Consider the following 122,201-nt stretch of genomic DNA (forward strand, 5'->3'; position numbering starts at 1 on the left):
TCTAACCCATTTTTCACATTATACCAAGGAAAGAACCAAAGCTCAGAATGGGTGAGTGGCATACCCAGGACCACACAGAAATTACAGTAGAGTAAAGCAAGTCTGGAATGAGATGCTACTGTAGCTCCTGTCACAACTCCCATGGTATCTTTTTTTCTGTCCTATCTGTCTTCATTTTATAAACTACCCTGCTCCCAATCCATGTATTTTGATGGGGATCAAGTATCTCTGCCTCCCTCCCCTGTCCCCTGGAACCTCTGATTAGTCCTGTGGATGGTCAAATGACCCACGTTGAGAGAATGTGAATTTTTCAAGATATGGATATATGATCATGAAAGGTGTATCAGGCTAACTGCTGGAACAAACAACACCAACATTGCAGCGGCTGAATACTACAGGCACTTGTTTTCTTGCACCCCTAACAGTCCACTGTGATAATTTGGCAGGTAACCTTAGATGTGGTGGATGAGGAACTGGGCCATGGAGTCCTCACAGGATCCCCTGCCGTCTACTGGCAGCTGAGGAGAGTAAGAGAGAGAGTGAAGGTTCATGAGGGAGGGTGGCATGCTTCAGGACTGCCCACCTTTCAATAGCCAAAACCCAACATGTGCACATCTAATTGCAAGTGAGGCTGAGGGAAATAGTCGAATTGTGCAGCTAGGAGTACACAGAAGAGGGGGTGGGACAAAGGAACTAGTTTCCATGGTCCATTTTTCCTACAACGTGGAAAAGAAGCCTGATGGAAAATAAAACCAAAACATAGCAAAGCAGGACAAAAGCTGAGAAAGAGAGAGTTGAGAAACTTTATTTGAGCCTCTGGATAGCATCATGTCTAAAGTTAGACCAACTCAAAGAAACCTATCAAAGAAAATGCTCCTGTATTTACCGAACTGTATTGGGCAGAATAATAATTCCATGAGATCACAGATAACAAGAATGTTTAAAGCTGCAATAAGTGTCTGAATTGGCTAGCCCTTGAGCACCACTCCAAATTCTCATAGGCCCACTGCTTCTTCTGGTCACTGCTGTATAGCACAATTCTCCCATCGGAGTCACTTGTCAATCATATATGTGTAACCCAGAGGTACAGGGAATCAACCCACTTGGGGGTTGCCCTTGACCAAGGTGGTTCATGAGTCAATGGATAAATGCTCTCCCTCTTGCCTTCTAGGTGGACAATTCTGAGACATATTTGCTAAGGCTACAGTATTAAACTAAAATAATGGTTCCCAGGATTTTGCTCTCTGCTTCTCTGCTTTTTGCCCTGCTTCACCATGTTGATTTGGGTTTCATTTTCCAACACAAAGTCCCACAAACTTGAGCACCAGGTTCCCTTCGAGGTGACTGACTCAGACTCAGTAACACATGCTTCCTCTCCTTCCTTCCCTTCCTCACTCCCCTTCGCCCCTTGCTGCTGCTGTCTAGGTTCACATTCCCTAATAGTGTAAACTCCCTGCACAGAGCTTTGGCTGCCTCTGCCCTTAAGGGAACCCGAGCTAAGACAGTTCCTCTAATAAAAGAGGGAAACTTGGCCACTCTAATACACATGGTGATTCTCTTAGACAAGGCTGGTTGCAGGACTTTCCAAAGGTATTTGTGCCACTCTTTTTTCTTTCGAGAAGCCTGTACCTGCCTATGAATTTTGCTTCTTAATTATAGAGTATCTAACTTTCTAATTGTTTTATATTCCCAACTACATCACAGGCACTGAGGGAGAAACACTGACCCATTGATAACCCTATTTGTCACCCCAGCACCTGGCCAAGTTAGACACACAATAAACACTCAACAAACACTTGCAATTAGGTAAATAGGATGCTTACAGATCAAATGAACACTCAAATGTTGAACTGATACTTTTAATAATGCTGAAATAATCAGAATATTTTTAAATTTACTTTACTTAATTAGAACAAAGTGAAGTTATATTTTAACTCTAAGCTTCAGTAAACAGCACACTGATTTATTCTCACCTTCCTCTGCTCTCCTTTTCCTTCCCCTCCCTTACCTCTTCTTTCTCTTTTGTTTTCTTTTTTCTCATTGTTTTTCCTCCTTGCCTTGCATGGCTCCTATCATTCTTTATCTCCATTTTTTTGGTTTGTTTTTGTTTAAATAAAATGACTCGAGGGACAGTACGTCAGAAAATCAAAACTGTGTTGGCTCCCATGGTACAGAAAGTAGTAAACCACTTAGAATCCCAAAATAGATGTATTTCTTATGGGAAAATCATCACCATGCCTTCTGCTCCAATAGATTATGATGCTGATTTGTCCCTTTCATTCTCCAATATTTATAACAACTGTCTTGGACAAGGTCATTCTTATTGGGTGTCTTTCCTGCTTCCCAACCTCCACTGCCTATGAACTCTGCTTTTTGTTGATGTTGGGTGTCTTTCCTGCTTCCCAACCTCCACTGCCTATGAACTCTGCTTTGTGTTTGCACAGCTCCAAGACTGAAACCTCAGTGAAAAGGTAATAAAGTGTTCAGAAGAAAGAACTGATGATCTGCCCATCTTAGATTTGGGGGTGTACTTAAGGGCAGAGTCCTGGAAGGGCCCCTAATCTTCATGTTTATTAATAGTTAGCAAATTGTGATGATCAATCAAAATCAAAATCCGTGTATTGTCTCCTTGAGCCCTGAGGGATAAAAGTTTTCCCTATTTATTCAGCTCCTCTTTGATTATTCACAGAGATAAAGAGCTTGACCAAATGTAGCAGGTGATAAATTTATTATCAGTATTAAGAGCCACTGTCTATTAAGACATGGTTATTTGCCTCCATGCCTAGTCTTTTATATATATCATTGCATTTAATTTTAGTTTCACAAACATCCTGTGAAATAGGGATCACTATCTCCACTTTACAGAGAGGTTAAGTAACTGGCCCAATATCACACAGCCAGTTAAGTGGCAGAGAGGGGATTCAGATCAACATTCATCTGACTTTAAAATTTGTAATCCCTAAGTGAACCTCCATTTGACTGATATAAGAAGAATCAGATATGTGAAAGCTTAAATAACATATGTGCCTAGCACTTTCCAAAGTACATAATAAATTCTCAAAAATGATAGCTTAGGATTATTATGATTGTTATTATTCTTACTATCATTTCCACTACTATTATTGTTATCATTACTCAAATACTCTGACCCTTCAAACCTGATTTCCAGGATTCAGAAATGCCTATGGTGTTAAAATTATAAGTAAAATGTTACATATCTTAAATTAATAGCAGTGGGTAAGATGACAAGTCAATAAGCACATTATCAAAATGCAAAATGGGTGGATTAATTTAAATAAAAACTATCTCCAAAGGGCTCACAATTATTCACATAATTTCACCTCCTTAATCATTTTTTTCATGAACTATCTAGATAAGAAGTATATTTATACTCATTAAACAGAAAATGTTAAAGATGGATAACTGAATGGTGCTGTAACAAGGTCTGGACCATAAGGGCAAGTGTTTCTTATTGTACAAATCAAAGACCATATTTCAACTTCATGACGGACAAGTCTCAAATTAATGTTTGCATCAAAATGGCCCAGAAGTTATTAAGGAAGGAAGTCAGTCTCAGCGAGCTATTAAATGTGGAGTCGCTTTACTTGGAAAGACTGTAATTTTCTTTTTCTAGAAGTACAGACAAATTCCAGCTTGCCTACAATCTGCTTTCCAAAAATGGATCAGCTCCTCGGTGTCTGTCGCTTAGAATGCTCTTTCCCACATTTACGTGGTGCGGTCAGGTCCTGGGGCCAACCCACAGTAGCCTGCTCTGTGCCCAATGCAGCGAAAGTGCACTGTAGTCACAGTGACGTCTCACCATGGACAGCGGTGGGAAAACGCTGCTGGGATTGTAGCCCAGCTCGGCAAGAAAACATTCCCCAAGCTGCAGCCCTGGCAGCAGGTGGAAGCCACCTTTCACCTCTGACCTGCTAACCAGGATGGAGGTGCTGAAGCCCACTGGGCCCCTGAGGCTGGGGACAGCAGCTCAGGTAGGAAAGACCAGACAGATGGTGAAGCTCAGTCCCGGACTCTTGAAAATTCCTGAAATTTCCTCTTCTGTGTTTGCCCCCTCTTCTCCAGGCCCCAAGGCTCATTTCCTTGAAGGACTTCAAAAATGATTTCCTTTTTCCCTTGCACAAGAAGAGACTCAAATTTCCCCATCTTTCTTTGAGATTCTCGAGCCTTTTTAGAGGTGTTTTATATCACCTGATGTTTCTCAAAGTGTGAGCTGCAGACCCTCTGAGATGGCAGCTTAGCATATGATGTAAGGATGGGCACCAGTAACCCAAGGCAGGGGCCTCTCAGTTCCTTGGTTTCATCATTCCCCCTTGTTTAGGCCACAGCGTGCCCAGTTCCTTTGTGAGAATGCCCCAACCGACTGAAGCACTATGAGTAAAGGTGTCCTGCTCTGCCCTGGCCAAGCAGTGGGACTGACATCCAAGCCAGGCCTAGTCCCTCTGGAGACATTGGTTCTCGGGCAGAATGATACAAGATGAGAAGAGAGAGAGAGAGAGAGAGAGAGAGAGAGAGAGAGAGAGAGAGAGAGAAGAAGAAGAAGAAGAAGAAGAAGAAGAAGAAGAAGAAGAAGAAGAAGAAGAAGAAGAAGAAGAGAAGAGAAATCTGGTTCCCTATAAAAACTATCAGAAACAAATCATTTATGCCTGTATTTATTTAATAACCATTGTTGAGCACCATCCTAAGAACCAGGGACTCAGGAGTGAACAAATCAGAAGAAAAAAAAAATCCATACCCTCATGAAACTTACATTTCAGGGGAAAGGGTAATAATAAAAAATAAAATAAGTAGTAGTGTAATGTAGAGAAAAATAGACCAAGGCAGGGAGACAGGCAATGGATGAGGTTACAACTGCAAACAACTCAGCTCTGGCTGAGAAAACAACATTTGACTAAAAACCCTAAGGCAGTGAGTGAGCAAATCAGACTTTCAAAGAAAGACACTTCCAGGCAGAGGAAACAAATGCAAAGCCCTGAGCAGAAGTGGCCTGGAAAGGTCAAAGATAAGCAAAGAGGCCAATTCAACTAGAGCACAGTTGGTGAGAAGGAGAGGGAAGAGGGAAGGGCTATTGCCTCCATAGGACATGCAGACACTTGTAGGAAGCATGTGGCTTCTCTTCTGAGCCTGCCTCTATCAGCTATTGCTTGGAAAGAAATAGCCACAGACTCTCTGTGGCATACTATAAGCCTTTATCTTGCTACAGGTCAGCTTAGAACCGCCAAATCTGTGCTGAGCTCAATTGGACAGCATTACGTGGCAGGTTGAGTCCTTATCTGTGCGAGGTGTCTGTCAACCGCCTTGAGAAATCGGGCTAGCTAGGACATGTCCTCTCAGCAATGATGTGCAGAGGGCAAGTGGAAAAAACATAATGTTTAAGGCCCAAACTCAGCACTGAGACATTGTCACTTCTGCACATCTCTCCCCACTTGAGTCTACTTACTCAAAGCAAGTACACAACCAAACTGAAATCAACAAATGGGGCAGCCTACTTCACCTCCAGTGAGAGGGACTACAAAGTCATATGTCAAAGAGAGGGACAGAAAGTGGGAACTAATAACTCCATCTACCAGAGAGCCATTGATGCGTGGCCTGATCTTTTTTTAACATCACTCTGGTTGGTGTGTTGAAAATAGACTGTTAGAGAGCCACCATGAAATCTGGGAGGCCAGTTAGAAGCTATTTCATTATTCTTTGTGAAACACACTGGTGGCATATATCAGAGTGAGAGCAGAGGCGTAAGTGAGAAGTGGTTAATTCTGGAAATATTTTGAAGCTAGAGCCAAAGTTTCAAATTGACGGATCAAACATGAAACGTGACTCAAAGTTTTTGAGTTAAGCAACTGTCAGTGAAGAGTTGACACTTTTGACATAAAAGGGCTACAGGCAGAGTGAGTAGGGAGAAAGAAAAGATGAGAAACTCAGTTTGAAGCATGTTAAGCTAGTGATATCTATTAGATATCCAAGCAGAGATATCAAGTAGGGAGTAGGATATCACACTGAAGTTGAGGGTAGAGGTCTGGACTGGAAACATAAATTTTAGAGTCATCAGTATATAGATGGTATATGTTCATTTTATATTGCTCTGTAACAAATCACCACAAATTTATCAGCTTAACCAGTGATGGCGAACCTATGACACGTGTGTCAGAGGTGACAAGAGAACTCATTTTTTTGGTTGATTTTTCTTTGTTAAATGGCATTTAAATATATAAAGTAAATATCAAAAATATGTCTTTGTTTTACTATGGTTGCAAATATCAAAAAGTTTCTATATGTGACACGGCACCAGAGTTAAGTTAGGGTTTTTCAAAATGCTAACACGCCGAGCTCAAAAGGTTCGCCATCACTGGCTTAAACCAATATTCATTTCTCATCTCAAAGGTTCTGTAGGTAGAAATCCAGTATGGCTGGGTTCTCTGCTCAGGCTCTCTCAGGCTGGAATCAAGGTGCTGGCCAGGGCCTTCATGAGGCTTTGGTCTCTTCCAAGCTGGCTGCTTGATAGCAGAATTCAGCTCATTGCAACTGAGGTCCCACTCTCTGGATGGCTATTGGTCAGGGTCACTCTCAGTTCCTGGAGTTGTCCACAGCTCCCTGCCACATGGCTTTGTCTATGGCACTTTTTAGCTGTAAGGTCAGAAAGAGAATCTCTCACCCTAGGAAGTTCCCAGTCCTCTTTTAAGAGCTCAGCTGATTACATTGCAAACCTAGGGTAACCCTCATTCCTGATGAACTCAAAGTAACTGATTAGTAAACTGATCGCAGAACTAATACCTTATGATAGTCATAGTTACACCCATACTCTAGGGGTGGGGGTTATGTAGGATGTGTACACTGGGTTGTGATGGTTAATTTTATGTCAACTTGACTGGTTAAAGGATGCGCAGATAGCTGGTAAACATTATTTCTGGGTATATCAATGAGGGTGAGCATCACCCAATCCATTGAGGCCCTGAGTAGAACAAAACCGCTGAACAGATGCCCTGGCAGATATCAGGACCAGATGCAATGTTCAACTACACTGCACTAGCACCAGCCAATCAGTAGAGACCACGATCTGGACCATGACTTTAACTTCCTTAGTCTTCTATATAACTCATCCCCTGGAAACCATGGGGAAGCCTGGTCTTTGAGCATTGGCTCACCTGTGATTCCAGGCTCAGGCCACTTCCTCAATTAATAAATCCTTACTTTCTTGGCTGCAAATTCCTTTTCTCATCTAATTGGGTTCTGTTGCATGCAGGCAAACAAACCTCTTTAGTCCGGTACCACAAACAACTTTGTGGGATTTCTTAGCCTCCATAATTATCTGCACCAATCTCTCATAATAAATCTCTATCTATCTATTTATCTATCCATCTATCTCCTATTGGTTCCGCTTCTCTGAACCAATGTAATCAGCTGAGCTCTTACTATGAGCTCTGACTAATACATAGGAATCTTGAGGCCCAGCTTAGAATTCTGACTACTTTAGATAATTATTTAAAGTATATTTATTTGAGTCTAGAGAGAAAATAAAATTAGTTCCTCCTACCTACACCCCTAGAACTGCCTGTTCCTCTCCTTTTTCTATCCCTGTTCTCCAGGCCTCCCTCTAGTTCTGAGAGCTGCCCAAATCGTTGCTGCTTATAGGAACAAGAGAAGATTTCTGTTAGCAACCAAAGAACACTAAGTGATTCACCACTGCATGAGTTGTAGTCACACCAATGTTAGAACCACTGGATCAGAACCACAGAGAAAGGTGGAGATGCATATTAATGATAATGGGTCTTTTGTACCCAAAAGTCAGAAATAAGATTTATCTACATTTCAGAGGACATCCCATCTAAGTGATTACCTTGATAATTTGCTCAATGGGAAAAGATGAACCCCTGAGTTTAGAATTTGGAAGAATAGCTTTATAAAGCCCATTTTAGAAGACTAGCTTCTCTTCTAAATCCCTGACAACAAGTGTCTCTTTTGGGTCGGCCCCATTGGACAAGCAAGAGGGAAATGCAGTGAAAAGAGAATGTGACATGTGCAGAAAGACTTGTGTAACCAGTGCTTCCCATTTCATCCCTACCTTCCAGAAACCGTGCTTGTAAGAAAGCAGCTGAGTGCAGCAACAAAAGCACAGGCTGAATGGAGGGGGAATCTGGGTTTCAATTGTGACGCTTTCATTCAGCAGCTTTCATTCAGTGCAAGTTTGAGCTCATTACCTAACTCTCCTGCTTCTCCTTGTCCTCATGTGTCAAATGCAATAATATCACCTTCCTCCCAGGTATTGAAGGGATTAAATGAGATAATGGCTGGAAAAGCATTTCCATTATGTGCTACATAACTGTGACTCTTGGCTGTGGCTGCTGTGTCTGTTATTCTCTCCAAAATAGGAACTGGGAAGATGACCTCCCTCTCCCTCTGCTTTCGGCATTGCCAAACCCACAGAGATCAGAACCCTTTAGAGAGGAAAGCTGTAAATAGCATGAAGTGGCAGCTCAGCTTGCTCATATCCCTTGACCTAATTGTGACTCGCTAATATTATCCTGCCTTCATGCCTCATCTAAGCTTCACTTTGCATTGCATAGGAAACTAACAAGTGTGTGTGTGTGTGTGTGGGGGGGGGGGGGGGGGGGGTAGAGAACACCCTGCATAGCTGAACAATGCTATGTAAACACACACCAAGGCAATGAGGTAGGAATCATGGGGTCCAAAAAAAAAAGTAAAAGCCAGCCAGAACATTGAAAATCTTTCTTTAAGTGAATGTAAATTCCAGAATGATTGCATAATTTATGACTTCGCTCTAGTTACCAAGTTCCCCTCTAACAACATGGAGAAACACCATGTAGGGTGTGCATGCCATGGTGTCTGCTCTCTTGAAAGCATTTTATTGCACAAACGTACTGTGTGACAACTTAATGCTATAAGAATAAGTTTTGCTAACGTTTTCCCCCACTGATCTACCCTATAACACTCTCATCTGCTATATTTAAAGTATTTCCTTATATTGCCTCCTGCGTATTAACAATTAAGATTTGTGCCAAATCAAACATTTAATTAGTGCCAATAAATCTCACTGTTCTACTAATGAAGCTAATCAGATGGATCCACTATCGCATGGTTTATTTTAATGTTCCTAGTTCCAAGTATTATCATCATCCTAACAGTAAAGATAAGGATGAGTCAAATGTTCCCTCTTATTCATCAGTGCTTTAAATAAATTGACTGACTCCTGGTTATAAAAGACAATGTTTGAAGCATATATGTACTCATCCTATTATTTTCTTAAGTGTAGACACCCCAGCACCCAGATCTCCACATCAAGAGATGCAAAGACATCGTAAGCCACAGACAAGGGCCAAAGGTCTAGGACAAATATGATTGAAAGTTCTCTTGGTCCTGGTTGACATGTCTGACCCCTGACCCTCATCCAAGTTTCATTTTAGCTGAATCATAATATCTATAAGACAGAATAAAACAATTGCATGCCTCACCATAGCAGGGAGGAAGGGATTTGGGCCATCAATAAATGTAAATGTGCACTGGGAAAAATGATTAAAACGTAATTTGATCTCTGAATTCCTAACCTCTACTTCCCATTTTTATTTGTAAGGGCTTATTGGGAGAAGGAAAGTAAATAAGTATAGATATGATCCACACTAGCTTATAATTTATCTGAATTCTGTTCATGGGTGTTTGGGAGCCAAATTACCTGGTTTATGAGTCAGTAGGCTATTGACTATAACTGCCACTCTGCCAGCTGCTAACTCTGTCATCTCATCACACCAGTTACTGAGGTAGTACTAAAGAGGCTCAGTGGGATGGCTAATTATGCTTACTAAGCAATACTTAATTTAATTCAAAAATGGGAGACAAAATGTAAAGGGCACTAAACTGTTGCCTGTACATACTCTTTGACTCCCAATGTTTGCACATTTATTTCTCTCCCTCTCTCCTAGTTTTTCACTTTTTGTTTCTTATTCCTTTTACTTTCTTCCATATTAATAGTGAGATATCAATCATCTCACAGGTATTATTAAAAAACCAAAGAGCTTATACACTCTCAGCTCATATTATTCAGGATTAAGGATACCTTTTTCTCTGGTTTCACCATGTTTCCTGGGAATTACCTTAACATGCAATGAGCCAATAAGCTCACCATTGTATAGAATTCACTCGATTGAGTTTCCTTTGAATCAAATGCAGAAAGTGAGTCCAGTTGTCAACCCAGGATGTTCCTAACATAAAACCAACAGGAAGCCCAGTGAAGTAATGGAGAAGAGGGATTGGATAAGGAAGACGATTAAATGCCAAGAAATAAAGCCCTTTTCATGGTAAAAGAAGGCTGGCAACCACAAACCGATAAGGAAGGCCCTGGGGCTGCCTTCCCAAAGAGATGCCAACAAGGAAAACTGATTCTGAACTTAGCAGTAGCAGCTGCCTGCCAGGGACCAGCAAGGCCAAGTGGAATGACCGAGAAGCACTGGTGGGTGGTCGAGGGAGTGAAGGCCCATGTCAGAACTCTAGTGTTCGTTCAGTCCTGGACTCCATGCCACCAGCCACATGGTTCTGTGACTTTCTGTCTGTCTCCTTGAGTCTTAGCTACCACACCTATACAAAATAAATGGTAAAAATTTACTCCAGAGAATTGTTTTCAGGCTCAAATGAAATCAAGTCATGGCAGCCCTTTGTAAAGTGTAAAGTGGTTTATAAATATTAATGTTAGCTCTTACTATTATGGGCTCGACTTGTGGCCCAACCTTATGACCTTTGCCTGCAAATACTGGACAAGTCTTTCCATCTGTGTAGCATAATTTAGAGGGTTTCAAGGATAATTTTTTTTTTGGGGGGGGGGGGGAGAGCCTTTATCCCTGACTAATGGGAAAAAAATAATCGTATCTCCAGGCTACTTGGATAGAATGCTTACCCTCCGGCATGTTTCACAGTATAAATGGCTTATTTTCTGGTGTTTTTCACTCCCTTTCTTTATATTCTACCTGAGTCTGTCCCCTTCTGGGAAATATTTTCCTCTTACCTCCTTCCTTGCTCTATTTATTCTCCTGGACTCAAAACCTGACCACAGAAAAGAACACAAATAAACCCATCGTCTTAGTCGCATTAGGTTTTTTAAATCTAAGAGTTTGAACACAGAATGTAGGACTCACTTATGTGGAGGTCTTGATAAGGGTTGGACAATGGAGTGACTGGACAATGCCACGAGACACTCAAGTTCGTTCTATCTGCCTGCTCTGCTCAATACAGTGTCAGCTGCCTCCTAAGGCTGTTTTCTCTGTGGTTTGAGCCACACGTACCAATCACTGAGACCTACGCTTCTTCATTCATATCCACAGAGAGGCATGTGAATGGGGACAGGGGAGGGAGGAAGAGAAAAATGCCTTCCCCAGACACTGAATCAAGGTCTTCTCTCTGTCTGACTGCACATCATATGCCATTTACATATGGAGTTGCCCTACATGGAAAAATGTGCTTTGTCTGAATTCCTGAACCAATGGCTGGTAGGGGAAGAAAATTGCCATAATTGGCTGAGACTTAGGGTCTCTCCCTCCCTAGAGTTGGATCATCACCCCAATCCCCATTGCTGCCAGGGAGGGGGGCAACAGGTGGTGGTTGTGGGGGAGCGAGTGAATATTGTAGAGTCATTCATAATGTCTAGCAGATGCCAAAGCAAAACATTATTAATGAGGCTTCCTGAATCACTTCTCCCAGAGATACCAGCATCTTATCAAAGGAGGAAAGCAGACAAGGGAATGAACCACTGAAATTTTAGATTTCAGAGACCTGATTGGGAAAGGCTCCCTTAAGGACTCTAATGTCACATCCTAGAAATGACAGACCAGAGTTGGGAGGCAAGAAGACTTATCAATATCAGTGTGAGGGATGGAAGAGTCCTAAAGTGTCGGTCCATCCAGGAGGAGTTTTTACCTAAACGACTGTGTTCAATACACATAGCTCAGAAGAAGGCATGGCAAGTTTGGAGGTGAGGACAGTGGAACTTGGAAATCATATCAAAGCTAAGAGATGGCTAAATAAAGACAAGATGAAGGTGTGAATGTTAATCAGACACAGAGGGTGAGGGTCAGACAGTTGGATCAGAAAATTTGAAAATTAAATCAGAAAGAGCTGGATGTATGGTCTTCGGGAAAGGTCCCACAGTAGTAATATATTCTTAGAACAACCATGGAGATGAGACGTGGTCAATTCTGAGGTAGTGTTTATAACTACCAAATGAAAAGGAAGGATGCTGCCTTAGCTGGTTTGGCTCAGTGGATAGAGCATCAGCCTAGGGATTGAAAGGTCTGGGGTTTGATTCTGATCAAGGGACACATGCCTTGTTTGAGGGTTTGATCCTCAGTAGGGGGTATGCAGGAGGCAGCCAATCAATGATTCTCTCTCATCATTGTTGTTTCTCTCTCTCTCTCTCCCAGTATGCTGTCTTTTGCTTTTATTGTGCAATGTTCTTTTATTACTTTCTATATCACTTTGATATATAACTCAACAAACGGAATGAATTATCTCAGAAAGAGGACACCCTCTATAAATGTACAATATTTAACTGAAAAAGAAATCATGTGGAAAGAGTGTAAAATGGCTTTTTAGGAGTCTCTAATAACAATATAGTTTGTCAAATTAGCAGGACTATCTTCCAAACTGTGTCTTCCACCCTAACTGGAGGGACCCCTGTTTGGGTGGGATTTGTAAGTAGTAATTATATTTAGGCTTTCTGATCAAGATAAATCTGCTTTGGATGTTTCCTAAACAAACAGGTAATCCTCGGTATTTATCATGATTCTTTGAGTTTTAAATGTTGAAAACTCAACTCAAACTAGCCTTGCAAAAAAGGTAATCCCATTTTTCCGGAACGTCTGGAATCATCACTGGTTTCAGACACAATTGGTGTCAGGGCCTAAAGCATGTCTTCAGCACTCCAGCTCTCCATTTCTCATCTTTCTCTCAACCTCGTTCAACTCTGTTCTTCAGCCTGTGTCTCTCCAAGATGTCCCCTGGTGGCTTTCTGCTTAGCAACTCCAGACAAAAATAAAAATTAACTCTGACAGAAAATTTTTAGAGGATGCTGTCAGTGAGTGGCTCACTTTTGGCCATGTGCCAACCTCTGAACCAATCACTGAAGCCAAGACAAAGGGGTACCTTTAGTCATGTGCCTGGCTTTTGTGGTCAAGAGAGTGTAGGTCACTGTGACTGCCAGCCTCACCAAGTTCACGTGCAATGGTCAGGGTTAGGAGCAAAAGGAAAACAAGGGGCTGTTATCAGAAGGACATTGAAAAATCATGTAGGGCCTTAGTCTCTTTGGCTCAGTGGATAGAGTATCCTGGGCTGGATTCTGGTCAAGTGCACATACCCTGGTTACAGGCTTCGTCCCTGGTCCTGGTCAGAGCATGTACAGGAGGCAATTGATGTATCTTTCACATTCATGTTTCTCCATGTCTATCCCCCTCCCTTCCACTTCCTCTAAAAATCAATGGAAAAATCCTTGGGTGAGGGGTTAACAAAAAGAAAAAGCCTGTGGGGCAATGAGCATCCACGGTTACCAGTCTCACCCACTGTCTGGGTCTTAATCTCATTACTCCGTGGCTTCCTGAAAAGTAATTTCAATATGCTCAATTACTCACCTTGAATACAAAATCATGGCAATTTCCACCTACACAAATCAGAGTAATATTTTTTAAATCACCTAATAAATTATTTAGGAATTCAGCAAATTTAATACAACAAAATGTTTAATAATAAACATCATAAAGCAGACAGAGAATACTTCTGTGATGAAAGTGTTTACCAACCTGAAGTGAAGGTTAGCCTATTTAAATGGTAATCGCACTGCTCTGGTACACAGTGTCCCTGCATAAGAAACAGGCACAATAAATGTTTGATCTGAGACCCGATAATCCTGGCCGGGTCCTCCTTTAAGACACGTAAGTCTTCAAAGGAGAAGACTTTTTACCTAAATATTTTTGTATGCGCTCTTGCTCCTTTATGATTAGCTTTGAAGGATAACAAATTTGACCACATCATACCATACAAGCCGAGATGTGTTCCAGCGTGCTGGTCTTTCAAATAATTCTCCATTAAAATTCTGCTTTCAGCACTCTAACAAGTGAGCAGAGCTGGTGAGGCATAACAGTATTGGTTTTATTGACAGATTGTACCACTATCTGTTATCCAGCTGTGGGTTTTGTTCATAGTTTATCACAGGGCAATTAGGGACATTGCTCCTTGGACACAGAGCTAGAGTGGTTATTGGAAAGTCATTTTGCTCATTAGAAATTACTACATGAATATGCATAGCTCTTTGTAAATATCCTCATCCCAATATGAACCTCATAACTAGCGCCTCTGAGAAACTTCCAATCAAAAGTATCTTTGGGCATAAAGATCTAAAGAACACTTCATATATATAATGTAGTCACCTGGTAATATTAGCAGTTACATTACTTTGGATAAAAAAAACAAAAAACTGCTTACTTATGTGCAACAGTGGACCACACATATAAAAATATACACAAAATGGTTTTAAAATAAACAAAAAGCAAACACTTTTTAAAAAACTATTTACTTTAGACACAGACACTGGGGTGGTAGGGGCTTGCCCAGGGTGAGAATTGCTTGCAGGGGGCGGGGAGGGTGGTGGTGGTGCCAACTGGGGAAAAAGGAGACATATGTAAAACTTTAGACAATTTAAAAAAAAAGAAACTATTTGCTTTAAAAGTGAAAAAATGAGCCTTGACTGGTTTGGCTCAGTGGATAGAGTGTCGGCCTGCAGACTGAAAGGTCCCAGGTTTGATTCCGGTCCAGGGCATGTACCTTGGTTGCGGGCACATCCCCAGTAGGTGTGCAGGAGGCAGCTGATCGATGTTTCTAACTCTCTAACCCTCTCTCTTCCTCTCTGTAAAAAAAATCAATAAAAAAGGTATTTTTTTAAAAAAGTGAAAAAATGAGGCCCCTGGATCTGTAAAAACTCAAGATGGCTTACATTAATAAGACTATTTATTATACTCACAATAAGATAAGCACAGGCTTTTGTTTTGTTTTGTTTTGTTTTGGTAGCTGAATATTACAATATAATTCTCCCGGAACAACATTGGCCCCAAGCCCAAAGAAAGCAAGAAGCAAATGGCAGCCTATTTGTGGGCCTGCAATGAGCTGCCTTTTCTGTAATTGCCTGTGTCCCCAGGGACGCCTGACCTTGCTTATCTGAGCATGAGCTCACTGCTGAGTTCAGTCTGGACCTCTCCGTATCTGCACATGCTGGCTGGGAAATGAAGCAGGCCTCTCCAAGCAGGTGGCCTGGCTTGCCTACGCGCAGCCTTTGCAGCCCGGTGACAAATGTTTGGTGTTATCGTGGGTCTTGCACACCAAAGTCCACTGAGACATGGGAGAAGTCAATTGGTCTTAAGTCACAAGGGAAAATAAGCACATGTATCCTGGGCCTTTTTATTTCAGTTTGTTTCTCTGGCCCTTATATTTTATACTAGTGTGTTAGAGGTTGAGGTGGAAGAATGGTGATTATAATTCCCTATTTGGAGAAGGAGAGATGTTTACAATGGAGCAAATATATCTAGTTCTCATTCTGTATGTATTTGTGTTTGTGTACATGATCTCACAAAAGAGAGAGTAGCAAACAACCTTACTAAAACTTTTACTTCATAAATAGAAAGATCTAGATTTTAAGTGTAGTTTAGGAACTGGGTCTTGCTTATCACCAGTGTGTAGCACATAAATATTTGCCCTATGAATGATCAAAGAGTATTAAATTTTAACATGTTTGAGATCTGAGATCATTGACTTACAGGGGCACAGCATGGAGATAAGCAATGTCATGGATGCCTGATGTTCCAAATTAAACCATTGGAGGCCTTGAATTCTTTGTTTGTTTAAGTGATTGCTTAAGAAAATTGAAGTCCAAACCATGAGTTGAGGGTCTTATATGGTCTCAACACCTAACATATGTCATCAGATCCTCAGCAAGTAAGAAACTCTTAAAAGCCCTCCCCTGAATAACTATAAGGCACCAAATAGTCAGAAAGAATGTCAGTTTCAGCACCACAAAAAGATCTTGGGGATTCCTTTGGTTGGAGAGCTCTAGGGAATTCTGGGGGAAGGGGGGGGTCCTTTGGGGTCTGGGAGACAATGGCTATTTAACAACCAGATGGATGTATCAGGCTCAATCACATGGAATTATTGATATGGACTCATTTTTTGGCTTACAAAACTGTCAATTTCATAGAGTTCAGACTTATGTCTCACTAATTTAATAATCAGTACATATTCTGGGATGATGTCTCTCCCAAAATAGGCCCTAGTGGGACACTTCGTATTTATCCAGCACAGGCAGATATGATCTGTAGGCACCTAGTTAACTTAATCCATGCAGGACAGATATTTTAGTTTCCAGGAAAAAGTTGCTAGGGTTGGGGGCTCAATCAATAGCATACCTTTCCCCACACCCCATGCAGAATTCTAACAGCTAGCGTTTATTGAGCATGCACCCCCTTCTCAATATCTTTCTAACACCTTTATGTGGATAAATTCCTTACATTCTCATATAACAGTATGGGGTAAGTTCTATTATCATCCCATTTTACAAATGGGAAAACTGAAACCAAGAAACCCATTGCTTTCACAAAGTCCCAAGTAGGACGTACCCAAGCTGTCTGCCTCCAGAGTCTATGCCCTTCAGTCACACCCTCAAGTTGCCTGGGGATCCAATGGGAGGTCCACAGAGGAGGCAGACTTTGGGAGACCTCTGGCAGCTTTATTTCTGGTAAAAACTGGATTGGGCCACTTAGTACCACCACAAAGGGCTGTGAACAGTGACCCCTAAGAGGGATAGATTTGCCCACTTAGTGTCTGACACAGTTTAAAACTGCAGTTCCCCTTATAGGAGCAGGCCACTCTGCAGGACAGAGAGTAGCAGGAAGGTATGCATTGTGCAGACAAGCTGCATGAAAAAGAAAGAAGCCAGCAAGAGGCAGAGCAGAGCAGAGCGGAGCTGAGAGGGCCTTGCTTCTTTTCCCAAAGTCATCAGGCAAATAACCCACCCCTCCTCCTGTGAAAACAACCAAGGAAAGCATGGCCAGGGGTTCTTAACAAGAGGTCCCTGGAGAGAATTCAGGGGGCTATGAAACTGGAGAAGGGAAAATATTACTTCTTTATTATCATTGACCTGTACCTGACCTACTAACCTTGAGCTGAAATTTAGCATTTCCTTCGGTTATGAAAGGAGGCAATAAGCCAGACTAATAAGTGCTGCACATGTGACTCGTCAGCAGTAACCTTCTCAGATGTTTCCATGGCACGTTACAACCGTGGGGAGGCCCAGAAGCTTGCTGTGTGCATCGCTGTGTGCCCTGTTGCTAGGCCCTGTCATCTAGTGCATTAAGAAACACATATAGCCCTAGTCGGTTTAGTTCAGTGGATAGAGTGTCGGCCTGCAGACTGAAGGGTCCCAGGTTCAATTCCAGCCAAGGACACATGCTCTGGTTGCAGGCTCCATCCCCAGTAGGGGGTGTGCAGGAGGCTGCCAATCAATGGTTGTCTTTCATTGTTGATGTTTCCATCTCTCTTTCCCTCTCCCTTCCTCTCTGAAATCAATAAAAAAAAATATTTTTTTTAAAAAAAGAAACACAGGGTGTCCAAAAAAAAAAAATGAACACACTTTGAATTGTTATAAAGGCAGTGTTTATTAACATAGAGTTCATTTCAAATTTTAAAAGAATCTACAGAAATGAATAAATTTTTTTGGTCAATGCCTGTTTTCAAATAAGAGGCCATAGAAATGGAATCCTGCCCACTTCTGCCCTGCCCTAAGAGATGTTAATGAACAATAACTAAGTCAGCTTGTTTCTTTAAATTTAATATCTCCTCCCCCTTTTTTATGAAACTATTCACATCTTTCCAGTGGAGCCCTCAAAAATCAAGGCTGCCAAGTGGAAATCTCTAATTTCAGTCTGGTAGGTTGAGAGTTTTTTCACAAATTGCTTAAATGGTGCAAAATGTATAATTTTGTTATATAGATCCTGCCTTGTTCCACAAATATTTTTAGGTATTATTAAAATATGTGACTTTTAGGATCATGGCACGACAATATTGTTAATTATAGTGACTGGCAATCCTGCAGCCCATAGCTGTAACTAGCGCCTGGCTCTCGACTCCTTGTTCAAGTTCAACTTTTAATATGGGCACAGGTGGCATTTCTTCCCAGGGAAACAGCTAAGACATGGCAGACACCAACAATGAAAGGATCCATCATCTCTAACAGACAGCAAACAGACTAGAAATTCATGCTCCAGAATTATATTTGAGCTGCTCAGAGTGTGTGTCTCACCTGCTGAAGGTTATAGAAGTCTTATTGGCACTTGACTCTGAGTGTCCACAAGCAATAGAGTTCATGCTTTCTTTCTGTCATCATACTTTCTCGTTGTCCAACCAAGAAATTCAAAGTATGATAAAACATATCCTGGTCATTTAATTCTGACCTGGTATTAAAGTCTTCACCTGCATTTTATAGGTCTTCTGTTTCCTCCCCCGCTTTTTTTTTTTGGGGGGGGGGTAATTTAAGTAATAATCCAAGTATTTGTTCCTAAAATGCAAGTATTTTTCCCTTTTTCAATATATCATGTCATCCAATTGGCTGCATTCATTTATACAGCTATTTTGAAAGCCTTTCCAATTTAATTCTCTTCCTCCTCAAACTCTGCTTTTAAAAAAAAATAAAAAGAATATGTAAATGTGCTTCCCTGCCTACCTCTGCCAAATATGAGCAATGAGTACGTGAGCACAAGCAAGTATGCTGTTGTCCTAACGTATCAGGGGACCCGCCCAGGTGGCAGGGGCCTTGCCCTGGCACACTCTGGGGAGAATTCTGTCTGGTCGGCTTCCTCCAAAGATCTGAATCACATAAGAACTTAACAGTTGATTCTACCTGGTACAAATACGTATATTAAAATTTTAACAAACTCTTTTATTTTATAAAGACTTGAGCCTTTATAAAGAGTCCACTGAAAATGATGAAACCCATGCTCTGAAATAAAAAACTAGAGATTACTAATTAACATAAGCATATGTGTGTGTGTGCGCACACACACGCACACACACACACGCACACACCCCAGCAGAACCACAGCACCACCATCACATCTAAAAGACAAACTACAGTGCCATTCTGTAAAGTTCTGGTATTCACTCCCAAGCCTTTCTCACTAAGGAATTGGTGGAAATTCTTAGCCACGTAGGGCTAAGTATCCTGTCTCTGTCCTAGCCTGTTGGCATCCTCTCCTGCTGCCAGAGTCCCGATTCTGTTCCCTGAAGACCCATTTCCAGGGGGTCTAAGGCTGTTTCTTTGCAGCAAGGTATTTTCTATCAGCTGCAAATGGTTCTCAGTCTATAGTTGCTTTAAGTGGCAGTTTTAGATATACAGTCTTTATCAACTATAGCCTTCTATAATTGCTTTCATTTGATGCTCTCTGAAATGCTGGTAACGGGCCTGGTGGTCCTGCTTATGAGACAACGGGCCTGGTGGTCCTGCTTATGAGACATTCTAGCTCAGACTTGATGCTGCACCGTGAGTGAGTGATCTCAGCCACCAAGGCCCTGTCCAGGGTTTGGGAGGGTTTTTTAAGCAAATGACTTTAACTTACAGATTGGACCTGAACTGTAAAGGGTTTCCCAGACGTGTGGAATTCATGGACTTTTTGGCAGTCCCTGGACAGCCCCATTGTACATGGTCCCTAGAGCCCATCCTTAAGTCTTTAGAATTTAACTCCTTTGTCACCATAGTCTAACAGGCAACATCGAGTCTTCCCAACTATAGGGTCAGGGCTCCATGGATATTAGAAATAATTCATTGCTGCAATTGGAAAATGATTGACTTCTTCAATAAGTCAGAGCTGATTCCTGGTCATTCCTGCAATTGTGACAACTCCACTCACCCTTCCTCTTGTGAGGGAGAGAGCTGTGGACATCTGCACACGGCCCAAGGCTGAATTCATCTGTGCCACAGGCTCTTAATACTCGTGATGATAAAAACTGTTATTATAAATGGCCTCTCTCTTTATCCGCCTCCCATTTTTGGTATTTCAGGAAAATCTGAGTACATTCAGGAAGCTTGTATCATATGGAAATGTCAATTAATCATAGCAATAGAGTAAGAGGTGGGAGAAGAAGGTTGAAAATGTCTAGCTATTCAGCACAATTTACAATAGCTAAGATTTGGAAACAACCTAAGTGCCCGTCAGCAGATGAGTGGATTAAAAAACTATGGTATATCTACACAATGGAATACTATGCCGCTATAAAAAGAAGGAACTTTTACCATTTGCAACAGCATGCATGGAACTGGAGAGCATTATGCTAAGTGAAATAAGCCAGTTGGAGAAAGATAAATATCATATGATCTCACTCATATGTGGGATATAATGATCAACACAATTTGATGAACAAGAATAGATCCAGAGACAAATGGGGGGTGGGGGGGTTAGAGAACAACCAAAGGACTTGTATGCATGCATATTAGCATCATCAATGGACACAGAACTGGGGTGGTGGGGGCTTTCCCGAGGTGGGAATAGCTTTGGGGGTGGGTCAAGTGGGGCGGGGTGGGGGGAGGAAGGAGACATATTTAAAACTTTAGACAATAAATAAATTTTAAAAGAAAATACCTGAGCTATTACTACTGATGAGTTTTACAATCAACCTGTGCAATATAAACCTAGAAATAGCCACTCTCAGTATGACCATAAGACATTGCCAACATTTGACCATTTTTGATCCACAAATGTGGCAATTTCATATGGTTCAACTTAATATTATTCACATTGCATTAAAACAACCTAGAAAGCAGAACAACAAAAATCATCCAATTCTACCTGATGGTTCTGCAGTCCTGGGATGGAGGTTGGCCACAATGCATTAATTTTGTTCTCTTTTGTTTTGTTTCATTCCATTGTTAACCAAGAAGACTTCAACGATACACAGTGCTATAACTACTTCCTTGTTTTTACCCACGTTTGGATATATACATCTGAGGCCAGCAATGGAATTTCTTTCTCAGCTCTGGCGTCTTCATCACTGCAAAAAGAAAAAACACAACATCAACGACAGTGCTTCAACAGAATTTAAGAATGGTTGGTCTGAGTCCTCTAAAAATAAAAGGTAATTATTTTTAAGTTTCTGAGGAAGCATTTGACAGAAAGAAAGAAATTATCTCTTTACTTAACCTTCTCTTACTGAGCTTTTCCATCAGTAACACAGTACTGTTACACCCGCCACTATAATTTGACCTCAAAATACAAATGAAAATGAGATAGTATGGGTGAGGGATTTAGATGAATGATTCCATTCCTCAAAAAATAATTATGTTTTAATTTCTCAAGTTAATCAGAGTGTTGCTGTTGCAAGGAGGGCAGTCACCAAATACATTATAAATAAGCATTACCAGGCTCAGAATCTGTCAGTTTGGGACGTTGTTGCTCCTCAATGTGTTTACCTATATATATATGAAAACAGGTCATCTTCCACTGCCAAGACCCACCCTCATGACCTCATCTAAATCTAATTACCTCCCAAAGGCCTCACCTCTAAATGCCATCCTATTGGGGGTTACAGCTTCAACATGTGAATTTGAGGGGAGAGAGACAGAGTTGAGTGCAAAACACTAGCCAACAAAAAGAAATTAAAGTTATAATTCATCTTAGAAAGCAGCCTTCTATACATCTGAATTTAACAAATATTAATAAAATACAAAAATAGCCATTTAAAGATTAATAACCTCTATATTCTGGATATATCTCGCATCTTTAGGAACCATAGTTATGCACAAATAAGTATATATTCTCTTTTCCTTTGAGTATTTAGATTTCCTTTTTTTTTCTACTTACTCTCCCCAGTTCGTTTGTTTTTTATTCTTAACAATGTGGCTCAGTGTGCTAAAAATAGCCCATGTGCACTGTTTTTCCTGTTAACTGCATTGCTACCCACTGATTTCTAATTGTCTTTGAGACAAAAAATCTCCTGTGGATGCAATAGGCATATTTGATTGAAGCTCACGTGCAGATTAATGAAACCCTGGATTCCAGGCCACAGCTCTTCTGACCCCTTCAACACTACCACTCCACCCTCCTTACTCATATACCCTTTTAGAATTTATTTCTGCCCATGAAGAATCTGGGTATTAAATGCTCTGAGTTGCTATAGTTAGATAGACTCTATTTTTAGTTACAAATGGTTTCCCTGAGATACATACAGCTGTTTATTAGCACTGGAAGTCTTTTTCACAAAGCCTGTGTTCTCTCCTTCCTTTCCAATGCCCAACAGGCTTAGGAGGGAAAACACAAATGCTGGTTATATTTAGTTTTCTATTCAGCCATGTCAAGCCCTAAATCCAAAGAAGTTATAAATACACTACAGGAAAATGTTCTCAGTTTCTTCAAGTAGCATTTTAATATCACACAGTATTATGGGACAAGGGGTAGAGAGGAGTTTGTACTAAAATAAGAGGTTAAATAAATTAAAATTTAACTTTTTGAAGGCATTGTCCAATATGTCAAGTTGGTTTCACAGTTGTGGCCTCGAAGAGTGCCTGAGACATAGTAGGCACTCATTCAATATTTGTGGAATGTGGAAGGATTGACAATGTGTGGCAGGTATCCAAAAAAGGTTGAATATGCAAAACCCATGGACACAGTCAATAGGGAGGTGAAGGCCTGGGGTGAGGGAGGGGACTGCAGGGGCAAGCTAGAAGAGGTCAATGGGGGAATAAAGGGGACATGTAATACTTTCAATGATAAAGATTCATATTTTTTAAAAAGGTTGATTGCATGAATGAATATATCTTTTTGCATAGTTTACCCCTTGAGATCAGAGAGAGCATTCTCCAAAGTAAAGTCCCTGGAAAGGTAAGCTTTGCAAACCCACCCACTATCCAACACATTCCCAGCAATGGTTCCAACAGTCCAAGTTTGCAAGTTATCTCAACTTCTTCCTCTGTGATAATGAACTTTCATTAACACAGATGCAACAGGAGGTGTTCCTGCATTAGGAATTGCTGGTTTATTAAAATTCTGACGTGCCCAGCTAGCATGGCTCAGGGGTTGACCTATGAACCAGGAGGTCATGGTTTGACTCCTGATAGGGGCACATACCCAGGTTGTGGGCTTGATCCCTAATGTGGGGTGTGCAGGCGGCAGCCAACTAATAATTCTCTCTCATCATTGATGTTTCTATCTCTCTCTCCCTCTCCCTTCCTCTCTGAAATCAATACAAATATTTTTTTAAAAGAAATAAAATAAAATTATGATGCCTGCTTCTAGCCAGCTGCCCCATGATCAATCCCACCTCACTTCTCAGAAGCTCATAACTCTTTTCCTAAGTTCTCTTGGGGTCCTGGTGTCAAGCATCAGGAACCATCCAATGCCCTCTTCAGCACCTCTTTTTATCCTTCTCAAAGGCTCATATTCATCATGACCACCCAGGTCTTCCATTTTCACCATGCTCAGTGCAGTCTCGGACCTGTTGCAATGGAAGGGGCAGAAGCTTTGGCACTCAGCTTTTGCATTTAAAAATAGACCATCCACTTTTATCTGGATGTGGTGAGAGAGTACCTTGAGTGAGTTGTTTCACCTCTAAACTTTGGTTCCCCCATTGGAGGCATGGGGGGAAAGACCTACTTCATAGGGGTGTCATAAGAATTGCATGAAATAATTAATGTTAATAATCTAGTTCAGTACCTGGTAGTGAATAGAAATGCTCTATAAATGAGGATGATCATTTTTCACAAGTGTGTGAATTTCACTTCAGCAATCATCTTAAACCTTGACTACTTCTTTTTCTCTTTCTTTCAACTCCTGCCCATTACACAAGTCTCTTTTTCGCTCCCAATTTTTCTTTCTCGCCTGCTCTTTGTTCCACTCAAATCAAAACAAGACTACGTGGTGATTCTAAGAGCAGCCCTACTGATATGCATAGAGACAAGAAAAGGGAAGACATTTTCTTTGATATGAAATATTTGAAGTGAAATATAGGACTAGGGTTAATAAGTACATACATCCTGAAAAATAAATCCAGAATACCCAAAATATCTTCTTCATTCTCCCTCTCCTTCAAAGTTTAATCTGCTTTTTTGTGTATTCAGCTCTTCAAAATAAAATGAAACTAAAAATTCTCTCTTACTCAATTTTTCAAACTTCATACATATTTTTGGAGAGCACCATTAAATAATTCATATTTCTGATTTTTAAAAATTGATCTGAGAGAGAGGGGGAAGAAGAGAAAGAGAGAGAGAAAAACATCAATATGAGAGAGAAACACAGGTCAGTTGTCTCTTGCAAGCACCCCAATCAGGGATCACACTGTAATTTGGATATGTGCCATGACCAGGAATTGAACCTGTGACCTTTCAGCATATGGGATGATGCTTCAACTAACTGAGTCACACCAGCCAGGGCCATATTGCTGATTTTTGATGTGTGTTTCCATTAACAATTAGAAATATTTTCTAATATTTTTATTGCAAACATACTGTATATCAACTCCATTATAGGTAAGACAGACTATTAGAGATTAGTCTTGAAAACTAGCAAATTATAAAAGTGCTTCCACGGAGAGCTTATTCAAAATTCCAAATGAGTGAGTTACTGTCATGTACGGAATAACTTGGTAGCAAGTTGAAACCTGTGTCATTAAAGCATTTTCCCACACCTAGCACATCTTCCTCTCTCTGTTTTATTGCTTTTGTTTTGCTTTGGTTTTCAGAGAGATGGCTTGGAAAGGAGTTAGACAGCTCCCCAACACAGATAAAAGTGCAGGAACCCTGCATCCAAGCACGAATGACAGACAGTAGGAGAGTGGTGTGCTTGCTGAGACATCACCAATTCTCATCACAGCAAAGATTTGGCCAAGAAATAATCATCAGTCATTCTCTAGGAACACCTGGAACCACATCTATAGAGCTATATATATAATTTTCATTGCTCGTCTTGTTTTTAATAAGAGCCTTATCATACTGCAGGGACATGTCTTATTTTTATGATCGGCATTGCAGTTTCATGAGAAAAATAAATGGAAGCTCCCAACTTTAAAAACATACATACCTCATCAAGTTTAAATTGCACAGGAAACAGGTGCTCACATCCCTGCCACTCGTCCCTCTAGAACTGGGCTGTCCAATATAAAATCCACAAGGCCCACGTGGCCACTTAAAGTGAATTAAAAATAAGTAAAACTAAACCAGTTCCTCAGTCTCAGCAGCCACACATGGTTTGTGGCTACCATCTTGGATAGTGCAGATATAGCACGTTTCCTTCAGTGTAGTAAGTTTATTGAGCAATGCTGCTGCAGACTATGGGTGTGTTGTTTTTTCATGGTAAAACAGAGTTGGAGATCGGCCCTATACCCAGATGACGAATATATGGAGAGGATTTTTGCTGCTGTTAGACTGGTGTTCAAATAAAAACTCTTTTGTACCTCCCTGTGTGTAGCACAAGAAAGTCATCTTTCTGCTCTTCTGACTTAGTGGCTTGTTGCTTCAGAAATAGCTCACTTCTGACTCTCCTACACAATTCAGCAGGCAATGAGCAGCCAAAAGGTCAACCTTTGTTCTAAACCACTTTGTTAGCAAGCAAATGAAGCAAAGATAACAATCTAGTTACCTTATTCTCTGCCAGGGCAACAGAGATTGTGAGTGCATCGCCAAGGCCCTAATGCAGGTCTGGAAATAAGGCTTCCTTATTTTCCTGTGTAGCACTAATAAAATGACTGGACATTTTCAAGAATCTCAACACATGGATCCCCTGCCCAGGAAGGAAAAGCCGATAACAGAAAATTTCAACCTTAGGGCTGAGCTGGTCTGTTGCAAGAGTCATCTCAGTTCAAGCATGGAAAATATTCTTCTGACCTATTCACCTTTATTATTTGGACACTAATTACCACCTTCTAAAATGGATCTATTAAATTTGGTAGCCCAATAAGTGTTTTTATTAAATGTGGGTTGAGCTGGCTCTCACTTAACTCTGCCATAAGCTTATTACATTAAAAAATATAGATTAAGAAGACCAAAGTTCCTTCCTTTAATCCCTTTAGATCCTTTGAGGAAACCAGTGTTTATCTCTGTAAAGTTCAAGTCTGCATAAAAGTCAGCCAAATCTGACGTCCAACCAGGGAATCTTGTAGAGGCTGTTTCCCCCTCCTTTCTCAGTCTCCTTGTTCCCATTTCCTGCTTAGACGGGTTTGGAAGTCCCTGAATGAATTTGCAAGTACTACCATTTGCACTTTCACACACTGTTTAAAGGCAGAAGTATCAGGTTTCACAGGGCTGTGAGGAAGTTGGCAACCACTTCAAAGCAATTTGGAAGCATCTACTGCTTTATTAAGCAAGGGCAATAATGATCTACAAAGTGCCAACTTGCTCGTGTTTTCCTGCTCTTCCTGCGCTTCATTGCAAATACACAGCCTCTCTTTTCCTACTTAAATACCAGTTAGTACATTGCCGTTAAAATTACAGATCTGACAGCAATCACAAATAAAAAGCTAAAACCATGCAGCTAAATGTCTTACGCAGCTCTGAGAGCTATGGATGGTAGAAACGTCTGCTGTGAAATAATTTGTCTCTTGGCACTTTGCCTGAAGCAATACACACTTTATCTCCCTCCCTCCCCCCACAACTCCTTTTATTTCTGCAGATATTGGGACACCCAGTAATAATTACAAATGGTTAGTTCCTACAATAGCTCAACAGATAATCAACTATGTGTCTCCAGTGAGTCCCACATTTTCTAACCCAAGTAGAAACAGTCTAAGTGTAAATATTCTGTACTATATCCAAGGAACACGAATTCTTGTGTTGGAGATAAGTCTAACCCACCTTAAGAAATAATGAAAAATTGTACATTAATTAAATGTGAATTTGAAAAAATGAATTACCCTTCCTGGCCCCTTTCTACTTTAATGCCATGTGAGTTCCAGGACCCTATAACTAGGAGGCTCCATTATGCCATATAGGCCATCAGTCCTGTGGATGTTAAAACCGATGTGACAATTGAACTGCCATTCCTGAAACTTGACCTTGCCACTTTTAATAAGGCTGGTTCTTACCAAGTGATCCCTGGCACTTAGGATCTATTTGTCAGAAGCTAGTGAAACTCTAGCCTGGTTGATATCTATACTTACCTCTCCTCTCTCTGATGGTGCACAATGGGATGGACACATGGAGGTAAATTACTTTCTAGTAACCAGGTCTGCCTTTTTAATATTATCCATTAGCTCTTGGTCCTGTCAAAAGCTTATGCATGATCTTATAACTGAATAAATTATATGGATTCCAAATGTTTAGTTTGATTATTGGTCTCTCCATTTATATATAAAGTAGAAATGGTTGGTGATTATAATTCCTCTACCACAAAAAAAAAAAATTCAATGCTGAAGGACATGGAAATGACATCTACCCAGTAAAGCTGAGGCAAAGTTTAGAGATTATCAATAATATAGCGAGCCAGTCATCTGAGTATTTCAGGATTCAGGCCCAAAGCCAAAGTCTGTTTGGGGAGTACAGCAGAGCATAAAGGAATAGGAGAAATGGAATGGGTTACTCTGTGTCCTCACATCTCTTGTTCTATGATATAGCCATTGCCTGACTTTTCTCTTTTATTAAGGACTAAGTCAAAGTTAATTACCTCCTTTGACCACACCAATATTATTCAACTAGTAATTAAATAGGAGCTGAAATTTTGCTCAACATAGAGTCTATGTTGTTCTTGAGTCAAGAAAGGTCATTTTTCATCATCACAGCTAATTGGTTCAATTCCAATAAACATAGAAGCAGGGAAAACATTTCCACATGCAAAGGTCTCATAGAAGGAATGCAGAGAATATAGAAACCCATATTCACATTTGTGAAGAGTGACTTATTAAGGAGTGATGCTGGGTTTTTGTCATTGTTGTTGTTTTTAAACAATTATTCAACCAAATGAGCAATGGCTCTCAAAACAATCATCTTGGAAAATGACTTATCATGGGCTGTAAAGTACAGCCTAGGAAATATAGTCAATAATATTTTAATAACCATGTAGGGTGTCAGATGGATACTAGACTTATTGAGGTGATCACTTTGTAAGTTATGTAAATGTCTAATCACTATGTTGTACACCTGAAATAATATAATATTGTATGTCAACTGTAATTAAAAGGATTTAAAATTTTTATTTAAAAGGTGACTTATGCCAAAGGCACAGTTCTCCTCCATGTGTTTTTAAATCCTGACTTTGAAGTTGCCTTCAGTTCTAATGTATTGAGGCACATCTGGAAATCTAGCTCATTTATTTAAAATCACACTTCAGTTGAGTCCCAAACAGTATTGCTTGGTTTGATCAGTCACTTTCTTAACCCAGTGTCTCAGGTTGTTATCACAAAATACCATAGACTAGTAGTTTATAAACAACAAACATTTATTTCTCACAGTTCTGGAGGCTGGGAAGTCCAAGATCAAGGTACCAGCAGATTGTATGTCTGGTAAGAGCCCACTTCCTAATTCATAGATAGCTCTCTTCTTATTGTATCCTTATCTGACAGAAAGAGTGTGAGAGCTCTCTGAGGTCTCTTTTATGAGGACACTAATCTCATTATTAATCCCATGAGAGCCTTCATGACCTAATCACCTTCCAAAGGCCCCACCTCCAAAAGCTATCACCTTGGGCATTCGGATTTCATATGTGAACTAGGGTGAAAGGAGACACACAAGCATTCAGTCTATAGTATTCAACTTGACCCTGAACTACTATTGGCTTTTCTCAAACTATTAAATATGTTCTCCAATAATTCAGGATGCCCCTGGGAGAAAATTCAAAAGAGAAAGTCTCTGAAGATCATTTTCAAAGGGGGAATTTCACAATGGCTGGAACAAAGGTAGTCTTGTTAGAGTAAGTTCACTGCTTCCCAAGATAACTCCTCTAAAGAAGCCTCATGTAAATATCTCAGGACTGTTTCATGTTGTAGCATACCTCCCAGTGCCATTATTTGCAAGTCTTCCCCATAAGTGAGATGCCCTGCAGCTTACATTTCTCTACCACCATCACCCCTGCCCCATACATTTCATTTCTTCCTCCTTAAATACTATACCCAAAGTCAAGTTTTATATTTTCCAGGAATCTTTCCCTGACCAACCACCCTACCCTCAGTCATCTCAGCCAAGGTTGCTTAGGCATTCCTTTAGCTCTTCCTCTTTTTCTGCTTAAGACATCTCATATTATTTTCATATGTGTTATTTTTATACATTGTTTCATATCTCTTTCACCAATTACAGTATAAGACATTTGAAGGCAAAGATCTCTCTTGAGCTTCACTGTATGCACAAAATCATACAACACTGTGCCTAGTATGTAATAGGCATTCACCAAATATTATTTAAGTAATTGCAAGATGACTCTTTTCCCATCAACTTTTATCTAATATTTTTCCTTAATATTGGTTGGCTAAGTAAAGAATAAAATTAAAATGGATAGGGCATTAGATATATCTATAACTCTGTGAAATGATAAGACTCCTCATCCTTGCTTTTGGTCAACAAATACTTACTGAGCACCTCCTATGTGAAAGCCAGTATTCTAGGTGCTGAAAATACCACTCTATTAGAATGAAACTCACATTTCCAATAAAGGGAGAAGGAGATAGGTGATTAATAATAATAATAATAATAACAAAAATATCATAACCAATTATTCTGGTGAAAGAAAGAAAGAAAGAAAGAAAGAAAGAAAGAAAGAAAGAAAGAAAGAAAGAAAGAAAGAAAGAAAGGAAGGAAGGAAGAAAGAAAGAAAGAAAGAAAGAAAGAAAGAAAGAAAGAAAGAAAGAAAGAAGAGTAAGGAATGGGGAGCAGACACAAGGTATAAATTTGAATAGGATGATAGGATGATTAGGGAAGATCTCAGTAGGAAAGTGATTTTTGAGAAAAGACCTGAAGACAGAGGTATCAAACCTTGCAATGTATAAAGAGTGTTTGGGATGCTCAAAGAACTAAGGATCATAGAAGTCTTTGGCATTTCAATGGGTGATCTTCTGAGCCTGATGTTCCCAGTCTGGAGTCCCCAAAATAGCTTCATAGCCTCCTGTGCTTACTTATACCTAAATATTAATTACAATGTGGCATTAATCTTTTATTATATGTCTCCCTCAAGAGACTGTGAGTAATTTGAAGGCAGGCATTACCTCGTTTATAAATATAAGCCTCATAGTATGTAACACAATTTTTGGCCGACGGTGAAAAATCAATAAATGCTTGCTGAATTTTGAATAAATCTTTATTCAGTTCAACAATTCATCTCATCTAAATTCAAAGCATAGCTTATCCTAATTTGAGTCAAAAGATGTTAGTGTAGATATATTTACTTTTAATGTAATCACTTGGCAAACTTCTTTTAAAATAAAGAATTAAATTTCTTATAAAAAGTCAAGTAAATCTGACCCTATCACCTCCTTTGGCCTTTCTGCCTGCATAGAGAACTCGCCAAGTATGGATTTAAAACTGGGTAGCACAGTTGCTACTATTCAATAAAAGAGGAACAGCTAGTACAAGAAGAGATGGTATAGGTTCCCAAAGGAAAATTTTAAACTAGTACAGAGTACTAACTTAGCTGTAGAGTTATTAACATGAGGCAAGAGTAAAAAGTTCAAGCCATGCAAACACACAAGGACAAATAAGGTGACCACACAGTCTCCTCAGCATAATCACGGTTGTGTAGAGACAACTTTCTTGCTGGCTTTCAAGTTGGGAAAGGGGATGTGAGGAACTCCAATTTCTTCTTATGGAAGAGAAGTTTTCTTTCTTTATCTTTTAGCTCATCTTCAGCTCCCCCCACACACACACTTCTTGATGATTAGAGTCCCCAAAGCAAAGAAATCCATCACTCTGTCATCTCATCATCTGTCCAGAATGACTCTTTGACTGAAAAAGGCCATCTATTGAGCAGCCCTGAAGGCTAACATCAATTCCATCAATTCTTCTATAAATGAGGTCCTTGGCAACAAAGCATCATCAGGAAGTTTATTCCAATCATATAAAATCTATTGTAACCATAGTTGATACTACAAACTAAAGTCATTTGATATCACTCAATACCCAAGCTTGAGCATCCCACAGTGTCTCTTGAAGGGTTCAGAGACAGAACAGATGACTCGGGGGTCCTGCATATGATCCTTGGCCCTGAGCTAGTGTGGCAGTTCCAGTGAAATCTGCTACTAGCTTCTGGCCAGCCAGCAGACTGTTTACTGCCCTGTTTAATAGTTGGCCAGGTTTGGTTGTCACTCTTTTTTTTTTTTTTTTTTAGTATTCTATTGATTTTTTTACAGAGAGGAAGGGAGAGGGACAGAGAGTTAGAAACATCGATGAGAGAGAAACATCGATCAGCTGCCTCCTGCACACTCCCTACTGGGGATGTGCCCGCAACCAAGGTACATGCCCTTGGCCGTAATCGAACCCAGGACCTTTGAGTCCACAGGCCGACATTCTATCCACTGAGCCAAACCGGTCAGGGCTGTTGTCACTCTTAATGGTAACTTTTACCATCCTCAGAGGTGATGATGTACCTATGATAACCTGCTATACCCACTCTCACAGTTCAAGCTCCATCTCTCTTCCACTCCTAATCCTCTTGTCCCATCTGGTTTCCTTCCCATTGACTAAATGCTTTCTCTGCATGGGTCGACAAACCAGCTGGATGGTTTCATCTGATTTTATTTTCTCTTTCTAGCCCGGAAGCTGTCTCTCAGAGCTGTTCCTTCAGTGACTGAGTATTACCACCAAAGGGCATGGGACGGTCATTCCTGACTCCCTTAAAAGCATCCAAGTGTCCCCAGCCTACTGCTCATCTAGGAAGAGAACGTAGGTGGACTATCATCCATGATCCCATACCAAACAAAATAAAATAACAACCAAAACAACAAATGAAATAATAGGAATTGTAGTCAGTATCTGTGCGATAATATAAATCTGGCATTCTATTGTTCCAAGGCAAACTTTAAGCCAAGGAGCAGTGCAAGGAAAACCAACATGTGCTCCTAGATGTTCTGGGCTCTGTGTATGATCAACACATCAGCAAGAAAAAGATATGTCCCGATGAGCAGGCTCACAGTGAATGAGGATTGAGTTTAGCCAATTTTTATTAAAAAATTTTTTGTTTGAAAAAGCTAGTCATGGACTACCTCAAGAAGCTCCCTAAACCTTCTGTTTGTTTAAGAACACAAAGTCCTGTCCCTATTGTGGGGTAGCCTAGAGATCACCTCTAAACTGGTAAGCAGAGACCATTGATGCTTAGATTTCAAAGAAGGCTAAAGCTTGATTTTGAAATTATAACTATTTTACAGGTGAAGCCCTAAGGTTATTGGAGGTGAAATGGTGATCCCAAGACCTCTGTTGGGGCTTTCCTACTGAATCTATTTAAACCTCTGTTCCTAATACTTTAACTGAGCTCATGCATGGGTCCCTGTAAGCCTCATCTCTTCCCAAACTCTGTCTAATGATGGTGACTATCCCTTCCACATAAACTTCCCTTCAAGTTACTGAAAAAAATGAACTCTGAGGTCTCTCTCTGACTCAGCACTCCCAAGTGATGCTATACCTTGCTAAGCCTCTGTCTTTCTCAATCAACTATAAGCCCCATAAAGGCAGAGACTATGGTTTTCCCAGAGTTTTAGCACCCAATTCCTTTTTAGCACTCAATATGCAATTATCGAATAAATAATAAATTCTCCTAGTGTTAACTAGAGGGGAGGGGGAACTTGACAATTAGATATATTGACTTAACTGTTTCCCTATCACCTCTGATTAATAAGTATCTTTGTTAAATTATTTCATGAAAATCATGATTTGATGACCCTATTAACTGCTTATCTATGGAGAAATTATTTTCATATATACTCTCTACATAATCTTATCTCCTTGAAGTTGGGCACCTTATTTAAAAATAATTTGCATCAAGAGATATAAAAATGTTTGCGCTGTTTGACATGATAGTTATACTTTTAGGAAATCCAATTTTAGGAAATGACTGCCAAGGTAGGTGATTTATAAATGTGTCCAAAAGCATTTGTAGAAATATAGTTTATAAAAGAAAAAGACTGTCCATGACTAGAGTGTGAACAAGTCAACTAGGGTACATTCATAACATATATAGAACTATTCAATAACTATCCATTAAGTGCCTACTATGTCCAGGCACTATCCCAGACAGCTGATAGACACTGGTCAGCAAATCAGACAAAGATCTCTGCCATAGTGGAGTTTGAATAATTTTTAAAAATATGTTTTTAATAATTTTAGTTACATAGAGAAATGCTTAGCATATGATGTGAAATAAAAAAAGCAGGATGTGAAATTATATATTCAACATGATCTCTTACATATTCATTTATACACAGAAAATTACTTTAATTCAAAATCTTAACAGACGTCTCTGAGTGTTGAAATTGTGAGTTATTTTTCTCTAAGCTTTATTTTACTCTAAGCTTTTCTATATTTAAATATATTTTTCTATTTATAATATTATTTTCAATAAGCAATATTTAGAGTCAGATAAAGAATGAAGTAGGTAGGATAGTGAGTAACACGTTTGCCTGAGCTATAGGAATCTGGAGCTCTTGTTCTAAAAACTCCTACACTATGTTCCTTATGAGTAATACACTATTTTTAAGTATAAGTTTCCCAATCTACAGAGCCCTTTTTAGCATTCCTTCACCTGGCAGCTGAGAAGAGCAAGCAGTAACCTGCCATGAGCAATTGCTGATTAGTGTTAAATGTGTTTGGGGCTGGTAAGTTAACAAGTTGATGGGTCAATGTAAACTGAGTTTTGAGATATTACATATTCTAATACCATGGAATTATTTATAGAATGCTACTTGTATACAAAGCAGATTTCACACACACACACACACACACACACACACACACACACACACACCAAAGGTCAGCAATACAATAGTAAGCAGGTGCAGAAAATTTTCTAAAACAGTTCCAATATCATAGAACTTTATTATTATCAATACATGTGACTTTCAAGCTAAACATTCATTTTTACCCTTTTGTAAGACTTTGGCCAAATAGATATTTAAAGACAAAAGTACTTTATCAGACCATGTGCTCTAATTCTTGTTTCAGAATCTAAGGTCACCTAAACAAAAGAGCAGTACATAAATGCTGATGGAGTAACCTAAAAGGAGAGACTTACATTTTTAATCCCAAACAGGTTATCAAATATGTGCAAACACATCTCATTGCTCTACTGTCATTTTCCTGAATGTCTGCGTCACGCACGTCATGCGCGCGCGCGCACACACGCACACATACACACGCACAAATGAAATTGAGAAAGAAACTAAGCTGAACAGGAGGAAGGAGCTTTGAAGGCATAACTAACGAGGTGACAGTGAGTGATAGAAACAATGAATGATAGCAGGATCAGAAATTATAGCATCTCAGCTCTGGTGAGTGGATTGGTGTGGGGGAGGGTATATGGGATAAAGGAAGAGTCTGGTGTTGAATTTTTCTGAAGAAAAAAGGCCTCAAATATTTTATCAATACCCAAAGCAAAAGAAGTTCAAGATTATCTGCCTAAGCAAAATATTCGCTTTTAGAGTAAAGCTAATGACTCCATGAGAGGAAAGAATGTCAGGCTCAGCTGATTTCAGGAGGTACAAGTCTTATAGCCCTTATATAAAGAGTAGTGACAACTTATTGCTGCCCTCCCAACCATGTGCCCTGCAGAAAGGACCCACTCTGGAAGGATAGAAAAGCAATACAAAAACCTGTTTGAATTTTTTTCTAAATTGGTAGCTAAAAGAAAAGCAATCTCTTTCACCTCCAAGGTCCAGAGGGTTTCCCCACTATGACATGTGAATAAGCCAGGCTTTGAGAATCCCTGTGGGGGGTCAGAGAGTCTGTGAACCAGTGCCAACCGGGCTTCGGTTCTGAGGACACAAGTAGGAAGAGGGCGATGGTCCAGAGGAGTGGATTCCATTCTCTAAATAGCATGAGCCTGTGCCATGCAAGGAACACCATGAGAAGAGAAGAGACAGGGACTCGGATTAGTATTTCCTATTGTGTTCATTTTTCTCTTTGTCTTTGCTTTTGGGGGCTGATTTTTTAATATAATGGCAATACATATTAATACATTATTGTGGAAATCTATATCTGCAGAATAACACAAAAGTAGTAATAAATACCACCTGTAATCTCATTTCTCAGAGATACTCAACTTTAACGCTCTGACACATATTCATCCAGCTATCTTTTTTTTTCATGTCTAACATTGTTTGGCCTTTTAAAGTTGGGGATCATTATGACCATACTGCTTTGTAACCTGCCTCTTAAATTTTAAATAATCTCCTGATCGTTTGGCAATGTCTTTTAGTGCTCTTTTAAAACGTGATTTTGAATGGCTGTATGCAATGCCATCCTGTGAATGCCCTTGAATTTACCTACAAGGAAGCTTATTGACCTTTCAGATTGTGGTCAGCTGAATAGTGCTGCTGCCCCAAAAGACATTGAGAATGGGAACCTGTAAGTGTTAGCTTATATGGCAAAAGAAACGTTGCAGGTGCGATTAAATTAAGGATCTTGAGATGAGGAGATTATCCTGAATTACCCAGCTAAACTTTAAATGGAATCCCTCGCTAGAGGCTCAGAGGGAACACATCCTGCTGACACCTTGATTTTGGCCCAGGGGGGCCGATCCTGGGCTTCTGATATCCAGAGCTGTAAGAAAACAAATGTGTGTGTTTTTAAACCACCAAATTCGTGGTCCTTTGTTACAGTAACCATAGGAAATTACTACACAGTCTCATGCCTATTTATGAATGACCGATTTATTCTTCATTATTTCGTATTCCTGCTTTCCTTTTTATTAAATACATAACAAACCCGATCACTAGCAGCTTTGTGAACAAAGAATGGCAACAGCTGGTCAACCCAATGCCCCTGTTGGCTGCTTCCCATTTCTTCTGACCTTTGGTGTGCTGGCTTGTAGGCAGGTATAAGAACAGGGCAGCTTCAACAGGATCCCTGAGTCCCAAAGCCCATTAAGATCAACTACTTTTCCTCACCAACAGATAGGAAGGTAAAACACGGCAAACTCACACCTGCCATCCCGAGGCCCCATCCTGGACCACTGCTTCCCTGCAACCTCGTCCACGTACGAGTAGAGAAGCTGAAATCAGTGTCGTGGTGATGTCTGCAGGTCAAGGGCAAAGTGGGAACTTCCGGTCATCCTCGATAGGAGGGCAATACAAAGGGGACTGAGCCACTGTAACGCAGTTCCTATCATTTGGGTCAAGTTGACCTGGAGTAAGAGCTTTGAGGAAATTGTTCAAGACATTTGACAAGTGGGGTTTGGCTACTTTCCAGGCACGTCTGATCTTCTGGCAGTGCTGGATGGTAGAAAGTAGGCTGGTCTTAAACAACCTCACCTTTGACACTTCCCATCTGGGCCTGCATGTCCTCATCTGTAAAATGGAAGGATTGGATTAGATCGGGGCTTGCACACCAGACTCTCTTATTTACTAATTTCATTGACCTTCAATTTCAAACTAGTTGAAACATCATTGCTCTGTGTATAGCTTAGAAATAGTGCTGCTTTTATAAAATATAAATGCAATGAAAATTGTTTTTCCTCTTATAAATGAAAAATGTGTAGAATAAGCTGCATCTTTAGAAATTCTAAATAGAGGTGACTATTTTTGAAGGGAGTATTTCAAGAGAGCAATCAAAATAATGCCAGTGCTATAACTATTGTATTGTGATGATCAAGTCCTATGGTCAAGTCCAAACATTTGACCAAATGTCATATTTCAAAGGCCCTCATCTGCCCCTAGGTATAAACATGTGTCAGCGCTGTTAGATACTTTCCTGAACTTTAATGAATGATATAAACTTGTAGGAGCTATCACAACATAAGAACCTCCTGAAATAAATGTATGAAGTCTCTAAAATCAATCTATAAAAGTGCTGAGCTTTACCTGTTAAAGACATTAATTGATGCAGTACCACAGGTGCCATAGGTGAGAAAGTGCTTATGGGTGAATATTTTCCACAGTCACAAACCTGCTAAGAAAATGCATGTGCAGCTCATCAGGCTGTGAATTCTGTTATTTACTTTGCAAGGGTTTTCTCGTTTGTGCAGAGAGAAGCGTGTATCTCACTGGAAGGCAATGCTGAAAGGTTCGAGAGACCCTGTGCACCAATGAATATTTACTGGGCAACTTGGAGAGTAGAGTGATTCTGTAGGTCTGCATATGGCCATACTTCCTTCCCTAACCCTTCACACAATTGCTCTTCCTTCTGTATTACATCACTGCCCTGCCTTTGACTGCTCTAAATTTACCACTAGGAATCAAAAATGTCTGTGTCTACTGCACAGATGTTCGTCTTCTCTCTAAGTACAACAGCATGGCTATGGGCCTTGAAACAGGAACCCAGCTCCAACAACAACAATGTGCGGCATTGAACAAACCACTTTCCCTCCCTAAGTCTTGGCTGGGACCACTTGACATAGGGGAGTGGGAGACCCTTATTTCTCTCTTCCCCCTTGATTCCTCCCCGACTTACCAACTGCAGCTTCTGGCCTCACCGAGATCCAAGCAGGAAAGGAGAGGTAACCTGGAAACCTTTTTTTACTACTGTCGAAAAATGGTCGCATGCTCTCTGGGACTAAGAGGTGTTTTAAGCTGACACTTTCTCTGGTGAGTGCTTTTATGGGTTCTCTGGAGACCTGCTCCTGGGACACTACAAATGTGACATTGTCAGGAGCAGAGAGCCTTCTTCATCAGGCCCCACTCAATCCCTCCAGAAGGAGTCCACAGCTAGGATCTACAGGACAATATTCCAGCCAAAGGCTCCACAGCTGGACCTTGGAATCATGCCCCCTCCCTGACCTCCCATCAGAAGGCGGGGTCAGTAGTTCCCAGTGTAACTCTGGACCTGCTGGCACAGCCACACTGGGTTGCTTAGGTTTGCATCAGGCACCTGGCCATTCTGCTCTTTAACTTCTGGGCCTCGGGTCTCCAAGTAAGATGAGACTTAGCTCAAAGAGGGAAGTACTCCCCACCCCAGCCCTGGGAGAAGCTCTCTCCACAAAATTCCTCCTGACAAATCATTTCCTAATTTCCATGTTCTTGACTCTTTATATCTTTCATCTGGGTGAGACTCACTTAGGTAAGGAATCTAGAGATGGAACTAGAATAGATCTCTTGAAATGTGCACAGGATGATCTCATAGGTAAATGTGATATCTGACATTTATCCCATTTAAAAAAAATGGGTTATAATTTATAAGCCATCAAATTCATTGTTTAAAGTGTACAATTCAGTGGATTTTAATATTTTCAAAAGGTTGTGCGACCATCACCACAATCCAATTAAGAACATTCCCATCATCCCAAAAAGAAACCCATATCCATTAGCAGTCACTCTCCATTCTCCCCACTCCACACCCTGGCAACTACTAATCTACTTTCTGTCTCTATAGATTTGCATATTCTGGCCATTTCATATACATGAAATCATAGGATGTGTGGTTTTTTTCACTTAGCATAATGATTTAAAGGTTCATCCATATTGCAGCACACATCAGTATTTCATCCCTTTTATGGCTGAATAAATCCATTGTGAACACCACATTTTGTTTATCCATTCAACAGATGATGGGCATTAAGGTTGTTTTTATTTTGGAGCTATTAAGAATAATTTGTACAAGTTTTTGTGTGGATATATGTTTTCACCTAGGAGTGAAATTGTTGGGTTACATAGTAATTCTATGTTTGAAATTTTTCAGGAACTGCCAGACTATTATTCAGATGGCTACACCATTTTACAATCTCAAATGTATGAGAGTTCTGATTTCTCTACATCCTTGCCAACACTTGTTATTGTTTCTCTTTTAATATAGCTACCTAGTGGGTGTGAAATGGTATCTCATAATTTTGTTAGCATTTTCTCTAATGACTAATAATGTTGGCCATCTTTTCATATGCTTATTGGCCATTTGCATATCTTCTTTAAAGAAATGTCTATTCAAATCCTTTGTCATTTTTTAATTGGGTAATTTGTCTTTTTATTGTTGACTTGTAAGAGTTTTTTATTTTTAATTCTAGATTCTTATCAGATATATGATTTGCAGATATGTTCTCCCATTTTGTGGTTTGTCCTCTTATTTTCTTGATAGTGTTCTTTGAAACATAAAGGTTTTAAATTGTGATGAAGTTCAATTTATATATTTTTTTATTTGCTTGTGTTTTAGGTGACATATCTAAATTACCATGACCTAACCCAAGGTCATGAAGATTTACAGCTATGTTTTCTTTTAAGAGTTCTATCATTTTAGCTGTTACATTAAGGTCTTTGTTTAAATTGGGGTTAATTTTGTTATATGGTATGAGCATTTATTGTATCTTAACATCACATTAAATCCGGCATCCTGTTATGTAAGTAAATCAATACTATGTTTTTTTAAAAATAAGAGGCGACAAAAATATCTATGCCATTAAAGGAAAATATTTTAAGCACTATAAAATATGTATTTGTTGTCAACATTAAGATATTTATTGGTATATATGTTATAAATCATCCTTTTGTATTAAAAGAGATTTCTTTGGTCCACATTAGGCAAAAAATTATTAACTTTATTTGTCTTATTATTTTTACTTAAAAGCAATGTAAGCAGCAAACTTTTAATGCATTTGAGTTATTATAATACTCAATCACTAATTTCTCTAAGAAAAAACATCTTTACAAATTAACATATTACTCTCATGGCTATAGACTACATTAGGCACATGTTAACAAAATATTACTACTCAAATTGTTCTTGCTAAAATGCATGTGCCTGACACAGAGAAACAAACCGCAGCATTTCAGCATTCTGATCTCTTCTTAAATGAAGTCTTTGGTAAGATGAAGTGTCAAGAAATGGAATTGTTGGTAGTCTGCCATCAGATTTCATTGCACTCAGAAATTCATGAAAACACAAAGAGAAGACAGTTCTAACTCAGCGGGTGTGAGAGAAGTGGGGAATGAAACTAGAATCAGAGATGTAAAAAAAAAATAATCTTTATGACTGAGAAACAATGATGTGATTTTGTAGTTAGACTTCTTATATCTGCAACTCAGTTCCACTACTGACCAGTTCTGTGAACTTAACCAAATTAACTCCGTAAGCCTCAGTTTCTTCCTCTCTATAATGGGTTTCATGACAGTATCTGTCTCATAAGATTGTCATGAAAGTTAAAGGAGTTCATTCAGGTATAGCACCTAGTTCAGTTCCTTGATTATAGACAGAAGCTAACAGGCATTAGCTTTATTATTTAATATTATTATTCCAACAGACAGAAAACTTGCACAGAGCCTCCAAATGACTGAAAATTCATGGCTTCCAGAATTAAATTCCTATTCCTTGAAGTTATTATATTATACATAACATCTGAGTAAGACCCCAGCAAAATGTTTCAGCAGACAGGGGAATTTGGTTGTCATTTCAGTCTTCAGCCATGAATTTCAGGGATCCAATCTTCCCCTCTGGGAAAATGAGCTTGGAAGGACTGTGAAGTAGTTATTACAGAATTTTTCTCTACAAAAGAGCCAGCTAAGTAAGAACAGGAGAGAGAAAATAGCCTAAAATGAATTATACAAATGATAACTAAAGTTGCCAATGAATCAATAAAAAAATCCAAGGCCTTAGTTCCATCTTCATTCAGACAGTAGATAAAACAGACCACCTAAGTTCTCTGGGGTTCACCCTTGTGATTTGGCAAATGAGATTTTAAATTTCATCAGATGATCATTAAAGTCCATTTCAGATCTTAAAAGTCTATGGTTACACTTCCAAAATAAAATTGTGACACTCATTTATTTCCCGTGTAATCCAAGACTGTATCAGAAAGCAATATTTAAAGGACTATTACTTATAAAACACACATAACCATAGTAACACAAATTTTTAATTTCTTTTTGAAGCTACCTATATGAATAGGTAATAGATTCATATAATTTAAACTACAAAAAGTGCAAAAATGTATACCTAGAAAAGCCTTCTTTCACCTATTTGGTTCCAACTGTTCCCCATCAGCACATATGTGCGCGCGCACGGTGCACACACACACACACACACACACACACACCAGTAACCACAATTACCCTTCCGTATATTGTTTATACATTTATGTATACAAGGCAACACAAATAGATCTTTGTTTACTCCTTTCCTACATACTGATAATATATCTAATGCTCTCTCTTTCACACCTTGCTTTTTGTACTTAACAATACATCTTGGAGATCTTTCCACATCAATAACAAAGGTTTTCCTCATTGTCTCTCTCATAGGGACAGAACATTTCATTGTGTGTATGCATGTCATCTGGGTTTTCAAACTTATTATCAAATAAATGTATTATTCTTAATTTTTTAAAATTTCCCCTTCTGTTCATAGCTATTTTCCTCCCATTCATTCCTCTCCCCACTCTGAATTCTATGTTTATTTGTATCTTCTCTCTCTCTCTCTCTCTCTCTCTCTCTCTCTCTCTTTTTTTTTTTTTTTTTTTTTTTTTTTTTTTTTTTTTTTGAGCAGTCTTGCCAGGAGTCTTTTCTCTCTTGTTAATATTTTCTAAGAATTTTGCTCTTGTTAACATTTATTTTTATTTTGCTGTTAATGGTGTTTTGGTGTTTTCTTCCTCCTTGTTTCTTTGGATTTGCTCTGTTGCTCCTTAAATTCTTTAAGTTAATTAACATGTTTATATTCTATGTTTAGGGCTTCACTTTGTTTTCTCTGTGTCCTAATAGATGGTCATTTGTGTGCGTGTGTGAATGTCCCATGGACACTTGGGGAAAGATGTATACTCTGTTTTATTGGAACAGAGTATGATATATATAAATTGGATTTCCCTTGTTAATTTTGTTATTTAGGTTTTCTACTGTTTTTATTACTTCTTGGTGACTTTATCTGTCATAGACTAAGAAATGCACCAAAGTCTCTCCCTATAAAGTATTTCTGCCTACATCTCATTGTACTGAAATTTTTCTTTATGCACACTGATGCTATGTTTTTAGGCTTATGTACACTCAAAACGATTAGATCCTTGTTCTGAATTATACTCTTTATCATGCTAAATTGTGATGTAGTTATACAAGGTGTCCCAAAAGTATACCCACTTTCACAGCTGATAGTTCAGTTTTGAAAATGAAATGTATTTTAATAACCCCTACCTTTATAGTTATTCAAAGTGTGTGTATACATTTTGGGGACTCCCTATACTTGTAAAGGCAACCAGTAAGTCAGAATTATTATTGTTCTGTTTCCTCCTCACTGCTCTTTCTTCTACTATTCAACTTCAGTTTGTAATATTCATCTTTACACTTTAAATATACCTGTACTTCTACCATTTGCTTTATCAGCTCTAAATTATAGATGTTTGTCTGTTCACCTGAAAGATCAGGAAATCAGTGCATTGACATGATCTCCACTACGTTCTACTATTACTATCACATTGACCTCATCAGGGTTTATAACATTTACGTTCAGTTCCTAACAACATACTGGTATCAGCCGAAATCTATTCTAACTGCCAGGCCTTTCCATTCTAGTTCCCAGCCCTCCCCAACAGGTCTTAGCCCTCAGACAAGAAAGGCCTTTGTGGACTTTGAGAACCACAATGTAAAGCCCCGGGAGAACTATTTGGAACTCTTCAGGTTTGGAGCCATGGGTGGGGACTTGGTCCAAAGCACAGAGTCTAAGAGCCTGTGGAGATTGCAGTGCCCAACAGTAGAGAGAGGGCAAAGCAGGGCAAGCAAGAGGGGCTTGTCTGTGAACACAGCTGATGTGGCCCTGAAGACTCAGGAACATCTGGGCAGAGACTTTGCATGGCACATGAGTCCTACTTGAGTAGATGGGGACACTGAATCATGAAAAATTGGGTTTAAGTGGTAAAGTGCTCACATGTGACACGCCCCTCCCTCTCCACCAGGCCTGGGAACATTCAGATGAAATCTGAAAGTAAAATATGATTTAATAAGAAAATACACTTTTTATAGATAAATAGTGAGTTCTGATTAAACAAAAATGTGAGATTATAGATGTGTTTATATGAAGCTTTTCCTGTAATTGATACAGATGTGTACTTTTGTCTTTAAATAAGAATCAAAGATAGAACTGGCTTAAAAAAAAAATACTCCCTACTACAACCAGCCAGTACCCTTCTCTGAATAGAATTTTAACTCATCTTGTTGTTCTTGCCTTTTTACCCCTGTTATAATCACACACACACACACACACACACACACACACACACACTCAGGGTAGCCTTCTGGTGTTCTTGTTCAACATGCCTGGGAGTTCACAGTTCCCTTTCAAGTGTCCAAATTGTCCTCCCTCCCTCCCTAGAGTCTCCAGGGCACAGGTCCAGAAAAACAAAATCACCTTGTCACAACCGTTTCCTGTTCCCCTCGCAGAGAGGCCACTTCTCCCTCCGTCGAATTCCCGGGGGGTTTTATCTGCCCCTCTCACGGAGTTTATCGCTTTCTGGCTTCCATTCCCGTTGTTTACGTGCACTAGACATCACGGTCAGGATGAAAGAATGGCTGTTGGCTTCAGAGCCAGACCTGTCTGAGGATGGATCCCAGGTCCATCCCTTGCTAGGTGGGTGGCCTTGGGAAAATTCCAAAGCCTTGGGAGCCTCCTTTTTTGGCAAAATATATAAATAATATCCTCTGTCCTCATCATTTTTGAAGATTGGAGATGGTATACATAAAACACAGTTCTTGGTAAAATACCAAAAAAGTCCATTATTATTATCATTATTTATGATGCTATTTTTTTATGTCCCCTTTGAAGTATGTATTTATCCATTCACTTAACAGATATTTATTGAGGACAAACTATGTGTTGGGCACTGGGGACCACATGGAGAAAAAGACAGAAGGCTTGGGGTGGGAGGGTGGGTTAAGGCAGTGAATAAACAAGCAAACAAATAAATACAGAGATGATTGCAGATAAGACAGCACTGTACAGAAAGTAAAATAACACGTGCAAGAGAGAGAGAGAGAGAGAGAGAGAGAGAGAGAGAGAGAGAGAGAGAGAGACACGATAAGCAAAGGCCACTCTGGGAAGAGAGTTTGGCCTGAGATCTGGACAAGAGGTTAGCCCCCTCCAGCAGTCCCAGAGCCATAGCATGTCAGAAGTTGGGGACAGTGAGGAGGAGGCTCTGAGGAGGACTGGGCTGACAGCAAAGTGAATGAATGAAGGAAAGCATGGTAGAGGGTGGATGGGAAAGGACAGGCAGAGGCCGGTCCCTCGGGACTGTGTTGGTTCTGATGAAGGGCGTGGATTTTATTCCCAATATTATTGGCTACCTCCTGGAGGATATAGGTCGCTGGCTTGTACTCAGTATTATACCTGCCATGCTGTTTGCCCCTTGGAGAGCTGTTACCCCGCAGCCAGTCCACAGATTTTTGCGCAATAGAGAGATGAAAGGAAGGAAGGAGGACAGGAGGGGAGAAAGGGATAGAGAGAAGGTCACAATAGACACCCATACAGACGAATCTGATGGTTCTCACCATTGTCAGGGACTCGGGACAGACTGGGCGGCCTTGGTGGGCGGAGAGATTTTCCATCCTCCCGTGAACAAGTGAACATTTGGTTCACGCTGGTCTCGTCCTCGGGTGGTCCCAGATGGCGCTGGGGGACGGGAGCCGGGAGGTCTGCGAGGAGAGCAGCTCATCGCTGCCTCTGGCTCTCGTCGCTGGCAGCTCTGGCTCTCAGGTCGCAGATAACAACTGTCAGATGGTCTTACTGTGCAGCAATAAGCTTCCCCAAAACAAAGAGGCCAGCCCAGCTCCAGAGAAGCGGATCTGGACAAAACACACAAGCCTGGAAAAAATTAAAAGTTCGCGAGCAACTGAGCAAAGCACCTCGGGGAAATGCAAGGGGTTCGCCCTGAGCACACACTGTTCCCCACGCCCTGGGCGCACCAGCAGAAAAAAATAACCCTCCATCCTCAGGAAAAGGAAAAAGAAACCACGGGAGCAAGTCAGGGCTGCCACTCAAAACTAAAACGAATGCCGCGAAAGGCTAGCCGGGCCCAAAAATGGAAAGAAAGGGAAATGAAAGGCAGAAGACAAGAGACAAGATGAGAAGAGGGGCGGGAGGCGGGCTGCTGGGCACAGCCTGCCCCTCTGTCTTGCAGACAACACATCCCTTATGGCCGCAGGGTAGCTGAACTGGCCTTGGCAGGGTCCCTGGACACCCTCCTGCTAAGAGCACCCTGGTGAGGAGAAACCAGACTACAAAGGACCACAGCCTCCTCTTTAATGTTTTTTTAAAATTTTTAAAAACTTTTGTTATAACTTACTTTTTTTTATTGACTTTATTGGGGTGACATTGGTCCATAAAATTATACAGCTTTCAGAGGTACAACTATAATCCATCATCTGAATAGTAAATGTTTTTAAAGTTAATTTTGGTCTTAAGTGTAAAAGGAACTGAATTCAAGCTTGGCCAACCCCACTGGTGCCAGGGGTATTTGCTAATAGACAGACGTTTCTAAAAGAGGGCTCCTGGTTCAGGACAAAACAACAGGGTTTGGAAGAGCAAGAAATGTGAGAGGATGAGACTCGGGGACCACATGTGAGTGAACTTGAAGGTTGGCCAAGCCTGGATTGGGTGAGAGTTGCTTGCCTCAGTTTGCACCTTGAGGAAATGCACTGGTTGGAATTAAAGGTAGAACTAGCTGGCATGCTTATTATTCTGAATGGCCAGTTTCCTCATGGGTGCCAGCTCTGTGCCCAGAAAGCTACACGGATACATTTCTGAGACGTGGAGTCATGATGGCAAGATGCCACCTGTGGCTTCGTCATCACGGTTCCTTGGAACACAGGCCTTCTTCACCAGAAAGGCGGGAGGAAGCCTTTAAGCAAGGATATACTTCTGGTGCCTAAGGCCTTTCAAACTTCACATTTCTGAAAAGGTAAACCAAACTGTTCTGACACAAAGGAAGATATTTTATCCAAAAGCTGTAACGACCTTTATAATTTCAGTAATCTTACCATGTCTACCATGGCTGGGGTGCCCAATGCTCTGCCCGTGGCAGGAGTGCCTTTAATGTCACCAAACCTCTACAAAGTCAATATCCTCCTCCCCGTGTTACAGATGGTAAAACTATGGCTCTGAGAAGTTAAGGAATTTTCCCACGGTCTCTTAGCCAGTAAACAGGATTTCCAGGTTGGCCTAGGACTGTCTAATTCCAATGCGGGAATAGAAAGTCATCTCTCCATGACCAAAATAGGGACATTGAATGGCAGATTTCAACTGTGTGGTCATCTTCCATGAAAATCTTTGATAGTTGATTGTTTTTTCATTGGCTGGGGAGTAGGGTGGAGAGGGGTCAACATTGTTATAGAACATGCACAGTAGGTCTTCTCTCCTGAATACTATACTATAGTTTCCTAGAGAAGACATTTTGAGTTTATAACCTCCAAAGAGAAATGCTCTTTTTAGATTTTTGGCTTGGGTGTCTTTGTGTCATGAAGATCAACTCCATTACTGGGGCAGGGAAGAGTAAAAATAGATTTCCCATTAGTAGCAACAAGTAGCTGTTGTTTGTCAGCCAGAAGGAAATTCTTTCATTCTTTTCCTGCTTTAGTTCTTTTTCTGCCAACAGTTAAGCCAGGTTCATTGTAGAGTGGGTGAGAGCCAACTTCATGCATGGGTGGAGTCTATGGTTACCTATAAGAGATGCCTTCAGAGATGTGAGGACCAGGGTGCTGAACCCAAGCAGGACTTGAGAGCACTCCCCCCCCCCAAAAAAAAAATACAGTAGAAAATAAGTGTATCTTTCATGAATATATACAAAATTGAAATTATTCAGAAATCTAGGAAGAAGCTATTTTAATTTAGCAAACATGCAAGTTTTATGTCATTGTCAAAGAAAAGGTGTTTTGTTTTGTTGTTTGAGATTCAGTGCCTACAAAAATCTACCCCAACTAACCTAAAAGTCTCCCCTTAAACATTTACCCATACGGATACCTGAAATTCCATTTTTTAGCAGTAAGTTCATTTGCTAAAACGTGTTCTCTTTCTTCTGGGTAGGCTTTCTTTCTTGAGGTAAATACCCTGGGAGTGAACACATTAGTTTTATATCCCTCTGGGGGAGATAATTAGTTATCATATGTGTTTTCTCCACAACAGAAAGATCCTGGGTCCTATAGAAGCATTTGCAAAGGGAAATACCAACCTCAACGAATGTGTACAAAAGTTAGGACAAATTTTGCTGACCTAATAGTTTTGCCCTAGGCCAGTCCCTAATTCTATAAAACTTGCTAGGGAACCATAAAAATCATGAAATTCTATTATTATAAGAATATTTAAGAATATTAATATAAGAAAATTTCTCTCTGTTTTGAGGCTTTGTCGAATTCACTAAAGTCACTTTTTTTCTCTCTCCATGGACAACAGTGCATGAAATGTTAGGGTTGACACATTTCTAGACCCCAGGTTAAGATCAGATAACCTTCATATTTTATAAACAAAGAAGCAGAAGGCCAGAGAGGCTTGTTTTGTGCAAAGTTTCTTAGTTGGTGACAAAGCAAAGATGAGAACTGAAGCAGTCACACAATCATTAAGAGAAATAATCCCCCGACCCCCATCAGATTCCCATCTGTCAAACATTTCAGCAAACACAAATAGTCGGTTACTCTCTTCAGGAAGAAGTTTGTTTAGTTCAGCCAAACTTATTATATTTTTCAACAGATGAAGTAAACCAGATTCAGAACTCTACCATTTTTTTTAACATATGGGGCATGGAACTCTGCTAATAGGAGTCGGTGTGTGGTGGGGTGAGAGGGGAATGCCAAATTAAATGAACAATTTGAACTTAAACCAGAAACATGCTGCTGATGTGAAAAAAAAAAAAAACACACAAAAAAACGATGTTGGCTATCTTAGATGCATCATTAACATTTCCCCCTTGAATTGTGTATGTAGGATGTTGTGCTGTGATATGTATATATATGTCTATGCAGATGAGTGGTGGGATGTGCATATGTGTGTACATGTGTGTACATATGGGTGATGTGGTATGTGTGTATATGGGTATGTATGGGTAATGTGGTATGTGTGCATGTGTATGGATGGGTGAAGTGGTGTGTGTGTGCATGTGTGTATGTGTATGTGCATTTGGCTGCTATCTTCTGTGAAAAGCAAATGGGAAGCAGCATTTGACCCGGTGAGGAAAAGCCCTTAGTTAACAGTTGAGCTTTCAAAGGTTAATGAGACAGTGAAGCAGCACTGTCACCCCCAGCTTACCCAGAATTCCCTAAAAGCATTAGAGAAGAAAGTTGGACTGGGGAGGTGGCAGTGGGGGAGGGGATACAGGTAGTATTTGGAATATTAGGACTTTAAACCAAGAACTTCCACATGCCACTGGTGCTCATTATCAGCACTACATTGATGAGAAGTCAGAAAAGGAGCTGGAGAAGGATGCCTGTCCATGGTCTCGGCTTCCTTTGGAATTTCTTGAGAAAATCCAACCCCTATTTGAACAAGACAACCTGTTACTGTTTTCTACTACCTTTTTTTGGCATTTAATCTAGAAAAACTGAAGTGCCAAGAAAAGAATTGTCACCCTAGATGTAGCACTCTAATTCAGCTCTACATGCCTATCTATAAAAGTATTTTAATGTTTGTAGACAAAACTGAAAGAAGTCCTTTGAGCACTTCAATAATCAGTGCACAGGAATTAAAAGACTGTAAACTCTGCCCAACAGCATGATAATGGTGGCCACAGAGTTCCAAGATGCTCCTTTAGCAAGTCCAGAATTCAGAAGCCCAGGGCAAGGGACTTTGCCTCTGCCAAATCTTTCCCTTAAAAAACACCTATCACTGGGGGAGTGGGATGTCAGCAAACATTTTCTATAAAGGATCCCTAGTAGGTATTTAACTCTTGGAGCCATAGGTCTTTGCAACAGCTACTCAACTCTGTTGTTGTGGTGCCACAGGCAATACCTGAATGCATGAGCACAGCCATGTGCCAATAAAACTTTATTTACAAAAACAGGCAGCTAGGCTGAGTTTGGCTCACAGGCCATAGTTGGCTGACCCCTGATTTATCAACCATGGAGTGGTGTGATATTTGGTAACATCAACATGTAGGAACTTACTAAGATTCTCATCAATCCCCTTTGTGCTTTTTATATTTTGTTTTCTTTCTCATTATGAAAATAAGATATGGTCATTGTAAAAATGTAGAGAAAAATAGAAAAAACACAAATTATTCATAATGCCATCAGACATACTCCTTCTTAGTATTTTGTTTTGTTTGGGCTTTTGTTTTATAGAGTCAGGGCAATGCTGTATATTATTGTAAGTGCAAATTTACTTAATTCTCATATTTTTATGCTATTTGCAACATAAGTTTGACTTAATTTTACTAATTTCTAGTAGATTGTTTATTTTTTTTCAGGACCCGTGAGGAGCTTCAGTAATATAATCTCTTCTCTCTGGTGCTTGCAATCTGAAGGAACTTACATAAGGGAGTGAACCCCACCAGCTCGTTTCTCACAGGTCAGGGTGTGTAATAACCCTGGAGAGCAGGTGTGTGTGTGTGTGTGTGTGTGTGTGTGTGTGTGTGTATGTTGGGGAAACAAACTTGTTACTGATATGATTTCCTTAGGCCCCTGTTAAAACCCATACAAGCCCTTAGGGAAATTCTGTATGGTTCATGCACAGTCCAAGCTTTGAGCAGCCCTGGAGGTTGGCAGGTCTCAGGAAATGCTACACCAAAATATGGTGCCTTGACTTTTGAATACTTTCAGCTAAGGAATTTGAGAAAACAGCAGAAGGAGGGAGGTCACAGCTGACCTTCCCTTTCCCCTTCCCCTTCCCCTTCCCCCAGACACAGGTCATAAAACCATGATGTGAGAACGGTCCTCCCCACACCCAGAGGAAATGAGCATCCTTATCTCAGAAGACAAAGAATCTGAACAAACAACAAACATGACTTGCTAAGTTTCCCCCAGTTGACTACACTTACCTCATGCTCCTTAACCTAGCATGCCTGTACACGTGTGTCCCCTCTTCATCCAACTTCGCATGAGAATACTCATGTCCAACTATTTCTTCAGGCCTTCATTCTTCACGAGGCTCCTGTGTCATGTAAATTTTATACTCAATACCTTGATATGCTTTTCTCCTGTGAATCTGTTGGTCAGTTTAATTTTCAGACCTAGTCAGGCACCCTAAGAGGGTGGCAAACACTTCTCCCTCCCCTACAGGGCAGTGTATCAGATAGGAGATTCCTATATATCCTTTCACTCCATGTGAAGGCTCATGCTCCAACTAGACAACAATGTCCCTGCCTTCCACATTTTTGTTATTGCCAATTTGGTCATTTTTCTAATCAATAGTATCTCGAACAGAGAATGTAAGTTCTGGTTTCCAAGAGTTTACAGGAGATAATTAAAGTGTAAAACCTGATGCCTAAAAACACAGGCATTTGGATTTAGAGTGGCTTTCCCATTTCACCCACTACCCTTGTGTGTTCCTAAAATAAAGCTCTTTCTAGTCTGTTGCTAAAGCGAGATGCACTTACTGAAAAAAAACAATAGGGAACCAGAACATGACTTTGGACCCGAATGATCTAAGCTAGACACAAATATAAAGAATGGAAACAAATGCAATAAGGCCCTGATACTTTGCAGGGTGGAAGTTACCAGTTGGACAGAGATTTACTCTCAGGCTCATGGGAGATTAGTCATATTTGCTCAGCAAATGAATAACATAAGGCAGCTGGGGTGATAGTTTTTAATGTAGAGGCCATAATTTTTTAAAAGTACTTAGAAATCAGAGACTTGCAGTGGTGTCTGTGAGAATACAAACTTGGCTGCAGACAAACCCCTTCTCTCCTCTGCTTGCACATCTGGGAAACAGGGGTAATGATAGTCTACCTCTGAGTTGCTGGAAGGATACACTGAGATCATTGATGTAAATCCTGGTGGCGAACCTGGAACGAATGCAGAGTGAGTGTTGCTGTTGTTTGTGATAGAACCAGGAAGGTAATTACAACTCTCGATGACTATTAAATTCTCGCAGACCTTTTATTGACAGTGTTGTACTTGCTCTAGTTTGTTTCTGTATTCTGTAAAGGTAATAAGACAATTATGTTATAAATTACACCATTAATTCATTTCAACTAGACTGCCCTCAAATTAATACTAATTAATGATGTTTATGTGTCATTTCAATAGAGGTTAGCATGTTTGCTTTGTAATACCACTGGGGGGAAGAAAGTCAAGTGTTGTTTTTTTAAGAATAAAAATGGAGGAAGCTAATAGAAAGTGAAGATGAAATATTTACTTCAAGCGTTATTCAGTCACGTTATGTGCTGCTTCTTAACAATGAGAAACTCATCCATGATGCCAGGCAGAAGGAAGATCTCTGCCAGATTAGGGTGGAAAAGAGTGGGGCATGAAGCACATAAAAAAAATCTTGAATGTTTCCAAAACGTTCAATCAGTTGCATTTGTCTGAACAACTTAGGATTTGTCAATCATCTCTTTTAAATTATTTAGGCAAGAAAGCACAATTTGGGAGGAGTGGGCTCCGGAATTGGCTCCAACATGGTTGATTATTTTCAAAAATCATCGCCCCAGTAAATTAAATTTAAAAAATCAGAGATATCTTATACCTTTTAGTGGTGACAGAATCTAAAAGGCTCCCCTTGTACAGAAATCAGAATTTTCCAAATTTTCCAACCATACCATGAGTCAGCTGTAGAAATACCCGTTCTCAGACAGCTCGGGGAACCAGCATTTCTAGTAAGTGGCTCTAGTAATCAGACAGGGCAATGCTTCCTAGCAGTGGTTCTCAGCCCTGGGCTTGTACTAGAATCTTCTAGAGGCACCAAGGGCAGCAGCAATGATGGATGCCCAGGCCCCACCCCAAAGTAAATCAGCATCTCTGAAGTCGCCTGGCCACTGAATTCTTTAAAGCTACCCAGACGACGCAGACACATAGCCAGGGCTGAGCAATGCTGTTTCCCTGCCTTGCTACTCAGTGCCATCAGCTGACATGGATGAGCAGCACTGGGGACCTGAGAGAGGGTCAGAAAGGTAGGCCCTGCCCACCCCAGATCCCCTCAGTGGCCATCTGTGTTTGATCAATTCTTGGGGATCTCTGCACATTGAAGGTCGACAAGGTCTTTCTAGTGCCTCTCAACAGAACACATCTTTCCTCCCCCTTCCTCTTCCCATTGCACCACCAGCAACACAAGTAGCTTCATGTATTTTCAGGGGTCATTTTCTTTATACTGTTGGCCAATGAAAGCCAACTGAAGAGGGATAGGGTGAAGGCAACCTATCTGTTTCAAAATCATTTATTAAAGTATGTTAACAGTGTACACTGCTCTGACCCAAACACCCCAGCAACATGTAATTGGCAGTTTCTGTTTTATGTCCCATAATCAAAGACATTAAGGATCACTAGCATTCACATCTGAGAATTCATTTAGACAGTTTTCTTTAATTAACGATGAAGACACTACAGTTCTAAGTACCAGACAGAATCGGGGAGGGGGCGGGGGGGGGGGGGACTGAAAATAAGCATAACACTCTAAAGAAAACTTGGAAAAGTGAAACACTTCTAAATAAAAATATATACCTGGCCTGGTACCCGTTACATATATACATAATGCATGTTATACACATATATACAATAAATGTTTTGGTAGCAATACAGACCATGCTTGGTCCTTTTGTACACAGATGAAGTAGCACCATGAGCAGCACCACCATCTTCAGATGATAAACCAAACTGCACATACATGAAATGAAAAAAATATATATGTATTTAATTTGGCCCACCCTGTAGCCAAGAGGTGTAAGGAAAGAGCTTTGCAAGAAAAATTGTCCCAGGAACTACATTCTTAATCCAGTAGAAAAGTTCTAAAACAACAACAAAAGCCCTAGCACTAAAAATGTCTATACAAATACAGGCAAGTTTTCCTGTTCACCGTATTTGTCCTATCATGTGGTATATTGGTTAACATTGGGGAAATTAATCACTTAAGCAAAGAGAGAAACTGAAATGCAGGGTGAATGGCAAAAGTCTAAAACACCAGATCTCTTGGAATATACATCACACATGCCAAGTCATCAACAAACCAGGAAAGGAAGACAACTCCCCAGCTAAGTCATACGTTTTCTAATCTTATAAGTTGATAATAAGCTCCTTATTACTGAAATTCCTTAAGATTAGGGTGAAACACCTTCAATATCCTACTTCCTCCCAGCACTTACATGATGTTCTGGTTACAAGGAGTGAGGGACACCTCAACATGCCACCTGATGCACATTTTCTCTATCTACAATTGGGGGGCTGGATTATGGAGCTATGGGAGGACCTCCAAGGTCTTCTCTGTCTTGGTTTTGGAAATGACCACAGGCACCAGCATTTAACCCTTGATGTTCTCCTAACTACAAGAAGGTTGTTTATGCTCTCCAGAGCAAAGCTCACAGACTAGAGGTCTTTCCTTGGTATTGGCAATGTCACATTTCTTCCTATCCCTAGCAGCTCATGCTTTTTTCTCTCCAGTTTCTCAGCAGCCTATGTGAATGCAGCATCACCGCCAACCAACGTTCACCGTGTCCTAGGAACACTCAACTCCCCTGTCAAGTCATTGCAAAGAAGCGATTTCATATTTGGCTTCCATCCATCCTCCTTCACATGCCTTCCAAAGGGTTCTGTCTCTCCCCAATCAAGGTCTTAATTCCCACAGTGTCTGGGGCTTCAACACCTCCTCATGTGATGGACTGACCCACGGAGCTCTGCCAAAGCATTTGGAGCACTTCACAGCCATCCCATTTCTCATGGCTCTTTTGTGTCAGTGGACAATGAGCTCCCTTCCCCCGACTTCAACCACCTCTAGTAAATAAAACTAAAATTTTCAACTACATGGCACATTGCATTCAGGAACATAACAGAGCTTCAGGATTGCACAATCCTGTTTCTTACAGTATAGTACAGTTGTTTCTTAATGCTCTGTCTCACACTTAAAAGATAACTAGCTAGGAGACAATAGTCAGGGAAGGAAAAGTTAGAAATCTCTACCTCTGGCTAGATGATTTTTACTCCACCTCTGGCTAGATGATTTTTAGTAAATGAACATTTGCAGTCAACCTAGATTAGTCAAGAGAGTCCCTGACCTTTGAAAGTGAGCAAGAAATAGCCACCAATGTAACATCAGTACAGTATTGACTCAGGCGGTTGATTATTAATGGATTCTCTTCACTTCTAGCTGGTTCTAGGACCTTTTCTTTTTTATTGTTGCCCAGAACGAAGATATCATCAAAGTCATGAAATACATTTGTTCTGTCCACAAAGGAAAAATTTTAAAACTCTGCCAAAGTCTCTAAAAAAGAATGCTATGAAAGTGGTCTCATGAAGAAAAAGCCAGTAACTTAGAGTTAAACAGAGGCCACCTGAATCCCCATTAACGTGAGCCCTTAGCTGGCCTACAAATACTTTGAAACGGATAAAAGTCAAGTCTCCCCAACAGGAACTGAACACAGGGACTCAGCAGCTGCTCAAGATCAACCCTCCCCCCCCCCCCCCCTCAAATACCAGCAACTTCCAGTTTCAAAACAGTGAAATTTGATACCACTTTCAAACCCAGCTTAGGGACCACTAGGAGCACCTTAGATAAGAATGTCTACCTTTATGCTATTTAACTGAACAAAACAGAGAACTAGACACCACGAGATGGAGTTTTCCAGTCTGTTCATTTCTATTCTGACCCAGAATTGGTTGATAATTCCACATGCAGAGGTATCTCGGTAATAATCAACGTTTAGGTTCCTTGAGAAATAATAACTAGCTTGACAGGAAAACGATTGGGGCTGACTTAGTTCATTGATTTCTGTTTGGAAGGAGCAGGATAGCCAACACGTCTCCTACACTAGTAAGAGTATGAGTCAGAATACTTGAAAAATGAAAGTTAGTTTGACCAACAAAGTGTTTTTCATAAAAGAGTAAAAAAAAAGTTCTTATCAGATTTTTATAATTGGTAGTGTTTTCTCCTAATAGGAAATGATGTAATTCAGCAAGTTCCTTGAAAACAATGGATTCTTATGACTACAGACCTATTTATCTTAGAAATTGATGAGCATGCAAATGATTAGAATCTGCAACAATGAACATTGTACAACAGTCTGTGAGGTACAGGCCATCCAGTTGAATTAGCAGTAACATGGGGCCTCAACAGTGTGAGGGGTTCCATTTATCGCCCCTTCCTTTTGAGTACAGTACCCCCAACCCTGGCCCCTTCCTTCAGCCCACCCCTGCCCAGGGAGCACAATCCTACAGAAAAATAAAATGCTGCTCCATCAACAGTAGGGCTGGGAATTTCTGATACAGAGTTTACATAGACGCCGAGGGAGCCTGATATTGGCATTACTCACTTAACTTGTAGGAAGTTTCCTGGTAAAAAGGTTAAAAACTTTGTAGGCAATACCTTTAAGTTCATTGCCATTTTCTATTTCCAAAGGAAAAATTCCAAGATATGAGTACTTTCCAAAGAAGAAAAGGATTAACATTTTCACTGCTGGCTAGATATTTCAATAGCTGGTCATTCAGCTTTGATGGGCTCTCTGTACACTGGGTTTTATTAACTCATCACTAATAGCCTAGTACCCACAAGGGCAAATGGGCCAAATTACATTCAATTAAGTCATGAAACACTGGAAGTTCTCAGAAAGCATGAGATAAGCTCTTAAAGAAAGTGACATGTAGCTCTGGTCATGACAAAAAAAATTAAAAAATAAAACTTTCTGGAATTTTAATTTCTGGTTAGAAATTAAAGACAAATACTCACTTGTCTTAGTATCTTTCTTGAGACAGTATAGGAAATGAAACATCCTAATGTGTGCACAGAAGAAAATGGTGCAATGTAGCAGGAAGCTTACAGAAGTGGGGGGAGGGGAGAAGAAAAGATCAAGTCTCTAGTTTATTATGAATAGACAGAAATTTCCAGAATTTACAAACACCCACATTGTTCATTCCAAAGAAAGCTTTTGATTTGAAGGGATTGCCCATGTCTCCTTCTCTGTACAGTATGTACAATGGAAGACTTTGATTTCCTTTTCTTACCTTTCGGCTTCCATTCAATTGCCAATGTTAAGCTGACACTCGAAAATACCCAGTAGACTATATACCCTTCTTCAGTTCAATTAACATGGCCTATTGCCTTACAGGAAAAATATAAAATTAAGATCAATTCTTGTAAGGATCTCAACTCAACACCAGGGCTATAATACAAGAGATAGAATCAGCAAATATAACTATACAATTGAGAACCACCTATGGCACTATGATTCTTATATTATTTTTCTGAGTTACAATCTTAAAACAAGGGCTGTACCCTAGTCTACTCTTGTTAGCCTTGTTTTAAGCATTTGCTCCACTCTTTACAACAGAACATTGCATACCTCAGTTCCACATCCAAAAAAAAAAAAAAATGTGCGCTGTAAGAAAAGTTACATTTTAATTAAAAAAATTACACATATAAATCAAAACCTATGTTAAATATTTAACACTCTCTCCACCCAACGTGAACCGTTTTGTGTGAAATAATTTACAACGATGCTCTGTCGCACAGTTTCAGCAGCAGATGAAATGTATCGTGTAGATGGTGATGAGAGGAAACCCATTCTCTCGCAGCATGGTGCGGGGCACAGCAGCTCATGTGGCCAGCTAAGTCCTGAAGGTTGAAGATGAAATTTATGCAGACTCATTGTCCCGGTGTCACAGTGCTTTTTTTGCTTGGCACAATAAAGAACGTGCAGTTCAGTCAACGGACTCCTGAGGATTTGGAAAGTAAACAAACTGAAATGGATGCATCGTACCATCTACAGAGGAGGAAGATGTGAGGTCCTGGTTGTGAATCATGAAATAGTTCGAGTCTGGGTACCCATGAGTTAGAGGAGGATTTGCTGAGGTCATTTAGGTCTTCATTCTGAAAAGGAAAAGAAAAGAATTCATCACCTGGGCACCTGGACATCACTTACTACTAAAGAATAAGTCAACCTGGATAGAGAGGCAAAGTCAGTCACAATCAACCCTAGAACTCGGGTTCCTATTTCCAAGGCCCAGAGCTCTTTCCAGGAGACCATGCTACTGGTTCCCTTCACCTTGGCCGAACACTCAGCTCCAGGGTGGTTGGGATAAATCTGGGATGACTTATTGGGAGAAACCTGGGAATACAAATAAGGTCAAATCATTTCTCTTTTGTCTGTAACATCATACTCTGGAGATCAGTTTCTTTCTACCCCCCCCCCCCCCCCTGCCCAGCCAAGCTTAAAAAACCACCTGCTCCACTGCCACACCACCCATCGGTGACGTGTCGGGCCTGCAGGGTCCCATTCTCATCCTTTGCAGCACATGTTAAGGAGCTAGCTCATCTGGTCTTTTAGGATTGTCCTATGAAACCCTGCAGTTGTTAGGGTTTTGCTTTAAAAAGAAGGCCTATCATATCAGATGAACTGAAGTCACAGGCACAAACAGTACTGTGTGCTTAAATAAAATCAACAAACTGTATTTAACTTCTTTTTTTCTCTCAAAATGCAAGAGTCCAAAGCAATCACAAACTCAAAGTAGTCAATATTAAGTCAGCAAACAAATCAATGTGATTTGGAGGTTTCAGAGGCTTAGCAACACAAAAATACACAGTGCTCTGATGTTCTTACGATCAAAACAAAAATGTACACTACAGTTATTGTGGAAAACTACAACAAAATAGGGCAAGCAGGTAACAGTGAGGCTATGCTGAATCTTCTTTTGGTTAAAAGTCACCTGCAAATTTTAGAGTTTGAAATCACAAGGCTTAACATTACAAAATCTGAAATCAGGTTTTAACTTGCTGTTGTTTGACATGAGCATTTTAGACACAAAAGGAAACCCAAGCAAAACAGACCAAGTTAATCATTAAATTTTAAAAAAAAAGATTCTGATTTAGGTTGAATAGAATAAATTATTCTGGTGGAAGCACATTTCTTTTCTGCAATTCAAGAAGGCAGACCTCAAGGGGCATTATCCCCTCCCCTCCAGTGAGTGGATCCACCTTTTCAACCTCATAAAAGTTTCTTAGGTTCTCAAGTATCAACATTAGAGAGTCTTTCTGGCATATATATTTTTAATTATTCTAAAGTTCTCTATAAATATCAACATTTATAGAATGTCCTAAATAGAGCAGTTAATTAATAAAAACTTGTTGAATTAGTAAAATGGTTGCATTAAATACTATGGAGACTACAAAGCTGAATTGTGCTACAGGCCCTGCTTTCTAGAAATTCTAGAAAGGAAGCTCCATTCACAAAGAGATAGAATACAGAGTAGAAAGGGGTGAATTCCACAGTAGATGCACAGGAAGAAAGCTCTAGGAGCACCGAGGAGGGAGAGAATACTTTAGCTAGGAATAGAAGGGAAGTACCTCGTTAACACACTTGGTTTGGTTTGGAAGACAAAAACATTTTGGGGATGTGGACAGAGGGATTATGTTTATGTTGCTTCCAGTTGCACCTCCAGAGCTTAGCGCAAGGGCTGGCACATAGCAGGTACTCACTAAATATGAGCTGAATGAATGATAGAGACAAAGCACACTCTATTGAAAGCACATAATGAAACAAGGCCCAGCCATGGATCGACAGGTCCAGTCAAGAATGTGACTTCATTGGAGCACGAGGCATCTGAATAGGGGTAGAAGGAGTTAAGTCTACAAATGCAGATTGGGATAGATGGGGAAGAGCCTTGATTGGCAGGTCAAGACACCTTTATCTAAGTCTATGGATAACAAGGACATACTCTGTGATATGATCAAAGTGCAGCGGTGATAACCAATGTCAGCTGCAAGGACAGTAATGGCTTTTAAAACTCACACAATGAAAATGTTGAGCAATATAGCTGTTTTGTTTTTTTCTCTTTCCTCTTGAAGGAGGGTATGGCTGAGATCAGTCAGCATTCACTATTTATATAGTGGCTCAGGTAGGTTGAAATTTACCAAATGAGACCTCAGTATTATGAGGAGATTTCTATTTATATTAAAATATTAACTCTACCCCTAAACAATAGGAAAAATGGCCTATTATAAAGACTTGACAAGCAGACAACACATGACAAAAAGGCATTCCAGGTTATCCCTTAATTGCCAGAGAAACAGGATTGACTTTGCATGGTTTCTACAAGTGAAAGGCTAACCCATCCTCTCACAACCCTCAGAGAATGGTCTACAGATCTCTTAGTTAGTTTCAAGTCTCTCCTGAACTTATATTGTGATCTATCAGATTGCTCCTACCAGAGTATCTAGGTACAGCTTAACTAACACAGTTTCACAGTGCTGGGCTGAAAATGAGGTAGGAAGGCCACACTTTATTAAAGGGCTGAGACCAACATACTGCCGCATGTGAAATGAAGCACAAGTGAAGGTCATGTGTTGCTTTTATATCTGGCTCTCCTCCAGAATGGCTGAATGAACAGTTTAGCACAGGGACAAAATGTATCCATCCAGTCTTATCATCACATGGGCCAGATCTGCATGGATGCAGAAAGGAGGAGACTGGGAGCCCGATGAGAAGAGAGAAATCTACAGCATCACCAGCGGTGGGAATCTGCTGCTTTGGGGCACTCTGAACCCATCCCTGTAATTTCCCACCAGCGTGTCTGTTCAAAGAACAGGAAATAAAAGGATATATCAATTCCACTATCTTCCTTTCCTCCAAAGTCTTAGCATACTGTTTTCAAAGCCCTTTATCATGAATCCTGAACACATGTCTCAGTCACTAATGGTACCTACCGGTGCCATCAACTCAGGAGTCTATGTAAAAGTGAAAGCACCTGACAGGTAATCCTGACTAGGAGGGAAGGGGAATGGAGGGCTATAAACAGGCCATAGAGATCGGGAGACATTACAGGGAATGTCTGAAGTTCACATCTGTTTATCTTCGTACAAGGGTGTGTGTGTGTGTGTGTGTGTGTGTGTGTGTGTGTGTATGTGTGTAAATATACATAAAGTTTAGCTACAGAGTAAAGACATGGATTTTTAACAGACATCCCTCAGTGGGAACTGCCTTTCACTGCGGCCACCTTCGGGTAATACTTATTTCAATCAAGCAGCCATTGTTCGGGGCATTTTTGGAATGCCTTCTCAAGTTCCCATTTCTTTTTCTGCGACTGCCTTCTCAGCCTTGGGTATATTCTTTTGAATGGTCTCTATAGCAGCCAGTCTTGTCCTTCAAAGGCCTATTTGATCTTTGGAGACAGCCAAAAAGCTTTGAGAGCCAAATATTGTGAATAAAAGGGGCTGATTAAGCTGGGTAATGGTTCCCAGAGAGGTATTATCTAAAGCCAAAGGACTCCAAAACTGAAGTTCCCAAAACAGAGCTGTTCACAATTGCCCTGATAGTTTTGTTGGAAAGGAACTCTCATAACATTACAGGCAGACCTTAGCATGTGCTTCACGGACTTAAATTCAGCTGCCGATATCCCTGCCCCTACACACACGTAATCAAGAAGGGCTGAGCTTGAATAAAGGAACTCACTTGAACAGAGGCAAACATGCAGATCGTGCATTTTTGTAATTTAGGAATTTGTTTAAAAAGAAAACACACACACACAATACCCATAGTAGGCTCCTGCAGTCATTTAATTCAACAAACATCTGTTGTGTGATAAATAAAAATGCAATGATAAGGATGATGATATATACTAAAAAGCAAAATATTGGTATGTGTATATTTAATGCACTTTATATATACAACCCCAACTGACTCACACCAACCATACAAGGCAAATATCACTACGACGTTTTACAAATCCAAAAACTCATTTGTGACACTCATAAACTGGACATAAAAAAGCAGAATGTTTCCTTGCAGAAGAGCTGTGCAAATAGCAAATGGTGATGCTCCTATGATACATCCTCTCTAGTTACATCATTGGGGAATAACTCGGGAGCCCAGAAGTATGAAGCACCTGTCATGAGATTTAGTGGCTGGAAATTACATTCTGACAACCACGCCAGCATCGACTGTATCCTTCCGTGTGTCTTCTTGTAAGATAAAACCCACTCAATCCTATTGCCAGTAATGAAAAATGTAATTTCTGAAGTATGATCAAATAAGTCAACACTTGAGCAATGCTACTTGAGACCTATGGCTTATTGCATTAGTGCATCCGGTAGGAATTTACATATTCTGGACGGACCCACTTCAATCATGCCTACTACAGCTGAAAAACAAACAAAGCTTCAGCTGCCTTTCACACTGTCAGCCTACCCATGAGTCTTCACTGTGAAAGCAGCTGAAAACAGCTCAAGGTTATGCCTATAAGTACAATGGAGTGATCAGCCCTCTTTCATCAATGCATTTTTAGTCAAAGCCATTGATTAACAGGGTGCTGATCTTGTATTTAGATGTGTTGAAACATCCTGCCAATTTGCTGGGTCAAGTGTAACACTGTTACAAATACCTGGTTAGAGCATTACTAACAGTTTCTACTTTTACCACGAAAATGGAGTAAAATATTATAAGCTACTTGGCTATTGTCATATACTAAAATTTAATCAGAAAGTAACTCTTCCTCATCCAACTGTGCTTGAAAAAAGATGACTACAGTAAAGACTTTTCTTCAAAGGAGATCATTGTTTGAAATTTTACATTGTTGATTCAACCAGAAAAATTAGTATAAATTCCTCCTCTTAAAGAAATGTGTTAAAACAGCATATTTCTTTTTTCTTAATATAAACAGCTGTGACTTAAACAACATTCTTGAGTATAATAAAGAAAAATTCTTGAGTATAAGTTATAGCATAATAATAAATGTTTAAATAGGGGAGGAAAATAATATTTTGATCATGTTTAGATCTTTCCCATTCTTAAAAAAGAATTCTGTGATGAGAAAATCTATGGAATGTTAACCAACTTTTTAAGTCCTCTAGGTAGTCTATCCCTTTCTCATACTCCCAATCCATTGTGCAGGGGCAGAAGTACGGTGATTGACAGTAGATACAGCCTCTGGCTTCCTGGCTTTAGTTTCCAAGAGCCTAAGTCCTTAGGGGAATGGCACAGGCTTCATATTTGCAAGAACCAGGAGGGGAGAAAAAGTGGGAAGGAATGAGAGCAGACGTCCAAGGGTCACTCTGTCCTTTGCAGGGTGCTGAGCATGGCACCTGGGACATCTCTCTATAGCTTATCTTCCCAGGTCTGCTTATTTCTTATTTCACACAATTATAATCAACTGCAAACTGCTACCATGACCACAATTCATTTCTCCAGCTCCCTCACTGATGCCGATGCAATTAATTCATGGTACCACTCATTTAGAGCTGATCAAGTATTTTGGAATGCTTACATATTAATAAAACACCTTGTTAAACACTGCAAAAGTACTCTGTTTTTTAAGCATACCTGAAATCTGGCCAATGGGCCCAGTTGGTTTGTTTTTCTTTTAAATCATCTTATTAAAAATATATGTATGATTTTGGGAGCGCAAAGGTGTTCCTCATTTTAACATTCACAGCCTTGCAATCTCAGGTGGACAAACCAGACCACTGATCCATCTGATGGACTGTGAAACCCCTTATTAAAGGAATTCCTGGCTTGGAACTTGGGTTCCACCATGTGGATTGGATGATAGCACCTAGGGAGAAAGCAGCATGATCAGCACAACTCAGGTAGCTGTGGACATCAACCAAGGTGAAGGGAAAGAAGAGCTTCAAGTTTGGGACAAGGGGAGAATCTCTGCTTTACACAAGGTACAGCTGGGAGGTGTGAGAAGCTGAGACTTTGGGAAAGGACAGACCTAAGTCCTGAAAAAGCATTGCTTTCTTTTTTTAAAGCATTCTGATTTAAAGCCTTAAGACCATAACCACTGACAATTTTATATATATAAGTTTTTACATATATATATAGGATTGAACTAAAGGCCTAAAGTTAGAGGTGAGACCAACATGTTTGCTACTGTTGTTGAAAGGAGAAAGCCATTTTAGCTAACGAAAGGAAACCAACATTTAAAAAAAAAAAAAAAAAACAGGCCAGAACTGAGCTGGAAAGACTTGGTTTCATGGTCGTAAATGGCAAAGGCTAACAGACCAGCCAAGCCAGCAGAGCTGCTTAAATAGCACTTTTGCCTGGTGCGAGTCACATGGGAGGGGAACGGTGGAAATAACAAGGTTGCTGGCCGGCCCCTCCAGCGTGCAGGGTTGCCAAGGAAGAAAATTCAGACAGAGCTGCCAACATGTGAGAGGCCATCTCGCTCCAGTTCCTCCTTTGTCCCACTGAAAGACCTTCTGGCAGGGCTGGTGACTTCAGGAGACCACCAATGAAGAAAGGCACACGTATTATGGAAAGGAAAAAAGAGAGGGAGTGACCGAAGAGAGACCATCAACACCAAGCTTGTGGGCTCCCGCTGTGGTCCACTGGGGGGACTTCTGTCAGCATGTGTGTTTCTCCTTCCTCGGCAACCGAGGGCAGGGGGAGGGTCTGGAAACGTTTCAAGAGGGTTAGGGGCTTATAGAGAAGGCAGATTACAACAGCAACAACAACATATGGTTCTCAACAACTAAATGTATTCTGTCAATGATAAATTAAGGAAACCTGAGCAAACATCCAGAAATCTTTTAAGCCAAAGAATATTCACGTTAGTTGCCCATTCTTTTTATTAACTGAGAGCATGCTGATCAAGCAGAAGATAATTTAAAGATAAAGCAGATAGGGTTCAACACCATAACAGCCCCTCCAGAGGTAAATCAAAATGGCTCAAATCTCTCTTCTATCAAAATGATCGTATATCCCCATGTACACAATGGTCAAGGTAGAGGAACTTGGAAAAACAATCCCTCCACACTTCAAGTCAGACCACATGCGCTGTGGGACAGGAAGCTTTAGTTTTCACAGAGCTCAACCCAAATAAACCTGTTACTCAAAGACACGAAGATAATAAGATATGATCTTCCCTACCTGAGTAAGAAAGTCATAAAAGTCAGTGTTTCTTCTGCTTTCACGGCAGCTATTTCTGTAGTATTTTCCCTCAGAGGAATTACATTCCATTTCTGAAGGTTTATATTGTCATTTCACATCAGTTTTTTATTGTAATGTTCAGCAATACAGGATACAGGTTTTTATCGGTCTGGCTTGGATACAAACCAGTGGATTGAAATTCAGATCACAACTTAGTTTACAATGGGATGTCAAGATGGTAAAAAGTGTTTGCAACACCGACTCTGTAATTAGGCAAAAGGTAACCCAGCAGATCTGCTACCACTGCCTTTACTTTTTCTGTTAAACACTAAATAGGTTTTGCATTCTTTGCCCACTCCCTGGAGTCATATCACAAATTGCTTCAAGAAAGCAAGTGCCTGACTTTACATTTGAGTAATGGTCTTGCTATCCAATCGTTTCTTATCAACTATCAACAACTTTTCAGTGATGGCACGGGAACTACAGGAGAGAACAGCATTTGCACAGAGGCCCCGGGTCTGCAGCAGGCTGAGGTAAGGATCGTTAACACCACTGACATCACTTTTGGCAGCTGGGGAAAAGGGAAAACCTATGTTTAATCTATTTCCTACTCACCACAAGTTTTAGCTGGAGTCACAGATAATATGGGCTGTGGTTGACTTTATGGAAGAATTTGGTAATGCAAGAAAAATGTACTGAACTGAACAAGCATCTTTACAAGGAATCACGAGGTACCTCAGCTGTGTGGCCCTGCTCACCCTGCTGTAGGTTTTTTGGTCATTAAACTGGCTTAACAGAGGACAGAATCATTCCCAATTGTTCCTAGGAAGTTCAAGCTCAGTAGAAGACGTTCCCTACTACACACACCTAATTAACTTCTCCTGGAAACCATTATCATAAATCACAAACAAAAACGTTTTAGCCTATTTCTTTCTTCTTGCTTTGAGATACCAAGAGGAAAATGTTGGGAAAAATTTTAATCCAGGAGTCTTTGAAGTTAAGTTCTTTCTTTTATTTGTAAATTGTCTAAATAATAAAAGAACACTCTTTGAAACCAACTGAAACTGCTCACAAATAGATAAGTATAGGGTAGTATGTTTCAAATGTATTCAACCCACAGGGTCTCATTTGTTTTGCCTTAAGAATTCTTGTTAAAGAAATGCAAGTCATAAAGATTTCTGGTCTATGAGAGCAATTCTTAAACAAAAGTCAATGTTAAATAGGATGAAAAACTGTACCAACCATCCTATATTACAGGTGGGACCTCTATTTAACTGGGTTACATTAAAGACAAGCTATAATGTTGCTTGCAATAAAGTATTGCAATAAATGTGTGCTTCCCTTGAGTTGCCACTACCCAAGTGATGTATGAGTAACCTGAATGCAATTTTGATTTCTAAAATGCAATTTAGAAAACAATCCAACACATCTTATTTTGAGAATGAAGATGGAACTATTTCATGGTTGTTATGCTTTATAAAAACTGATCAATTTTGACTCAAAACTTTTTTCCAAGTGAGAATTTAAAATGAGACTAAGATAACTAGACGGTCTCTCTTCTCACTGTTTTCTCCTTTGTCATTTTAGGCAAGTGACTAACCTTACTAAATTTCAATGTTTTCATTTGTTATGTGGGGGTAAAAGTATCCATTTCATGGGGTTATCACTGAGGTGAAATACATGAAAAGTTCTTGTCATCGTGCTTGATAAATAACAAGTCCTCAAGCATCAGCTCTTATTGTAACTACACTTATTAAGGAGAAATCCTGCCCAGACAGTGTGTCTCAGTAGTTGAGCGTCGACCTATGAACCAGGAGGTCACAGTTCAATTCAAGGTCAGGGCACCTGCCCAGGTTGGGCTCAACCCCCCAGTGGGGGGTTGCAGGAGGCAGTCAATCAATGATCCTCTCCCATCATTGATGTTTCTGTCTTCCTCTCCTTCTCCCTTCCTCTCTAAAATCAATAAAAATATTTTTTTTTTTTTAAAAAGGAGAAATCCTTAGATCTCCTATCTTCTCTGGATACCTGAATACATACCAGCCAAAAATGCCCTGGTAGAACTAGCAAGCAAAAAGAACACCACAAACCAGATGACTGAAGCTGAAGTCAAGATGAGACCATGACTTGGGAAGAGAGACAAAGTTATTTCAGAGAGAAAGTAGGTATGGAGAAAATGCCAGAACAAAAAGAAAAAGTGGTGGTTAACAAAGCTAAAAATATAATCGTGTGATACAATTTTAGAAAAAGATTTACCTAACTACAAAGAAACCAGCACGAATTGACTATTAGGATAGACAGCATGAGCATATCTTTGTGCAGCTCTTAAATGTATGCTTTCTACAGGGGCACCGTGGAAAAGCCATTTCGATTGCTTTCCCAGAAGAAATTAGATGCTTGAAGCCCCCCTCCCCACACACCCTTTCTAAGTAGCTAACGAAAGACTTATGATGCTACATGAAATAATTTAGAAAGAATTCTCATGACTAGGCTTAAATGGAAGTTCAATGAGATTCTTGTGCACCATTTCCAAGCTCTAAAGCATGTTTCTAATTGTTGGGGGAGGAACTGGGTGGCTTTTGTTTCCGAATTCTTTTCCCAATCTCTCATCTGAAGAAACTGAACAGGAGTGTGACACAGCCAGTCAATGCCGCCTAAGTAACTTGACGAAATACTGAAATTGCTGCCAGATGCACACGTCTAATGGTTGGCAGCTGGATAAGGAGGGGAAAAAATCGCAAAGATAATCTGAAATAATAGACAATGTATACACTGCATGCATTTCTAAGGTCTTTGAAGCAGACAATGGGGTAGATTTCTAACTAACTGCAAACACTTCTTTATTGTCTCAAGTAAGGAGTCAAAATTCTTCTAGTTGACAAAGGGGCTTGACCTTTCACCTGCTGACCCCAAAGCTCTTGGTCCCTTGCTTTCATCTCTCAAGTCTCACTTACTTTATTTCTTTTTTAAGTATGTTTTTATTGATTTTAGAGAGGAAGGGAGAGGGAGATAGAAACATTGATGAGAGAGAAACATCAATTGGCTGCCTTCTGCATGCCCTCTATTGGGGCTCCTGCCCGCAACCCGGGCATGTGCCCTGACCAGGAATGGAACCGGGTGACCTCTTATTGCATGGGACAACCCTCAACTATTGAGCCACACCAGCTGGTTCAAGTCTCATTTTTACTTTACTCTTGTTCTTCTCTCTCTTCTCCATTATCTACCATCTCAGACCTTTTCGTTTTAATTTGAAGAGTGGCATTTTCTGGAAAGTTCCCTAATTTACTGAATTAAGCATACTGAATTAAAATGCATCGTGTGGTCGGGTGCTGAGCAGGTTGCCTGGCTTCCCTAGAAGCAGCTGAGGACAGTTGTGCTAAATTCTTAATCTAGAGGTGGTGACAACTTTTAACCAAGGGATCCTTACTGGGAATATTTATAGATGATCCTGAGGGCATCACAGTCCCCAGGGAAAGAAATGGGAACTGTGAAGGTGACTCTCAGGCTCGCTGGAGCGCCGGGCAGGAGCCACCTGGATCTCAGCTGAACGGTGCTCATCCCGCCTCCAAGCATTTCACTAAATCTCTAGAGCAGTGGTTCTCAACCTTCTGGCCCTTTAAATACCGTTCCTCATGTTGTGACCAGCCATACAATTATTTTCATTGCTACTTCATATGAATGAATGTAATGTTGCTGCTGTTATGAATCATAATGTAAATATCTTATATGCAGGATGGTCTTAGGCGACCCCTGTGAAAGGGTCGTTCGACCGCCAAAGGGGTCGCGACCCACAGGTTGAGAACCGCTGCTCTAGAGCATTTCACTAAATCTCAATTTGCAGGTGTAACAACAATGTCTCCCCTCAAGGCAATGCCTGGAAACATTTTTGGTTGTCACAACCAGGGTTGGAGTGAGGGGGGAGGGATGTTACTGGCACCCAGTGGGTAGAGACCAGGGATACCACTGCATCCTACAATGCACAGAAGGCCACCTGCAACAAGGAATTATCTGGGCCCAAAGTGTCCATGGTGCTGAGGTTGGGAAACCATGCTTTCAGCTGAGGAAATAGAAGAAGCGACTAAAACATGCTTGTCCACTGAAGCCACCCAACATGCTTGTCCACTGAAGCCACCCAACATGCTTGTCCACTGAAGCCACCAAACATGCTTGTCCACTGTTTCTGGGGTTCATGATAGTTCCAGGGAGGAGTGAGGGGAGAGGCATTCCTGTTCTGAGGTTATCCTTGATTTCTAACTGTCACCCATGGGTTCAGAATCATAGTGGGCGCCTCCCCAGGCTCACAGCCTTTCCCTCTGCAGTGTTCAGTCAATGTGGTGAACCAGTCCTGGCCTGTGTTTTCATATGTCACCCCTACAAAGGAAAACAGGAACCTTCTGGATGCAGTGGAAAAGCAATTATTAGAAAGCAGAGACTATCAGGCACTCATCTGAGGAAGAGTAGCATGGAGATGCTGCCTTTGTCTGGACCATGAAAAAAAGCAGTTCCATGGAGAATGCATTTAATTGCTCCCAGGTTGGTATCCTCACCCAATGCAGCCAGTAGTTTCCATATGGTCCTGGACAAGTCATTTGACCTCATTTGCCTGCACAATTTAATAAAATGGAGAAAATATCTAGTATTCAAGATCCTTAAACTCAGTGAAAAAAGGACACTATGAACAAGAGACACTTTACTTATGTTACTAGTGACTGTTAGTCATGCTCATTGCCCTCAAATATCTGGGAGTGAAAATAAATTAAAAAATAAATTAAAAAATCAATTAAAAAATCAAGAAACAGGTATCTTCTGTTCCAGAATTAGTCAAATTTCAACAATTATTGCACTAACTTTGCTCTCTAAGTGGTTACTCCTAAGTCAGAATACTGTTTCCTAGAGGTGTTTTTTGTTTTGTTTTGTTTTGTTTTGTTTTGACTCTATGAAATACCCAATTTATTACAAAAAAAAACAAAACAAAACAAAAAAAAAAACAACAACAACAACAGAAAACAGAGACTAAGATAGAAATTCCAGTTGCTGTTTCTAAATATAAGATGTCTTCTCAGGAAGACACTTTTAGGTCTGTTCTCCCTAAACTTAAACTTGAAGAAAAATAGCAGGGTAGGGGGAAGGGCTCATATACCATCATCAATGAGAGTACACAGTGTTCTAAATTCTAAAAATCAGGCAATGAACAGAAAAAACAAGTTGATTTCCTGGTGGTTAGAAACAAAATTTGCAGATTGAACCCTAATGTAATGGCAATAAGAACAGAACCTCCTTAAATATAGCTACGGAAGCTGTTGTAGCCCTAAACTACACAAAAAAAACAATAGGTTCTATTCATTCTACACCATAGCCTGAGAAACTGACAAAATGCCTTCAAAATAAAACCCAACCACACAATTTCACCATTACTATCTAACAGCGACAGGCTATAATTAACACTTAATCAGCAGCCCTATGATGAACTTTGTTTAATTATACTAAAAAAAAAATTGCCTTAGATTTTTCCCGTAAAGCCATGTCACAAATGGGCAATGGCCTGCCTACCTGTTCATTTGGTTTCTCCATTCTTTCCTGCCATAACAATATAAGGCACAGCGTGACTACAAAAATGTTCACGTCAGACCTTAGTTCTTCTGAGATGCTCCTCTGTCTTCCTGTCCCCGACTCTCAGAGTCCTCCTCACTCCCAAACCATTCGCAGTACCCAATGGGGCCGATACACACAGCCACTGAGTTGTTCCACATCATTTCTTCTCAGACCCTCCCTAGAGGACTTCAGTACAAACAAAGTCTTTCAAACAGCGGTCTGAGGATTGAAAGCAACCAGGTCCTTGTCAATTTCTCATTCTAATGCAGACCCAGGGAAAGTCAATAGGAAGGGGACTTGAGAACATTTGACTTAAGTAAATAAGCAGAGACCCTTCACCATGATGGCCTTTGTCCCTGGCATTGGCCATTTAGTAGTTTACTGGCATTTCTTCCAGGGAGAGACCCAAGAAATGAAAAGAGAACTTAACCAAAATTCAGCACGGTAAGTTTTTTCCACCTGAGAGTCTATGAAAGTGGTAAGGATGATGGTACAATGGCTAACCAAAATATACATCTGGATGATAATTATTCCAATTTCTGTTTTAGATGCTCCATTCTCGTTTTTATAAGTGACCTCCACTACAAGATCAAGTTACCACAGAAAGAGTTCATGGATGACTATGAACAGAACAACCAAAGCAGGACCAGGCCTGGTATTAGAACTTCCTTGATCATCTGGTTATTGTTTAGGGTTAGAATCATCATTCTAAGCTCATGAAACTAGTTAGTAGTAGCACTGAGGTGAGACCAGGAGGTCACCTCACCCCAAAGTAATATTCTTTCTAACCATGAGTCTTTAAAATCTTAATGGCCCCAACTATTTAGAAAAGTAAAATGATCCTAATAAAAGAAAAACAGGGTGATATTCAGTAGAAATGCAAAGGTTCTAGCAGCCAACTCATTCCACTACAAAATGGGGGCCTCTATAGGTGATGGGGTAAACAAAGAGCAAAAAAAGACTCCCAAAAGTTTCTGCTGACTACAAATTCATTGTAAATAAGGAATATACATCATTTATAGTTGACCCTTGAACAACCCGGGAGTTAGGGGCACCGACCCCCATGCAGTCCAAAGTTCACATACAACTTTTGACTGCCCAAAATGTTAACTATTAGTAGCCTATTGTTGACTTGAAGCCTTACCAATAACATAAACAATTGATTAACACATATTCTGTATATTATGTGTATTGTACTGTGTTATTACAATAAAGTAAGCTAGAGAAAAGAAAATATTATTTAAAAAATCATAAGAAAGAGAAAATACATTGACAGTATTCATTGAAAAAAATACCAGACTCCATTTTCTCTATCAATGAAGTGTTGCAGCAGTGCACAGGCCTTACTATTTGATGGAAATTTCATTCACTAGTAGGCCTGACCCTATGCTCTGACCAGGAGCTGCAGCATTACTTGTCTGGAAGAGAAGCCCAGGCAAGGCAAGCATACCTTGCTAATCATTTTAGAAAATGATAGGAAAATGATGATGTGGCCAGAGATACTCCCCAAGAGCCAATTCCCAAACCCCTGTGCAGTGCAATTCACACTCAATTCACATGAGCTGATTTCCTAACCAGTTGGGACAGAGTGAGAACACATTTCACCAAGGGCTATGGGATGCAACAGGAATGGAAATTACCCGCCAGACACTAACTGTGGGATCCATGCGGCCACCAGACAGTGGTGAGACCCTTGCTCCCCCAGCACCACTTACTGGCACTGAGCTGAAGTTTCCTGGTAAAATGGTGCTAAAAGTGCCCAACTCATTGGGTTGGCATGAAGATTAAACGAGATAGCGATTGTAAAACTCAAGGCACAGGCTCCCACAATTAAGCATTTATAGAACAATTAATTCACTGTATTCGGTAGCCACCAGAAACTATAATGGGAGGAGACAGGCAGAAAGGGGAACTGAAAGGGGAAGAAAGGTGCTTGACATTAATGCTCTCTGCTCTTTGCAATACTGCTGATGTGTCTGCAGAAAGGAGCACCCCAAAAATGGTGTCATAAAAACCCCAACAATGACACTCATCACGTGGAATTCCGTCCGAGTCACTATTTTATCCCTGGGTATGACAGTGCTTCCTACTTTGCTTTGAACTTATCATTTTAATAGTTGATCCATTGTTTAAAATGGATCATTCTTAGCAATTATAAAGCACCCTAAATTTCTGTCATCTGAATTTTTAAACTTCATTCACTGAAAGGTAAAATTATAACTAGGCATGAATCATGCCATACTCTATGCCATGAAATTTAATTTCATGAGATGGAATTTTCATTTGATGAACATCCCTTACCCAATAGTTCTTGAGGTTTCTTATTTCTAACTTTCAACTCAGTTTATCATAGTGTTTTAGACATAATTGGCTCTCAATAAAAACTGTTTATACTGTCTCAAAAAGTGTCTATACGAAAATTGTATGTATTCATGCACATATTCTAAGGCCCAAACGGCTTGATGAAGGGTAATTTCAACCACACAGAAAATGGGCTCTTAAGTTTTTGTGAAGTTTTTCTCACACTGGGAGTGAGTGAAGTAGAGGACATTCGCTAACCTTTTAAAAGTGTTATCTCCTCCTTTTGATAAATACAAAAAGAAAACTCAACCTAATTTTTAATGCTACAGATTCAATAACATGACTAACAAAATAAAGCCATTTTAATACTGATTTTAATTGTTTTCAAATAATATTTGTGTCCTCCACTCCTGATGTCAATCTCTCTCTCTCTCTCTCTCTCTCTCTCTCTCACACACACACACACACACACATTCTCCATCAATAACAAAGCCAACAGTTGTTACATGTCAGGTTCTACTTACAGGTTTTAATGTGCATTATTTCATTTAATCCTCATAACCCCCTTGAGATTTTATTAGTATTCCTGTTTTAAAGACCAGGACACCACGGTTCAGAAAGGATGAGTAAATTCCCAAGGATCTCAAAACTAGTAAATATGGCAAATGGGATTCAAAACCCATGCTCTTGACCACAATGTATAGACAATGCTATAAAAAGCAGGGGTGGAAGTGCTGTTAAACCTCTCATCTAAATAGAGCCCACTGGCATATACAAAGTTCTTTTTATAAAAAGAAACAGGGGGTAAGCTTCATGTTTACAAAGGGTAATGAGAAATTACACAGTGAAATGCCATTCTGATAAATCTAAACTAACTCAGCTAAAACAACATTTCACAGAATAGGCACCTGGCTATCAGAAATGCCTTCCCTTCTGGAAACAGCCTGCAAGAGAGATTGCCATCATAAAAGCCCCCTCTTATCCCTTATTGTGTGCCCTCCTGCAAAAACACTAAATGTGAAATCTGTCATTTCTTGAAGAGTCAGGCAACTGGGTGTGACTAATAGATTCTGACAAACAAACACAAACTGAGCCAAAAGGTAAAGCAGGAGGCCTGACATTTATTGGCCCCATAAAACAGAAACCCTTTCGCTCTAGGACCAGGGCAAGATCTTGTACGCTCCGGGATATTTTTACCCGGCAACTTTTCTTTCCGCCCTTAATTTAGAAAGCCAAAATAAAACCCAGAAGAAGTCCACTTACGGAGTCCTGAGCCATGTGCTATAATAGGTGGAGAGAAGTGCTTGGCCATTAGAAGTCAGGAGAGAACAGAAGATTAAAAGCCAACCATACGCAGCGGCCTCTCCCTTCCCAATTGTTTACATTCTTAGACATCCACTTTTTAAAAATACTCCCTCTGTAGATCAAAACAGGCTGAACTCTGAGGAGGCGAAAACAATGACGTTAGCTTTAAGATATTATACAGTGTACATATAAACAGAGCTGAGTTATGTGCACTGTTCTAGTTGGCTGCCAAATGATCTGAATGGCTCAAATGGAGAACTCTAATTCTGTTCATCTCAGAGTCTTCAGAAAACTCTAAAATATATACCTAACCTTCAACATGCTATGCAGTTTGAGTGAACCTTCCCTATTGTAAGATACAGGATGCAACTGGTTTAATAAATCAATATAATCCAAACAAGCTTTTTCAAGGTGAACTTGGGTGGCTCCAGGCCTGGATGACACTGGATGCAATTCCTGGGGGCGGGGCACTCTGTCCCTTCATTCCCATCTTTCCCCCTTCCTTCCTTTTCCTTGCCCTGAATACCTCTCTCTCTAGCAATTAATGCCACCCATAAATACTTGTCAGCATGGTTATTTATATGCAGTCTTAGAAAACTGGGTGGTCCCAACTCAACAACCATTTATTTCTATTGTTGCCTTCAAACATAAAACACTAATCCAATACAAACTGATCATAAGAGCATGAATCTCCCCCTCCTAACATCATAATGTGCTTAAACTTTGATGTAATATAGAAATATAAAAATAATTTGATGTAATATAGAAATAACCAATCAGACTATTACTTTGATTCTTTTCTTGTTTTCCAAAATTTTCTAAGATATCTTCATGCATATAATTTATGTAGTGACAGAAATACAGAAATCTATATATATATAAAAGCCTAAGTGACCGAACAACTGAAGAACCAGTCGCTATGATGCACACTCACCACCAGGGGACAGATGCTCAACACAGAAGCTGCCCCCGGTGGTCAGTGCGCTCCCACAGAGGGAGCGTTGCTCAGCTGACCCACCAGTCAGGGCAGCCCACCAGCCAGGAGGCAGCCACTCACTCCCTCAGTAGTCCTGCAGGTCCAATCTCTGGAGAATGGGCCAGGCACCAATGAACTGGTGCCCCCAGCACAATCCCAACAGTGCCCCCCCACCCCCCTTCCTGGAAATCAGCCTCGGGCACCTTGGCCACTTTCCCTCCCTACTCACTCTACAAGGAAGAAATGATATAAAAGCGGCCGCCAGGTGGCTCCCGAAACACAGCGCGAATGTCAGCAGGATGGATCCAGATCCCTGGCCAACCAGCAAGGGCGTCCCACCACCACCAGCCTGCAGGGCAGATCGCATGGGCGCCAGATGCAGGGCTCATGGCTGGCGAGCGCCTCTGTGGCAATGCGAGCCTCTGTATGTGCAGCAGGCCTGGGATGAGCGGGAGCAGCAAGCAGCGTTGGACTGCAGGTTTCGGCCCAATCCCTGCAGTCCACCCTGAGGGACCCCACCCGTGCACAAATTCGTGCACCAGGCCTCTAATAAGACATAAAGAGCATCATTTTTATAGGGTGTAAACATAAATCAGGGAAGAGATGAAGTTAAATCATCAGATGCAAATGGTAAGAACCTCACAATTAGCCAGATAGAACACAATCCGACCTAATATTCCTATAATATGCAAGGAACTAGAATTTTTGAGGATCTATAAATAGATATAGGGAATTTTTATCTTTTGGGTTTTTTTAGAGAGACAGGAAGGGAGAGGGAGAGGGAGAAGGAGAGGGAGAGAGAGAGAGAGAGAGAGAGAGAGAGAGAGAGAGATCAGTTGCCTCCCATATGTGCCCCGACCGAGAGAGAGAGAGAGAGAGAGAGAGAGAGAGAGATCAGTTGCCTCCCATATGTGCCCCGACCGGGAATCAAACCCACAACCTTTTGGTGCCCAGGGCGATGCTCCAACCACACTAGCTAGGGCCAGGGACTGGTTTTGCAGGCAATTTTGCAAATCCTTTAGCAAAAATGTTCAATGCATGTTACAAATTATTTTGTCCAGTTACTGTGGACAAAGAGAGGCTGTGCCATTATACGTTTACTTCTGTTCATGCCCAGAATATGACTCATAGAGGCCCAATGGGGGATAATAAAAAGAATAAGTCCTGCTACCCAAATCTGCCTGTGTCGGGGGGACACGAACATTATGCAACACTCAAAGCACAAATAAAAGTCACAACTACCAAGTAATAGTCATTAGGCATCCACGTGGTTTTGAAAGCCAAATCCAAATGCTTGTTTATAAATGTGAGATAGAGTCTCTGTATTTTTACGATGCCATGTTGGTAAATGAAAAAGTCTTTTCTACAAAGCAAAACATTTTGTCCAGAAAAAATCTTTTATGCAGGTCTGGAGCCAATGAACTTCTAAACACGGTACCTGCATTTAATAAAGGGGCAAATAAGTACCGGTTTCTTGAGTCTGATGTTACAAAGGTTTGACACGGCCAGCAAAGCATGGCAGCTGGCACATGTCCTGGACCATACCCACCAAACAGCAGCCGAAGCAAGTCCCCTTCCAGAAATGTGCAGCAGTCCCTATAATACAGTAAAATGTTGACATGCAGTGAAATGTGTTCCTTCACAGAGGCCGAATGAAGATCATATGAGCAGAGAAGAGCTGTTAGGACCAAACCAAATATATACTTTCATGTGTATGTAAAAACTGAATGTAAAACAACATAGAAACCTTTTTTTGTTTCCAAAATTCATGCGAAGACAAATAAAAAAGACTTTTTGGAAATAATTTCAAACATGGCCCTTTCTTTACACTAAAGAAAATGAAACAGAATCAAAAGTCACAATAAAACACACATATTGCACCAGTGCCATGAATAACGAAGTCAAAAAAATCCAATCATTTGTGAAGCAAAATGCTTTGTCTTCAAGAACTCTCCTAAAACATGTGCACAGGCTTAGGTGAGAAAGAAAAATCACACATAGAATAAGCCCACCCTCCAAACAAGTTTTTTTTTTTTTTTTATGTACATAAATTAAATTTGGGTGGGTTTTTTTTTTTTTTTTGGCATTGTTTGCCCTAAAACAAGATTAAAAATTAATTTTAAAACCAAGATCCAGTAAGTGGCTTTACTAAAATGTTGCCTGAAATATTATTTTAACAAAAGGAGCCATTAAGGATCTCCTTTCGACTCCTTCGAAAGAGGTGAAAATACCCAATTAGTTTAATAAAATATGTCAATAGAGGAGCTCATGAATGGCACATCTAATGGTGTCCGGGCCACACTACAAATATAGGGTGTCCCCAAAAAATGTATACACATATTTTGAATAATTATAAGGGCAGTGTTTATTAAAATACATTTCATTTTCAAAATTAAGCTATCAGCTGTTCAAGTGTGTATACATTTTTGGGGGACACCCTATATATGCTGCTGTACTCCCCCCCCCGACCCCATCTTAATCTGCTGTGGCTCCATTAGTAAGCCCCTACAAATGCAACCTGGCATTTACACTCTTGTCCATCTGGAATGTCTCCACGTCAGGAGAGAGCCCTCATCCCCTGTGGAAGATGAACAAGTACACAGCTGGTGGGGATCCAAGCACGTATAAAGGAACCCACTTATGTGTGTGCATAAACATGGCTAACCGGTTAATCCCTCCAGCACCCTCTTCTTTCCACTTTTTATATGAAGCTAGCAAGGAAATGAGTTGTGTGCTTTTTCAATTGAATTCTGTACTATTATCAGATATCAAACAATTCCTTGTTGAAAAGACATTGCAAGAACAAAGCTTGAAAACCTGCCATCAAAGCTGTCTGAAGTCCAAGGTGCTGTCTTTTACCGTCACCCGAAGCCTTGGGAGCAAATGTGCGTAATGCTAAAGCCAATCTTGTGAAAGTAGCATTGCGAAACCTAACCCCGCAACTCTGCTCAGAGCAGCAGACTCAGGGATTGCTGAGGTTTTCCACGCTGCTGCCATGAAAACCAATACTTCTGGGTTTCACTGCTGGCTCATGATGTGAAGCTAAACTTAGACATCAAGCTGGGTTCTATATTGAGCTACACCCCCTAACTCTCTGTGGGCAGGAATGTGAAAAGAGAGACAATTCCATTTCTGAACTATTGGTTTTAACGAGCAAAGCAGAGCAATAAAATCCAACTCTCTAGATAATTTACGACAGCAACAACATATAATTACTCTGGAATGTGTTTTGGTATTAAATTTGGCTTTTGTTATAACTGAGGTTTGACAGGACAACCACAGGGGGCGCTATTTACACCATTGCCTGTGTGAACATAATCCCATGGTTGTGGGTTTTGCTAAGTCATTCTAATTCAGTTACCAAGAACTGTACCTCAGAAAAATGCTGGGGAAATATTCATTTATCCCTGATATCTTCCTATGTAATTCTTCCTAGCCACCTTTTCCACGCCGGTCAACTGTCATTCACAGTGACAAAATTTTGCTTTTTATCAAACCTCATACTGAATAAAGGCTAGCTGAAGTTTCAAAGAGCTTTCTTCTTCCCAACAAGAATCCTAGATTATAAATAATACAGGTTCTAACATTTGAACAGACCTAGGATTTTATAGGTACTTCAATAAACCTGAAATGCTCCAATCCACCCAAGGAAGCCACAGATTGTGAATCTTGAAACGTGAATGACTGCTTCATGAATGTACTTTGGAAATCATGACAAAGCCATAAGCATGTTCATGGGTAACAGCAGTTGCCAAGTGGCATTACTTTCCATTGTAAACTGTACGAAAATTAAAGTTTCTCATTATTTTCAGCTAAGACCCCTGGTTACTAGATGCATAGGTGGGTACTTCATTCTTATTACCCGAAAAGCATGTAAGACAGGGCTCAAGTGACTAACCTGTACACAGGCCTTGCTCATTACAGAAGCATTCTAAATAAAATTAAAAGGCTCCCTAAGGTCCACTTTCCTCCAATAACTGGCAATCGTTTTCCAGAAAAACATAATTCAAATAGTTTGATGTATTAATTTAGTTATGTTTCAAAAATCTTGCTCTTAATATAAATATTCACCATCACCATGTAAATGTGGCCTCCTGCGTTAGAATCACAGCCCAGAATTCTTTAGAAGGTCATTATATATGTTATATTGTACTGACAACTGAAGATACAACTCATGCCTCCTGTGATATAACCATCTAAAATGCTCTGAGACCATAGAAATGTAAAAAAAAAAAAAAAAAAGACAAAGAGCAAAAAGACACAGTAAGTGTTACCTCCCATCTCTACAGCAGTGACTCAACTCTGCTCTTATAGCTCAAAAACAGCTGCAGACATTATATCAAGAAATGGATGGCCCTGGCCAGTGTGGCTTAGTTGGTTGAGCATCATCTCATGCCCCAAAAGGTTGCCGGTTCAATTCCTGGTCAGGGAATATACCCAGGTTATGGGCTCAATCCCCAGTTGGAGTGTGGAGTGTGTACGAGAGGCAACAGATCAATGTCTCTCTCTCTCACATTGATGTCTCTCTCTCTCTCTCTCTCTCTCTCTCTCTCTCTCTCTCTCTCTCTCTCTCTCCCTCTCTCAAATCAATAAAAACATAAATTTTTAAATGGGTGTGGCTATGTCCCCATGAAATTATAGAAACAGGTGACAGCCAGATATAGGGCCATGGGCTCCAGTTTGTGGACTCCTGATCTAGTGTGATAGAGCAAAACTACACATTTCATTGGAAATTAGGAATAAGAATACAGAAGGGAAAGAACATGAAAACCACAACAGCTAAGAATAACAACCCTCCATATAGAAAATACTTTTCTAATGCATGGAACCCAGTAAAGAAAATAGCAAACAAGTGGTTTATCAAAGTATATAAATATGCATTTGTTATTCTTACAAAATATTACACTATTTTGGTCATTCAGAAGAAAACAAGACTAATTTCAGAACATTCTGTCATTATCTACCTTTAAGTGCTTTTATAATAAAAACTAGAGGCCTGATACATGAAATTTGTGCCAGGGTGGGCCCTCACAGCCCCTGCTACCTCTCAGCCCCGCCCCCCACCTGTACCCGTCTTGGCCTGGTACCACACACCCTCCCCCACCTGGTTCCACGGAGCCTCCTGATTGATTGCCCCACAGAGGGTGGCCTGGGCCTCCCTCTGTGGGGAGATCGTGGGGTGATGGTAGGCTCCCAACCAATTGCATTGCACCCGCCTTGGCTGGCCTGGCGCCAGTGCGTGTCATAGCGTGGTCATCCGGATGGTCGGTCTGCTGTTCAGCCATTTGGTCGATTGGCACATTATGTTTTTATTATTATAGATGTACAGTAATTTTCTGAATGAAAACATAAGAGGAGAGAAAAAAATCTGCTCAAAGTTACCTTCAAAGTCAAGAGGAAAGATTATGAGTACAAGGAACAGAAAAACTGGAGAGAATGCATTGCTGACAGCCTTATACTGGAGGGTCTCATCAGTTTTACTTTACCATTCCCTAAACATTTCCCTGCCATCCTATTTTGGGTTTCTTTTTATTCAAACTACTACATTTTTGGGGTTTTTTCTTTTTATACCATGTTGTGGTTTCTTCAATCCTGAAATTATGCAAGATTCGGAGAGTCCTGTATTAAGGCTCTCTGGGAAGACTACTGTCTACATTTATGACAAAAATATTACAAACAAAATCCACAAAAAGTGCCATGGATGCCACATCTCAGATCCTGGTGGTTACCCCCTCTGAATACCAACATGAGAATGAAATGACCAACCCGGAGAGCTTAAATTTCAAGGGTATTTTTAAAAAGATGCCATCTGCTTTCCAAACACAAAACAGCAGCAGATAGCATTTTCTCCTTCTCTAGCACCAGCAATCCAAAATATTAGATTATAGTGCATGTGATTTGCAATGGCCAACATGTCAACATTTTTGTGGTCTTGATCTCTTGGTTTCTACTATATAAGCTTTATTACAGCAGGAATTATTTATTATCCTCACAACAGTTCCAAATAAACTTTAAATGCCAACAAAAAACACCCTACATAAATCCTCCATTCACAAAAACTTTGACTTTTGAATCAAATTTCTCTTTAGCAATGCTAAAACTACCCTTTCTTCACTGTCAATAACAACTACTCTCAGGGTATTACAATGGCCTACTCATTATAACAATCTCTGGGCCAATCACTAAGCAATCACTTAATAACTTCGTTTGTATCAATGGTACACAGTAAATGAACTCCAAATACAAATAAAGTGAAAATCCCTATATATAACTCTGTACTTCTTGTCAAATGATGAAAACTGGGTAACCTTTAACAGCACACACTCCAATACCATGTCTATTGCCAGGAGCCGGTACATGCAATTTGCCGGGAGCCGGTACATGCTTGCTGTTTCAAGGGACCTGGCATATATGGCATACTGTTCTTAATATGTTTGCTCACCTTCTTGGCACTATGTGTTTTAACCAAGGTCTCCTCTCTGAGAAAGGTTGTTTCCCCAGGTAGGGATTTTTTCCCTGAAGTCAGGGAGGAGATAAAACTCCTTAAATAAGTGCCAGGTGGGTAGTTAATCACTTTAACTACAAACAATCATGTTTAAGCTACATAATCTTTACTCTCTGGAATGGAGATAAGAAACGCCCTAACCTTTGTAATAGAGATTGATAGGATTGAATCAACTGGTATAAATACAGATGTAACAAGACAGCAAGACTCAGAACTTAGAATACAGAACTTAGAACACAGGACTAAGAAGACAGAACCTACACAGAACCCAGAGACAGAAGAACTTCGCTGGAGAAAACATGGCAAAAGATCCTGGACTGAACCTGACTACAGAAATTGGCAAGAGAACCTGACTAGAACCTGGTGACTGAACCTGGCTGGAGAACCTGGACAGAACCTGGCTGGAGAACCTAGCAAGAGAACATGGCTACAGAACGTGGCTGGAGATCCGAAGCAGAACCTCTCTGGAGATCCAGACCAGAACTTGGCTGGAGATCCTGGCTGGAGATCCTGGCTAGGCTGCTGATCAACTGAACACTGTCTCCGTGTCCTTCCTTCTTCGCCGACTCCATCCACACCTTTGGGGACCCCTGGACCTGCTGGGGTTGGACCCCGGCAGTCTATTCCATCTGAAAATAAGTTTTATGATTTCTCCCCACACCAGATTTTCTAAATAATATTTTGCTTTTGCTTTTACTGCACTAATAAAAGAGCACCTTTGGCAATAACAAAGGATCGCCAAAGGAATGTGACAAAGAGTCAGATTTTAAAATGTGGATTTAAAATTGCTATGGAAAGTACATGAAGAGCAGGAAAAAGAGATTAAATGAGGATGCAGTTTTGAATCCTAGAAAAAAGAGTAAAAGCAGATCACGGTGGTGTCGATCTCAGCACCATCTCTGTACACGACTGACCCTGCCATTCATCTGCTTTGTCAAGGTCTCAATGCTCATCTACACGTGAGCATATCAGAAACCAAGCAGCTGCCTAACTGGTTTTACTACAACATTCAAGACGTCTATACAGGCTGAACATAACTGGAACCAGAAGACCACTTCAGAAAGTAAAATCCAATTACAACAGAGATCTAATTTTTATAGCAAACAACTATTTAAATGGAATTTCATATTGGAAAATAAAAATATTGGAAAGGTTGAAATGAAAATATATGGGGGAAAGCCATTTTACCTTATGTTTAACCAAATATGTCTTAGTTGCTTCTACTGGCCAAGTGTTAGAATGAACTAAATGTGATCGATACTTTTTTTCTTCGTGTTTCATTTCTGACTTCTGTTTGGTTTCCACAGAACAATCATAAAAAGGATCACTTTTATAAAAATATCCCAAGGCTCCATCAATTTCCCCAAGGGCCGCTCTTAATCAGGTATTTTTATTTTGGACTTTAGAAGCACTAAAGGAGTCATTATATTTGGTTTCTTCAACAGTTCCTTCATCTAATCCTGCCAGATCCTCCCTTGCCATTGACTCCTTGTGAACCTCAGTAGTTCTTCCACATCACTTTCACTAATTTCATGAAATCCTACAGCTTTTGCAATATGTTCATTTTCAATGTTGAATAAAACTGATGGAGGAGCAGTCCCTGGTATTAAGTATAAAGAGATAATAGCTAGGAGGGAGCATAGAAGTGGTTAGTTCATTAGTGAATATTTTTATAGCTTCTACTTCCCTACTAAAACCTTATCATTGCAGGAACTCAGATAATGAAGATCACTCTCTCAACACCATCCTCCCCGCCACCCACCTATCTAGGTTTTCATCAACCCACTAGCATGTCCCCATGAAACCACTAGAGACAGCTGTCCAGAGCAGCTCAAAACAAGAATGATCACAGAATTAACACCTAGAAGCAATTGGCATATCCAAAACATCACTAAAAGTTAACTCCGCCAACATTTTACAGGAAGTAGGTAAGGTCCAGTTTTTTAAAAGGCAATGAAAGTTAAAGCTAACCCTCTACACTTGATTGGTGCCATATGTTCCCATTATTGGTTTTAAAAGTCACAGAAAACAATGCTCTGAAAGGTAGGTGTTAGAGCAGACCAGTATCTAGCATACAGGAAGATTAAAGGATTAAAATGACCTAATACTGTATTTCCTAAAACATACAGACTTCCACCCAGTGCCAGTCAACTAGCAGCCAAGTGTTAGCAGCAAGTCTAAATTTGGATCTCATAACCTAAAAAAACCACTTAAGATGAAAAGAGTGCTGAAATAAGTTCAAGGACTAATAGGGCCAATGTGAAAACGGGTCATGTCAGGTGACATGGATTCCAAAACAAAAATGACCAAATCAAGATGTATAAAACCTGGATTAAATTATTTACAGCTAGAATGCTTGTTGGAGGCTTAAATCAAGAATCCTACCCAGAGGGAAGGGCCTTTGCCATTCTTTCCTTTTTTTTTGAATCCTTACCCACGGACCTGCTTAGAGACAGGAAGAGGGGGGAGGACATCAATATGAGAGAGGAACGTCAATCGGTTGCATTCCATATGTATCCCAAATGAGGATTAAACCTGAAATGCAGGTATGTGTCCTGACTGGGAATTGAACCTGCAATGTTTCCGTGCACAGGATGATGCTCAACCAACTAAGCCATTCCAGCTGTGCCCTTTGCCATTCTTTATAGAATAATTGTGATCTGGCTTTTAAGAAACCAGATTAGGTGTACCTTGTAAGGAACCAGAGAGGCATTTCTGGGTCTGTCCTCCTAGCCAACCAGTCCATGAATGGAAGACCCAGACATGCATGACCTGTCATTTTAGGCTTCTAAAGAGTTTCACAGGAGGCTAGAGACTTTCCTTCCATTTTAAAGGCAGAAACTTATCAGCTCATCATTATAACATCAAAGCACCATTGGCCCTAAAACAATATGGGTTTGAACTGCAAGGAGCTATTTATATGTGGGTTAAAAATACTGTAAATATATTTTCTCTTCCTTCAAATATTCTTAATAACATTTTCTTTTCTCTCACTTACTATATTGTAAGAATACAGTATATAATACATATAGCAAACCAAATATGTTACCGACTATGTTATCAGTAAGTCTTCTAGTCAACAGTAGGCTATTAGTAGTTAAATTTTTGGAGAATCAAAAGATATACATGGATTTTCGATTGCATGGGGGTTGGAGCCCCAAACCCCCACATTGTCAAGAGTGACCTATAGTTTAACAAAGTTATCATTTTAGTGGAAATAAGGGAAATAATGAGGGAGCACTCCTCTGGTCATTATTTCCCCAAGACTTTGTATCTATGATTCTGGGAAAACAGGAACATATAAAAATAAGCCACAAATCTATGGACTGAAGTTCTTCAACTTCTCTGAATGAACTTGGTCCATTCATTGATAACAAGCATAGGTTTATCTTAGTTAAGACATAGCATCCACTGATGGTCTTACTATTAATAAGGTGTGGCCTTTCAAGTAATATAAAATACAGCATCACAGTTTCAGGGCTCTCCTACTTGATGAGCACTGCAGGTGCTGGGAAATCCATTCCTTTCCCAGAAAGGAAATAGGAGGTTTTTTTAAAAAGCACTAATAAAGTTCAAGCAGTCATAAATTCATTTTTAAAACTCTATGGTAAGGGTTCACTGAGTCATAGATACAGACAGTTCATTACCAATGTTCATAAATGATTTTCAAGTAGGGCAAATAATCAATCAATATAAAAAGGAAACTTTATATAACAAGCTATCTTTTAAATCCTTTAATTATTTTCATTAATCACAATTTTTCCCAAACATATCTTCAAAAATCAGAATGTTTCTTGCCCAATAGAATTTAAAAAACAAAACAAAACAAACTTCATAAATAATAAGTTAAAACTAAATTTGAGAGTGGTCTACTTAGATTCTTTGATAAATTTATGATCATGTATTGTGCCATAAACTCCTCTACACTAGTTGATGTTTCTTAAGAGTACTAACCACTATCTGAAATAAGTTTTTATGCTTATTTTCTGTTTCTCCTACTAACATATAAATTCTGAGTGCAAAAATTAAGTCTTATTTCCCAATTATAAACATCTGAGGAACTAATAAAAGAACCATTAAATCTAAAACACTATACATATGTGAATATGTAACATGTAACATATAATATATATTATAGACAAAGCGTTATACACATGTACATCTTTATGTAGTGTAGCATAGGGCAGTGGTTCTCAACCTGTGGGTCGCGACCCCTTTGGGGGTCGAACGACCCTTTCACAGGGGTCGCCTAAGACCATCGGAAAACACATATATAATTACATATTGTTTTTGTGATTAATCACTATGCTTTAGTTATGTTCAATTTGTAACAATGAAATTGGGGGTCACCACAACATGAGGAACTGTATTAAAGGGTCGCAGCATTAGGAAGGTTGAGAACCACTGGCATAGGGGGAAAGCATCATGAAGATAATACATGGGAAGGGGGTTGCTGACTTTACCATGAGACAGCTGTATTACCTTGTGTGACTTAACTTCTCTGGGCCTGAGTTTATCTATAGAATGAACTTTTTTTTAATATATTTGTATTGATTTCAGAGAGGAAGGGAGAGGGAGAGAGACATAGAAACATCAATGATGAGAGAGAATCATTGATTGGCTGCCTCCCGCACACCCCCAACTGGGGATTGAGCCCGAAACCCAGGCATGTGCTCCTGACCGGAATCGAACCCGGGTCCCTTTGGTCCACAGTCCAACACTCTATCCACTGAGCCAAACCAGCTAGGGCTATAGAATGAACATTTTAAGCTTTATCACCTTTAAGGATACTTTCAGCCCTAATATTTTTCTCAATAAATTCAAGAGACTCATAACAGTTTCCATAATCTACTCTACATGGAAAACAAAATAGCAAGTAACTGAAATTCTAACTCCTGATCCCTGGGTAATTATAAATCACTAGCTATGATCAATGGCTATATATAAAACTGTCATATGAATTTAACCCCTCCTTTAACCTACCCCTTTGTTCTTCTCGTTTTCTGTTTTCTTTGTCCTTGATTGATGGAGCCAAATACTCTGAAATTATTTGGGAACATAAATGAGTCTAGTGAGCCACTGAAATTATTGTTCTGGATAGCTGACTAATACCATGCACTCAAGCACAGGAACCCAGCTGTAAACTCCTCTACAGCCCCATGTACCTTATTGTCATTATCCTTCTCACAAATCTGTGATCTTGACAAAGACAAGTCAGGGCCAAGAATGAGCTCACATCTAAATATCCACTGTTCCCCATAAAAACATGGTAACCTTTAAAATCACAACACCGCCAACACTACCAAAGTCATTCTAGAATAGCAAGTGTGAAAAGTCAAGAAAAGAGTTAGCTAGTTCTCACTCTCCAGAGCTTCCTTTCTTTGGGACAAATAAATTGCATCAATTAGGACCTATTACCAACCTCAAAGAGTTGGTCTAATTCCCGTACTACTTCTGAGTCAGGCTGCTGTTTTTCCTTTACCCATCTCTTCAAGCTGATCATCTCTTCTGCCTGGCTCAGCGCGTAACACCAGACTCCTCTGGCAAAGAGTGCTGACACTCAAGAGCAGAGATATGTATCAACAAGGGTTTGGTTGAAGAAAACATTCAGTGCTATCCAGTAATACTTTTACTTTCCACACTTAGTATATAATTAAGTCCATAGGAATTACAAAATGCATGTATATATTGCCTTTTAAAATTTAATAAATACATTTCAGTCTTTAATCCTGATTTATACTTATAGCTTATAAAATAATTTAGGCCACACGTAGAACTTTGTTTGTTCTCTGCCAAGCTAATAAATGCAACCCAGTTTCCTAGAATTTAACTGTACAATACTCATACTTCATGAAACAAATATCTGAGCTACAGGATCAATGTTGATGCATCTTTTCAAGCATTCAACCATGACACACTCTTCCAGCCAAGTAATCTAGGAAGCTGACTGAGTTTGGAAACTATTTTTAATAAGGAAGGGACATAAACCAAAAGCCCCTGTGTTCTAAGGACAAAAGGGGTGATGGGACTTAACCCAAGACAAACCTTAGATTTGAAAGGCAATTCATAGTTGACAACTGCACTTCCATCTATTCTTTCACTTGATCCTCAGAACAACACTATAGGAGCCATTGGGGAAATAGCACTAACTCCAATTTAATGGACCAGAAAATTAGGTTGAAGAATGATGGATTCCAGGAAGTGACAAAATCAGGAAAAAAAATTCACAGTTCTTTTCTGTCCATGCTGGTTCTATTTTATCATTTGACCCTTCACGTATAATAGTCAACCTAGCCTTGAATTACAATACATATAGAATCAACATTATATGTACACACACAATAGATATACCAATGGAATGAGTGAACAGTAGCATAGTTTTTCTCTTAGTTGAGCAAATACCATTGGAGTTGTAGGAAATGAGAGAATCTTATCAAGACAGAAAAAAGTGATGCCAGTAAATTCTCTTTTTTTCTCCCTAATATATATATATGATTTTTTTTTCAATTTTTAATCCTCTTACAGAAGCTGAGTACAAAAAAAAGAAAAGCAGAGCAGGAAAGCAGAACTAAAACCTAAAGCTTATCATACTGATAAGAATACTTCTACAGGAAGCAATAAATTACCACTGCTTCCTGTTTTAAGTATTCTTATCTGTAGGACTCTAAATTTTTTTTAACCACAGAACCTCACATTTAGGACACTTCCCAAAATAGAATCTTCTGATCTTCAGCTGTCAGCTGAAGTTGTTTCATAAATAGCCCAGCATATGCACTCTGGAGGGTTCGCTAACACTCTAAATGCAAATACAGTCCAGTCATACCCATTCCTTCTAGACTTAGGTGACAATCTGAAATGTGCAGAATTAAACAGCTCCAGTATTCTATAGAGGATACTGTGAATGTCTCTAGTCCATGACCTAAGAACTCAATTTGGATATTTCTGGAAATTTGGAAACAAAAGCCATTACCAAATATATATTTCTATTTTTAATATATGGTTCACAAGAGAATGTGAGATTTATTTCTGGTCAATTACTTTTTACACAGTTTTAAAAACAACTTTTCTGAGCCAGTGTGGCTCGTAGTTGAGTGTCAACCTATGAACCAAGAGGTCCCAGTTTGACTCCTAGTCAGGGCACATGCCCCGGTTTCAGGCTCAATCCCCAGTAGGGGGCGTGCAGCAGGCAGCCAATCAATGATTTTTATCATTGATGTTTCTCTCTCCCTCTCCCTTCCTCTCTCTGAAATCAATAAAAATATATTGATATAAAAGAAAAAAGAAAAACAACTTTTATTCAGAGATTCATTTTGGTGAAAAGGGCCTGTTTAAAGAAACCCCTGGGTCTTATATTTTAAACATCTTTTCCACATGCTTTCATTGTCAACAAGTACAGACAACAAAACTGATTATAAGGGAATGTGTTTGAAAAATTACACATGTAACCCAAGGTTAAATATATGGAGAAAACACACAGAGAGAGAAGTATAAAAGACGCCTAGCTCTAATCTTTATGATCTAGTATGTCAGGAATTCTATTGCCAGAATTACACAACAAGCTGAGACAATTTCAGAGAGAGAGAGAGAGAAAAAAAAAATCAATGCCTGTGTTTTTAAAGGGGGGGGGGGGGTGGAATGGGACTACAGAGCATAAACAGCCTGGTATTTTATTATTTTTCTTTTGTGTCCTGGTATTTGAACAAAGCATCTGTGCCTTTGTGGCCCCCTATCACTCCCTGCTCTGATTACCTGCCCCACAGCACCTTCGGGGATAAGAGGTTTAACTTGGTCAAAGGCACCCAACCCAGAAGAGTAGCCTTAGGGTGATTCCGCTCATGTAGTAAATGCTCAAAACTAATTTGTTGAGTGTTGAAAGACTGTATAAATATGATCTTCAAGCCCCTTTAGCCAGTTACTAAGTAGCTGAATTTCTTCACACGAGGATGACTAGCTCCCATTCACCCACCACAGAGTGGTCCCTTCATAAGGCCAGGAACAAGCCCCTTGCAGTCCAGCAAGGATAGTCTGTCCCCAGACTATGAATCCAGACTGGGATGGACCTCGTGGCTGCCTTGCAGGAACCATTCCATGCCCAAACCAGGCAAAAGTATGTGGCCAGTTCCAGGTTCCCAGTGGACACCCAGAATTGATGACGACCAACTTCAAATTAACTTAACTTGATTTCCTGAGACCTGGGAACCAATTATATAAGGGGGGAAAATGAAGATTTTATAAATACCTATACTGGGTCCAAATTATAAAGTACTTATTTTAGTTTTTTAAATTAATTTTAGAGAGAAAGAGGGAGAGAAGAAAAAAACAACAACACATCAATTTGTTCAACTTATTTATGCATTCATTGGTTGATTCTTATACTTGCCCCAACCGAGGATCAAACCCGCAAGCTTGATGTTTCGGGACAATGCTCTAATCAACTGAGCTACTTGGCCAGGGCCTATAAAGTTTGTTTTAAGACTACCAGTAGAAGGTTTCAAATAACTGTTCAAAAATCCAAATAGCTAGGTCCTTCAAAGAAGAGAGTTTAAGAAGGCTCTGATGATCACAGTGGCTCCAAGGTGGTACAAAAATCTATAATATCCTGCTGTCATTGAACAAATAAACACAGACACAAAGCAGATTAAAATGGGGAGAACATGGAGAATCAGGAAGCAAATCTCCAACTGTACCCTGGATGGGTACAAAACTCTCTACTATAGAATGTTGGCCAATTCTGGGCAGGAAAAAGATGTGAAATTCTTTATAGGTTTTGGAAAGAACCAAAAAATTGATTGCAGGTTTGAGAAATCAGAATGATGAAAAAATGTGAAAATGGTTAATATTAAGGGAAAACTGAGAGCTGACTTCAGAAAGGTCTTCAAAGACATGTGGGGAAGTATCCCATAAAAGGTCCATGGCTGGATATCCAAACAGTGGTATATCCATACAAGGGAATATTATTCAGTAATAAAGAGAAATAAAATATCAAGCCACAAAAAAGACATGGGTGAATATTAAGTGCATCTGCTAAGTAAAAGAAGCCAATCAGATAATTGTACATATTATACGATTTTAATTATATGACATTCTGGAAGAGGCAAAACTACCAAGATAAACAGATGAGTGGTTGCCAGAAATTGGGGAGAGGAAGAAGATGGTTGAATAGGGAAGCACAGGGGATTTTTAGGGCAGTGAAACTATTCTGCATGACACTATTAATAAATACATGATATCAAGCATTTGTCAAAACCCATAGAACTTCATAGCATCAAGAGTAAACCTTAATATATGCAAATTTTAAAAAATTACTTAAGAGATCAGTTAACCCGGGTGAATTCAGAATGTGGCAGAAGAATCTAAAAGAATCTAAATGTATTACACATGCACACAAAAATCTCATTGCAGGGGGTGGGGAAATGAGCTGAGTAACTTTGGAAATGGAGTGAGTCTATAAGACTACAGGCAAAAACAAAACAAACTAAAACTGTACATAAGCACTGTACTTTGGTTGATAAAGTTGTTTCCTACAGTGGCATGAATTAATGATTCTGACACTGTTGTGTATATATATGTAGTGGAATGGAACAAGTAGATGGATGAAGGATGGTGACAGCCAGTTTTCTCACTGCTGGAGTAGGAAGTGACAGATAAGCAGGGGAGGAGGCTACCAGGATCCATATGGAAATTGATTAGTACTAAGAGACATCAGTATGAACTCATGCTTAGCTTGGTATACAAACAGCTACATATAGAAATATTTATTGAAATGTTTATATATATGGATTAGTATAAACACATGCATTTCCTTGCTCTGAAAGCCAAGAAGGCATAAAAGAAATGACACCCCCATACAACAAACTCATCCAGTGCCAATATTCTGGGGTTTGTAATGTGATTTCCCAACAAAAGGAACCAGGGCTCCTTGGAGGACCAGTGATTCTAGGACGGGGGCAGGAATTAAACAAGATGATCCTGTGGCATCTGCAGTGTCAGAAAGTAAGGCAGCACTTTTTTTTAAAAAGCTACTGGATTAAAAATGAATGATAAGACAGATTTAGGTAATTATTTAAATACTAGAGGCACGATGCATGAAATTAGTGCATGGGGGGGAGGGCGCGGGAAGGGTCCCTCAGCCCAGCCTGTGCTCTCTCTCAATCTGGGACCCCTCGCTCCTAATCGCCTGCCTGCTTGCACCTTACCATCTGCCTGCTCTCTCCTTACAGCTTGGCTCGCTGCTCCTTAGCGCTGCCGCAAAGGCCGGAGAGGCGCCCGCTACTGGGGAGCGCAGCAGCAGTAGCCCAGCTTCTGGCTGAGTGGCACTCTTGCTGTGGGAGCACACTGACTACCAGGGGGCAGCTCCTGCATTGAGCATCTGCCCTCTGGTGGTCAGTGCACGTCATAGCAACCGGTCATTCTGGTTGTTCCAGTCGTTCAGCCATAATGGTCACTGGGCTTTTATATATATAGATTGATGTATTCTGCTCTCTAAATGGTTTTCAAATACGTACCTTTAAATCCCCTGGCCTCTTTAAAGACCTCCAAACTGTAAATTGTATTTGATGAATTACTGTTTTTTTTATTAAAAAGTTGGATGCAAAATTTCTTTCAGAGGAAATTGACTCTATAATTAAATTTCAGCAAATGAATATATATTATATTAGAAACCCAGAAAGTCATATTCAGTTTAATTAGCATTGACTAATCACTTATGAAACACTTTGTTTATGGCTATTTTCTTCTAAGAATTTCTGTTTAAATTCATTTCCAGTTTTAGTCCCTCTTTAGCAAACTAATTAGGTACAGTACCAAGGTTGTTAGGATTTTCTGGTTTATCTTCTGCCCACTTAAGTGCATTCATTGTGTTTTATTTTTAATGTGTTTTTATAATCTTCCTGGGCCCTACTGTAGATTTTTGTATTATATCAGCTTAAATCTTCTGATAAAAATGAAATATATACCCTCAATTAAAAAAAAAAAAAAAAGACAGGGGCCATACCTTGTCACCACTGCCAAATTCAGAATGAAGAAAATGTGCTCATTTGAGAATGGTGGATTTAAGTTAGCTATAAAGGAATTTCCTCACCACAAAAGCTGTTCACCATGCGAAAAGGTTATCTCAAAACTGTGAGATTTCCTCCTGTGATATGTGGATCGAACAGGAATATGCCCAAAGATCCTTACTTGTAAAATACATAATAATATCACAATAACAGCTTTTTTAATAAAGAGTTTCAAGATATTAGTCTTTTCCTCCCAAACATTTTATACAAAGAATAAATGTAGATAAAAGTAAACATATTAAACATTTTTCCAACAGGATTTTCAAACATAATTTCAGAAAAGAAGGGTTAGTATATACATACATTACCAGTTTTGCATAATAGTCTTAAAAAGGAAACTCTGAATCCCCAATGAAAAGTACTAGCAGCCAACCCTACAACACAAGCTATGGTTTATGACATCAACACTTGCACGTGACTCAATACACATTGGTGGACACACTGGCCAGTCCCAGTCTTTCCCCAGGGCCCTCCGTTGATGTCACACACTTCTCACATCCTTCCCATAGTTGCCGCCTGTGCCAGATCTTGCCTTATGTGTAAGACAATCTCTCCCAAGCAGACGCACATCAACTTCAACTCTTCCTTTCTTCCTTTCTTTTCTTTCATATCCTGCCCTACTACGTCAGAAAAATCTGACTTTGCTTCATTTGTGAGTTCACAGGGTAACCTCAGATGCCACAAGGAGTGTCACCCATATACTTACATCTAGGCAAAAGGACATCATGAGATTTTAGTGAAACTCCATGTACAAATCAACGCTGTCAACCCCTCAAGTCCATAAAAGGGGCCAGAAGTCCAGTTACTTCTCTCAGAGGGTCTCATTTGTCCCCCTAGGGCAGCGGTTCTCAACCTGTGGGTCGCGACCCCTTTGGCAGTCAAACGACCCTTTCATCACAGGGGTCACCTAAGACCATCCTGCATATCAGATATTTACATTATGATTCATATCAGATATTTACATTATGATTCATAACAGTAGCAACATTACAGTTATGAAGTAGCAACAAAAATAATTTTATGGTTGAGTCACAACATGAGGAGCTCTATTTAAAGGGCCAGAAGGTTGAGAACCACTGGCCTAGGGGAAGCTGACTCACTCAACTTGTCCTCAAGAAAAAAAGCTCTGCAAAGGCCTGAATATTTATCTGTTTTTCTCTACAGTTGTAACTCAAGAACATAGGAAAATGCTGCCACTCAGTAGAAACTCACTAATTCCTTGCTGTATTAATTTAACCAGAGCATTCTCTCCTGTCTGGTCTACAAACATTTGATTCTTCAGCAATTCCCCACTGCTATCTTCATGACCAGTTATTATTTCTTCAAATGTCCAGGTTCAGTAATTACTACAGCTTAATTATGGAATGGATAGAAAACTTTAAGACAAGTGCCAGGTAGTAGTAAAGGAGTTAAGAAAAACTCTGTCTTGCCCTCGCCTGTTTGGCTCAGTCAGTAGAGGGTTGGCCTGGGAACTAACGGGTCCCAGGTTCGATTCCCACCAAGGGCACATGCCTAGGTTGCAGACCCAAACCCCCTAGTAGGGGGATCAGTCAGCTAATCAGTAGATCAGTAAGCTACAATTAACATCAGAAGAACTTTATTAGTAGAATGAAAGTTGATGAACTACTGTTGAAAGCAGAGAAATAAATCTTGTCAAAATAAAGCAAAGTAGGGGGCATGCAGGAGGCAGCCAATCGGTGATTCTCTCTCATCATTGATGTTTCTATCTCTCTATGTCTCCCTTTCTGAAATCAATAAAGAAATATATATTAAAAAAATAAATAAACGCATTGCCTAATTCAACATGTTTTAAAAAAAAAAAAAGAAAAAGAAAAACTCTGACCTCCTGATTAGAATATGATTCTGGTCTACAGATATAGGAGACGCTGGCATATTTCCCATACTGTGGTTTACAAACATATGGTCTCACATCCATTCACTCAGTATCTACAACAAATAGTATCTACCAAATGCCAGGCTCATTGCACTACACATCTGAACCTGGTCAACCACACTGGCAGAGAGAGAAACAGCCTCCTTGCTCAATACCAGACACATACCTGTTGGAAAGTAACATGAGTGTCAAATGACTATGCAGGGCCAAGGAAAATGAAGTCCTATTTACAATAAAACAGAATACATTTATATTACAGATCTTGAGGAGTTGCAGGGTTTTATATTGAAGTATGATACATGTTTTGCTCTATGTAAAATTGCTTGAATTCACATTTTAGCTTAATACTTGAAATCTCAAGCAATGTTTATAACAGATTGCTATAGTAGCTGACAAACTAGAGTACACATCCCATATAATAAAAAGCTAATATGTAAATTGTCCCCTCGCCCAGGAGTTTGACCGGGAGTTCGACAAGGGGGGCTGGTCAGCCGGCCAACTGCCTGCAGTCCCTCCCCCGGCTGGCCCAGCCTGATCAGCCCCGATCAATCAGGGCAGGCTGGCCGGACCCCACCAGTGCACGAATTTGTGCACTGGGCCTCTAGTTCTATAATGATGGTCATCAAAGTAGCCCAGCTTCAATCTAGTAGTGGAAACAAAATGAAAGGGGAAAATCTCATATCGTGGTAATTAGGTTCAATTTTCCAGGCCAAGGTACCTTTTTAGCAGAGTAGCTAACAAGCACCATGCCAGCAAAAATGGTCTTGTTTAACTTTCATTCCTCTCCTCAGACCTTACCCCTCTTTTAACAGAGGGATTAATTAGCAACAATAAACCCAAGATGAAGAAAAGGAAAGAGCATAGGGACAAATTTGAAGGGGACTCTATGAATCACATACTTAATAACTGACCTCCTTTTAAAAATAGAGGTAACTATAATATAATAATTGTTTTTCAGATAATTTTCTCATTGCTTTTGATATTTTTAAACCTCAGTAAAAATGCTATGCTATGACCTAGATCAGTAAGCTACAATTAACATCAGAAGAACTTTATTAGTAGAATGAAAGTTGATGAACTACTGTTGAAAGCAGAGAAATAAATCTTGTCAAAATAAAGCAAAGTTTCTGTCAATCTTTAAAAGAACAGTTTGGGGAACAGAGGAAGCATCCAAGGATTTCAGAAATAGGGATGATGCAATTGTAATTAATTTTACCCAAGTTTTCCTAGCCACTCATATCAAGGATTCCTGTCATTTTGGTTGATTATTTTTAAATATATCGTTACATTTGAATTTGATTTTTAAAATATTTGGCAAACGAAATGGCTTGAGGTAGTAAAAAAAAATTTATATATATATATATAATCTCCCCACAGTATGGCTTTTGTTTGGGATATTTCTAAAGCCATTCTCTCCCGATTCAACAACTTTCTCCTGAACTATTGATAAACAAGTCTGCCACTTGGCACGCGTTTTAGGAGTACCTCCTCAGATACTGGAGCCTTGATGAATGAATAGTAGGTCTACTCTGAAATAGCTCACAATTGTCAGTGGGAGAGAGTGCCATGAAAACAGTAACTGGAACCAGAACAGGGGTCTCCACCATCTCTCAGGAAGGGGTAAACTCTCTGAAAGAAGAGAGGCAGGGCGCTAGGTACACTATACCCAATAAACAAAATACTTTTATTTCCTCTGATCATTTAAAAGCATTGATTTTACACTGCAAATGCAATGTTACTAACTTATAGTGGGAATCCATTCTGAACTCTTCTACCTTCCTAAATACCTCCTGCCACTATTTTTAAAAACAATATTCCCCAACACCCTGCCCCCCACGCTACTCCCCAAAAAGCCTGGAGTTTCCTATCTAGTGAGAAAAAATGAATCATCTCAGTTGGGGTCGGAGGGAATGGTGCATGGGGACTCTATTCTTAGAGAAGGGACATTAATTTAAAATCTGTGTAAAGTAGCCAGTGAATTAGATCGAATTGGGTGGCAGGGTTTTTGTTGTGTACTTGATAATGCTAAGGCGCTTTTCAAGAGCCCATCAAATACAGCCTGGTGGGACGCAGGCTTTGAAGACACAATAACATTCCTCCAGCGAGTTTCAGGCTGGAGGCTAAAAGCACCAGCCATTCATTTTTCCCTATTGAGCCACATTCCTCACCCAGTTCAAAGACCTGAGAAACAATAAGCCTGCACACTTTCTGAAGGTCGTCCCTTGTAGGGGCTTGTGAGGGACCGACGGCTCAGGCTGCAAAATATTTTTAAAGACCTAGTGTTAGGAATATAACCCTTTTTATTGGACTGTAGTTTCCACCCCCTAACCCTCTGCTGTCCCACCTCCTCCAAACACACACACACACACACACACACACACACACACACACACACACACACACACACACTGTAAAGTGGTCAAGTTAGGCAAAAGAGGAAGTTTTCATTGTAATCTCAATAACTTCCAGGGTACCTAACTAGTGGAAGTAAAATATTTTCAGAAATTAAGTCATTACCCATTCTTTAAACAAATGTAATATTTATATTCCTTAATCCAACCAGAGGGAATGGATCAGCTTTTGAAAGGAAGTTATTGTTTAGCTGTGGATCAAAGTGCGCGCTGGAATTGGGAAGGGAGGGCAGAGAGGGAAAGCGAGGGAGGAGTTGGGGGGAAATTGTCCAGATCAGCATAAAAATACACACTCTACCAACCCCTCAAAAGATGCGAGGGGCCTCCCTCCCCTGCCCCTACCACAACATATTTTATTCTGTGCCCGTATGATTTTGTCCTGTAACTTCAGGAATGTTTAAGGCATTCAAGATTCTGGTAAAAGAAAACTGTCAACTGCCAGGTAGGAGATCTGCGGCAAGGAGTTAACAAAAAGTATGGCCTGGCCTTTGACTGGGATGCATCCACACAACTATTCACATTTGTTTTCCCATCATTAACAACTCTGCATCACCAAGATCTGGATTTGTGCTCCTGTGGGAAAACTTCTTTCAAACCACCAAAAAGTCTGTGACTCCATTTCTGGCCAGTGCTCCCACCTCACCCAGGAAGGGTCTAGATCTCTGAGAGAGTTCTCAGCTCATGAACCTGGGGAAAGGGCAGTCTTGGTTACGGGGCAGAACAGGATAGTACAAGATGCCTAATGTCCTCTGGCTCTGGGTTCCCTCCAGTACTCACTGATCTCTAAGCCTGAGGGTGTTAGAGGGTATAATCCTCTAGCCTAGGACAAACAGCATAAGTAGTGTTGCCAGCCACCAGTGGCACTTCATCCATGGGTACCAGAAGCCTCAGTATCATTTTTTACATTTTTCCTAGAGGTGAGCTTCCAGCCCTCACTCATCAAATACAAATGAAAGATGTATTGAGAGGTTCTGGCCAGTGTGGCTCAGTTGGTTGGAGCATGGGCCCATGCACCAAAAGGTTGCAGGTTCGATTCTAGGTCAGGGCGTATATGGGAAGCAACCGATCCATCTCTCTCTCTCTCTCTCTCTCTCTCTCTCTCTCTCTCTCTCTCTCTCCCCCACCCCAGTGAGGCAATCCGTTTTGGGATGGTTTGTCACACTTCAAAGCTAAACAATGCACACACCTAAAAAACTACATAGCTTCATAGACCAGTGGTTCTCAACCTGTGGGTCGCGACCCCTTTGGGGACTTGAACGACCTTTTCACAGGGGTCGCCTAAGACCATCGGAAAACACATATATAATTACATATTGTTTTTGTCATTAATCACTATGCTTTAATTATGTTCAATTTGTAACAATGAAATTGGGGGTCACCACAACATGAGGAACTGTATTAAAGGGTTGCGGCATTAGGAAGATTGAGAACCACTGTCCATAGACTAAACTTTTTAACAGGTTTTTAAAAAGTTCCTTCAGGTTAGTGAATTTCATTCCTCCTTACTCTAAATGATCTGGAAGAAAATTGATATTTTTACTTTTAGCATATTCTTATGGACAAGTCATCAAAAGTGATAAAATGCTGATCATCCTGATTTAAATGTTATCTGTTATTCTTGAATATCATATTCTGTTTTGTAACAAGAACTAATCCCATTCTATTCAGACTCTACCTGGACCACAATTAGCAAGAACATCAGGGCATCAGTTGTAATTTTTTTTAAACATTAGAGAGTTTCTCTTTGGTGCAAAGGAGAAATGCTCTCAGTAATACATATATCTTCCTTAGGAGATGTAATAGGTTCTCTATATTCCACTCATTTTCTCCAAAGTATTAATAACTTTGAAGAAAATGAGAGAAAATTACTAGAGTAAAGGAATTTATTTTATTACTCTATGTAATATTATGTTAAAATAAACTGCTCCCAAAGTTGGAAATGGTGAAAGGCCACTCCAATAAAAAGCATTAATTCTTTTGAACTCTCAAAACCATGAGAAGTTGGTGTTCAGAAAGTCTTTAAAAGGATCCTTAACCTTTATATTTAATCCTACTATACTATATTAAGAACTAGTTATTCATTAAGTGAGGAATGGAGAGGAGGGGGGAAAAGGTGAGCCTGAGTACTACTATCGAAGTGAACAGGGGGAAAAAAATCAGTTTGTACAAACACAAAACTCAAAAGAGGCATGGAAAGTAAAGAGTACATTTCTTCTTCCTTTTAACAGAAAAAGCAGTGAGTCTATTGTAAGAGGTATACTGTATGCTGTGTTCCTTTAGTGCAGAAACTTGGGACTTTGAGCAAAGGGCATTTAATCAACTTTTTATTACTAAGCTTCAAAAATTACAAGCAGTTCATCTCTGGAAAGATAAACAAAACAACAACAAAAAACCCAGCATTGATGGTGGCCTATGAGAAGAGAAGCTGGGCGACAACAGTGAGAGGGGACCACTTTTTCACTCTCTACATTTAAAAAAAAAAAGTTTTAAATTACTTGAAATTTATAGGATGCACATCTATTGCCTATACTAGAAAAATTTAAGGAAAAAAATTAGTATGATTGGCCCAGCAAGCAATCACAAAACGTGGTGCTCTTAACAAAATGCTTTTTATGTTTCTGGATGGAACTAGTACAAACTTCAAAATAAACATGACTCACATCATCAAAACAGAGAGAAAGAGAGTGTGTGCGCACACTTAAGAGAGAGCAATGACATATTCTCAAAGGAGCTTCGACTTCCAGCCAGAAGCAAGCACAGGAACCAGAGGTCGGAGGGTTAGAGCCTTTCACCACTAAAAGAAAAGCCACCCACTGAACAGGGGGGTGAGGGGGTAGGGGAGTCCTTGAAGAATGGAGCTTCTAAAACCAAAAGAAAAGACTTGACACTTTCTTTTGCAGGCCCCCTCTCCCCATGTTTCCTAACCCTGATCAACCCTTAACAAATACTCACTGAACTCCTGCTCATCTAACACCTGGACCCCTCTCCTGGCTGCTTCCCTTGGACAAAAGATCCAAAAGATATCTTTTTCTAGCTTCTTGCCAATATTGTGTTTACAAGCTGAATATCTGAAAATAGACCACTCTCCCCAGTGAGAGTCTCAACTGACTTATAAACTGTGTAAGTGCACCTGTGTCACTGCGAGGCAAGCAGCACGGTTAGGATGATGCTGTGTGGGGAGGCACTTTTGCCCTGTCAGAGCATGAAACATGCTGACTTCCATGGATTGCATGCTCTGAATCTTGATTTATCTGAATCCAGATAAATTGTGCCATAAGAAATTTGGTAATCTCTTGGATGAACCTTCCTCACTCCCATTTTTTTTCCTCCAAATATCCACCCCCATCCTCTTTCAACAAAGTATGTGCCATTTGGAACACAACAGGTGCTCCATGATGTTTACTGAGGAAAGGGGGGTGAGGGAACCAGTGGTTTAGCGGTCAAGGTCAGATCATCTATGTTGGGGTTGGGAGGTGGGTGGCTTCTAAACCTGCACTGGAGATGCTTAAGTTCTTCTTATTTTTCCCACAATCCCTGACATTCAAGGGTAAGTGTGATTACTTATCATATGCCATAGAGCCCTTCAAACAAATTTTAAATGAACAGGGAAATGATCATTAAAGAATATCAAGTGAGTAATGGTTGAAGACATAGTAATTACTGAATATTTCACTTTCCATTAACTGCTATGTTTTCATATATGTTTAAAATTTTGCCTGGCTCACTTAAATCACAACCTTCTTAAAAGAATCATGACTTTCTTTACAAAGTATAGTTTGTTTGCCACCCAACAAAATATATATTTGAAGACGAAAAGAAATAAAGAAAAATAAAAGAATGCCTCCTTGATCATTTCAACAAATATAACTATCAACTTCTCAAGATTAAGTGATACTGTTCAGCAATATGACCTAAATGTGTCAAGGAGGATCAGAAAACTGACATCAAAGTATATTTTGGTCAACAGAAAAAAAAAGGGGGGGGTGGGGTGGGAAAGTTTATCAGTCTTTTTCCCTTACCACAACTGAGGTTTCTCTGGTATCTTCTTCAGGCCAACCAATTATTGCTCACTAGCTGGGCCAGGTCAGGGGTAGATGGTCTGGTGAAAAGGTGACACAGAGTGGGGAAAACAAACATGGGATGACAAAAGGAAAAAACAAGGCACGCAGCTCAGCTTACTAAATAAAACATTCAGGGAGGGGCAAAAACCACAAAATCTCCTCTCCCCTTGAAGATAGAGATGATTGGAGTTACAGTCTGACCCACAAATCCAATTCTGCTGCCATCATTCATGAAAATGCAGAAAGGAGTTGAAAAAGAAAAGCAGCCTTTTCAACACAAACACATTATTTTTAAAAGCTCTGTTATTCAAAGATTACCAACTCATTGAAGAAGCACAAATAACATCCAACCAAATTTATTTGAACAGATTATAGCAGAGCCTGCAGCAAGATATTAGTAAAATGGAAAAGTTTCCTTTGCCCTTTGTACATTTATCTAATCCAGGCCCCCCCTTTTCTGTCAATTAAGAATGAGAGATATTCATTCCATAATGTAAAACAAGATTAGAAGTAAATTGATGATATTTTAGAAAGCTTTACGGTAACTTTTTGTAACTATTTCTTTCATATTAGTTTGAAATTAGTATGAAATTTGTATGCTATTATGCCATACTAATATTAAAATATAATTCTGTTAATTTAACATTCAGTGTGATTACAACTTCTGAACATATTGCAATAACATTAAAAAGAGAGTATGAAGTTTGCCACATAGTTATGGACTCATAAGGTAATGAAATAAAATAATTACACAATTATAAATGTGGTAGAGAGAGTATCTATTAAACACAAAATGTATTAATAAAAACAAGTTACGGAATCTTTAGTGTGAAACTGACTTCAAACTGAATTCACAAGAAGCTATTTTCCTTGAATACAATTTCTAGTAACTCTGTAACATGAGGAAATAATTGAGGAAATGGCTTCCTTTAAAACAAAGCAAAACAAAACCTTAACATTGTGAAATGTTCCATTATCCTAAATTACCAACCCACCAAATAAAAAGAACCATTTATATCCTATACAGCTAAGAAATATATCCTATCTAATAATAGACAAACATGGTAACTGACCATACCTTCACTATGCCTCCCACTGGCTAATCAGCGAGATACGCAAATTAACCCAACCAAGATGGTGGCCGGCAGCCATGCAGCTGAAGCGAGCAGGAGGCTTGCTTGCTCCAGTGATGGAGGAAGCCAAGGTTCCCCGCCTGCCGCAGCCTGGCTCTGAGCTCCGAAAGCAACAAAGTTTCAATTATAGAAGCTAAACAAACCCCAGATACCTGCTTTCAGCCGGCCGTGGCCACAGAGCTGGAGTGAGCAAGGAGCCCGGCTCTCAGTTCCAGTGATGGCAACAAAGTTTCAACTATAGAAGGTAAATAAATCCCAGGATAAAAAAAGAAAAGAAAAAAAGGAGAGGCTGGGAGCTTCAGTCGCCGGCCAGCCTGCAAATGGCCCTCATTCCCTCACCCAGACTGGCCAGGCAACCCAGTGGGGACCCCCACCCTGAAGGGGGTGTGATCAGCTGCAAACAACCATCAGCCCCTCACCCAGGCTGGCCAGGCACCCCAGCGGGACCCCCACCCTGATCCGGGACACACTTCAGGGCAAACCAGCTGGCCCCACCCATGCACCAGGCCTCTATCCTATATAGTAAAAGGGTAATATGCAAACTGACCCTAACAGCAGGAAGACTGGGAATGACTGACTGGTCACTATGACACACACTGACCACCAGGGGGCAGACGCTCAATGCAGGAGCTGCCCTCTGGTGGTCAGGGCGCTCTCACATGGGAGGAGCTCTGCTCAGCCACAAGGCCAGGCTGATGGCTGCCAGTACAGTGGTGGTGGTGGGAGCCTCTCCTGCCTCCTCAGCAGCGCTAAGGATGTCCGACTGCAGCTTAGGTCTGCTCCCCGCTGGCAAGTAGACATCCCCCAAGGGCTGCCGGGCTGCCAGAGGGATGTCTGATTGCCAGCTTAGGCCCAATCCCCTGGGGAGCAGGCCTAAGCCAGCAGGTGGTCATCCCCCAAGGGGTCCCAGACTGCGAGGGGGCACAGGCCGGGCTGAGGGACCCCCCTCCGAGTGCACAAATTTTTGTGCACCGGGCCTCTAGTCTGAGTATAACAGGAGGAAAAGATAAGTCAATGATGTTCTGAATTAAAGAGTCAACAAACTATTCTAATGATTTATGAAATCCACATGGAGATGCCCAAAGGATCGGAACTTCTGAATACACTGCCAACTCAACAGCCAAGATAACACTGGGTCAGCAAAGCCGTGTATAGCTCAACTAATCGAAAATCCAAAGCACAAAAAAGCTGGATGACAATCATTTTGCCGGCAGGAAAAATGTTGAGCTTTTTCACACATCTAACAGAGAAGATGGAAACTAAACAAAAAATTATGGAAGATTTCCTATAGTCCCCAATTGACCTCTCAGATATCTTTCCCATTCACTCAAGTGGACACCTCACTGTAGGATGCTGACGGTACAAATAAAAAACATTATCCATAAACAGACCACCAGTTCCAGAAGCGATTTCCAACAGAATAAGCAGAATAATGTCATAGAAATGGATTGGTTAAAGCTTGACCTGTGGGATGGGGAGGGATGCTTCCAATAGTTGACCTTAGAATGCAGGACCAGCAGGTGACTTGAATTCCCTCACACATTCCAATTTAAAAAGGAAGGGGGGGTGGGGGGAGGAGGAGCCTAATCCAATCTAGATTAAGTTCCAAAAATTTAGACCTGTTCAGTCAGGAGGGTCTGTCTTAAAGTGTGTTAAAACCTGCATATGCTCCCTCCAAACGAGAAAGGTTAAAATCAGTCCTTAATCAAACCATAAAGAGTGTCTGCGGGACAGTACAAAACAGAATATTCTAATGCACTTCACTGTGACCCCATCAGCAGCTTCCTCAAAAAGAATCCTCATGACAACTGACCCATTAAATACTATCAGTCATTTTCGACAAAACAGTCCTATGTTTAGAGCTGCAAAAGAGGTTAGAATAATTTAGAACAAAATTCTCAAGTTACCTATGAAGAAATAGGTCCAGAGAACTTAAGTGACTTGTCCAAGGTCACTCAGCTAATGAAGGGCACTGGCTGTTACAAAGCAAGGTCTCTGGCTCCAAGGAGCTGCTTTTCCATTGCATCAGTCAAGATAGCATAAAGCCGCCCTAACCGGTTTGGCTCAGTGGATAGAGCGTCGGCCTGCGGACTGGAGGGTCCCAGGTTCGATTCCGGTCAAGGGCATGTACCTTGGTTTCGGGCACATCCCCAGTAGGGGGTGTGCAGAAGGCAGCTGATCGATGTTTCTAACTCTCTATCCCTCTCCCTTCCTCTCTGTAAAAAACTCAATAAAATATATTAAAAAAAAAAAAGCATAAAGCCATTTCCAGGAATCTTAATAAACCAAAAAAGGGAAAAAAAGGGGGGGCGGAGGGGAGGAGACACATATACTTTTGAATTCTAAGTCCCTTACTGTATGGCAATACTGGAGACAGTATTTATTGGGGGGGGGGGGGGTGCAATCAGATAAATTATATATGGAAATTTTTATGGATTTATTTATTTATTTACTATAAAGCCATCTAAACAATGGCAGAAATAAAGAAGATTGTTAGATGTCCAAAGTTTTCTGGAACAACAGAGAAAGTCTTTTCCACAGCTCAGAAGCAGTATCAGGGCATAGCACTTACACCAGGGCAGTCCTTCTTTCTTACAAGTTCACTTGGGATGTTTTTATCATCACCTAAGGAAAACTGTGGTCTTTGTTTAAGATTCAGAGACTTTGGCTGGTAAGAAATGCATAGTTGAGAGGGCTGAGGTGAGGGGGAGGAAAAAATACTTCCATAGTATTTCCCTTTCTCATTTTCCTTCTTTATTTTAGGAAGGACAAATTTCATCAAAGTTTCCGCCCCATCTAGTAACATGTCTTACATCATTTTGATTATTTGAGGGAGCACAACACAAATCTAGCAGGTTTCAAACACCAGGTCGCCCAGGCTGTCCCCAGGAGCTTTCACGTGGGCGGTCAGTGGTCAAAAATAAAATCTGGTTTTGAGAGCTTAAGCACTATTTCCTTCAACCTCAGAAAGGAATCTGATCCGAGCCCTTGCAATGGATCTCTAAATGCTCAAGATTTGCAAGCTCCTATCAGACATTTTCATTCCACTGTGAGCTCCTTTGGCCTAGAAGGGTCAGCTTTTGTCCATGCTTTGCAAACTGTGGGCACTCAATATAGTGTTGACCCTAATACAATTTCTAGGCAAATTATTTTTTCCCCCATTGTCCCTAACCCTTCTCTGTCCTTTTTTCTCTTCCCTCCCATTAGTTAGGGATGTAAATGTGAGAGACCGGAGCCAACCCCATCAATCCCACAACCATGTGCTGTAGCTCCCTCCAGCTCCCAGATTTTAAGACAGGAAGATGAAGGAACACGGCCTCTTAGTAAACTGTAGTATCCAGAGGAGGGAAACAAAATGGGGCACGTCACATGGCCAGGGCCCGGATTTTTCTCAATTAAAAATAAGAGGAAGTGTGTGTCTCGGTCAAGTGGGCTGCTTGGAATTTCTCATTCTTAGGATTCCAGTCTGAATGCGCGCATCCTCTGGGAGGGGGAGGGAGGGCCGCGCGTTTGGCTCAGTTCTGCCCGCTCTAGAGGGGAGGGGTGGAGGGAGAGGGGTGGGAAAAGGCCGCCCTGGGCCCCAGGCCCCCGGGTCACTGTGGGACCCCGGCCATCCCTGGCCCCACCTCCCACCCGCACAACTAGGCTGATCCTCCCGCTGATTGGCTCTGGCGGGAGACCAATCAACTCGCGTCCGCCCCGCCCCCTCAGAGCCAGTCTGTGCTCCCCGAGGCCTCAAGGGCATGGGCTCGCCCACCACTGGGGCTGCGGAAGGGGCCCAGGCCACATCGGTGCCCTCGGGCCACTGGGGATGGGCGGGGTGGCAGACTTCCGAGGGCGGCTGAGGCCAAATCCTCAAGTCTGGGCAAAAGGGGGCTAGGAGAGAGAGGGAGCCAAGTGCCAAATAAATAGGGAGGAATGCAGGAAGCGGAGGTGACCCTGGAAAAGGGAAAGTGCCAGAGCCTACATGGTTTGAGCCAGACAAAAAGGCCACACAGCGAGGGGAACTGTAAGGAGGGAGATGGGTGTACAGAATCCTTGACCAAAAAAAAAAAAAAAAAAAAAAGGAACCTAAAAAGATGGCTTGGGTCTGTGCCTTTGCCAAAGCCTGCTCTATCTGCCCAGCTGCAGTTTCAAAACGAAAAAGAGAATTTGGGGTAAACGCTGGTTAAAGGCAGCTGGGCTGCTGTGTCCTTTTTGCCCTCCTTGGGCCCTCAATTTACTCTGCAGAGAGTAGGCCACAAGTACTGTGGAATTCTAGAATGGAGAAAAAAGGAGGGGGGGGGGAGGCAATGCCAGGAACATAGGCAGGAAACAAAGGGAATGGAAGAGGGGCTATCAGGTCAGAGCCAAGTTAGAGAGACACACACAGGCCTACCAGAAAGGTGGCTGGCTGCACGGGAGGTGAAGCAAAGGGCACCTGAGCAAAATGCCTCACAAATGTTCTCCTTTCATAGACAGCAAAAATCATTAGACAAGCGCAGATGTTTAAGATGAGGGGTTAGGAGACATGAGCACACTCCCCATAGCAAGCACCTCATTCCCTTCCATGTTTCAGGTTTTACCTGCGAAATGGGAACGAGAGGCAAAGACAGTAGTTGCTCAGGAAGTTACAAAGACAATGTTTTCACAAAGTAACGTATTTCTAGGAAAAGTTGTTTGCCAAGGGCAGGTTTGATTTCTTTTTGTTTCAGTATGTAAATGACTATCAAATCACATCTTTAAGCTCAACAGGGCAAAGGCAAGCGAGCACAATTCAGGGTGTACATGAGCCAAGTAGCATTTGGTACACACACACACACACACACACACACACACACCCCTCATCTCTTTCCATTTACATCTTACAAATAAACATTGTAGAATTGTCTGGCATGGTCTGTTAAAGCATGGTCTACTGCTATCCCAGGATTATTAGGGAAATGATTCTATGATTATTTCAGAATGTTATATTTTCCCTAAGAAAACTAAGAATAGAAGGTTATTTTGTTTGTTTGGTTGGTTTTTGATGTATCTTCCACATAATGGAGGAATTTATGTCCTTTTTAAAAATGAAAACTCAACTTGATCATAAATTTCCTTCAGAGCAAATATTATTTTACTCTATAAAAAGAAAACTTCAAATTAAGAAAAAGGTGAGGAAAACTTTTTTCTTAGCCTCTTCTTTCATCTCCTTTACAACAAAAATTTAAGTTCTGCTGGGGATTTTTCCTTCAAACGGTCATTACTTTATAAATGAAAGACTTTGCACCGCAAATGATTAAAGTGTTAGAAGGATTCACATTCCTCAAAAAACCTTCAAAGATTTTTATTGCTCATGTTGATGAACAAAATTAAGTCTCTTCTAGTGAATCATGAAAAGAAATACTGAATATTGATCAAACAGCTGCTTTTTATATTATATCCTATCACCAAAAATCTTAATTTGTTCATATACTTACACCTTGTTCTACAAAACAGAAAATAATATGGCTCAAATACTGGAAACTGTTAGAACCAAGGAGCTGTGACCACATAAATACCTATCACTAGGAACCCAATGCACAAATTAATTTCTTATGAATGGACACATATTAAGAATAATACTCTAAAAGCTCATTCTGTGAGGCATATATAAAAAGACTATCACAAGATAAACTCTTTGTCAGAATAAAGTGCTTCCAAATGCTGGAAACTTCTGCATTTGCCAACTCATCACATTATTTGTGAATTATACTCCTCTCTTCTTCCCACAATGATGACCACCAGAAAATAGGCTCAACAGAAGGAAGGGCGAGCTAATTTCTATTACAAGTGCTTTTCATTTTCAATACAGCTTTACCCACAGAAGACCGAAAGCCACCTTTCAACATTTCATGAGGTTATCTATTCTGGAACTTAAAGGCAAACAATAAATAGCCAAAAAATGAAGAGTACAGGATAAACCCCTCCATTTCCCTGACTTAATATGCCTTCTTTCAACATAAAAATGTTAAGTAATTTTACAGACGATGCACAGGAGCCCCCAAATGATCTGTGTGATGTCTCTGTGCAGGCCTTTGCAAGAATAAACAACTGTGAGCAGACACACTGGGTTGAATTACCATAACTCTTAACTAATAATGGGTCCCAGGCGTCTGCAGACTTCACTGTATACCCTGTATAAAAGCAGCCATGCCTGTGAGGTGGTGGGTCCGCGTGTGAATATTTCATAAATCCTGGTTCAGGAACCAAAAGGAGGCATCACCCATAATTACTTTCTAAAGGGTCACAGGTAGAGAGGTATTTCTTTCTAAATATGTAAGCCTAAACAATCTCTTACTCCTGAATCATTTTAGGAGAGCGTGAATAAAAACTGATGTTTCCTACTGCTATTCTTGTTACCTTGGTATTGTGTAATCACAGAACTAAAGTATACAGAACAACTTATCAAGATCAAACTAAGAGCTCTGAGAAATGATTTTAAACGAAGGTTTACCCCTGTTCTAACAAATATTTTTGTAGAAGAATTGTCTGTTCCAGTCAAAATATACAGTCAAAAGTAAACTTCTATGAGGAGATAAAAGTTCTTATATATGAACTTCACAAACCTCAGAACTGCCATTATAGAATACATGTCTTAGAAATACTACAGTCAGGAACCTCCAATGAAACAGCCCTCCTGTGTGGCTGCTCCTACCGGTTTATACAACTGACTAGAGACTATCAGCCAGGTGTCACTGTGGGGTGAGCATCTTATGTGCCCTAACCTCTCCCACCCCCCTCCTGAGTGCACTCCTTAAGGAAGAAACATGAAAGAGAGGGACGGGGCAGAAGCAAAGAGAAGCAGAATTCAAGCACAAGGTTAGAGTAAATTTGTCTCTGACTTTGTCACCATGAAACGCACCTGCTGTGATGTTCCGTTGAGCTACTGGAGGTCCTCTGGCTGCTTCTGAAAACTGATGCTGGCATAGGCGCTTACATCCTCCCTGGAGCGGCTGGTAGAGCTGCTCTCACTGCTGCCCGGAGGATGACGAAGGGTTGGGGGCTGGGGATGCTGCCCTTGAGGGGGGTGCTCCTGGAGGTGCTGTTTGAAGTCCTTGACCAAATCCAGGTCTATGTAGTTCAGACCATTCTCCAAACCCCCTGCAGCCCCACACACTTGAGCCTGCTCTTTGGGTGCTCCCCCGAGCTCCCCAGGCCTCAGCCACACGTTCTCAAATGAAGCAGAGCTGTGACGTTTCACATCCTCAATGCTGCTGCTGCCACCACTGCTGCCCCCTACTGCAGCCCCCCCTGAGGGCACCGTGTTGCCGGCCCGGGGGGTACTAGACATGGAGGAGAAGGTCTCGGAGCTATGCCGCCTCCGGCACCCTTGCGGGTCTGCACGGATCACTTTGGCACTCTGGTTGCCACTGGGACTGAGGTTCACCCGGGTGAAGGCACTCGTGCCCCCGGACCCCTGTGGGGCCACCAGCTCCCCTGCTCCTTGAGGCGCAGTGGGGGAAGCAGAGGCTGTTGAGGATGAGGAGGGAGCAGCCGCTATAGCCCCGGGAAGGCTCGCCTCCTCCACAATGCCTGTCCGAATATCAGCATAGCTGACAGGGGCAACTGGAGAGGTGTCCACGTAGCTCTGATGGGGACAACCCATCTGCATGGTCATGTAGTCACCCCGAGTGCTAGTGCTGGGCACTGCCCGGGTAGGCCTGCATGTGCTGGCAGTCCCTGGAGGTGCAGGACCCACTCTGCTCGGCTGGACCACAGGGCTCTCCTGCCAGGTAGCCCTCCGGCCAGGCCCCAGGTCCATGTTCATGTACTCTTCAGTGCCAGACTCTTCCTCCCTGGGAGCTGGCTGGAGCTGGGATGGACACCTGACAGAAGGCAAGCTGTGGGATGCCACGGGACCAGATAAGTAGCCAGGCTGATCACTCCCAAATTCGATATTCACATATTCCCCTGGGCTCTTGGGCTCTGGAGGAAGCAGTAGGGCCGGCTGCTGCTGCTCTCGAGCCCGAGGTAAGGTGCTGGCCTTGGGGTCCCCCAGGGAAAGCCTCGTGGGCCGAGCCAGGCGGCTGTTGGTCTGCGCAGCTGAGTCCACCTTTCGAGGCAGATGGGACTGCAGGACCTGATGGTGGAGATGATGCGGGAGGCTGGGCTCGGGCCTCACCCCACAGTATCCCCCACCCAGGCTGTCGTTGCTGGTGGAGGAGGAGGAATCTTCGGCTGCTGCAGCATATAGAAGGCGACCAGAGCTGGAGGAAAGGCGGAGGTGCTGGTGCCGGGCGGTCTCCTCCAGGTCCCCCGGGCGCTGGGTGTGCTTAAAGGACCTTGGCAATGAGCAGTAGGAGAGAACTGACTTGTGCTGGGGGTCCTCAGGGCCGCAGTAGCAGTCAGAGGGGCTGCTGGTGTTGGAGTCCCCCACCGGTGACATGTTCATGTAGTCACCTGTACAAGGCAAGAGCTTCCCACCACTGCTCTCCGAGGGTGGTTTGGAGGGTGGCAGGGGGTGGGAGTGGTGGCCCCCAACCCCATTTGTCCACAGCTTCCCATAGCTATTCCTAGAAGGGGCAGCACTGTTGCTGCTGCTGGGCCCACCCCCAGTATCGGGGGAGCTGCTGCCACTTGGGGACATCATCATGTAGCCATTGGGGTCCACTCTCTGGGGATGGCGTCTGAGGGGGTTGATGATCTGCTGCGGGGAAGACACACTCTTGGGGCTCATAGGCATGTAGTCCCCACTGCCTTTCCGGCTGCCAGGCACTGGGGCCACTCCTGGGGTCATGGGCATGTAGCCATCATCCGTGTGGAGGGTGGAGGAGTCTGGGCGGCTGTGGCCTCCGCGGCGCTCCAGGGGGTGCATTTCCAGACCCTCCTCAGGGTAGGACTGGGTGGGCAGGAAGGCGGAGTGGCGGTAGCCGGGCAGTCGGCCTCCACTGCCACCTCCTGGTGGGCAGGCAGGCATCATCTCTGTATATTCCTCAATGGAAGCCACGGAGGACTGCGATGGCGTCTTCTGGTGGGAAATGGTGGGGGAGGTGCCAGCTGAGTGAGTCCGCTTGCGAAACCGATTATCCAGATCTGCAGCGCTGGCCGCTTCATCCCCGGCCAGAGCCGAGTTCGTGCCCAAGCCCGTGGCTGGGAGGTAGCGATGACCATTGCCACCCCGAGGCAAAATGTAGTGACCATTGGGGGCGGCGAGAGTGGAGGCCCCCTTGCCTCCCATGCAGATGTAGTTGCTCAGCTCCTCCTCCCCGCGGGCCGGTGGGGTGTGGCCCAGGGAATCTGGGGTGACACTGCGGAAGGAACTTCGGAAATCGCAGGGACTGGATCCATACTCATCGGAAGAGATGAAGCCGCCATCACTAGGGGAACCAGACACAGAAGCACTAGATCTCCGCGGGAAAAGACAGTCAGAGGTGGAGCCATGGCCACTGGTGCTGCTGGACGACAGACTGACAGGGCTAGTGGCCGAAGGCGAGCAGCGAGAAGAAGGCATGGGGATGGATCGGCTGTGGTTGAGTGGGGGGTGCAGCCGCGAGCAGCCCCGATGCCGGTGGGCGTGGGTCCTGTTGGTGCTAGGACTCACGGGGCTGCCGTCCACCGAGGCCGGGCGGGACATGGTGCCTTCCCCGTCGCTGGAGGCGCGGACACGGAAGGAGCCCTGCTTCCCGCCCACCAGGCTGGCGGGAGAGGTGGCTGTGATGCTCTCGGTGCGTGAGCGGCGGGTCAGCCCCACCTGGCTGGGCGGAGGGTTGTTGAGGTGGTGCCTGCGCAGCGGGACACTGATGGGGTTGGAGCAGTTGGAGGAAGACTGGCTCTTGCTGCGAGGCCGGAATTCATCGCTCATCGCCCGCATGGCCTCCAGGATGGTCTCGTGCATGCTCTGGGCCACCACCGAGTCCTCCACCTGCATCCAGAACTCTCCGGGGCCGGTCACGGCGGAACGGCCCACTTCGATGAAGAAGAAGTTCTCCGAGTGACCACAGCGCCGGATGTTCATCAGCTGCAGCACCACTGCGGCCGCCTCTGTGTTCAGCTTCACGAAGCTGATGGTCTTGCTGGTCAGGCAGAGGCGGTAGATACCAATCAGGTTCTTTGTCTGACCCAGGCCCTTGGGTTTCAAGACCACCTGCCAGACCTCTTTGAAGGCGGGCCCTGGGTTGCTGTCCCCGAAGCTCAGGTCCTCCCCAGCCTCGCCAACGCCGGAGCTGCCACTGCAGCTGCCCCCGCCGCCTCCTGTCCCGGGGGCCGAAGCCCCGTCGTGGTGGCTCTTGGCGCGGTTATGCAGCTGCAGGAGGGCCTGGTACCAGCTGTCCTGCTCGGCCTCGCTGTCCGCTGCGATCGCAAAGTGCTCGTCCCGGGTGTAGAGGGCCACCAGGTGCTTATTCTTGGAGTCAGCCCGCTTGTTGATGTTGAAACAGCTCTCGAGGGGGATCGAGCGTTTGGGGGCGCTCGACTTGTGCCGCCACTTCTTCTCGTTCTCGTAGTACTCCAGGCGCGCCGGGCCCCCCGCCTCGCTGGCCGCCCGCAGCACGAAGAAGCGCTTGTGCATGCTCTTGGGTTTGCGCAGGTAGCCCACCTTGCGCACGTCCGAGAAGCCCTCGGTCTCGGTAGGGCTCGCCATGCTGCCGCCACCACCTCCGCCGAGCAGAGGGAGGCGCCGAAAAACCACCCGGTGGGGGGCGGAGGCTCCTCGCCGAGGCCCCGCGCATGCAAACAGGGCTGGAGGCGGCCAAAACCCCGACTCCGAAATCCACGCCGCCCCCCCGCGCTGGGAAGGGGCAGCCCAAGCAGGACGCTGCGGCTACGACGAGGAGAGAGCCCCGGCCAGAGTTTACGGGCGTTTCATGCAAACACCCGGGGGAGAGGCAGTGCGTCCGGCGGGTGTGCAGCCCGGATCCTCACAGAGCCAAGTCTCTGGGAAGGAGTGTAGATGCATCTCTCCCCGCCCGAGCCGGAGTCCCGAGCAGGCAGGCGACAGCGGCCAGGGGTCCCCAGGTTGCCCCTCCAGGCGCGCGCGCCTTCCCTCCCGAGTTCCCCTCTGGAAGTAGCGATTCCCGAGGCAAATTAAATATCCTTGGGCAGGGGGAGGCGAGCTGCCAAGTCTCAACGTTGCACGGGGTTCTCCCTCCTCCTCCTCCTCCGCCTCCTCCTCCGCCTCCTCCCACCCCCCAACAGTCCCCGCCGCCACCAGCCGCCCAAATACCAGCTCAATCGCAGAGACCGCGGCGCTGCGGCTGTTGCTGCTGCTGCCGCCACCCGCAGTCGCGTCCTCTGCAGCCCCCATTCGGGCCCATCTCGGCAGGCGGAGAAAGTGGCTTTTCCACGCGAAACGCTACTAGGCAACCGGGAGAGCTGGGGACGCGCCGGAGGGACAGGCACATCCCTGCCCCTCGCTCCAGTCGGCAGGGGAGGAGAGGAGGGGACAAGGGCGGGCGGCGAGGGAGGAGGTTTGGGAAGGAGTCGGGGAAGACGCCTCTTCCCGGGAGGCGCTGCCTCTGCAGTTACTTCTCCCCTCCTCCCTCCTCCTCCTCGGAGAGTTGCCGAGAGCCCCAACCAAAACAAGCGGCGGCGTCTGGCTCCGCGCGCCGGCCCCCTCCGACCGACCGCGCCGCCGTCTCACTCGGAGGAGAAAAACACGTGACGGAGCCTCCGCGCTCCGCAGCCCGGCTGCCGCCGCCGCCGGGAGGCTCCCGCCTGGGTCCCTACATTCCCGGCCGAGCCCGCCCCGCGCCCGCCCCTCTCCGCCCCCCTCTCCCTCCGGCAGTGCCGCAGCGGCGCCCGCTCCAGGCCTCCGCGCTGCGCTCAGCCAGCGCCCCTGCGCGGCCGCCAGACTGGGCGCAGCGCCTTCCTCCCCGCGCGCCACCCAGGGCGCCCCCGGCCCGCAGGAATCCCCGGCGCGGGCGCGGGCGCGGGCTGGGGTGTTTGGGTGGTCACCCGAAAGCACGAAGGGAGTCTGGGAAAACGGCGCGGGGTGGGGGCGAGTTCGGGAAGACGCAGGAGTGAGGGTGGGGGGCGGCGGGGGTGCACTGCGGCTAGAGAGCCCGGAGTGGGAGGGCCGCCGGGAGAGGAGGGGGAGCCGGAGCCGGGCTGCATCTTACCTAACAGGTAAAATGAACCCCTCGGGAGGTAGGTTTCTAGTCAGGGCTTTCTTCTCCAGGGAATAGAAAAGCTGCATTTCAGTTTCGGGGTGATAGGCTGTGGTGAGATCTGGATTTTTATACGATTTTCTAAGGAACTTGTGGGCCAGCCTGCTCCTCGCAAACACCGCATTTGCTGCAGGGAGATATCTCGAAGGAGCAGAGGGTCGCCCAAGGGCAGAGATGGGGCCTTCTGGTCACTCCAAAAAGGGGAAGAGGGAATTCCTGGGAAGCACCCTGTGCCCGTCGCAGTGAGGTTAGCTGCTGATTAATTAGGAAGAACATTTAAATCTCTCGGCTTCTCCTCTTCCCCCATCCTAGCGAGGGGCGGGGATTCACATTTAGAGGTGAAGGCAAGGGGAGAAAATGAGATGCCCCTTATCATATTCGGAAATCTATTTGCGATTTTTTAAAAAAAAATATGTTAGGGACCTACAGAGGACTCCTGAGGCCTACTGTGTAAATATTGGCTGAAGTGTTTGTTTCACACATAGCTTCCACACCCATTGAACTACCCCATAAAATCTTTACCCTTGACCGCAGGGATAATGGGGAGAAAACAAGGATGGTGCCAGCTCGACTGTACAGGAACATGGGTACTTCGCGAGAACAGGTCAGCAGCCTGGGTCTACTTCGAGAGACTCTTAGTTGACCTTGCGGGATCAGTCACCACAAGCAAACGCTCCCCGAAGTTTCTATGTATTTTTAAGCTGACCTGTAAACGGGCAGCTTGTCCCCTACTTGCCCGCTGGTATTAAAGACCCTACGCAGATGACGTTTGGCGTTCGGTTTAATGCTGTCTTATTTTTACACCCCATTCCTGGTCCGCTCGGGGTTTCCGTCTCCTCTTCCCGCGGGAGACCCCGGTCGGCTGCCAGCTCTCAGGCACTGCGGGATGCTGGCGGGGAAAACGCAGCATCGAGGCGCTGGGCCTTCAGGCAGGGTGAGGGGCGGGGGGAGTTTCTCGGAGAAGCCTGCTGATTGGTGGGGTTCCCTGTCTTTCAAGTTTTGCCTGACAGGAGGGGAGGTAGGGAGAGATGGTAGGGGTACCAAGGTAGGTTGCGAAGCGTAGGGGAAATTTTTTTTTTTTTTTTTTTTTAAAAAGAACGGTAAACGCCATTCAGCAGCGTGTGATACGTGAATTCTGGGGACTCGGCATCTGCAAAAGGGCGATCCCCAAGCGAAGCCCAGGAGCTTCTCATTTCTCCTTTCACCTTTTTGTTCCCTGCCATCATGCAACCTCATCTGAACCTGGTTAATCTGTAATTTGTGTACACACTGTTGAATTGAAAGCCCGCCCTCTTTCCTTCTGACAGCTTGGCTATGTGGGCACACGTGCCCACTACGGCAGAGCTATAAATAGCATATACGTATTTGGAACTGGTAATAGGCGGCAATAACAGTGGCCGAGATTCTGAGGGTATAGCTTGCTTGATGCGGAGCAGGGGAGGGGTGGGTGGAGCAGGGAAGCATGAAGTTAGTAGTAAAGTGTAACTGAATGGGGTTTCACCCTTGGCAAGAAAAAAGATAAAGGGTTGTTTACTAGTAACAATGTAATCTAAGGCCAAAGGGCTTTTTACGGTTTTGACGTTTAGCTCAGGGTGGGGTTATTTCATATTTTGTAGGAAGACGATCTAAATCCCAAGAATTTTACTTTTTAAATGACACCCCCCCCCCAAAATAAATAAATAAATAAATAAAAGCTAAATAAAAGGAACACACCTCTATGGAAAACAAAATATTGAACTCTTTCCTAAAAGAAGAGGGCAGGAAGATCAATTTAATTTTCAAATATTCTACAATAACCTTCACAGAAAGGTTAGGATTTTGATCATATAAGAAAAATTATTATAAAAGCTTTTTAAAAAATGTCTCAGTGGGAAAGGGTTTCTGCTTTAAAAACTCAACGTCAGTGGCTAACTTATTGGCTAGAAATCATGAAATAAGCCAGATTGCTATGACAAATTCTGGTCAGACCAATGGGTTTCATGTGGAAGATAATCACTGATCATCAGATACTAGGTATTGCCATTTCCTCCTAGTTGCTGATGTTTTACTATCAATGTTAAAGGTGGTTAATATTTATTATAATTGTACAATAGTAGATCCATTTGTTCTCTACATTTTTTTTATTAATGGGTTGTGATAATTCTGGAAATAAACATTGCTGCATTTTATATACAAATAGAAAGAGATGTTTTTGTGGAATCTAAGTGAAGTAATTTAAACAACTACAAGTATCATCCTGTCACCTTACACTAAATTAGTCTTGTGGTATACTATAATGATATACACTATTTGAAAAATTTACTCCTAACTGAAAATTTACAGAAACCAAAATGCCACATAGTACCAAATATATTGCTCAATGCTGCCATCTATAGGACACTTAGGGATGATTTGTGTAATAGACTAAGGTGTACCCTGGAGCAGCTGTGTTGATATTCACAAATGTAGTTATAATTCCAGGCATTAAAACCTTCCATGCCACGGGTGCACTATTGAGCAATATCTCTACAGTTAGTTTCAAAATGGAAATATTGGTCTGTGTGGTGCTATCAGGGACATCATGCAAACTTTATAAATTATTACATATATCCTTAAAATGATCTCTAGTTATAAACTTTTATTAACCAATTTAACTATGGTCAACATAGAGAAGCATAGAGAAGCATAAACTACTGTCATAACAGAAATAAGAATTGAGTTGGCTAAAGATGTAACCAACCATTTAAAAATTAGAAAGTATTTCATATATCAAAACAGATGCTTTAGTTAAGATAAATAGGTCACAGCTGGAGGAGCTGTTTAAATATTGTCATCTCTAGAATTAATTTTGGCAATTGAGAATTATGCTTGAAGGAAAATCAAAGCTTGTAGATTTTCTCATGTTAATGTCTATTTTTATTTTAAGGTAGTTCAAGCATAACAAATATTCGAATGCCTACTCTGCAAGGCAATATAAAATATATCAAAAGAGATACCTTTTTACAGCTTGGATGGGGTAATAAGAGAGATACAAAATAAAGATAATTGACAACTAAAGTCATTTGTATGTATGTGTGTGTGTGTGTGTGTGTGTGTGTGTGTGTGTGTGTGTTAAATCTCAAATAAGTGATATTTACTTACAGCAGGTGGACAGCATGGTGGATGAAATAACTGAAGAAATCTTTATGAAGGAGAGGAGTTGTAAGCTTGAACTTGAAGGGTGGATGTAACCCAGGTAAGTGATTGGTTATCTATTTGCTTATGTGTTGCCATTCCAATGTTTTGGAGCACCTTCTTGTGTTAGGCATTAGGTTAGGCACTGAGTATTTAGATATCTAAGACATGGCCCTGCCCACAGGAAGCTTTCAGTGAAGATGTAAGACCAGATAATACAGAGTGCTGTGATCTCTTTGATGAGAAAAGTAGGCACAAGGCAAATGAGACCCCAAAACAATCAACTGCCTTCTGATTTAAAGTCATTGATCACAGACAGTACAATAGGAGAGCCCAAAGATGTTTTTCCCTCTGATAACCTTGTTTCCTCTTGTAATTAAATTTTTCTTGCTTTTAGATTAAAAAATGTGAAATAATGAAATTAAAAGTGAGCTAGGAAGTCACATTTGGCTTGAGAATCTGCTCAGTCAATGCTTCTTAGATCTGCAGATCTTGTTAACATTCAGGTTCTGATTCCCAAGATCTAGGGCAGGCTGAGGGTCTGCATTTTTAACACACATCAGGTGATGCTGAATCTTCTGGGTGGGGGTGGGGACCACCCTCAGTAGCAGAGCTCTAAATGACAGATTAATCCAAAGGCAGAGTAAGATGGTGCTGTGACACACAAGCAGGGTCTGTACATTTTAGTGTCACATGTCTACATACAATGAGAAGAGCAGCAATAAAAGCTCTACTTACCTGAGGCATCCTTGCATTGGGGCTTCTCTCTTTTCAATCACGGGTATCAAATCTCTCTTCTGACAAGTATGAAGAGTTGTTTTTTCTTAAACATCTGTGAATGGAAAGTAGCTTAGTGCATTAAAAGGACAAATATCCATACTACTCACTTAGTCTTAAGCTAGAAAACAAGAAATACAATCTTATGTAAAATAAATCAACACCCAACAGCATAATTATGTAAAATAAAAATGGCTACATCATTAGTAGATACACAATTTGCCAAAGAGTGAAAACTGTAACTCTTGGAATATTTCTAGAACTACAAAATATACTTAAGCATGTCTCTATGAACTGTGAGATTTTATTATTGCTTTAGTTTAGAAATTTTTCCATCATGATATAAGTTACAATAAATAAAATCCATGTATAATTTTTTGCATGTCAACTGCAAATGGCAGATGACCCATTCTGTCTCTGCCCAGTGGTGACCTGTCCATTCCCCCAAGTGACCTTGTTTGTGCACAGGGACATTTGCCTCCCACAAAATTGCTTGCTCTCTCTGTTGGCCAAGGTTGATTGAGTTGTTTTTGGTTTGTTGTTGTTGTTGTTGGTAACTGAGAGTACTGAAAAATAAAGGTTTAAGAATAAAATCTTTTCTTTGTTCCCTGAACAGCTTCCCTAATCCTCGCCCTCCCACCTCATCACATTTTCTCTGCCACTGCAAGAGGCACTACTAGGGGGTGGTTCAGGACCACGGAGAGCGCGAGGAAGGGGCACTTCCAAAGCATTCTAGTCAGGGAGGTAGGGAAGAGATGGCCCCAGAATTGTTGCTGGACAATTTCCACTTAAAGGATATAATTCTAAAGAATAACAGTGGAATTTTGACTCCTTGGTATTTGGGAGGAATGATTTTTCTGGACAGTCAGCCAGTGCTTTCTGATCTTCATTGAATTCCATGTAATGACGCATGAGACGACAACAAAAGTAGGGACAGCCAGACGTTGCCAGTGCAAAACACATTTCATGTTTATAATTTGATACCTTTTATGTAAACTTTCACATCTTTGACAGCTTTGGGACCTATCAATCTAGCACGTAAGATAATTAGGTCATATATAGATATGGAGAGTTGGAAATAGGGAATTGGAAGGTGTATGTGTGGGTTCCAGTCCTAGGTCCTTAGAACTGCCGTGGAATCTGTAGCTCATCTTTCAATTCTATGATTACCTAGAACCCTTGCAATAACTATCCTCAATTCCCCCTTTAATTTTCCTTCAGCTAGTTTCATTTGAGTTTTACTTGCAGTTGAGTATGTTCTACTAATGCAGATGGGTAGGGCTTAGAATCAGGGCCATGTAAGGTCCGAGAAATCATTTGGTCTGCCTCCTGCAAAGGCATTAGGGCTGAGTTAATTAAATGTTTGACCAAATATATCAGGCTAATTTTTAAGTTGATGATTTTATATGGCCTGTGAATGATGCTATAAATATCCAAATGGCCCTTGCCAGATAAAAAGGTTCCCCACCCTTGGAGATAGACAAATGAAAAAAAAAGGGGGGGTAATTCCAGGTTCAGAATAAAACAAGATTATAGGCAAGGAGGCAGGAACATAGCTTGGGGTTTTCTGGGACAGAGAGAAAATTGGCCTAAGAAAATTGAGTGGCTTATAGAATGTATATTTAAATAACTTCTCTATATTACAACTGAGTAGGAATATAAATTCTCTCAGCCTCTTCAGAAGGCAGTTGAACAAGAGCTATAAAACTTTCAAATGCATATACAATGTACCTAGCAATTCCACTTGTGGAAATGGATTCTATAGAAATAATCATACAAGCATATTCATGGAAATGAATGTTGTCACAGAGAATGACTGAAAATAACATACATGTCCACCAATAGAGAACTTAAGTAAGTTTACCACATTTACATGTTGACATACTGCATAGCTATTAAAGATAATTTAGTAGATCTATGGAACAATCTTCACAGAAAAAAAGGCAAGGTGAAAAACTACCATAAATGCTATCTTTTATGTTTTTATTTTAAATAAAAGAACGTGTATGTTTTTATATACACAGAAAATTCTAGAAGGGCAAATTGAGAAATCTTAGCAATGCTCTCCCTAGGAGAAGATCATCTTTTATTTTTTCCATATTTTCTTCTATTTCTTGTTTTTGAAAACTGCATTCACATATTACTATGTAAACGACTATAAATATAACTAAAGTATAGAACAATGAAAATTTTAACGATATATAAATATTATCACTTTATTAGAAATTTCTATGTAGACATTGTTTTAAGCTCTTTAATATGTTACCTCATTCAGTCCTCACAGCAATCCCACGAGGAAGATGTTTTCCTCCAATTGCACTTGAGGTTGCTGTAGGCAAGGCAGCTGGAGCTCAGTCCTGCAAACTCTGGCTCCAAAGCCCTTGTGTTTAACCATTCTCCCTTTTGCCGCTTCCCCCCTGCCCCCCGTGAGCTTCCCTGACTTTGTTGTAATGCCTCCCCAAAGGCAGATTTCTGGGCATAAAAACTAAATATTCATGCAACTGTCTGTCAATGACATCCAATAAGGATTCTCTTCATAATGGCTAATACAACAACTCACAAGATAAACTTTTCCTTCTATACCAGGTGTTTAGATGTTTTGTAGAAGATTTCTTAAACTGACACACCACCTCATAAATTTCATTGCAAAGCAATGTATAATGGTGGTTTCTCTCTCCAGTAGTGGGAGCCATTGAATTATTTAGTCAGAATAATGACAAAGTTGGACTTTCATGTTGAATAAATCACTCATGTATTTTTGGAGGATGGACTTACAGGAGAAGAGATTGGCGGCAGGGAGGTAATTGACATGAAAATCTGTTGGACATCTAACCATCACTCATTTATTCCATCTTTTGTTAAGAGCACCTTGGTATCCTGTGGGTCAAATCATGGAATGGTGGTTGGTTTACTAGTAGGCCTTAGAACTGAACTGCCTTGGTTCAGTCGGATCTGCCATATATTATCACTGCAAATGTTGACAACTTAACCTCCCTCATGTCTCAAGTATCAATACCAGGGGAATAATAGTATCTCAATTAATCAGTGTAAGGTTTTAAATGGATACTGATTATATTTTTAGCACTTAATAAATATTATCCATCATCATGATTGTTGTTCTCAACCATGTGTTTTGAATGGTATTAGTCCCTTCACTCCTCATCTCCCCCACCTCCCTGCAAAACAGGTTCTAGCATACAGTCCATACAGTGGTGAGGAGCACAGAAATTTCATCCTTCAAGAATGAGTCAGTTTGACCTCTTAATCTACTTTATTCTTTTTATATTACCAGATGCATTTTACATTTGTTCTCAGAAAGAAGAGAATTGATGTGACATTGACCACTGCTTTGGGGTAAGCAATAAATATGTGTTAAAGAAAGAAACCATTCCAGCCCGGCCGGTGTGAGTCAGTGGTTGAGTGATGACCCATAAACCAGAGGTCACAGTTTGATTCCCAGTCAGGACACTTGCCCAGGTTGTGGGCTTGATCCTCAGTAGGGAGCATGCAGGAGGCAGCCGATCCATGATTCTCTCTCATCATTAATGTTTCTTCTCTCTCTCGCTCTCCCTTCCTCTCTGAAATCAATAAAAAATATATAAAAAAGAAGAAGAAACCATTCCAGGCCTGGGACTATATGAGTGATGGTGGGGAAGTCATGAAGAAAAGCAGGTATTCCATGTGGACTGGAGCAGAGGGAACATGTGTCCTGTCTGAGGCATTCAGAACCTGGAAACCATCATAATGGCCACTATAAGAAGTGGCAACTACAAACTCTTTGAGAAGTGTGTCCTCTTTATTTGAGAATCATTCAGAACATCTAGTAACATACACTTGGTGCATAGCAGACACTCAGTGCTCAATTATAGAATTGAACGTTATTACATCATAACTTTGAGGGCCCACATAGATGATTTTGAATGCAGAGCAAAGAGCTCAGACTTACTGCATTAATAATGAGGAGCACTTGGTATGATAAACAGGAGAAGTAACATGAGCAGATGCAGGAAATAGAATAAAATGGAAACCTGGGGCAGGGGTAGGCTAGTTAGGAGTCTGTTTCAATAGATTAAGTGAGATGATGAGGCCCAGGGTTAGGTTTGTGCTGGTAAAATGAAGGTGCAGAAACCTTCAGAGGTGAAGATGATGGGCTTTGGAAACGGATGGGATGTTAGGGACAATCATTAGGGCAGCAAAGATGATGGCATTTCAATCCTGAGTGTTGGGAGGTTGGAAGGACATCTGATCACTCTTCTTTTTCAGAGATGAACGGCTTTATTGTAACTCACAGAAAAAGCAGTCGCCAGAAGTCAGCGTGTTGGTGCTAGGTCCCTATCTCTCCAAGTCCATAGGGTGATGCGGTGGCTGACATGGATGCTGCCCAAAGAGTGGGCTGCAGTACAGGGAGGAGCCCAGGGCCATGGGCCCAACAAGCAGCAAAAATTGCAGTAAGAAGCAAACAAGCCACCCTCCATCCCTAATGTCCCCTGGGGAGTAGGCAGTTGCTGACAGTTACACTGTGGGCACCTTGATCTACTGGGTTGCTTCCATGACTAGCAACAGAAACTGCTCAGCGTCAGGAGATGGATTGGCCTTCAAGCTGGCTGCTCAGCTAGAATTTTCAGAGACTGCATGGGGGCCTGTGGAGGATGTGCCTCCCAACACCATTCGTTTGAAGTGCATGCATCTGACTACTTTTTAGGTTTAACAGACATTATTTTTTTTCCTTTCTTTGCCCAAACCTAACCTAATGGTCCCCGCCCCCCCCCCCCACCCGCCCATAATCCTCATTTATAAACTCAAATTGTTGGTAACTGAAGGCATTAGTTGTCATCATGTAATTTTCCATAAATAATTATGTGACAAGTTAATTTCCACAATGAGCACAGTTGAAG

At 41.3% G+C, this 122,201-nt stretch overlaps 1 protein-coding gene and 2 long non-coding RNA genes across 3 annotated transcripts; all 3 read right to left on the minus strand.

Annotated features, from left to right (window-relative positions):
* Window positions 1-50,825: 50,825 nt before the first annotated feature.
* On the minus strand, window positions 50,826-54,639 carry LOC118661526. The gene is made up of 2 exons (XR_004969359.1): window positions 52,773-54,639; window positions 50,826-51,173 (listed from the first exon to the last, which is right to left on the minus strand). It is a non-coding gene; the product is annotated as an uncharacterized LOC118661526 (long non-coding RNA).
* Window positions 54,640-56,003: 1,364 nt separating this feature from the next.
* IRS1 (insulin receptor substrate 1) lies at window positions 56,004-112,892 on the minus strand. Its single transcript, XM_036319617.1, has 2 exons — window positions 108,135-112,892; window positions 56,004-57,043 (listed from the first exon to the last, which is right to left on the minus strand). The coding sequence occupies exon 1, from the start codon at window positions 111,849-111,851 to the stop codon at window positions 108,156-108,158; it is 3,696 nt and encodes a 1,231-aa protein (XP_036175510.1). The 5' UTR covers window positions 111,852-112,892; the 3' UTR covers window positions 56,004-57,043; window positions 108,135-108,155.
* Window positions 112,893-115,516: 2,624 nt separating this feature from the next.
* LOC118661525 lies at window positions 115,517-117,860 on the minus strand. Its single transcript, XR_004969358.1, has 3 exons — window positions 117,760-117,860; window positions 117,268-117,361; window positions 115,517-117,144 (listed from the first exon to the last, which is right to left on the minus strand). It is a non-coding gene; the product is annotated as an uncharacterized LOC118661525 (long non-coding RNA).
* Between the last annotated feature and the right edge of the window lie 4,341 nt (window positions 117,861-122,201).

The sequence above is a fragment of the Myotis myotis genome, unplaced genomic scaffold, assembly GCF_014108235.1.
Source record: "Myotis myotis isolate mMyoMyo1 unplaced genomic scaffold, mMyoMyo1.p scaffold_m19_p_8, whole genome shotgun sequence".
NCBI classification, from domain to species: Eukaryota; Metazoa; Chordata; class Mammalia; order Chiroptera; family Vespertilionidae; genus Myotis; species Myotis myotis.

Coding starts and splice junctions, on each gene's coding strand:
- IRS1 (XM_036319617.1), bottom strand. CDS start 111,851: ATGGCGAGCCCTACCGAGACCGAGGGCTTCTCGGACGTGCGCAAGGTG.